We start from the raw sequence: 125228 nt of genomic DNA on the forward strand, positions 1-125228 counted from the left end.
AATAACGAATTCGGAAAATGTAGATAACCAATGAAGTATATGTTAGGCCCTTTCCTGTTTCAGCATGACAATTCCCCTGTGTACAAAGCAAGGTCCATAGTGAAATGGTATGTCAAGAATGGTTTGGAAGAACTTGACTGGTCTGCACAGACCCCTAACGTCAACACCATCGAACACCTTTGGGATGAATTGGAACGCCGACTGTGAGCCAGGCTTAATCGCACAACATCAGTGCTTGACCTCATTAATGCACTTGTGGCTGAATGGAAGCAAATCCCTGCAACAATGTTCCAACATCTAGTGGAAAGTCTTCCCAGAAGAGTGGAGGCTGTTATAGCAGCAAAGTGGGGGACCTACTCCATATTAATGCCCATGATTTTGGAATGAGATGTTCGACAAGCAGATGTCCACATACCTTTGGTCATGTAGTGTATATTTATATTCCATATTATGACATTGCTCATTCTAATATTTCTTAATTCCTTTCTTTTTATTTGGGGGATTTGCATATATTGTTTTGTATTGTATTGCCCTGTTGGAGCTAGGAACATAAGCATTTCGCTACGCCCATAATAACATTGCAAAATTATTGTACCAACCAATGAAATGTGATTTGTCTTCAGCTGGTCTTCTGCAACAACAAAAAAAGGTTGTAACGTGGAGATATGGCGTGTTGGAACATTACTATAAAAAGGTGTGTTTCAATTCAACATTTTAGAATTATTATTTATCGCCGATATGACAGATAAGCAGCTCCTTATGCTTCCTAAACCGTACCGCAAGCGATGCATGTTTGTTCAGACTGAGCATCCGGGGCTCTTAGCAAAACTCCCCAGTACAGAGGATGCCTTTATTCCAATTAATGTTATGTGTAATGGAACTGAGCCATGATCAAGGGCTAGCTCCTTCTGCTCCTCAGATACAAAAAAAACTCTTATTTCCCCTGTTGTTCGCCACTGCAGTCCATTCCTTTTCACTCTAACAGTCTACCACTCAACGCGCCATCAGTTTCAAACAAAACATCCGCCTCCGCCATCTTCATTTCCGTACGTTCTTTAGTACACATTGTCTTCTTTTGATGACATCATCACTGGGACTTTCCGGATGCGTTGGGATTGTCGTGTAAAAAGTTGTTTTAAGATAGGATTACTCTAGGTAATATATCACCGCAGGGAAGAGGAATATAGATCACAGGAAACCATGAAGGAGGGTAAAGATCGACAGGACACCGAATGGTTAAAATATTAAAACGCTCCGTTGTCAATAGGGACAGATATTCATGAACAGAATGTCAACAACGCGGCCCCTCCTTGGTATGAAGCGAGTCACCGAGGTAACCTGTTCGGAACCGCCCGGAAACCAACAGCAAGAGGTCCAACAGCAAGAGGTCCTGACAGTGGACGAATTTGCGGTCCTTGAAAACAAGCAAGAAGAACTGAATTGCGCTAAACGCAAAGTAGAACAGGTTTTCCAGGTAGCTTTCACAATTATCGGCCTTTTGGACCACACTGGAGCACACAGTAGTACAGCATCAAGGCAGATATGGCTTAAACTCAAGGGAAAGAGAGACGACGTGTCGAAGGCAAAGGTAAACATTGACTGTGATTAATGAAAATGACTTTGAGGCCCATTCTTCAAGGGTTTTATTTATTTTTGTCAGTTATGCAGTTCAATAGAAAATACCTTTCGTTGGTAGAGCAAAGGTCCATCCTTAAATGTTATGTGGTGGTAATAAAATAAGAGGTACCTGATTGGAATAGGTATGATATGACCAATGTAAAAATGCTGATATGAAAAGTTGTTTGAGTTTCATATAATATAAGGCTTTGTGTAATCTGCTTTCTAGCTAGCTGTACAGATTTATATTAGTAAAGATTATAAAACTAGTCCATCTAGGTGCCAGGTTTACAACATCATTACATAAGATCCCGACTGCATGATGGGTGTCAATGACACTTTTTTGTTTTCAATTTCAGCACTGATTTCCCGTTCATTCTACTACTCTAAAAACAGCAGTCATAACATATTTTACACTTCCGTATCTTGAGTTTCCTTTTGCCAACATTGTGAAGTGGGCAGATTCAATGTACGTTGAATGCAAGTTCAATGTACAGGTCACCGGATTGGGTAATATTATATTACTATTGGTGCCAGTAAACTTGGAATCCCCTTCCACCCCATTGAGAACACAGAAAACGGAAACCCCAACATATTTATGCCTTGCCCCATCATTTTCTTCTCCCTAGTGTAAGTAGTCATCAGGAAACCATGTGCACTCTATGGAGAGGAGACACACGTATGTATTGTGACAGCCAGGGCATCTCAAACTTGAGGCTGATTCATCAAATATTTCAGGAAACTGTTGAGGGTTTCAGTTGATTTCTTACAACTTCCCATCTTTCACTTTTCAGTCTTACCAATTTACAGTCAATGTGATGATGACAGAGTTGACTGAGAGTTGTCATAGAAGATGATGAGTGAAGTATTCTTGAGCAGGCAGAGAGGGGGTATCCCTGAGCATCCTACTATCAGTTTCAAAAAGCTTCGAACATGGACCTTCTCATGTGAAATTATTTAATGTAGTCTCGATCCCCATCCATGGTACTTTATGAACTAGGTGTGTTGCCTACACCTGTGTAAGTTGATGTTGGACAAAACATTTTTTGTTGTTGGCATGTCTACTTCTCTAACTGGTGTTGACTCTGTGTTGTTGCAGGAGTACCTGAAAGGTCTCTGTGACCCAGAGCTGCAGCAGGTGGAGCGCTACCCTGTGGACATGCACTGCATCTTTGCCGGTGCCCAGGGTTTGTTCCTGGATCGGCTGCTGCGGGACACCAGCGCTGAGGTTGTGGTGCTGGAGCCAGGACGATTGCGCCTGCTGGGCTGCGTTGAGTCTGTCGTCATGGCACAGAGCCGCGTGCAGCAGTTTGTTGCTCTCTTCCAAGAGAAGCGGAGCCTGCCCGGAGACAGGGAGCAGGCCGTCAAACGCACCTTCAAGACGTTTGTGGAGGAGCGGGACGATAAGTACGCCATGGAGCTGCTCTTGCTACCCAGTGCCCTGAAAGAGGAGCTGCTAGGTCTGGCCCAGAGCCCCACTCAGCCTGGTGGGGTTGTAGACGTGGACCAGGATCGCTCCCAAAGCAGCACCCCTGTCACTGACCTCTCCAACCGCATCGTGGACACCAGCTTTGAGGAGAAGGCGGCTGGAGCTCCACCCGGGGCCGAAGTGGGGTTGCTGAATGGCATCCGACCCTCCCACAAACGGCGCTCGTCAGAGAGCGAGCTGAGGGACACCAAGAGGCAGTTCTCCCTAGAGAGGAGGGGTGAGTCGATTGAGAAAGAGCGCCACACTGTAACCAGTGATAGCCGAGCTAAGACTCCCTCCAAGGCCAACATGGGGCTTATGGTGCTGGACTCCACTGATAATGTGGATGACCGGGAAGCTGTGACCCCAGAGACCAACCTGCGGTGCCTGGTGAACTTCTTTATGACCATGGGCTACCAGCAGGAGGTGGTGGAGAGGGTGGTGAGGGAGACGGGCCAGACAGAGGACACCTTCCTGCTGCTGGAGCGCATTGTGGAGGAGAGCCAGAGAACAGAGGGGCAGCGAGGTGGGGCGTCCTCAACCCACAACCCTGAGTCTTCATCTTCCTCCTCCGCTACTTTCTCCAGGGATAAGGACAGAGGGCCAGATAGAATGCCAAACAGAGCCCTGGATGTAAAGTCCAAGGAGAACATTAAGCCACTCAGCAGCAATGCTGTGGGCCAGAGGGGACAGTGTAGCAGCATGCTGCAGACAGTGACACTAAAGAGGAGCAGCACTGGTCAGGGGGCTGCTTACAATATCATCATCATTGATGATGACGAGGACAGTTCCAACACTATGACTGGCGTTAAGGCCAGGACGGCAGAGCAGCTGGATCCTCCGTCGGGGTCCAGGATGGACTACCTTTCCCGGGGAGGGGCTCAGACCATGGGGCCGGTACATGTGGAGAGTGTGACGGCACTGCGGAGCACACCACAGTGCCCGACCCAGCCAGCAGGCACAAGGCCAGGCTGCTCCTACCAGACCCTGTCAGCCAGGGTCCCTCCACCTCGCACAGAGCCCCCTCCACCACCCCTGACTGCCACGACCCGCTTCCATGAGTCCCTAAGAACCCCCTACACCCTGACCCTACAGAACGAGCCTGGACACCCTGACCTCCGCCACATCATCATCGACGGCAGCAACGTGGCCATGGCGTGAGTAATCCCCCCTCTTACTGTACCCACACACATTTTGCCATCATCAGATAAGACTTTGTCTGGACCACCTGTGTGTAGGCGTATGTGAGCTTTGGTGTGTGAGTGAAAGCAAGAGTGTAACCCTCAGTCAGGACTTTCTCATGGGCAACATTATAAATGCTCATAGCTGAGAGCTCTTCCAGTAACCCACTGTAAATGTATGTGTGTATATATATGAGTAGATAGGCCTAGCACATGGCTGCGGGGGGGGGGGGGTCTAAGTGGCTTTCCAGATGGGAAAATCTTTCTCTGACTATGAAATAAGTAATAGTAATGGGCAATTCCACGGTAACGGAATTGCGCTGAGACGCAAATGTTTCACTTAAAATATATGCCAAACAAAAACCATTGGTTTCAAAGTTTAACAAACCATACAACTCTATGCACAATGACTACTTTGAACAATGTACACTGAACATTTTACAAAAACACATTTATTTAATGAGCTCTGCCCCTAAATAAGACCAAATTTGGTTGGTCCAGACCAGACCAAATCTGAACAAATCAAGACATCTATGTTTCACAACTTTGGACATCAAAGTACAGCTCAGTAGAGTACAGAACAGTACGGTGGAGTATAGTACAATAATGTAGATTACAGTACAATACAGTAATTATAGTGTACGCAACTCTAGTGTGCTCTACTGTGTACTGAACTATACTCTACTTTTCTTTACTGACTGATCGCTACAGTACTGTACTGAACAATACGCCAATATTATTTTACTGTGCTGTACTGTACTTAAGCAATAATACATGAGGCCATGTGCTATGACATTTTTATCATGGCTGTGACGTGGCTATGTCCTAACACTGGTTGTCAAGTGCAATTTTAGGCGTTCTCTAGTCGTTAATTCTATTCGTATTGACTGCCATGTAAAGCAAAACAACCCTGCTGGTTGCAGGTTCCTATGGCAAAAAAAAGTTGCTATGGAGCCCCCCCCCCCCCCCCACACCCCTTGCCTAGGAACATACAGAGAACTCAAATGTGTGTTTAGGGCTGGATTGGGAAAGTGTGAAACGTATCAACGAGAGAAAGAAGCCAATCAATCTTATCGTACAAGTTCTCTTCATTTTATGAGCTATCACTCAGAGAAAATTATACCAGCATTAAACTGATTCATTGATTGAATGAAACTATATCAATGCATTTGAATCATGAAGGTCATATGATGGAAAAGTCTAAACAATTCCGATTCAGATTCACGTTTGTTCTACAGGAGGAAATCTTAGCACTTCTCACACATCACATCGGCCTCAACAAAACATATAGAAAATCCAGCAGATACCCTCCCATCCGACCCCACCCATGTCATGTCATAATGCCTTTAAAATAGTGCGCAACATTCACAGTGTATTCCATATCCTTGGTAATAGTTACAGAATAGGAAGACGTGTTGAGCGTGGGGAACATTTTACAGGACTGATTGACAGACACATAGGAAGATACGTCTGAATTGGCTTAATTGGCTAGGTTGTCAGTTGTGTTAAGAAGTGGGTGTTAAGGTGGGTGTTAAGAAGCGCGTAAGGGGGGGTGGGTCATGTTTCGGAGGACGCATGACTCGACCTTCGCCTCTCCCGAGCCCGTTGGGGAGTTGCAGTGATGAGATTGGATCGCAATTGGATAACACGAAATAATGGGAGAAAAGGGGCTACCCCCCACCAAAAAAAAAAGTCTGCTTGTCCAAGAGAGATTTACAAGGTTATTAAAACGTCACGCCAGTGTAAGCCTACAAGTAAGACAACCGTTATTTAAAAAATTCCCTGTGGACAAACGTTTCCCTGTTTGACCGCTAGGGTATTATAGTAAAAAAACACTATAACATACTGTGTTACTCTATAGTGATAGCACCTGGGAGAAAATGTAATTGTCTGATTTCTCTGACCTGATGGGAGATCAAAGCAGTGGTGGTCTGGGCTTTTGTTCAGTAGGTGAGGGGGATCCAATCAGTTTAGATGCTGTGAAAAAAATGAAATAGTAGGCCTATAGGCTACTCCAGTGATATGAAATAATTTATACACTTTACTTTTATGCAAACCTTCAGAACATGCAGTGTGAAACTTGAAAGAACTTGTGAAATTATACAATGTATCACTTGTGCACTCTGAAGTGGAAATAATAATGTAATCTAACAACATCACTCCCAAACGGCACTGATGTGAGGTTTTTTTCTCTCGTTATAGAAGCACTGGTCCTCTTAAATTGTAATTACAAGTTACACATCTAAATATTTAGGGTCATATTGATGGTCTGCTCTGCCATTCCTCCACGTCACACTAGGGCTGCCAAGAATATAGGGTTGCTATAAGACGTTCATGGAAAAATAATAAAAAAATAAAAAAAGCTATACCACTACCATGAGATATATTTAATGGTGACCACAGCCCTTCCGAAAAAACATTTACATCGTGTTTTAATGCGCTAATTTTTTTTCTCCCACCCTGCTCCATGTATTCAATGTATTCATTTCAAATGTGGCTCCCAATGCGCCTTTACTTCCGAGCTATTATGACACATCTGGCGGTTCCTTCTTTGTATGTTCCTAGCCCAGCTTTTCCCAAACTCAGTCCTCGGGACCCCAAGGGGTGCACGTTTTGACTTTACACAGCTGATTCAAATTATCACAGCTTGACAATTCGTTTATTATTTGAATCAGCTGTATAGTTCTAGGGCAAAACCCAAAACGTGCACCCCTTGGGATCCCGAGGACCGAGTTTAGGAAACGCTGTCCTAGCCCCTTGCTAGCTAGCCAACTACACAGCTAACACAATCACTTCAGATTGAAGCTGGAAAGACGGCAAACGAGCTGCATTTCGTTTAGGTTCACCTGTTTTCTATTGACATTTCTTTGTATATATCCATAGAAAATTATGCTGTTCCATGATTTCGACTGGCTGAGAAAAAAGCTGCCTGTCTCGACTCCCGACACGTTTATTATTATGGGACACGGTGGAGATCGAATTTCAATATTGCAACGATGTTGCAAATGTCGAAGATAATGTCTAGATCAAGTTTATAAATTGCATGGCTGGGCAGATGAGACATTGGATCTGTAAAAGTAGTAATGCGTTGCTAGGTGACAACGTAAACGATGGCACTTTTTATGAATGTGGTCGTGTATGTTTAGTATATCATGGGCAGGATAGACTCTAACAATGGGAATTACACACCATAATTAAGCAATAAGGTCCGAGGGGGTGTGGTATATGGCCATTATACCACGGCTAAGGGCTGTTCTTACGCACGATGCAACACGGAGTGCCTGGAAACAGCACTTACCGTGGTGTATTGGCCATATATCACAAACCCCAGAGAGGTGCCTTAATGCACTTATAAACTGATTACCAACATAATTAGAGCAGTAAAAATACATTATTTGTCATAACTGTGGTATACGGTCTGATATACCACGTCTGTCAGCCAATCAGCATTCAGGGCTCAAACCACCCAGTTTATAATGAACTATACTCTACTTTTCTTTACTGTACTGTAGTTGTGAAACCAACTGTGGTTTGTGACTACTTTGATTTCCCATTGTAGCCAATTCAATTGCTGAAATTGCGTTAACGATTTGGTAACAGAATTCTGAGTTTTAATCATTTGTATAATCCAAATTATACCAGTAAAAACACTAATTGATAGGCCTACCTTGTTACTTATGTGAACTTTTATTATCCTGTCTCGTCATGAGGGAGAGAAATTAGAAAATATCTTAAAGATATGTGGGGTTTTGGTAATGAAATTTCAAGTCACAAGGCAATGTTTCTTAAATTTACAGAAGGCAAACATTTTTCTCCAAAACTAAGTATGTGTTGATATTAGTTGGCAGGGGTCTTTACATCAACATTATTGTGTTTTGATATATTTCTAATACTTTTTAAGACTTTTTCTGGTAGACCCCTTTTCCATCTGTTTGACCAGAATTCAAAGCCTTAGCTTATTTTTTAGGATGCAAGATGGTTGAAAAATGTATATATGCTGTAATTTCTCAGAAATAGACTCTTTTATTTGACACCCAATTGGATATGCTCCTATGAACGTCACATTGGTGCTCATGGGTCCTTTTACATGGAAGTGGCCGAATATGAACTATCTCTCTTCACTTTTGTCAGTTTTCCTGTTTCTTCCTTCTTGCCCTAAGCAATTTTATTCTGTCCACTGAAGTCATTACGGGAAGTATGAACAAGTATGGGGGTTTTATTTTAGAAAACTACAAGGGGGAAATTTAAAGTTTTTTGCATATTTGGCTATTTACATTTCCAGGTTGGCAAGGTGATTTTACTATCCACGTCAATGGTACTGGGGTTAGTTGCACATCCTGTTTGAACTCACTTTCTCTTTAAGAGGGAACTTCCCAGTGACTTTGTATTGTCTCACAAAAATTGAGCCTTGTGTGTTTTGAGCTTTTGTGTGTATGTGTACGTCATGCTTTCTGGAAGTTTGTTTGCAAGGCCTGTTATGGTTTCTACTTAAACCCCTCTCTGCCCATATTGTTCAGCACTCTCACTCTTTACTTGGACTCCAAGTAATATAAACTAACCCTATGTTAATCTTATTTTTAGATAAACATTGCATTCGGAAAGTATTCAGACCCCATGACTTTTTCCACATTTTGTTACTTTACAGCCTTATTCTAAAATTGATTAACTATTTTTTTCCCTTATCAATCTATACACAATACCCCAAAATGACAAAGCAAAAAAGAGATTTTTGCACAAAACTGAAATATCACATTTACATAAGTTTTCAGACCCTTTACTCAGTACTTTATTGAAGCACCTTTGGCAGCGATTACAGCCTCAAGTCTTCTTGGGTATGATGCTGCAAGCTTGGCATATGTGTATTTGTGGAGTTTCTCCCATTCTTCTCTGCAGATCCTCTCAAGCTCTGTCAGGTTGGATGAGGAGTGTCACTGCACAGCTATTTTCAGGTCTCTCCAGAGATGTTCGATTGGCTTCAAGTCCGGGCTCTGGTTGGGCCACTCAAGGACATGCATTGTCTTGGTTGTGTGCTTAGGGTTGTTGTCATGTTGGAAGGTGAACCTTCGCCCCAGTCTGAAGTCCTAAGCGCTCTGGAGCAGGCTTTCATCAAGGATCTCTCTCTGTACTTTGCTCCATTCATCTTTCCCTCATTCCTGACTAGTCTCCCAGTCCCTGCTGCTGAAAAACATTCCACAGCATGATGTTGCCACCACCATGCTTCACAGTAGGGATGGTGCCAGGTTTCCAATTATTATTATTTATTTTTTTACAATTATCTGTAAAGTCTCTCAGTCAAGCAGTTAATTTCAAACACAGATTCAACCACAAAGACCAGGAAGGTTTTCAAATGCCTCACATTTGGTGGTATACAGAAAATAGCCCTATTTGGTAAAATACCAAGTCCATATTATGGCAAGAACAGCATAAATAAGCAAAGAGAAACGACAGTCCATCATTACTTTTAGACATGAAGGTTAGTCAATCCGGAAAATTTCAAGAACTTTGTAAGTTTCTTCAAGTGTAGTTGCAAAAACCATCAAGTGCTATGATGAAACTGCCACAGGAAAAGAAGACCCAGAGTTACCTCTGCTGTAGAGGATAAGTTCATTAAAGTTACCAGCCTCAGAAATTGCAGCCCAAATAAATGCTTCAAAGTTCAAGTAACAGACACATCTCAACATCAACTGTTCAGAGGAGACTGCGTGAATCAGGCCTTCATGGTCGAATGGCCATTAGACCTGTGGAAATCTGTCCTTTGGTCTGATGAGTCCAAATTTGAGATTGTTGATTTCAACCGCCATGTCTTTTGTGAGACGCAGAGTAGGTGAACAGATGGTCTCCGCATGTGTGATTCCCACCGTGAAGCATGGAGGAGGTGTGATGGTGTGGGTGTGCTTTGTTGGTGACACTGTCTGTGATTTATTTAGTATTCAATACACACTTAACCAGCATTCTGCAGCGATGCGCCATCCCATCTGGTTTGCGCTTAGTGGGACTATAATTTGTTTTTCAACAGGACAATGACCCAACACACCTCCAGGTTGTGTAAGGGCTATTTGACCAAGAAGGAGATTGATGGAGTGCTGCATCAGATGACCTGGCCTCCACAATCACCTGACCTCAAACCAATTGAGATGGTTTGGGAGGAGTTGGATTGCAGAGTGAAGGAAAAGCAGCCAACAACTGCTCAGCATATGTGGGAACTCCTTCAAGACTGTTGGAAAAGCATTCCAGGTGAAGCTGGTTGAGAGAATGCCAAGAGTGTGCAAATCTGTCATCAAGGCAAATGGTGGCTACTTTGAAGAATCTCAAATATAAAATATATTTTTTTAAATGTAACACTTTTTTGGTTACTACATGATTCATATGTGTTATTTTATACGTTTTGATGTCTTCACTATTATTCTACAGTGTAGAAATTAGTTTTAAAAAATTTGAAAAATCCTTGAATGAGTAGGTGTCAACTTTTGACTGGTACGGTATGTGAATGAGATTCCTGTATTTCATTTTCAATACATTTGCAGAAATTTCTACTAATATGTTTTCACTTTGTCATTATGGGGTATTGTGTGTTAATAGGTGAGAAAAAAAATATGTAATCCTTTTTGAATTCAGGCTGTAACACAACTAAATGTGGAATAAGTCAAGGGGTATGAATACTTTCTGAAGGCACTGTAATTAGTAGTGCACCGATATGACATTTTTGGCCGATACCAATATCCAATATTTTCCTTGCCAAAGAAATCGAAACCGATATTTCACATTTTTGCGGCCTTTTTAAGCATTCTAGTACAATTAAATAGTTAACGCACACACGTGGATGCAGCGGTCTAAGGCACTGCATCTCAGTGCAAGAGGCATCACTACAGTCCCTGGTTCGAATCCAGCCTGTATCACATCCGGCCGTGATTGGGAGTCCCATAGGGCGGCGCACAATTGGCCCAGTGTCGTCCGGGTTTGGCCGGACGACACTGTGACGTATGCTATGATGCTGGTAAAGCGCACATACAGTGCTGGTCATAAAAAAAGCTAGCTAGCTCATGGATGCAAACAATGTTCTTCCCAAAAACGTAGCAAAACACCTGTTTCAGTAGCTCTAGTTAGCTAGCTAGCTATATAGCTAGATGTCATCATCTATAATAACCCAAATTCATAAGTCAGTTCTTAGTTGATTAATGGTGGTCGGACCCATCTATGTGAAGCTAGCCACAATAAGGATTAGCCAAAATAGTGGACTTTGCGGTTAGCCTTCAAAATAAAAGTACGGCATAATTCTACTATTCGTATTCATTTGCATCACTGTCAATTACATATTTTTATTTTGAAGGCAAACTGCAAATTACACTATTGTGTCTAATCCTTATTGTGGCTAGCTTAACAACACAAAACCCGGTCCGACCGAGCCTCACTAGCCAGATAACGTTAGCCTTCCCTGTAGCTCAGTTGGTAGAGCATGGTGTTTGCAACACCAGGGTTGTGGGTTCGATTCCCACGGGGGGCCAGCACAGGAAAAAAAATAAAAAAAAAAAAAAATGTATGAAATTGTATGAAATGTATGCATTCACTACTGTAAGTCGCTCTGGATAAGAGCGTCTGCTAAATGACTAAAATGTAAAATGTTAGTTGGCTGCTTACAACATTAGCTTTAGGAAACAGGGTTAACCTCTCTTGGGCAGGTACCCACGGTTCACACGATTCAACAGCCAGTGAAAAATCAGAGCGCCAAATTCAAAACCACAAAATGTCATAATTCAAAGTTCTCAAACAAAGGACTATTTTACACCATTTTAAAGGTACACGTCTCCTTAACCTCTATGGGCTAGGTGGGACGCTTGCGTCCCACCTACTCAACAGCCAGTGTAATCCCGTGGCGCGATATTCAAATACCTCAAAAATGCAAAAACTTCAATTTTTCAAACATATGACTATTTTACACCATTTTAAAGACAAGACTCTCGTTAATCTAACCACACTGTCCAATTTCAAAAAGGCTTTACAACAAAAGCAAAACATTAAATTATGTCAGCAGAGTACCCAGCCAGAAATAATCAGACACCCATTTTTCAAGCTAGCATATAATGTCACATAAACCCAAACCACAGCTAAATGCAGCACTAACCTTTGATGATCTTCATCAGATGACAACCCTAGGACATTATGTTATACAATACATGCATGTTTTGTTCAATCAAGTTCATATTTATATCAAAAAACAGCTTTTTACATTAGCATGTGACTAGCATTCCGACCGAACACTGCCGGTGAATTTACTAAATTACTCACGATAAACGTTCACAAAAAACATAACAATTATTTTAAGAATTATAGATACAGAACTCCTCTATGCACTCGATATGTCCGATTTTAAAATAGCTTTTCGGTGAAAGCACATTTTGCAATATTCTAAGTAGATAGCCCGGCATCACAGGGCTAGCTATTTAGACACCCAGCAAGTTTAGCACTCACCAAAGTCAGATTTACTATAAGAAAAATGTTATTACCTTTGCTGTTCTTCGTCAGAATGCACTCCCAGGACTTCTACTTCAATAACAAATGTTGGTTTGGTCCCAAATAATCCATTGTTATATCCAAATAGCGGCGTTTTGTTTGTGTGTTCAAGACACTATCCGAAAGGGTAAATAAGGGTGACGAGCATGGCGCATTTCGTGACAAAAAAAATCAAAATATTCCATTACCGTACTTCGAAGCATGTCAACCGCTGTTTAAAATAAATTTTTATGCCATAATATTCCGACCGGGAAATCGTTTTTTATTACAAAGAGAGTGAAAGTAAAAGCATGCTATCCCCTCATGCACGAGCCTCAGTCTAATGGCCCTCTGATAGAGCACTTGCCAAACGCGCTAATGTGTTTCAGCCTGGGGATGGAATTACATCGTTCAGCTTTTTCCCGCCTTCTGAGAGCCCATGGGAGCCGTAGGAAGTGTCACGTCATACCAGAGATCCCCTGTATTTGTTAGAGATGATCAAGGAGGGCAAGAAATGGTCAGACAGGCCACTTCCTGTAAGGAATCTTCTCAGGTTTTGGCCTGCCAAATGAGTTCTGTTATACTCACAGACACCATTCAAACAGTTTTAGAAACTTTAGGGTGTTTTCTATCCAAAGCCAATAATTATATGCATATTCTAGTTACTGTGCAGGAGTAGTAACCAGATTAAATCGGGTACGTTTTTTATCCGGCCGTGCAAATACTGCCCCCTAGCCCCAACAGGTTAATATAACCACATTGTCCGATTTCAAAAAGGCTTTATGGCGAAAGCATAAAGTTAGATTATGTTAGGACAGTTCCAACACAAGAAAAAGCACACAGCCATTTTCCTAGCAAGGACAGGCGTCACAAAAACCAGAAAACCAGCTAAAATTATGCACTAACCTTTGACGATCTTCATCAGATGACACTCCTAGGACATCATGTTACACAATAAATGCCTATTTTGTTCGATAAAGTTCATATTTATATCCATAAACCCCATTTTACATTGGCGCGTGATGTTCAGAAAATATTTTGCCTCCAATACTGCCGGTGAATCAGCACAACAATTTACAAAAATACTCACCATAAACGTTGATAAAATATTAAACTGTTATTCAAAGAATTATAGATGAACATCTCCTTTATGCAAACGCTGTGACAGATTTCAAAAAAGCTTCACGAGGAAAGCACACTTTGCAATAATCTGAGTACTGCGCTCAGAAAAATACACTAGGCAATACAGATACCCACCATTTTGGAGTCATCTAAAATCATAAATAGCATTATAAATATTCACTTACCTTTGATGATCTTCATCAGAAGGCACTTCCAGGAATCCCAGGTCCACAATAAATGTTGCTTTGTTCGATAAAGTCCATAATTTATGTCCAAATAGCTCCTTGTTGTTAGCGCGTTCAGTAAGCTACTCCAAGTGTAGGAAGCGTGCGGAAAATGTCACGGCGAAAAGTCAAAACAATTATATTTACGTTCGTTCAAACATGTCTAACGTTTTATAGCATCAATCTTTAGGGCCTTTATCACTTAGAACTTCAATAATATTCCAACCGGACGATTGCAATGTCTTGAAAAACGTTTTGGAACACAGCTAACTCTCACGTGAATGCGCGCCAATGAACGCCAGTACCTTCCTGAGTCAACAACTGCCAACTTCCTCTGTTCGCTCTCTGTTCATCATAGACGCCTCAAACAACTTTCTAAATACTGTTGACATCTAGAACCCTAAGTCACTGTGTGTTCGATAGGCAATGACTTGAAAGGACAACAAGCAGCAGAATTCTCACTTCCTGGTTAGATTTTTCTCAGGTTTTTGCCTGCCATATGTGTTCTGTTATACTCACAGACATCATTCAAACAGTTTTAGACACTTCAGAGTGTTTTCTATCCAAATCTACTAATAATATGCATATTCTAGTTCCTGGGCCCGAGTAGTAGGCCGTTTAATTTGGGTACGTTTTTCATCCGGCCGTGAAAATACTGCCCCCTACGCTAGAGAGGTTAAGTAGCTGGCTAGCTATTTATTTTCATGAACTGAAGTTCAATTTCAATAGGTGAAAAACAAGTGGCAACCTAGCTAATACTACCTCATAAGGATTCCTAAATCATTGCTAAGATTAATGAAAATGAATGCAATTTTTACTGGTCATTGTTTTAAGGCTAGTTGTATTGGTGCTAGCTAGGTACCAAGCTAAAGCTAGCTACCCCAGAAGTTGCAATCGAACAAATTATGCTTTTTTACCAACGCGGTATTGTAACACATCGTTCGTGGCCGGTGTTTGCTGACTTTTTTTGTACAGCTTAAACAGTGCTACTGTATCTTTTAAGACACGCAAAGACCCAATCGGCGTTCCATAGTATGTATGTCGTGAGGCTAATAGCAGTGCTATTACTGTGTAACTCTGGTAGAGCAACATCTGAAAAATAGCACACTTGGTAATGTTAACCGGTGCTCGACCAGTCGGCAAAAGCCAACATCACTCACGACAGAACAGTTAATTGTCAAGGGCAATGAATTCCATTATCTTGGCTTTAATGGATTTCGCCTTTGAGTTGTCTCGCTGAAATTTTGTTACTCTTTCAAATGACTGCCTGACTTGATGACTGCTTGATCCACACAGCAGACATTGTGGGCTAGTTTAGGAATGCTGTGTTGCACTTATAGGGCAAAATTTTACAAGGCGTCATTACATCATGTACCTTCGTTATATAGGTATGCACGTCAGCTTTGACATCGTTTTTGCACATCGGGCGTTAAACTAGACATTGGCCAATACCGATGTTGCCATTTTTTAGCTAATATCGTCCGATTCCTATATGTTCACCGATTTATATCGTGCATCCCTAGTAATTTGATTAATGTATTGTGAAGGATCAACAACTCGGGGTAGAATTTGAAGTATAATTGTACAACTCTCAGAAAGTGACATTTTTGGACCTGAATGACAAAACATTCAAGAGATAAGGGTGCTCAAAGTTGACCATTTTGCATACCCCACCATACCCTGAGACAGCCACGTCTTCATCACTGGAAAAGAAAACCGGCTGAGATTGATTTTATTTAAAAGCTTACAAACGGGGTTGTCATTTAAAATAATTTCTGGAAAAAAAGGTTTTGCATAAAAATGAAGTCTTTTTTTTACCATTTAATGTCAATTATCTATCTTTTTTCATATTCGCATGTTGTAGTTTAGACCCTATTTTACATAATCTAAGGCAGGAATTGGCAACTGGCGGCCCATGGGCCCAACCCCCTTTTGTAGGCCCCGCGGCCAGCTATCTAAACTTGTAGTAAGCATGGTCGAATTACCCACCTGGGGTGGGGCCCATTGATCATCCGTTAACTGCAAACATTTGCCTCCACCCTCTGGCAAATGTGTAGAATTGCATGAAATTAGTTATAAAGTTGCCCATCCCTGATATAAGGTTTTTGTGTTACGCCCGCCATCGGTTCAGACACAGCATGCTCTTGAATACAGGGTGGGTGTCATGCCTTGGTTGATAAATGTACTAAAATGGGAATACAATTTTCAACATTCAAATGGTACCACAAAGATGGTGGGAGGTCCGCTTATTCTGAAATAGTTTCTGTAGTTAGTAACATATACAACTAGCTTACCTGAAAATATTTTGTTAAAATATAATTTGATCTCTGAGAAATTAAGCTAATTGATTGCACCCAAATTGGCAATTTCTTTATTTATAGGATTCAGAAAATATTCAATAAATATAGTACCCAACATCCGATTTGGACCAAACTTGTTCCGACCAATGAGTAAGACATGAGGAATCCTGGGGAAAAAATCAGCAGCCACTCACGAACCCCCCCATGCCAATCCCACCCCAACAACCAGTATACAGTATCAATTCTCTATGTTTGACAAGTAGAATTAAGCTGTTGCTTGGAGTATTGCTTTTCCATACTATGTAATGTATTCCCTGTGAATCTGTTGATGGGTTTCTTCCCCTGTTAAAAACATAGACGGCAGATTAACTACAGAAACAATTTCAGAACAATCTGAGATGGTGAGCGTCATGGCTTTCTGAAATGTCATGGAATGATTCTATTGACTTGAATAGGAATATCTGTTGTTTTAAATCATACTGTCAGTCCTCCATAGGAAACCTATTGATAGGTTGTAGCTAGAAATATAGATAATAGAATAGACATTACCATTTAAGTGGACATTTGATCGTGGGTGGACTGGCGGTCATCTTTGTGTTAGTAATTATACTGAACATTAAATATAAATGCAACATATAAAGTGTTGTTCCCATGTTTCATAAGCTGAAATAAAAGATCCCAGAAAGGTTCCATGCGCACAAAAAGCGTATTTCTCTGAAGTATGGTGCACAAATTTGTTTACATGCCTGTTGGTGAGCATTTCTCCATTGCCAAGATAATCCATCCACCTGACAGGTGTGGCATATCAAGAAGCCGATTAAACAGCATGATCATTACACAGGTGCACCTTGTGCTGGGGACAATAAATGGCCACTCAAATGTGCATTTTTGTCACACAACTCAATGCCACAGATGTCTCAAGTTTTGAGGGAGCATGCAATTGGCATGCTGACTACAGGAATGAAAAACAGAGCTGTTGTCAGAGAATTGAATGTTAACTTCTCTACCATAAGCTGCCTCCAATGTCGTTTTAGAGAATTTGGCAGTACGTCCAACCGGCCTCACAACCGCAGACCACATGTAACCGCGCCAGCCCAGGACCTCCACATCCGGTTTCTTCACCTGTGGGATCATCTGAGACCAGCCACCTGGACAGTCTTGTGAGGCGTCTGTTTCTCAAACTAGACACTCTAATGTACTTGTCCTCTTGCTCAGTTGTGCACTGGGGCCTCCCACTCCTTTTTCTATTCTGGTTAGAGCCAGTTTGCGCTGTCCTGTGAAGGGAGTGGTACACAGCGTTGTATGGGATCTTCAGTTTCTTGGCAATTTTTCGCATGGACTAGCTTTCATTTCTCAGAACAAGAATAGACTGACGAGTTTCAGAAGAAAGTTATTTTTTTATGGCCATTTTGAGCATGTAATCGACACCCACAAATGCTGATGCTCCAGATACTCAACTAGTCTGAAGAAGGCCAGTTTTATTGCTTCTTTAATCAGCATAACAGTTTTCAGCCAAAATAGTGGACTTTGCGGTTAGCCTTCAAAATAAAAGTACGGCATAATTCTACTATTCGTATTCATTTGCATCACTGTCAATTACATATTTTTATTTTGAAGGCAAACTGCAAATTACACTATTGTGTCTAATCCTTATTGTGGCTAGCTTAACAACACAAAACCCGGTCCGACCGAGCCTCACTAGCCAGATAACGTTAGCCTTCCCTGTAGCTCAGTTGGTAGAGCATGGTGTTTGCAACACCAGGGTTGTGGGTTCGATTCCCACGGGGGGCCAGCACAGGAAAAAAAATTAAAAAAAATAAAAATGTATGAAATTGTATGAAATGTATGCATTCACTACTGTAAGTCGCTCTGGATAAGAGCGTCTGCTAAATGACTAAAATGTAAAATGTTAGTTGGCTGCTTACAACATTAGCTTTAGGAAACAGGGTTAACCTCTCTTGGGCAGGTACCCACGGTTCACACGATTCAACAGCCAGTGAAAAATCAGAGCGCCAAATTCAAAACCACAAAATGTCATAATTCAAAGTTCTCAAACAAAGGACTATTTTACACCATTTTAAAGGTACACGTCTCCTTAACCTCTATGGGCTAGGTGGGACGCTTGCGTCCCACCTACTCAACAGCCAGTGTAATCCCGTGGCGCGATATTCAAATACCTCAAAAATGCAAAAACTTCAATTTTTCAAACATATGACTATTTTACACCATTTTAAAGACAAGACTCTCGTTAATCTAACCACACTGTCCAATTTCAAAAAGGCTTTACAACAAAAGCAAAACATTAAATTATGTCAGCAGAGTACCCAGCCAGAAATAATCAGACACCCATTTTTCAAGCTAGCATATAATGTCACATAAACCCAAACCACAGCTAAATGCAGCACTAACCTTTGATGATCTTCATCAGATGACAACCCTAGGACATTATGTTATACAATACATGCATGTTTTGTTCAATCAAGTTCATATTTATATCAAAAAACAGCTTTTTACATTAGCATGTGACTAGCATTCCGACCGAACACTGCCGGTGAATTTACTAAATTACTCACGATAAACGTTCACAAAAAACATAACAATTATTTTAAGAATTATAGATACAGAACTCCTCTATGCACTCGATATGTCCGATTTTAAAATAGCTTTTCGGTGAAAGCACATTTTGCAATATTCTAAGTAGATAGCCCGGCATCACAGGGCTAGCTATTTAGACACCCAGCAAGTTTAGCACTCACCAAAGTCAGATTTACTATAAGAAAAATGTTATTACCTTTGCTGTTCTTCGTCAGAATGCACTCCCAGGACTTCTACTTCAATAACAAATGTTGGTTTGGTCCCAAATAATCCATTGTTATATCCAAATAGCGGCGTTTTGTTTGTGTGTTCAAGACACTATCCGAAAGGGTAAATAAGGGTGACGAGCATGGCGCATTTCGTGACAAAAAAAATCAAAATATTCCATTACCGTACTTCGAAGCATGTCAACCGCTGTTTAAAATAAATTTTTATGCCATAATATTCCGACCGGGAAATCGTTTTTTATTACAAAGAGAGTGAAAGTAAAAGCATGCTATCCCCTCATGCACGAGCCTCAGTCTAATGGCCCTCTGATAGAGCACTTGCCAAACGCGCTAATGTGTTTCAGCCTGGGGATGGAATTACATCGTTCAGCTTTTTCCCGCCTTCTGAGAGCCCATGGGAGCCGTAGGAAGTGTCACGTCATACCAGAGATCCCCTGTATTTGTTAGAGATGATCAAGGAGGGCAAGAAATGGTCAGACAGGCCACTTCCTGTAAGGAATCTTCTCAGGTTTTGGCCTGCCAAATGAGTTCTGTTATACTCACAGACACCATTCAAACAGTTTTAGAAACTTTAGGGTGTTTTCTATCCAAAGCCAATAATTATATGCATATTCTAGTTACTGTGCAGGAGTAGTAACCAGATTAAATCGGGTACGTTTTTTATCCGGCCGTGCAAATACTGCCCCCTAGCCCCAACAGGTTAATATAACCACATTGTCCGATTTCAAAAAGGCTTTATGGCGAAAGCATAAAGTTAGATTATGTTAGGACAGTTCCAACACAAGAAAAAGCACACAGCCATTTTCCTAGCAAGGACAGGCGTCACAAAAACCAGAAAACCAGCTAAAATTATGCACTAACCTTTGACGATCTTCATCAGATGACACTCCTAGGACATCATGTTACACAATAAATGCCTATTTTGTTCGATAAAGTTCATATTTATATCCATAAACCCCATTTTACATTGGCGCGTGATGTTCAGAAAATATTTTGCCTCCAATACTGCCGGTGAATCAGCACAACAATTTACAAAAATACTCACCATAAACGTTGATAAAATATTAAACTGTTATTCAAAGAATTATAGATGAACATCTCCTTTATGCAAATGCTGTGACAGATTTCAAAAAAGCTTCACGAGGAAAGCACACTTTGCAATAATCTGAGTACTGCGCTCAGAAAAATACACTAGGCAATACAGATACCCACCATTTTGGAGTCATCTAAAATCATAAATAGCATTATAAATATTCACTTACCTTTGATGATCTTCATCAGAAGGCACTTCCAGGAATCCCAGGTCCACAATAAATGTTGCTTTGTTCGATAAAGTCCATAATTTATGTCCAAATAGCTCCTTGTTGTTAGCGCGTTCAGTAAGCTACTCCAAGTGTAGGAAGCGTGCGGAAAATGTCACGGCGAAAAGTCAAAACAATTATATTTACGTTCGTTCAAACATGTCTAACGTTTTATAGCATCAATCTTTAGGGCCTTTATCACTTAGAACTTCAATAATATTCCAACCGGACGATTGCAATGTCTTGAAAAACGTTTTGGAACACAGCTAACTCTCACGTGAATGCGCGCCAATGAACGCCAGTACCTTCCTGAGTCAACAACTGCCAACTTCCTCTGTTCGCTCTCTGTTCATCATAGACGCCTCAAACAACTTTCTAAATACTGTTGACATCTAGAACCCTAAGTCACTGTGTGTTCGATAGGCAATGACTTGAAAGGACAACAAGCAGCAGAATTCTCACTTCCTGGTTAGATTTTTCTCAGGTTTTTGCCTGCCATATGTGTTCTGTTATACTCACAGACATCATTCAAACAGTTTTAGACACTTCAGAGTGTTTTCTATCCAAATCTACTAATAATATGCATATTCTAGTTCCTGGGCCCGAGTAGTAGGCCGTTTAATTTGGGTACGTTTTTCATCCGGCCGTGAAAATACTGCCCCCTACGCTAGAGAGGTTAAGTAGCTGGCTAGCTATTTATTTTCATGAACTGAAGTTCAATTTCAATAGGTGAAAAACAAGTGGCAACCTAGCTAATACTACCTCATAAGGATTCCTAAATCATTGCTAAGATTAATGAAAATGAATGCAATTTTTACTGGTCATTGTTTTAAGGCTAGTTGTATTGGTGCTAGCTAGGTACCAAGCTAAAGCTAGCTACCCCAGAAGTTGCAATCGAACAAATTATGCTTTTTTACCAACGCGGTATTGTAACACATCGTTCGTGGCCGGTGTTTGCTGACTTTTTTTGTACAGCTTAAACAGTGCTACTGTATCTTTTAAGACACGCAAAGACCCAATCGGCGTTCCATAGTATGTATGTCGTGAGGCTAATAGCAGTGCTATTACTGTGTAACTCTGGTAGAGCAACATCTGAAAAATAGCACACTTGGTAATGTTAACCGGTGCTCGACCAGTCGGCAAAAGCCAACATCACTCACGACAGAACAGTTAATTGTCAAGGGCAATGAATTCCATTATCTTGGCTTTAATGGATTTCGCCTTTGAGTTGTCTCGCTGAAATTTTGTTACTCTTTCAAATGACTGCCTGACTTGATGACTGCTTGATCCACACAGCAGACATTGTGGGCTAGTTTAGGAATGCTGTGTTGCACTTATAGGGCAAAATTTTACAAGGCGTCATTACATCATGTACCTTCGTTATATAGGTATGCACGTCAGCTTTGACATCGTTTTTGCACATCGGGCGTTAAACTAGACATTGGCCAATACCGATGTTGCCATTTTTTAGCTAATATCGTCCGATTCCTATATGTTCACCGATTTATATCGTGCATCCCTAGTAATTTGATTAATGTATTGTGAAGGATCAACAACTCGGGGTAGAATTTGAAGTATAATTGTACAACTCTCAGAAAGTGACATTTTTGGACCTGAATGACAAAACATTCAAGAGATAAGGGTGCTCAAAGTTGACCATTTTGCATACCCCACCATACCCTGAGACAGCCACGTCTTCATCACTGGAAAAGAAAACCGGCTGAGATTGATTTTATTTAAAAGCTTACAAACGGGGTTGTCATTTAAAATAATTTCTGGAAAAAAAGGTTTTGCATAAAAATGAAGTCTTTTTTTTACCATTTAATGTCAATTATCTATCTTTTTTCATATTCGCATGTTGTAGTTTAGACCCTATTTTACATAATCTAAGGCAGGAATTGGCAACTGGCGGCCCATGGGCCCAACCCCCTTTTGTAGGCCCCGCGGCCAGCTATCTAAACTTGTAGTAAGCATGGTCGAATTACCCACCTGGGGTGGGGCCCATTGATCATCCGTTAACTGCAAACATTTGCCTCCACCCTCTGGCAAATGTGTAGAATTGCATGAAATTAGTTATAAAGTTGCCCATCCCTGATATAAGGTTTTTGTGTTACGCCCGCCATCGGTTCAGACACAGCATGCTCTTGAATACAGGGTGGGTGTCATGCCTTGGTTGATAAATGTACTAAAATGGGAATACAATTTTCAACATTCAAATGGTACCACAAAGATGGTGGGAGGTCCGCTTATTCTGAAATAGTTTCTGTAGTTAGTAACATATACAACTAGCTTACCTGAAAATATTTTGTTAAAATATAATTTGATCTCTGAGAAATTAAGCTAATTGATTGCACCCAAATTGGCAATTTCTTTATTTATAGGATTCAGAAAATATTCAATAAATATAGTACCCAACATCCGATTTGGACCAAACTTGTTCCGACCAATGAGTAAGACATGAGGAATCCTGGGGAAAAAATCAGCAGCCACTCACGAACCCCCCCATGCCAATCCCACCCCAACAACCAGTATACAGTATCAATTCTCTATGTTTGACAAGTAGAATTAAGCTGTTGCTTGGAGTATTGCTTTTCCATACTATGTAATGTATTCCCTGTGAATCTGTTGATGGGTTTCTTCCCCTGTTAAAAACATAGACGGCAGATTAACTACAGAAACAATTTCAGAACAATCTGAGATGGTGAGCGTCATGGCTTTCTGAAATGTCATGGAATGATTCTATTGACTTGAATAGGAATATCTGTTGTTTTAAATCATACTGTCAGTCCTCCATAGGAAACCTATTGATAGGTTGTAGCTAGAAATATAGATAATAGAATAGACATTACCATTTAAGTGGACATTTGATCGTGGGTGGACTGGCGGTCATCTTTGTGTTAGTAATTATACTGAACATTAAATATAAATGCAACATATAAAGTGTTGTTCCCATGTTTCATAAGCTGAAATAAAAGATCCCAGAAAGGTTCCATGCGCACAAAAAGCGTATTTCTCTGAAGTATGGTGCACAAATTTGTTTACATGCCTGTTGGTGAGCATTTCTCCATTGCCAAGATAATCCATCCACCTGACAGGTGTGGCATATCAAGAAGCCGATTAAACAGCATGATCATTACACAGGTGCACCTTGTGCTGGGGACAATAAATGGCCACTCAAATGTGCATTTTTGTCACACAACTCAATGCCACAGATGTCTCAAGTTTTGAGGGAGCATGCAATTGGCATGCTGACTACAGGAATGAAAAACAGAGCTGTTGTCAGAGAATTGAATGTTAACTTCTCTACCATAAGCTGCCTCCAATGTCGTTTTAGAGAATTTGGCAGTACGTCCAACCGGCCTCACAACCGCAGACCACATGTAACCGCGCCAGCCCAGGACCTCCACATCCGGTTTCTTCACCTGTGGGATCATCTGAGACCAGCCACCTGGACAGTCTTGTGAGGCGTCTGTTTCTCAAACTAGACACTCTAATGTACTTGTCCTCTTGCTCAGTTGTGCACTGGGGCCTCCCACTCCTTTTTCTATTCTGGTTAGAGCCAGTTTGCGCTGTCCTGTGAAGGGAGTGGTACACAGCGTTGTATGGGATCTTCAGTTTCTTGGCAATTTTTCGCATGGACTAGCTTTCATTTCTCAGAACAAGAATAGACTGACGAGTTTCAGAAGAAAGTTATTTTTTTATGGCCATTTTGAGCATGTAATCGACACCCACAAATGCTGATGCTCCAGATACTCAACTAGTCTGAAGAAGGCCAGTTTTATTGCTTCTTTAATCAGCATAACAGTTTTCATCTGTGCTAAAATAATTGCAAAAGGGTTTTCTAATGATCAATTAGACTTTTAAAATGATAAACTTGGATTAGCTAACACAACATGCCAAATTCTGTTTCAATCTTCAATATAGAAATGCTACCAAAGAAAACGTGTTGAAACTTGTTACAAATGATGGAGTCACGCATGATTCACCGAATGATATTTTGAAAGAGGAAGTAAAGTACTTAAAGAATGTTTTTGTTTGTCTTCTCCATCTCCACTAACTGAAACAAATTGTATGGATTTTTTTCCTAATAATAATGTAAAATTAACATCTGTACAGAAAGACTCATGTGAAGGCCAAATTACAGAGGAGGAACTTCTTTTAAGGCTGGGAAAACTACTTGCAGCATTACCACAAAAATGGAAGAGGCAAGTAGAAGGGGAAAAAAGTAAGAACTTGTATGTCGGCCCTGTATTAAAGAACATAAATGATTAAAGAAAAGTGTCATTAAAAAAAATATATACCACTTTCATTTAAGGACCAAAAAACTGACAGCTGTGCCATATAAATTGCAAAATAGTTGGGAAGAGATTTTCGGTGTATCCATTCCATGGCACATGGTTTATGAATTGATACGCAAAACAACGCTAGATTCAAAACAAAAAAAAAATCAATTTAAATTACTATACAATATTCTTGCAACCAAGAGAATGTTATATATATATATATATATATATATAGGGGGATACAATCTTCCCAGCTCTGCAAATTTTGCTGTGAGGAGGCAGAGTCATTAGATCATTTATTTTGGTATTGTCCATACAGTGGGGGAAAAAAGTATTTGATCCCCTGCTGATTTTGTACGTTTGCCCACTTACAAAGAAATGATCAGTCTATAATTTTAATGGTAGGTTTATTTGAACAGTGAGAGAGAGAATAACAACAAAAAAATCCAGAAAAACGCATGTCAAAAATGTTATAAAATGATTTGCATTTTAATGAGGGAAATAAGTATTTGACCCCTCTGCAAAACATGACTTAGTACTTGTTGGCAAAACCCTTGTTGGCAATCACAGAGGTCAGATGTTTCTTGTAGTTGGCCACCAGGTTTGCACACATCTCAGGAGGGATTTTGTCCCACTCCTCTTTGCAGATCTTCTCCAAGTCATGAACCTGTTGGGGATAGGGGGCAGTATTTGCACGGCCGGATAAAAAACGTACCCGATTTAATCTGGTTACTACTGCCCAGTAACTAGAATATGCATATAATTGTTTGATTTGGATAGAAAACACCCTAAAGTTTCTAAAACTGTTTGAATGGTGTCTGTGAGTATAACAGAACTCATTTGGCAGGCCAAAACCTGAGAAGATTCCAAACAGGAAGCGCTCTCTCTGACCATTTCATGGCCTTCTTGATCATATCTAACCAAAACAGGGGATCTCTGGCATAACGTGACATTTTCTAACGCTCCCATAGGCTCTCAGAAGGCGCCAGAACGATGAATGGTGGCTTTGCAGGCCATGGCTGAAAAACATTAGCGCATTTGGATAATGGTCGATCTGAGGACAATGAGACTGGAGGCGCGTGCACGAGCCGACACCATGTTTACTTTCTCTCTCTTTGAACGAAAACGACTCCCGGTCGGAATATTATCGCTTTTTTCCGAGAAAAATAGCATAAAAATTGATTTTAAACAGCGTTTGACATGCTTCGAAGTACGGTAATGGAATATTTTGAATTGTTTTGTCACGAAACGCGTCGGGCGCGTCACCCTTCTTTACCCTTCGGATAGTGTCTTGAACGCACGAACAAAACGCCGCTATTTGGATATAACTATGGATTATTTGGAACCAAACCAACATTTGTTATTGAAGTAGAAGTCCTGGGAGTGCATTCTGACGTAGAACAGCAAAGGTAATCAAACTTTTCTAATAGTAAATCGGAGTTTGGTGAGTACCACACTTGGTGGGTGTCAAAATAGCTAGCCTGTGATGGCCGGGCTATCGACTCAGAATATTGCAAAATGTGCTTTCACCGAAAAGCTATTTTAAAATCAGACATAGCGAGTGCATAAAGGAGTTCTGTATCTATAATTCTTAAAATAATTGTTACGTTTTTTTGTGAACGTTTATCGTGAGTAATTTAGTGAATTCACCGGAAGTGTTCGGTGGGAATGCTAGTCACATGCTAGTCACATGCTAATGTAAAAAGCTGTTTTTTTGATATAAATATGAACTTGATTGAACAAAACATGCATGTATTGTATAACATAATGTCCTAGGATTGTCATCTGATGAAGATCATCAAAGGTTAGTGATGCATTTAGCTGTGGTTTGGGTTTATGTGACATTATATGCTAGCTTGAAAAATGGGTGTCTGATTATTTCTGGCTGGGTACTCTGCTGACATAATCTAATGTTTTGCTTTCGTTGTAAAGCCTTTTTGAAATCGGACAGTGTGGTTAGATTAACGAGAGTCTTGTCTTTAAAATGGTGTAAAATAGTCATATGTTTGAGAAATTGAAGTAATAGCATTTCTAAGGTATTTGAATATCGCGCCACGGGATTACACTTGCTGTTGAGTCCAGAGAGGTTAAGGTTTCGAGGCTGACGTTTGGCAACTCGAACCTTCAGCTCCCTCCACAGATTTTCTATGGGATTAAGGTCTGGAGACTGGCTAGGCCACTCCAGGACCTTAATGTGCTTCTTCTTGAGCCACTCCTTTGTTGCCTTGGCCGTGTGTTTTGGGTCATTGTCATGCTGGAATACCCATCCACGACCCATTTTCAATGCTGAGGGAAGGAGGTTCTCACCCAAGATTTGACGGTACATGGCCCCGTCCATCGTCCCTTTGATGCGGTGAAGTTGTCCTGTCCCCTTAGCAGAAAAACACCCCCAAAGCATAATGTTTCCACCTCCATGTTTGACGGTGGAGATGGTGTTCTTGGGGTCATAGGCAGCATTCCTCCTCCTCCAAACACGGCGAGTTGAGTTGATGCCGAAGAGCTCCATTTTTGGTCTCATCTGACCACAACACTTTCACCAGTTGTCCTCTGAATCATTCAGATGTTCATTGGCAAACTTCAGACGGGCATGTATATGTGCTTTCTTGAGAAGGGGGACCTTGCGGGCGCTGCAGGATTTCAGTCCTTCACGGCGTAGTGTGTTACCAATTGTTTTCTTGGTGACTATGGTCCCAGCTGCCTTGAGATCATTGACAAGATAGTTCTGGGCTGATTCCTCACCGTTCTGATGATCATTGCAACCCCACAAGGTGAGATCTTGCATGGAGCCCCAGGCTGAGGGGTATTGACAGTTCTTTTGTGTTTGTTCCATTTGCAAATAATCGTATCAAATGTTGTCACCTTCTCACCAAGCTGCTTGGCGATGGTCTTGTAGCCCATTCCAGCCTTGTGTAGGTCTACAATCTTGTCCCTGACATCCTTGGAGAGCTCTTTGGTCTTGACCATGGTGGAGAGTTTGGAATCTGATTGATTGATTGCTTCTGTGGACAGGTGTCTTTTTTACAGGTAACAAGCTGTGGTTAGGAGCACTCCCTTTAAGAGTGTGCTCCTAATCTCAGCTCGTTACCTGTATAAAAGACACCTGGGAGCCAGAAATCTTTCTGATTGAGAGGGGGTCAAATACTTATTTCCCTCATTAAAATGCAAATCAATTTATAACATTTTTGGATATTTTTGTTATTCTGTCTCTCACTGTTCAAATAAACCTACCATTAAAATTATAGACTGATCCTTTCTTTATCAGTGGGCAAACGTACAAAATCAGCAGGGGATCAAATACTTTTTTCCCCCACTGTATGTAGCTCGTTTTTAGTCACTGGTCCAGGAATGGCTGAAGAATTGCAACATTTGCCTAGAACTAACACTGCAGATAGCAATACTGGCTGATTTGAAAAGCCACAGTCAATCAATCAATAATATAATAATTATTTTAGAAAAATATATATTTTTAATTTACTATCTGTGAAAGCTATGAGAATAGAAAGGTTCAGTACTTTTGTCAAGTATCACAGCACAGTTGAAAAATATATGGCAAATAGAAATCCAAAATGGATGGTGTTGAGGGGTTGAATGGAGCTGAAGGCTGGGACTAATAACAAGATAACCAATGTAAAACATACGGGGTCTGTAAAATGTATATATGTTCCGAAATTTTGTGAAATAGCACAGTTACAAATAGAAATCAAACTGGATGGATATCAGAAATAGAGGAAGGACTAAAAACAAACTAAATATAACTATTGTAAAATAGATTGTGTCTGTAAAATGTGTATAAGATGTATAAACTGAAGGTAGAAGCCTAAGTCTTATTGTTTATTAGTTTACTCCAATTGGGGGAAGGGTGGTAGGGTTTGCGGGGAATAATAAAGGTGTATATTCAAAAAAAAAAGTATATATGTCTATATAGGTATGTATATGGATATATATATTTACAAAAAAATATATATGGGGGATTGTAAATGATACAGACAATTACATTGAAGCAACAATCTTTCTGCAATATTAAGCTGATCCACCCCTTAAAAAAAGTAAGAAAAAAAACCAACACAACATGCCATTGGAACACAGGAGTGGTGGTTGCTGATAATGGGCCGCTGTACGCCTATGTAGATATTCCTTTAAAAATCAGACGTTTCCAGCTACAATAGTCATTTACAACATTAACAGTGTCTACACTGTATTTCTGATCAATTTTATTTTATTTTAATGGACAAAAAATGTGCTTTAATTTAAAAAACAAGGACATTTCTAAGTGACCCCAAACTTTTAAACGGTAGTGTACGCAAAAATAAGAAAATCTGAGTTTACGCATTTTTAGATCATTGATGTTAATGGTTTAAAAATTACAATTGATGTTTTTTTTCTTAAGAAATAAACAAGTAATTTGACAACACTGTTTGTACGCATTTAAATGATACACTCAACCGTTTATCTTTTCCGTTTATCTTTTCATGGTATGGTGGGGTATGACAAATGGGTCAGCAGCTTTATCTCCTGCAAGTTTTGGCATTCATGTCAAAAATGTCACTTTCTGACCACTTCTTCTATGGGCAAACGTGTATTGAAAGTTTTGTTTAAATCAAAAGGGATGCTGTCAAAAAGTGATTCAAATGGATTTACCTCATACAGTACATGCTTGTCGAACATCTCATTCCAAAATCATGGGCATTAATACGGTGTTGATCCCCGCTTTCCTGCTATAACAGCCTCTACTCTTCTGGGAAGGCTTTCCACCAGATGTTAGAACATTGCTGCAGGGACTTGCTACCATTCAGCCACTAGAGCATTAGTGAGGTCGGCACTGATGTTTGGGTGAATAGGCCTTGGCTCGCAGTCGGCGTTCCAATCCCAAAGGTGTTTGATGGGGTTGACGTCAGGGCTCTGTGCAGGCCAGTCAAGTTCTTCCACACCGATCTCGACAAACCATATCTGTATGGACCTTGCTTTGTACACAGGGAAATTGTCATGCCTTCCCCAAACTGTTGCCACAAAGTTGGAAGCACAGAATCGTTTAGAATGTCATTGTACGCTGTAGTGTTAAGATTTACCTTCATTGGAACTAAGGGGACTACCCCGAACCATGAAAAACAGCCCCAGAACATTATTCCTCCTCCAACAGGTAGTGTTCTCCTGGCATCCGCCAAACCCAGATTTGTCCGTTAGACTGCTAGATGGTGAAGCGTGATTCATCACGCCAGAGAACGCGTTTCCACTGCTCCAGAGTACAATGGCAGCGAGCTTTACACCACTCCAGCCGACGCTTGGCATTTGTGACAATATCGTTTGAAGGCAGTCATCAGTTTGTCAATCTGAAATACAACAATCACTTGATGTATTAGTTATAAGGCAGTCTTAAACCTAATCACTGCTAAATAACCCTTCCTCCATGTCTTCCTCCTGCTCCTCTTTAGGCACGGTCTCCACCGCTTCTTCTCCTGCCGGGGGATAGCCATTGCTGTTGAGGCCTTTTGGAGTCGGGGCCACCGGGAGATCACCGTCTTTGTGCCTCAGTGGAGGCAGAAGAGAGACCGCTATACCACAGGTCAGAACAGACATGCCACAGCACAGGCCACCTCAACCTGAGCTAAATCTCATCCTTCTGGTTTTGGGTGGTAAAAAATGTACATGAAATGTACCGGTAGGAAAGCCATCCAAGGCTTTGATCAGTTGAAAGACGATTGGAAAATAGTTGGGAGGATTCATGTTTGAATAGTTATAATATGTTTAAATGCAGTGGTGATTTTAGCATGTAAATCTTGGTGGGGCAAACTCACAAAAATGTTTCTAACGCATGCCAGCAAAGATACAACACTAAACAATACATTAATTGCACTATAATAGTGACAAACGGTGCCCACACACTGTTGGGGCCTACATAAAGCTGTCCCAACAGCAGAGCTTTCTTTTCAGCACCGTGGAGTGAATCCTTACCACTGCTACACCTGGCTATCAGTGGAGCCTTGTCTGGCAGCAAAACAGTTCATTCAGCCTCATTTACAGCCTTTTATTTTTAACAGCTGAAATGGCTAACTTGCTGAAACAAATGTGGCTTCTACTGACAATTGAGATGTACAAACTATGGCATAAGGGGACGACGAGCGGATAAGAGGCAATCTGTCATTTTGATTTAAGACCTTAATGAGCGAGGTAATGGACACACCTACTCATTCAAGGGTTTTTATTTATTTTTTACTATTTTCTACATAAACTATGAAATAACACATGGAATCATGTAGTAACCAAAAAGTGTTAAATCAAAATATATTTTAGATTCTTCAAAGTAGCCTTGATGACAGCTTTGCACACTCTTGTCATTCTCTCAATCAGCTTCACCTGGAATGCTTTTCCAACAGTCTTGAAGAAATTCCCACATATGCTGAGCACATGTTGGCTGCTTTTCTTTTGTGGTCCAACTCATCCCAAACCATCTCAATTGGTTTGAGGTTGGTTGTGTGGAGGCCAGGTCATCTGATGCAGCACTCCATCAATCTCCTTCTTGGTCAAATAGCCCTTAAACAGCCTGGAGGTGTGTTGGGTCATTTTCCTGTTGAAAAACAAATGATAGTCCTACTAAGTGCAAACCAGATGGGATGGCTTATCTCTGCAGAATGCTGTGATAGCCTTGCTGGTTAAGTGTGCCTTGAATTCCAAATAAATCACAGACAGTGTCACCAGCAAAGCACCATCACACCTCCTACTCCATGCTTCACGGTGGGAACCACACATGCGGAGATCATCCGTACACCTATTCTGTGTCTCACTAAGACACGGCGGTTGGAACCAAAAATCTTACATTTGAACTCATCAGACCAAAGGACAGATTTCCACCGGTCTAATGTCCATCGCTGTAGATATTCCATAAAAATCTTCCATTTCCAGCTACAATAGTCATTTACAACATTAACAATGTCTACACTGTATTTCTGATCTGCCCTGAATGACAGGTCATCACGGTGTAAATGTGTGTATTTGCTTCACGTGTCTCAACAGAACAACATTACCTGAATCAACTGGAAGACCTGCGTCTGCTCTCCTTCACTCCTTCCAGAGAGGTCTGTGGAAAGAGGATTTCCTCACATGATGACAGGTACTGCTAAGTCACGCATCTCACCTCGTCATACAGCCTGCCCACCCTCTGTATATTCAACCCGGTATACTGCCTTCTAGGCTCGGGCAGTATACCATATACTGGGGTATTTGGAAGAAGAAAAAAAAACATTTTTTATGAAGTTTAATATTTGTAGCTACTTTTTAAGTAAATGCTTGCAGTCAACTTGTGCAATACGTTAGGCAATAAAGAACATTGCGTTCTTAATTTCAGCTGTCACATTATTATGAAGTTTATTTTAGTCCCCAGTCACATGTCATGTGGACTCTACAAGGTGTCAAAAGCATTCCACAGGGATGCTGGCCCATGTTGACTCCAATGATTCCCACAGTTGTGTTAAATTGGCTGGATGTCCTTTGGGTGGTGGATCATTCTTGATACACACAGGAAACTGTTGAGTGTGAAAACCCCAGCAGTGTTGTAGTTCTTGACACAAACCGGTGCGCCATACCCTATTCAAAGGTACTTAAATCTTTTGTCTTGCCCATTCGCCCTCTGAAGCGCACACATACACAATCCATGTGTCAATTGTCTCGAGGCTTAAAAATCCTTCTTTAACCTGCCTCCTCTCCTTCATCTACACTGATTGAAGTGAAAATGTTTTTTTTGCTAACATGATGGTGGTCTTTGCTCACCTTTTTATTTAGATTTTTTTATTGAACCTTTATTTAACTAGGCAAGTCAGAACAAATTCTTATTTACAATGACGGCCTACCCCGGACGACGCTGGGCCAATTGTGCGCCGCCCCCTGTGATACAACCTGGATTCGAACCAGGGACTGTAGTGATGCCTCTTGCACTGAGATGCAGTGCCTTAGACCGCTTTGCCACTCGGCAAAGTGAGCCTTGCCCACATTCTCTACTGCCACCTCATCCATACTGACTCACTGTCAGCTGACTCAGTCTTATCACTCTCTCACCTGCAGGTTTCTGCTCCATCTGGCAGAGAAAACAGGAGGGATTATCATCACCAATGACAACCTGCGGGACTTTGTAAATACATCACAGGCATGGATGAAGATCATCCAGGAGAGGTGAAGGCCTTTATATATATATATATATATATATATATATATATATATATATATATATATATATATATATATATATATAATCATAATCCATGGACACGTTATGTTAAGAAGCCTTCTCCCCTAACACTGATTGTCCCCTTTTTCAAGGCTTTTGCAGTTTACCTTTGTGGAGGACCACTTTATGATACCAGATGACCCCCTGGGGAAACATGGCCCCCACCTGGATGTTTTCTTACAGAAGGACAACAGGTGTGTGAAAGAAAGGAGATGGTAGAATTGTTCATACACTATGTCCTGACTGCAATGTGTGCGTGCATTGCATGCATGTGTGAATATTGACCAAACGTGTCTCTCTCACAGACGGAGCCCAGTCGCAGCTCTTCTGAGGCCGGACCCCCAAGCCACCCCGCAGCATGTCCAAGCTCTGCAGTCTGCTCCCTGCCCCTCAGCTACCCCCCATCCCTCAGCTACCCCCTTGATGAGGCCAACCTCTCAATGGCCGCACTCTGGGCCCCCTGGGTGGCACCCCCCATGCCCTACACCCTCACCCCCTCTCCAGCGGTCGCACCCCCTTCCCCCAACACCCTCCCCCCCTCCCCAGCGGTCACCCTCGGAAACCATAGAGCTCAAAAGGAAGATGTACGATATCTTCCCCAACCAGAAACAGCGCATTGACCGTATCCTGTGTGACAACCCCTACATGAGGGACCTGAACGCACTGTCAGGCCTTCTGCTGGGATGAAACCAAGCTCACATACAGTACTCAGCCACTCACACACAGATACACTTACAAGTCAAGTCTGTCGAATGACGGCGACAAGAGTAGGCCTATGTACGGAAAACTGAGATGTTTTTTTATTAAAGACGATGATCAACTGCACTGCAGATGGCTATTTGTTTGGAAGGCATCAGTCTCCATTTTCTCCACATTTTGTTTAAGTTCAACAGTGTCCATGGAACATATCCACTAGCACAAATGCGCTTCTATGACATTTCTAAATAGTTTGCTTTCAAGTGAAACCATGGAATGTGGGGAGAAATTGTCCAGCTGGCATATGATGTGCACATATTTGTTCTGAGTACTTAAGTCTTTAAAGTGTGAAACCAAAATTGTGTTGAAATTGCTGTTATAACTGCTGAAGGAAAAGTTATTTTGTTCATGTTGTAATATAATTACAGTTTAATTGATTGAGCAAATATGAAAATTGTGACATGTGTAGATATGGTTTTATGTGGACAACTACGAAAAATACAGCAGCCCATAAAGAAGTGTTTTTTTTTAACCAGTGGAACTTCAATCTGCCAAATTGTTCCAGTGAATCACAAAACAGTGTTTTAGTAGCAGGTTGGCAGGGTCTGGAGGATCCAGTGCCCTGTCCTAGCACTCTCCTGTGCTGAGGTTAATGATATATTAATATTTTATCTAAAATATGAGTAAATTATATTCCTTACCTGCTACACATCAGTCTGGCTGCCCCTTATCTTCCAGTACTGAATGTCCACTACACTCACTGAGGATATAGCCATTGTATCTTCGGAAGAGTCCCAGACTGACTCGGATGCCAGAAGAGACAATTACCCATGTTACTCAATGATCTGGCACACCCTGGCCATTCTCTTTTGCAAGTCACTACCTTGTAATGGTAACACATAGCAAACCTGGAGTTCATTGTTGGTCAATAGGATAAGACCCCAGACACCAGCTATGGCCACCAGAGGTCACTGTACACTAAGCTGTCAGGTATAGTTGCTACTGAATCACTTCCTCATTACCACAAACAGAAGAGTGAGTGACCTGTCTTATGAATAAATTAATTTGCTTCAGTTGTGTATAACTTCGGTTTTGTATAACAGTAGTGATGGGGGGAAAATCGATAGTTACATTTTGGGATATTATATTTTACAATATATCGTATTGGTTTGACAATATCGCAATATTATTTTTGCACTAGTTGGCTTTAAAGTTGGCTATAACTGCACCAAAACTCAGTGTTTTTCCTTAATAGCTTATTTTCCATCTTTTTAAATAGGAAGCCAATTTGATTTCAGCACTTTTATATTACTGATCAAAACTTGTTTTCTCATGCTCTCTCATCTCTCTGCAGCAGACATATGGTGAGCAATGTTTGGACCATGGAATCGCAATAAAATCACAGTATTGAATTGCAATACACATAGAATCGCAAGACATATTGTATCAGCATCATATCGTGAGGATCCTGGCAATTCCCACCCCTGTATAATAGTAATATTCAACTCTTTTTGGATATGTTTGTCAGTGTATTCTACCAGTGAGGTAAAACTTTGGTCTGTCTCCAAGTCCCCTTTTGTTTATTCTCAACAAAATGCAATGGATGTCAGTACCTGATGTTTGGTTTAAAAAATATATATATTTTCAGATTTCTATGAGAAGGGAAATGCTGTGGTATCACCAGTGAGGGTACAGGCATTTTGTGGGTATCTCACAGTTACTTGAAAGACAGGGTGTGTATTTGATCTCCACAGGCTGGTAAAGTTAAAAGGGCAATGTGTTTGTCATAAACAATACTTAATTTTCTTATTCTGTATGTTGCCGTCTTTGTTCTTACCATACATTTATGAGCTGTTTTGTTGGGGTGAGTAGACATGGACTGAAAACTAAAAATAGCCATATACATTGTAAGAGAAACAGTGAATGCAGAAGGGTAAAGCTGTGAGGCATTTGCTCAAATAAATGTATTTAGGCTGAATAACTTACCAAATGTCTGAAGGGAGAGACAACTGGCCAGCCTGATCTCAAAGACTAGACATGAGGGTTGAATGGCGGGAACCCGGTTACCGAGATTTACCGCCAAAAACCACTCCCTTTTCCCGAGATAAATAACTGTAAGAAACCTGTCAATAATAATAAGTTATTTATATAAACAGCATGGCGTGAAATGGAACTGTTAAATGATATGCGATGTCTAAATCTGGCTTCTCTACTGCTTCTGCATGATGAATCAGACCGCCCATCTCAGTATGGAGCGCAGTTCACAATGCATGTAGACAGACCTATCATCTCATGGTAAAAATGTTTTATTGCGACAGGTAGTTCTGCATTTGCTGCAGCATAGTTTATGCTACAGTAATATAAAGACCAAATGCACGTCGAATTTACCCATTTCCATCGGGTTTTCGGTGGTCACCTTTTTTCATTGTAAAGATATATTTTTTAATTGCAGGTGCAGTTTTAAAACAGTCTACTCGAATATCATTGCTTTAAATCAGTGCATGAGCGAGCACTCTCGCAATTTGTTTCTCTCTCCATCAACTCCATTCAAATTGCATCCAAAATAGATCATCCTGTTCTAGATTGATATACAGTTGAAGTCAGAAGTTTACATACACTTAGGTTTGAGTCATTAAAACTTGTTTCACATATTTCTTGTTAACAAACTATAGTTTTGGCAAGTCGGTTAGAACATCTACTTTGTGCATGACACAAGTCATTTTTACAACAATTGTTAACAGACAGATTATTTCACTTATTCACTGTATCACAATTCCAGTGGGTCAGAAGTTTACATACACTAAGTTGACTGTGCCTTTAAACAGCTTGGAAAATTCCAGAAAATGTTGTCATGGCTTTAGAAGCTTCTGATAGGCTAGTTGACATCATTTGAGTCAATTGGAGGTGTACCTGTGGATGTATTTCAAGGCCTACCTTCAAACTCAGTGCCTCTTTGCTTGACATCATAGGAAAATCAAAAGAAATCAGCCAAGACTTCAGAAAAATAATTGTAGACCTCCACAAGTCTGGTTCATCCTTGGGAGCAATTTCCAAACGTCTGAAGGTACCACGTTCATCTGTACAAACAATAGTACACAAGTATAAACAGCATGGAACCACGCAGCCGTCATACCGCTCAGGAAGGAGACGCGTTCTATCTCGTAGAGATTAACGTACTTTGGTGCGAAAAGTGCAAATCAATCCCAGAACTACAGCAAAGAACCTTGTGAAGATGCTGGAGGAAACGGGTACAAAAGTATCTATATCCACAGTAAAACGAGTCCTATATCGACATAACCTGAAAGGCCGCTCAGCAAGGAAGAAGCCACTGCTCCAAAACCGCCATAAAAACGCCAGACTACGGTTTGCAACTGCACATGGGGACAAAGATCGTACTTTGTTACAAAAGTACAACTGTTTGGTCATAATGACCATCGTTATGTTTGGAGGAAAAAGGGGGAGGCTTGCAAGCTGAAGGGCACCATCCCAACCGTGAAGCACGGGGGTGGCAGCGTCAAGTTGTGGGGGTGCTTTGCTGCAGGAGGGACTGGTGCACTTCACAAAATAGATGGCATCATGAGGAAAGAAAATGATGTGGATATATTGAAGCAACATCTCAAGACATCAGTCAGGAAGTTAAAGCTTGGTTGCAAATGGGTCTTTCAAATCGACAATGACCCCAAGCATACTTCCAAAGTTGTGGCAAAATGGCTTAAGGACAACAAAGTCAAGGTATTGGAGTGGCCATCACAAAGCCCTGACCTCAATCCTACAGAAAATTTGTGAGCAGAACTGAAAAAGCGTGTGCGAGCAAGGAGGCCTACAAACCTGACTCAGTTACACCAGCTCTGTCAGGAGGAATGGGCCAAAATTCACCCAACTCATTGTGGGAAGCTTGTGGAAGGCTACCCGAAACGTTTGACCCAAGTTAAACAAATTTTAAAGGCAATGCTACCAAGTACTAATTGAGTGTACGTAAACTTCTGACCCACTGGGAATGTGATGAAAGAAATAAAAGCTGAAATAAATCATTCTCTCTACTATTATTCTGTTATTTCACATTCGTAAAATAAAGTGGTGATCCTAACTGACCTAAGACAGGGAATTTTTACTAGGATTAAATGTCAGGAATTGTGAAAAACTGAGTTTAAATGTATTTGGCAAAGGTGTATGTAAACTTCCGACTTCAACTGTATAGCCCTCCCTGTTTAAATAAAGGTTAAATTTAAAAAATATATATATATATAGATAATCCTAACCTAGCCTCTCTCTTTCAGGTAATAAATTCAATGCAATATTAGCCTTATATTTAGCTAATTGATGATGGCTTATGCATAATAAGGTTGTAACTTTTAGCTTCTGTCTCTTTGCACAATATGCAAGCACCTGTGCTTCGCTGGCGCCTCTCCTTAAAAATGCTCCATAGCTCTTGGAGTCCCATGCAGGAAAAGCTAGACTAGAATAGCTTGCTGGACAAAGAAGTGTGGAAGGAATGAAGCAACAATAGAGAAAAGAGGAGGTAAGCTAATAACATGAGAGGAAATAATATGAACGGTACATATGTGTCAGCCTACTATTTATACAAATAGGCCCAAATTTGCTACCATATACTTGTAACTTTGTCGGCCGCATGTGCTGCACCAGAATCGCCTGTTCTCTCCCTGCTTTATCATGGTTTTAACAATGTGCATAATTCCAGTCCATATAATACTATTTACATTTTAGTAATTTAGCAGACGCTCTTATCCTGACCGATTAGGGTTAAGTCCTTTGCTCAAAGGCAAATCGACAGATTTTTCACCTAGTTGGCTGAGGGATTTGAACCAGCGACCTTTTGGTTACCGGCACAACGCTGCCTGGAGCCTAATTTCATTTATTTACCCAAGAGAGAATATAGCTAGTTTACATCTATTGCATTTTATGTTTTTCTGTTGTGCATAATGTGCAGTAGCACATAGTGCATTCGGAAAGTATTCAGACCACTTGACTTTTTCCACATTTTGTTATGTTACAGCCTTATTCTAAAATGTATTACATTGTTTTTTTCCCTCGTCAATCTATACACAATACCCCATAATGATGAAGCAAAAACGGGTTATTACAAATGTGTGCTAATAAAATAAAATTAACTGAAATATCACATTTACATACAGTACCAGTCAAAAGTTTGGACAAACCTACTCATTCCAGAGAGTTTCTCTATTTGTTCTATTTTCTGCATTGTAGAATAATAGTGAAGACATCAAAACTATGAAATAACACATATGGAATCATCTAGTAACCAAAAAAGTGTTAAAGAAATCTAAATATATTTTATATTTAAGATTCTTCAAAGTAGCCACCCTTTACCTTGAGGACAGCTTTGCACACTCTTGGCATTCTCTCAACCAGCTTCATGAGGTAGTCAACTGGAATGCATTTCAATTAACAGGTGTGCCTTGTTAAAAGTATATGTGTGGAATGTCTTTCCTTCTTAATGTGTTTGAACCAATCAGTTGTGTTGTGACAAGGTAGGGGTGGTATAAAGAAGATAGCCCTATTTGGTAAAATAGTCCATATTATGGCAAGAACAGCTCAAATAAGCAAAGAGAAACGACAGTCCATCATTACTTTAAGACATGATGGTCAGTCAATACGGAAAATGGCTAGAATTTTGAATGTTTCTTCTAGTGCAGTAGCAAAAACCATCACGGGCTATGATGAAATTGGTTCTCATGAGGACCGCCACAGGAAAGGAAGACCCAGAGTTACCTCTGCTGGAGAGGATAAGTTCATTAGACTTAACTGCACCTCAGATTGCAGCCCAAATAAATGCTTCACAGAGTTCAAGTAACAGACACATCTCAGCATCAACTGTTCAGAGGTAACTGCGTGAATCAGGCCTTCATGGTCGAATTGCTGTAAAGAAACCACTACTAAAGGACACCAAGAAACACGAGCAATTGACATTAGACAGGTGGAAATCTGTCCTTTGGTCTGATGAGTCCAAATGTGAGATTTTTGGATCCAATCGCTGTCTTTGTGAGATGCAGAGTAGGTGAACGGATGATCTCTGCACATATTGGGGTGGCAGGTAGCCTAGTGGTTAGAGTGTTGGGACAGTAAACAAAAGGTTGCTGGATCAAATCCCAGAGCTGACAAGGTAAAAATCTGTAATTCTGAGCAAGGCAGTTAACCCACTGTTCCCTGTGGATGTCGGGTTAAGGAAGCCCCCCACACCTCTCTGATTCAGAGGGGTTGGGTTAAATGCAGAAGACACATTTCAGTTGAGGGAATTCAGCTGTACAACTGACTAGGTATCCCCATATGTGGTTCCCACCATGGGGGTGCTTTGCTGGTGACACTGTTGGAGATTTACTTAGAATTCAAGGAACACTTAACCAGCATGGCTACCACAGCATTCTGCAGTGATACGCCATCATCTGGTTTGGCCTTAATGGGACTATAATTTGTTTTTCAACAGGACAATGACCCAAAACACACCTCCAGGCTGTGTAAAGGCTATTTGACCAAAAAGAGTGATGAAGTGCTGCATCAGATGACCTGGCCTCCACAATCACCTGACCTCAAACCAATTGAGATGGTTTGGGAGGAGTTGGATCGCAGAGTGAAGGAAAAGCAGCCAACAAGTGCTCAGCATATGTGGGAACTCCTTCAAGACTGTTGGAAAAGCATTCCTCATGAAGCTGGTTGAGAGAATGCCAAGAGTGTGCAAATCTGTCATTAAGGAAAAGGGTGGCTCAATTGAAGAATCTAAAATGTATTTTGATTTGTTGAACACTTTTTTGGTTACTACATGATTCCATATGTGTTATTTCAAAGTTTTGATGTCTTCACTATTATGCAATGTAGAAAATAGTAAAAATAAATAAAAAATAAAAATAAAAACTTAAATGACTAGGTGTGTCCAAACTTTTGACTTGTACTGTAAGTATTCAGACACTTTCCTCAGTACTTTGTTGAAGCACCTTTGGCAATGATTACAGCGTCAAGTCTTCTTGGTTATGATGCTACAAGCTTGGCACACCTGTATTTGGGGGATATCTCCCATTCTTCTCTGCAGATACTCTCAAGCTCTGTCAGATTGGATGGGGAGCGCAGCGGCACAGCTATTTGCAGGTCTCTCCAGAGATGTTCAATCGGGTTCCAGTCAAGGCTCTGGCTGGGCCACTCAAGGACATTCAGAGAATTGTCCCGAAGCCATGCCTGCATTGTCTTGGCTGTGTGCTTAGGGTCATCGTCCTGTTGGGAGGTGAACCTTCGCCCCAGTCTAAGGTCCTGAGCACTCTGGAGCAGGTTTTCATCAAGGATCTCTCTGTACTTTGCTCCGTTCAGCTTTGCCTCGATCCTGATTAGTCTCCCAGTCCCTGCCGCAGAAAAACATCCCACAGCATGATACTGCCACCACCATGCTTCACCATAGGGATGGTGCCAGGTTTCCTCCAGACGTGATGCTTGGCATTCAGGCCAAAGAGTTCAATCTTGGTTTCGTTAGACCAGAGAATCTTGTTTCTCATGGTCTGAGTCTTTAGGTGCCTTTTGGCAAACTCCAAGTGGGCTGTCATGTGCCTTTTACTGAGGAGTGGCTTCCGTCTGGCCACTCTACCATAAAGACCTGATTGGTGGAGTGCTGCAGAGATGGTGGTCGTTCTGGAAGGTTCTCCCATCTACACAGAGAAAATATACAGCTCTGTCAGAGTGACCATCGGGTTCTTGGTCACCTCCCTGACCAAGGCCCTTCTCCCCCGATTGGTCAGTTTGGACGGGTGGCTAGCTCTAGGAAGAGTTTTGGTGGTTCCAAACTTCTTCCATTTAAGAATGATTGAGGCCACTGTGTTCTTGGGGACCTTCAATGCTGCAGAATTTTTTTGGTACAATCCTGTCTCGGAGCCCTACGGACATTTCTTCGACCTCATGGCTTGGCTTTTGATCTGACATGCGCTGTCAACTGTGGGACCTTATATAGACAGGTGTGTACCTTTCCAAATCATGTCCAATCAATTGAATTTAGCACAGGTGGACTCCAATCAAGTTGTAGAAACATCTCAAGGATGATCAATGGAAACAGGATGCACCTGAGCTCAATGTCAAGTCTCATAGTAAAGGGTCTGAATGTTTTTTATTTTAAAAACATTTGCAATAAAATCTAAAGACCTGTGTTTGCTTTGTCATTATGAGGTATTGTGTGTAGATTGCTGAGGATTTTTTTAAATCAATTTTAGAATAAGGCTGCAATGTAACAAAATGTGGAAAAGTCAAGGGTTCTGAATAATTTCCGAAGGCACTGTATATATGTATTGGATAACAGCACAATCATTTGGGATTTTTTGGGCTTGGGCTCATTAAATGTCTTTAATGTAGTGCTCATAAAATGTTTTTAATGTAGGGCTCATCAGGCTCAGTTAGCATCAGGCTTGAATTTTCAATCAATACTCAAATCAAATCCAGATGTAGGCCTATTTATTATGCTTTTGAATGAGACTTCCGGTTTTGGCAGGAAATACCAGGTTACCTGGGAGAAAAGTGATTTGTTCTTGGGATGAATCATTTGTAAAATATCGGAAAAATATTAAACCCTACTAGACATAACATAGTAAACATAAATCCAGCACACTCAAATTAATATGTTACATTTGGTGTGGTTACATAAGACAGAAAGTTACTTGAGGCAAAAGCAAAATATGGGTGTTTGGTCAGGGTGGATGGGTTGACTTATAACATGAACATCTAGCAACCCAAAGGTTGTGTGTTCAAATCTCATCAAGAACACCTTTGGCATTTTAGCTAATTTGCAACTACTTACTACTTTTTTTTCCGCTACTTTGCAACACCTTTAGCATGTTAACTAACCTTTCCCCTAACCTTATCACTTTAACCTAACTCCTAACCTTAACTTTAACCCCTAACCTAGCTAACGTTAGCCACCTAGCTAACGTTAGCCACCGCCACAACAAATTGGAATTGATAACATATCATACGTATTGCAAATTCGTTACATATTGTAAAAACTGCAATTCGTAACATAAGCGAATTGTAATTTGTGATATATGAAATGAATGATCGACATCCACAAATGAATACATACGAAACGTAACACATTATACTAAATGGGGGGAGACAGGGATAGAAATATAAATCTGAGTCCAGGTTGAACTGGCATGTCCAGAATCCTTTACTGACTGCTGATCAGGGAACAGTCAGTGGAGTTAGTAACATTTCATTTCTACAAAACGTATCTTCACGAGAATGCTAATTCAGTCTTGGTGGTTCATCGAGCCTGGTGAATTTGAGCATCTGAGTTTGTTTAGACATCATCAGGTAGGAATTTAGTTGTCTTTATAATTGGATGAGAACCATGAATGCACTGTGTGGATAATTGCCTCATTGTTCCCACACGCAACAGTTTTGCTAATATTTGGGTTGTCAAGTACTAAATTCAAGATCCCCGTTTTAAATGCCAGGAGTTGTAGTGGTTTCCTCATAGGCTAGTTCTTCAGGGAATAACTTTCCCTCAAAGGTCTTAGTTATGTAAGAAACGTATTTTACTCAACCATCTTCATTGTGCAAACAGAAACTTAATTATGCAAACCTTTGTGGTTTCTGTTTACAAGCCGAGTTAGAGTAACTAGGCCCTACTTACAGACCTGAAGAGGAGTAACATGTCAACATTAACACTATCGAAAGTCTATAAAAAGTTATTCAAGATCTTTAATGGAACCACTCAATTGATGCTGCACTTTACCCTCTACTCCCCAATTCCCACCTAGCATGACGAGGGTATGAAATTAGCACCAGGCTGGAGTATGGAAAGAAATAACACCATTAATTTTACTCAATAAAACCCCTCCCCACTCCTTCCTTCCCGTTCTGCCCTGACCATGGCAAGAAAAAAAGCATTGTTCTGTCCAGGGAGGAATGTTCAAATACCATCAACATTCTAGGGCCTGGTTTCCCAAATGCATCTTAAACCTAAATTAATCTAAGAACAGTTACATATTCTAAAAGCCAATTTATGCTTGACATTTGGTCGGAGGCTCCGTATGGAGGGTGTGATGCAATTGCGGAGCCTCTGAAGGCATGCAGAGGCCAAATTGAGCTCTGTACCGCATTGCCGTGCACCTCCCAAAATGTTGTAACAATGCTGAGGACTCGGTATAGCTCCATATTTACATGATTGGTTGACGATAGGTGAGGGAGGGAGGTCCTGTGTAAACACAAACTCACTTCATTGACAACTTCCTTCACAACTGCTCTGCGCTGCTCGGTGATACGCAAGAAGTATGAATGCCCTGATTTCTTCATAGATCGTATCCCAGTAAATGCTGCACGACCAATGCAGACGTCAGATTGACCATGTGGTGCTTTTTAGCGGGTTGGCTTTCTCCGCAGCTCCCCCTCCCGTTACCCTCCTGTTGAAGGCCCACTAAACGTTCTTTCTACACTGTTGTTGAAATAATTTGCTTTATTTCGTATAGTATAAGCTTCTATCTTACGCATCCTAAATAATGCCATAGATTTCGTTTTTGAAAAATAGTCAACTTGAAGGCAAAAAAGGGAAGCATGATGTAAGATGCGAACCTGGTATTTAAACTGATTACAGGCTACTAAGAGACAATTTATGCTTGATCTGAAATTGTTGTTAGAGGCACGATATTGATAAATAGTGTGACGCAATTGCAGAGCATCCAGATGGCACGCAGAGTCCAAACTGAGCTCTGTACCGCATCGCTGTGCGCCTCTCAAATGTAACAATATGGAGGACTCTGTATAGCTCCGCGTTGACATAATTGGTTGACTGTAGGTGGGGTGGGATGTCCAGTATAAACACAAACTCTTTTCCTTGATAACTCCTTTCACAATCGCTCTGATCTGCTCAGCGAAGCGCAAGAAGTATAAATGGCCTGACTTCTGCAGATGCTGTATCACAGTAAATGCTGTATGGCCTATGCAGACCTCGGATTGACCATGTCGCGCCTTTTATGGTAAACTGCAGCGATCATTGTTTGGCCAGAGGTTTAGTAGTAGAAATTGGATCCAGAGGGGAACATCACAGTTCAGCTTGTTTTGTTGTTGCAGACAACCAAAAACATTTGCAGCAGCACGGTGTGCACAAGAGTAAACTTGGATCGAATAAGAATATTTCGATTCGCTAGACTTCTAGCGTTGTCACCGTTGTCCCCAGGTCACCAGATTTGTATCTACAGTAAGCTATTCATTATATTTGTTGTTGTGTGTCACTTCATTCAGATTAAAAGGGCTATGAACTGTTCATGTATTATCCTCACTTCACGACCTGGTTTTAAAGCCAAGGGAGGGGTTACAAAGCCTCAGACTATAGTCCCTCCATCTGCTGCAAAGCTGCCAACACTGATGTAATATCCTGTCAGTGGCTGAGCAGGCAAATTCTTCAGCTGGAAAGAGCACAGAAATAATGTATAAAATGAGAGTGTGCAATGAATTCCAGATCCAAGAGTTCCAACTTCCATTAACTAACAGGACCTGTATTGCACTTGCAGAGGCTAATGTTTTGTTTGAAGTAATCGTGTACATCATTTGCATGTCCTTGAAACCAAGTAAACAAGACAGAGAGAGAGAGAGAGAGAGAGTGAGGGCAAGAGAGTGGGGGGTCAGTCCACCTGTTTTTGTTGACCTTGGACTCTAATGTCCTTTGTGTTCTGAACATATAGGTGAAGTCCGGTTGAGATGAGTCATAATAGGCTAACTGACAGGGTTGGGTAGGTTACTTTCTAAATGTAATCCATTACTTACTAGTTACCTGTCCAAAATTGTAATCAGTAACATAACTTTTGGATTACCCAAACTCAATAACGTAATCTGATTACTTTCTGTTACTTTTGGATTACTTTGCTCTGAAGAGGCATTAGAAGAAGACAGAAATGATCCATCAAACGCATTTGGTGTGTCATCATAGTGGTCTCTGACTTGTGGTCAGACGATCAGGTGGAACAAAACTTTAACCTGTGCCTTTTTTCAATGCTTAATTGAATGTCATTGAGAAAATAGAAAGGTGTCATCATTTTTTTCTTTCGTAAACATCTTTTCTGAATTTAAAAGAAATACAATAAATAATCATCTAGTTTTTCGAAAGTATCTGTAATCTGATTACAATATTTTAGCTGTAATGTATTACAGATACTTTTGAAAAACTAGATGATTATTTTGGACAGGTAACTATCTCAACCCGGCACAGCCGAAGAGGACTGGCCACCCCTCAGAGCATGGTACCTCTCTAGGTTTCTTCCTACGTTCCTGCCTTTCTAGGGAGTTTTTCCAAGCCACTGTGCTTCTACATCTGCATTGCTTGCTGTTTGGGGTTTTAGGCTGGGTTTCTGTATAGCGCTTTGTGAAATTGGCTGATGTAAAAAGGGCTTTATAAATATATTTGATTGATTGATTACTTATTGGATTACTTTCAAATTCAGAAAGAATGTTTGTCAAAAATATAGATTATGACATCTTTCTGTTTTCTCAATGACATTCAATTCAGCATTGAAAAAAGCCCCAAGTTTAAGTTTGTTGCACCTGAGCGAGTCTGACCACAAGTCAGAGACCACTATGATGACACATCAAATGTGTTTGATGGATCCTTTTTGTCCTCTTCTAATGCCTCTTTTTTATTTATTTCACCTTTATTTAACCAGGTAGGCCAGTTGAGAACAAGTTCTCATTTACAACTGCAACCTGGCCAAGATAAAGCAAAGCAGTGCGACACAAACAACAACACAGAGTTACACATGGAATAAACAAACGTACAGTCAATAACAATAGAAAAGTCTATATACATTGTGTGCAAATGAGGTAAGACTAGGGAGGTAAGGCAATAAATAGGCCGTAGTGGTGAAATAATTACAATATAGCAATTAAACATTGGAGTGATAGATGTGTAGAAGATGAATGTGCAAGTAGAGATACTGGGGTGCAAAGGAGCAAAAAACAAAAAAAACAATATGGGGATGAGGTAGTTTGATGGGCTATTTACAGATGGGCTATGTACAGGTGCAATGATCTGTGAGCTGCTCTGACAGCTGATGCTTAAAGTTAGTGAGGGAGATATGAGTCTCCAGCTTCAGTGATTTTTGCAATTTGTTCCAGACATTGGCAGCAGAGAGCTGGAAGGAAAGCACTCCAGAGGAGGAATTGGCTTTGGGGGTGACCAGTGAAATATACCTGCTGGAGTGCATGCTACGGGTGGGTGCTGCTATGGTGACCAGTGAGCTGAGATAATGCGGGGCTTTACCTAGCAAAGACTTATAGATGACCTGGAGCCGGTGGGTTTGGCGACGAAAATGAAGCGTGGGCCAGCCAACGAGAGCATACAGGTCACCACAGTGGTGGGTAGTACATGGGGCTTTGGTGACAAAACGGATGGCACTGTGATAGACTGCATCCAGTTTGCTGAGTAGAGTGTTTGAGGCTATTTTGTAAATTACATCGCCGAAGTCAAGGATCGGTAGGATAGTCAGTTTTACGAGGGTGTGTTTGGCAGCATGAGTGAAGGATGCTTCGTTGCAAAATAGGAAGCCAGTTCTAGATTTAATTTCTCCTTTCAGACTTAATGTGAGTCTGAAAGGAGAGTTTACAGTCTAACCAGACACCTAGGAATTTGTAGTTGTCCACATATTCTAAGTCAGAACCGTCCAGAGTAGTGATGCTAGACAGGTGGGGGCAGCGATCGATTGAAGAGCATGCATTTCACTTGCATTTAAGAGCAGTTGGAGGCCACGGAAGGAGAGTTTACATTTACATTTTAGTCATTTAGCAGACGCTCTTACCCAGAGCGACTTACAGTAGTGAATGCATACATTTCATACATTTTTTTTTTTCTTCCGTACTGGTCCCCCGTGGGAATCAAACCCACAACCCTGGCGTTGCAAACACCATGCTCTACCAACTGAGCCACACGGGAGTTTGTATGGCATTGAAGCTCGTCTGGAGGTTAGTTAACTCAGAAGGGCTAGAAGTATACAGAATGGTGTCACCTGCGTAGAGGTGAATCAGAGAATCACCAACAGCAAGAGCGACATCATTGATGTATACAGAGAAAAGAGTCGGCCCGAGAATTGAACCCTGTGGCACCCCCATAGAGACTGCCAGAGGTCCGGACAACAGGCCCTCCGATTTGACACACTGAACTCTGTCTGAGAAGTAGTTGGTGAACCAGGCAAGGCAGTCATTTGAGAAACCAAGGCTGTTGAGTCTGCTAATAAGAATGCGGTGATTGACAGAGTCGAAAGCCTTGGCCAGGTCGATGAACACGGCTGCACAGTATTGTCTTTTACCGATGGAGGTTATGAAATCGTTTAGGACCTTGAGCGTGGCTGGGGTGCACCCATGACCAGCTTGGAAACCAGATTGCATAGCGGAGAAGGTACGGTGGGATTCGAAATGGTCGGTGATCTGTTTGTTAACTTGGCTTTCGAAGACCTTAGAAAGACAGGGTAGGATAGATATAGGTCTGTAACAGTTCTTAAGGGGAAAGTAATCAGATTACATTACTGAGTTTGGGTAATCCAAAAGTTACGTTACTGATTACAATTTTGGACAGGTAACTAGTAACTGTAACGGATTACATTTAGAAAATAGCCTACCCAACCTTAACACAGCATAGCCATAGGCCTATTTTTTTCTTCCATTTCCACTTTCCAATTTAAATTACTGTGGTTCCATTACAGGAGAATGAGTGGTTTAGTAGCACAAGTAGATGCAGAGTGTGGTAGATTAAGCTCACAAATAAAGCAGAATACCATATTAGCTGCTATTGTTTGGATACTGTAAAGATTTTTTCATGACGCCTACTACAACCATTAGTGCGTTCATGTAGTTAAAGCGCGCGCTCCTTTGCGCCGCTCTCGTGAGAAACTATTTCAACAACTGTGCGCGGTCACGAGACCGGTGAGTACTTGGACGATAGTCGTCTCGTCTCCAGTAAAACGCGAAGGTGGAAACACTGAAGCTAAAGATTGAAGGACTGTAGAATTGGAGTGGAATCCCTTGTGGATTACGTTGCGGTAGCTAGCTACAATATAAAAAGGACATTTCATCCAAGGTAAGTAGGGCGGATGTTTTACCGGGATGTACTCGAAAAACCACACCGATGCTAACGTTGTTACATAGCCATCTTCATAATAGCAAGTTCAGCTAACTGTGTTAACGTTAGATGGCTACCGTTAGCTACTTCACGTCGTAAACTAGATATACTGGCTAACGTTAAATTATCTGGTAAACTATCTAACTCGTCTCCAGAGATATGTGGATGGTTAAGTGATAATTCCGGTCACCACATGGGAGGCTTTGTTGTACCTAGTTAGTTGGGTATTCTGACCTAGCTACAGTACAGTAGGTAACTAATGTTAGCTAGCTGCCTAGTTTTGGCTACATGATTCGGGTAGGCCGCGCTCTCTACTACTAAACAACTAGCTAACGTTACAGTAGGTAGCTAGTAAGATTGCTGGCTCCCATGCCATAATTGGCTCTCAACTCATGCAATTTACCGAATTTGTCAGCTAACGTTAACTTTACCTAGTTTACACAGCAAGTGGACATTTTGCGGTTTTGTGAAGCAATGTTGGATAACTAGCTGCTAGCGAACATTGATTTGTTTATGTTGTAACGTTAGCTACGCTAACCGTTAGCGCATACGTTTGCTATGGTGACGACATCGTCTCAGCAGATTTGTTCGCAGAGTCTGGGCCTCCATAGCTAGTTAGTTGAATATACATACCTTGCAACCCTGCACTTGTTTGCTAAAGCACTGTCTTTGAATGTCAAACATGTCTGAAGTTAGCGATGTCAGTGCTACGCTGACATGAATGGGCGCGTTCCAGCCTGATTTGATTGTAGACTAGTTCTGCCAATCATGTGGCAGGTTCTGCATCACCTCTGTCAACCTTTACTTTATATTCCTAATCCCATGTTTCTCCATAAATCTTAAACTGAAAATATAGCCTATTTTCCTTTGAAAATATAGAGGGTCGTTGTCAATTAAACTTCACAATACGGTGCAGAGCAACCATTGACAACTGTGTGCCGTTCAAGGGCTTGTGAAATAAATGTTAACTATTTGGTGTTGTATAGCATCTCTTGAAGAACATAGTCAGAACTACACATTTCTGATAATGCCATGCAAAACAGTAGCGCAGATTTATGATAATCATAAGTAAATATTATGTAATTTAAGATGCAGTATATGAGTGGAGCCTCACGATATATATCTCGCAAATGCCACCATTCATTGGATTTGAGTGATATAAAAAAACAACTATACGTGGAAAGTACGAGTGGTTTAGGTTCATTTCCCATCCTGTCAACAATGTTTGTAAGTGTTGAATCGGTGCTGACAGACATGATGTGATATATCAATCAATGTAGCCTATCAGATTGGATAGCTAGCTGATAACAGATCACGTAAATATGGCTAGTTAACAAGCTAACTTTCAGGGGATACATTTAGATGGCTATATCCAAATATTGTTTGATTTACTTGCTATTTATAGTGGTGATGGCAGTAGTCCAACTGACAACTGTGCCCAGAAGGAAGACTTGCTGAGGTCAAGCCCTTTCCAAAAGCCTAATCTCTGATGAAGCAAGCTAAATGACACCTTGTTTGCTTAGCTAGATAGGTTTCTGAAGTTACATGATCAGTTGATGTTTACTGATCGTGAAAAGCGTGCAGTTACTTGCTGTATAACTCTGAGATAGCTAAATGTAGAATAATCGTTAATGTGTAGTTCTTACTATGCTCTTCAAGAGGTGACATTAAAACCAAAGAGTTATAACCTTCTTCATTTAACAATCCCTTAAATGGCACATAGTTGTCAATGGGTTTTAGCGTTGCTGGGGGGGAAGGAGAACACCAGCTCTGCAAAAACTATTGACAACTACAAACCAAATCGAACTCTGTATTGACATTTTATTGATAATGGCCGAGTAAAATGAATGCGATAAAGAGGTCGATCAAAACAATGGAAATGCGTGGAGGAAAGATCCTGAATCTCCTCATGCTCCCCCAGCAAAATAAACCAACATGTAGGCTGTAGTTGAGGTAAAAATATAGTATAATGCCTTTGACTGTCAACCCCAATACATGTTCATGTTGTCACCAATCAAGTTCATTACAGGTAAAAATGTCTGACTACCACCATCTGATTTCTGTATGCTAGCTATGCTACCAACTTATACTAATGGGAGTTAGCATTTAGAAGGCATTTCTTCTAAATCAGAAAAGGGACAACTTCTAACTATTATGCAGCCAAATATCCAAATCGAACATTAGTAACTACATTTTGGCCCTGTTACAATGCATCAATCATGACAGATTTGACGAATATACACTTTGTTAGATCAGATTTGCTGAATGTGCCAATCCGGCATCCGTCTGACGGTCTGCGTCTTACCTGGCTGCTGATTTTAATTTAAAATTAAGAATGTAACTCGGGCTACTTTATCGAGTCATACATGTCAACTAGCTACAGATTGTTACACCTGATAATGTGAAATAACCAAATATTTTGGTATCCATTACTGGGTGTTAAAGGATAGGTACTGTTTGGTGTAGCACAGAAAATGTACTACCAACCTTAACTTGGTGATACTGTCTTCGTTCTCGATTTGGCCAAACATGTACACTACATGTTTGGCCACCTGCCTGTTGTGGACACCTGCTTGTCAAACGTCCCATTCCAAAATCATGGGCATTAAAATGGAGTTGGTCCCCTCCTTTGTTATAACAGGCTCCACTATTCTGGGAAGACTTTCCACTACATGTTGGAACATTTCTGCAAGGACTTGCTTCCATTCAAGCATTAGTGAGGACAGGAACTACTGTTGGGCGATTAGGCCTGGTTCGCAGTCGTCCCAATTCATCCCAAAGGTGTTCGATGGGGTTGCGATCAGGGCTCTGTGCAGACCAGTCAAGTTCTTCCACACCATTCTTGACGAACCATTTCTGTATGGACCTCACTTTGTGCACTGCCAGATGAAGAGTGATTCATCACTCCAGAGAACACGTTTCCACTTCTCCAGAGACCAATGGCGGCGAGCTTTACCACTCCAGCCGACGCTTGGCATTGCACACAGTGATCTTAGGCTTGTGTGCGGCTGCTCTGCCATGGAAACCCATTTCATGACGTTCCAGACGAACAGTTCTTGTGCTGACGTTGCTTCAAGAGTCAGTTTGGAACTCTGTAGTGAGTGTTGCAACTGAGGGAAGGCGTTTAAATTGTATTTATTTTTTTAATGCGCTTCAGCACGTCACAGTCCGGTTCTGTGAGCTTGTGTGGCCTACCACGTCGCGGCTGAGCAGTTGTTGCTCTTTGACGTTTCCACAATAACAGTACTGACCGGGGCAGGTCAGAAATTTTACGAACTGACTTGTTGCAAAGGTGGCATCCTATGATGGTTCCATGTTGAAAGTCACTGAACTCTTCAGTACAGGCTATTCTGCTGTCAATGTTTGTCTATGGAGATTGCATGGTTGTGTGCTCAATTTTATACACCTGTCAGCAACGGGGGTGGCTGAAGTAGCCAAATCCACACATTTGAATGGGTTTCCACATACACTAAATGGCCAAAAGTATCTTCTAAAATCTTCATGTCCAGTTGCAGGTGAATTGTTTGTATTAAAAAACAAAAAGCTACTTTATTGAATTCTATTTTTTGCTTGACAAGATGGCCGCGCCATGGAGAAACCAATTTATTTTAATAATGGCGCATTTTCTAAGTGAAAACGAACCACATGCAATGGGACACTGACATTTTAAAACATACCATATTTGTTCGATTCAGCCAAACATGTATCTCCAATACCGAGATTTTGTATAGGCCAACCTCTAACGCCCAGTAAGGGATACCAAAAATCGTTGGTTATATCGCATTATCAGGTGTACATTCTGTAGCTACATGTCTACGTATTTCAAGGAAACTGGTTGTCCAAAGGAGCTGTTTGCAAATCGAGCTAGTGTAGGTATGTTGTGATTTGTTGATAAACTACTTGCAGAATTGTTTCTGATTTCCTTAGGTCCTTGATTGGATGTAATTGTGCACTGCATCCATCTCATGTCCAATGTATCAACTAAGACAGAGAACCGTTTCCTTGTGTAATGTTTGTGTGATTTTAGTTAGCCAAAGCATAACCTTATTTTTAGGACTACTGTTTCAGACATCTGTTGGTTGGAAACAATGCACCAAAGACTGCCAGTATTGATGGTGTCTTATGACTGGCCTGGGTTTAATAAATGAAATGGCTGACTGCCTGGTTCATGACTGTAGTAGCCTGTCCTGTTGCTCCCTGACTTGCTGGCAGCTGCACATGCATAGTGAATTGAACATAGTGACAGGCTGACAGCTGTCTCTAGCAGCAGGAGGTCCAGTTTGGTAACTCACTCACTGGCTCTCAAACAGTGAGGGAATTCTATATCCTTTGCAAGTGCTCTGTCTGCCTCTCTTTTAATTCTCTCTAAATCAGAATCCCCCTCTCCTGCATCATAGATTGGCTTAATGAACATGCTACTGGACGTGTGTGTTTTGCAGAAGCGCTGGCTGGATGTTTGAAGGTGGGTGTTTCTGCCTTCAGACTCCAACCCTCAATGTAACTTCTCCATGGCAACACATGCTTCTGCATATAATGCTCTTCTGCCCAGGGTGAGTTGGCTGCTTTGCTTGCCCAGGCTGCTCTTGTATACCAGGAAGTTGAGTGACTAAATACTCTTTCTGGGGTTGAGCAAACTTCTGCATATAGCAAACTATTATTATATTTTTGTGAAGGGGGTGTCACAAAGCAGGCTACTTTTTTTGAAGTCAATGTTAGCGCTAAGCTATCTAAAACTGTGTGTTTGGCTAATAGCTATGTTTGTGGGCGGCATAGTTTCCTGCTCTGTCAGTAAAACAATTAGGTCATTTGTGTTCTTGCTTCTAGTTGAGTTGTTCTTCTTTCCTCTTGTGAGGCGAGGAGAGTTGTGTATTGGTTTACTCTGCCATGGAAGAAGGGTTGCCTGTGCTTGCTTTGAGTAGGTGGAGTGGGTTGTCACTGCAGCTGTTTACATGGAAGGTGTGTTTCTGTGGATGCATTCAAGACTGAAAATAGGCTAGTCCCCTCTGTCTGATCAGACTACTGCAATGCCTTTGTCAGTGTCTTTCAGTATTATTGTCAAGGTGTGTTCTTTGTGGTAGACCCATGGTACATTTCCACTGGGCTACCTGTTTTGCATCCTGCTGGCTGTGAGTTCTATGCATCCTGTACTTTTGCAGGTGTCTACAGCTTGGATGTAGCCTAAATATTATGGCACATTTAAGATGGAAGAGCATGTGCCACTTCCCTCCCTTTTTAGTAATAAGCTTGACCAGGTTTAAATAAAAATAAAATAAGTCATATTCTTTTAAACCAAGGGGTAGGTTATATCCAAATTAAAGTGCACTAGGCTGGACCCTCGTTCTGAACTGCCGTACTTCTTCATTTCTCTAAAGAAAAACATCAACTAATTTCTAAAGACTGTTGACATCCAGTGGAAGCAATAGGAACTGCAAGCAAGTGCCTTAAATTTAGGTACACATAGAAAACCCATTGAAAACACTGTCACCTCCCCCCCCAAAAATTCCTGGATGGTTTGTCCTCGGGGTTTCGCCTGCAAAATAAGTTATGTTATACTCACAGACATAATTCTAACAGTTTTAGAAACTTTTGTGTTTTCTATCCAAATCTACCAATTATATGCATATCCTAGCTTCTGGGCCTGAGTCGCAGGCAGTTTACTTTGGGCACGTTTTTCATCCGGATGTCAAAATACTGCCCCCTAGCCCAAAGAAGTTAATGGATTTTACGATATACCATCATACCTGTTGCTGAAACCTATTTTGACACATTTAGTCTAAGATTGTCTGAATGATTGAGAGACCAATGGCCTCTATAATACCTGTACTTTGACTTCTAAGGATTGCTCTCAAAGACCGGGCATGTCTCTGAATAATTTCATTGGAAGTCTACTTGGATTAGACAAGATACAGTAGCTACAACGGTTACATTGCCACATTCCATGACTAGGGCTGGCACAATTCCTGTAGAACTGTATCCGACAGTTATGGGTGCAGAACATCATGAGAATAAAATAACCGGCAGAACCATTTTTTTGTGTGTGTGTTTGGAACGAACTGAAGACGGGACACCCGGGAATTTGTGCGGTTTGAGTGTTTCTGCTGTAACATGGACTCTATAACGTGATCAAACTTTTTTGCTCCTTGCCTGGAACAAGCAAGGTGTTGTAGCAAATGAGTCTAGTTGCCTGGGCAACATCCCCCTCCCTGCAGCAGAAGCACATGCATTCAGGAACAGAGGAGAAAATGGTTGGAACGATGACTGCGGAAATGACCAATAAGTCATCCAAAATTCCATGACTGTCACTGCTTTGTCCATGACTTCTATGCTCTGAGAGCGTGTGTGTGGTGTGTGTGTGTGTGTGTGTGTGTGTGTGTGTGTGTGTGTGTGTGTGTGTGTGTGTTGAGGTTATGAAGTGTTTTTGGTATGAACTCTGAATATTGTGCTGTGTATTTGTAATGTACTCTGACCTGTGTTTGTGATTAGGGTGTCCACTCCACTGTGAGGCTGTTGTGGGACTGGGTGTCACTGAGTGTAAGTAAGGGTACTTGTGTGTTCTCCAGCTCTCGACTCTCTCCAGTTTCTTTGTCTAGTCTGCATGGTCAGAGGAAGGGAGGGAAGCAGGCAGGACGGTGTTGGCCCAGCTGGAGGTGGAGCTGCCAGAGCTGTAATCTGAGAAGGGCTGAGCCCAGGAGAAGGGCCCCACTCCTCAGAAAGAGGGTGGGGGAGAGCGTGAGCATGCGCTCTCCAGTCTGACATTGGACTCTTAGCCTACAGGGAGCAGTGCAGGCGTCAGGCAAGGGGGACTGCTCTATGGTGCTCAGCCAGGACTGTCTGTTTCACCCTACTACCTACCTCTCTCTGCCTAGAGCGGCTGCCTTCTCCACTGACTGGATCACTCAGAGGATACAGTGACCGAGCAGGGAGTGGTTACCTAGACTAGGGCTTTCAGGAGAAGAACACTGCCAGTGTTTCCTTAGCTTCCTCTTCAACGTGCTCCATTTCTTTCCCTGGCTGGGCTGCCTGCTCGGCTCAGAGCTGGATATACTTGTGTAACATTCCTGGATTACAGCTACGTGTTATTAAAAAAAAAAATCTCTATTTGGGCCCCTCCTCCACCCTTCCTTGGCCTTTTCCTGGGCTGCATTTAAAGAGGATTTTTGGCTCTTAAGACTCCAGCCTCCTGCCCTCTGCCGTGCTGGTGAAAGAAGTGCCTGAATCGGAGTCTCTGGCTCTGTTTGAGGCGTCCAGCCCGCCAAGGTGTCTGGCCCTGGAACCCCAGGCTCTGACTGCAGTAGTACATCTGTTTTCTGATGGGAGTTCAAGTAGAGACCTAGGGAGATCGAAAGGAAAGGATCTGCCCTCTGTTATGGGCTGTTTTTGTTCCTATGGAAAAACCGCAATGAAGAGTTCCCTCACACTCTCCCTATGTCGGGTAGAGCTAATGTTCAGCCCATGAACTCATGGAAGGGGGTGCTCAAGCTCTTCACATGCATAGCTTCTAGAACAACCACCAACAAACCTAAAGGTAAAATGTCCTATTTGCACACTCGGTGGCTCAAATATTCCCCTGCTCATTTTCTGTGGGAATGTCTGTTGGAATGTTTGCCCCCCCCCCCCTGCGCCTCTTATACCTGGGGTGCAACTGTGGTGTCAAAAACCTACTGGTGTTCACTTCTGTCCAGTCATGGCTTTGTTTTCTGCAAGGCACTGCCGATCCTAAGAAGGGCAGGGCATTTTTTTCTATATACTTTGTATATGCAGGGGTGTGAGAGAGACTGGACATGAATGGAGAACAAAGAATGGCATGTTTTGTTAAGTAGAAATGCTTTTGTTTTTCTGACCCTCTGTACAAACATACCGAGCAATTGTCATGGTTGCCATCTCTGTCGTTGTCTCCCTCTGTTGTGTTTTAGATGTTATGCTGCTTTAAAGTGGTGTGTGTGTTCCTCTCTGCAGCAGTGTGGAGGGCACATGCAGCCGGCGTGTTTGATAGTAAACAGCAGCCGGAGTTTACAGAAAGGGGGCAGGCAGAAACTCGCCGCCTCTCCTAGGCCACGCTTACTCAAAGCCAGGCACCTACATGGAGGCAGCTGCTGATACACATGATGGTGTTTGTTTTGGGTTTAGCCTACATCTGCTAGATTCTGGTGCTCCTTACCGGCTGTCATCCTAGATAAGTGATATTTTAACGAGGTAATGACGTGAATTCATAGATTTACCCTCACACAAAGATGACGAGATTCAACAAATGGGCTAGACCGGAAGTAGTCTAAATGATAAAACAACAAATCTGACATGTTCTGTGCAGAGATTTAGATCCATATTAAGACTATATGCCATTAGCAGAAGCTTTTATCCAATGCGGCTTACAGACTTGTGCATACATTATTCGTGCAGGTGGTCCCGTGCATCGAACCCACTGTCCTGGCATTGCAAGCGCCACACTCTACCAACTGATCTACAGAGGACCACAATCAAGACCTCAATCAGTGGACTGATTTTAGTCATATTTCCATGTTGGTGTCAGTTAGGATGTAGCCAGTTCTAGTTGTTGTAATGTGATAGTAGGCCTAAAGGTTGTGCTGAGAACAGACTGAAGAGGGAAATCGATGTAATGTACTTTGCATTAGTAGTGTTAACCCATTGCATGATGGAAGCTGTGGGTTTCCAGTGAAATGTGTGAGGCCAAGAGCGCTCACTATTTGCACTCTAGCTAATATGGCTCTAGCCATGACATTTTTGTTTCCACAACTCACTGATTAACACTTAGTTTGTATCTGTGCTGTTTGGGGAGGTCTGAGTCGGGCCCCAACACATGTCCACCTTCATACTATAGCTAGAACTGTTGACCATGACCAGCCCTGAATGGTCGCCCTGCAGAGAACAGAAGGTGGGCATATGGGCCTTCACAGAACTCTGAGACTGCAGTGATGCTGATTGATGTGTTTCTATGGCTACCTCAGCTCAATTTGACTTAATTTTTAAAATTGTTTTTACTCCACTAGTTAACCTCTTTTTTTTTTTTTTTTTCTTTTTTTTTCTCTCTCTCTCCCCTTTCAGAGTTACCCACATTTCAAGAGAAGAAGAAAGCCTTATTTGGGAATCTTATGGACGAAGGCAAGCAACTTTCTTTCTCGTGTGTTTGTCTGTGTCAATGTGTGTGTTTGGGTTAACCAAGGGGAAGCAGCTTGTTTGATAAAACAGGGGAGGTGTTTGGAGGATTGTAGAGGTCATCTAATGAAGGTTCAGTGAGTGTGATTGGTAGACGGAGGAGAGGTCATCACCCTGAGCTGGTTTAGTAATCAACTCCTCTCCATCTGGAGGGACATATTGAGCGTCTCGTCCTGGTGTGCCATTCACCCCAGCTTCCCAACACACGGGTCGGGAGGAGAGAGTCCTAACACGACATAATCCCAACCTACTTTCTGTACCTCCCTCTTGTTTGATTGCCGCACAATTTCTCACATGTGCCTGACCAGAACCTGCCCCCCCCCCCTAAACGTAGTTACTACTACATATGAACATAAATAAGAAAATCAAATATGGTGGAATGCTAGGCCTATCTCTTGAAGTGATTCAGGTACAACCGCTTATGTTTCCTGTGTAAAGACATGACCTCTAGAGTTTCCACCTGCACCACAAGTCAGCCCATCCTACAACAAAGAACACAGTGGACACAGACAGTTCTGACTGAGCATCTAGTCCTACCAGAGGTCTAGTAGCTAGCATGCTCTCCTCTTAGATACCATGTGTACTGCTCGTTTCAGAAAGTCATTCTGCCCTCTTAACCATTAGCATGAGAAAAGCATGATTACGATGTCAAATGTTTTTTTAGATGTTATTTTTAATGAGGCATAAGACCTGGCTGTTTCAAGTGTTCATTGGGCCTTAATGTCTTGGGATAATTTCCACTATTTATGGTGAACGTGCTTTGTTCTGATCTCTGCAGTGGCCTCCGCTCAGCTGCTCTTACTCTGGCCTGTACGCCCTAGTTCTAAATGATGAATGTCTATCCTCTTCCTCAGTAGGAGAATTACTCATGTAGCCAGTTCCTCCAATGGGAATCACTGCAGGCACACCAATGTGCGTACTCCCAGAGCAGTGTTGTTTATGCTCATTATGGCACCAGTCCCATGGGTGTCTGCTTTAGTGTTGCACGGTATACCAAAATTAGGTTATTTTTCAATACTAGAACAAGAAATATGGTTCGCTACTAGAATTTTTTTTCTTTCGGTACTTCTGTGAAATGTCTCACGGATCAAGCCTGTGTATCAGCGCAGCCGACTCATTGCTAACCTGCACTGGGAGTCTGGGTTAACACTTGAATAATGAATGCAACATGGCATGTAGACATTTTGAAACTACTTTCTTATACTGTTAGCAAAACAATGTCCATACACGCTAAAACACTTTACTATGCAAAAAGATACCGGTAGCTTCCAGCTTTGTAGGCAAACTTGCTGGCTGACAGCTAAAGCTAACATCAATTCACTACCCTAGTACTTTGTTTGTGATAATGTGCAAACCATAATGTGAAATATGCTGTTTGCCACCAAAAACTTTTTTAATTCACTTATTCGGTCTCTCTCACGTACTCCCAAAGGCCGCTGCATCATTCGTGGGGGACATGTTTACTGTTGGCTTGTCATTTGTAGTCACACAAAATCGGCCAAACAAGCTCAATAACTCAATGCATGCACACTCCTTAGTAAATATTCATTCACCTGTATTGTGGATAGGCCTAGGTTATATTTTGATTTACCTAGTTTATGGTTGGCCACCCTTGATAGCCTGTAAAATATTGCAGCATTACAATTACAGTCAAGTACTTTATACAAAATGATTCCTTCTAGGGATCTAAGTTAAGGTCGTCCCTGGAACAATAAAAACAATCTATATGTTCAAAACAGACAGCAGAGCCAAAATTCATACAACCACTGCACATTTTAAAAAAGCGATGAGGCTGATGCAACCGATCAGACCCTTTAGCTTAATGTTGATTGTTGAGCTTTACAATATGAAGAAATAAAACTATGTGCACATGGCTGCACATGTTCCAAAATGCAATTAATGAGAACATCAGTCTCAAAGCATACGTGAGCGTTTTCATGTGACCGAGATAAAAATATCCCTTAGAAATGAAAAGAGCGGGGAGATCAAAAGACGCATCACCTAGCATGGGTTACTAATGACAGACGTAATACTTGTCTTTGGCAGCTGGGCAATAAAATAACTTTGATTTTGAAAATAAATAGATGATGAAAAAATTGCTGGTTACAATGGGATAATAATTGCTTACAAAATAATTACCTCAACATTTCTATGGTTGTATTTTGGCTAGACTACTTTGAAATAAGGGAAGACGCTTCATAGAATGACAAATGTCCAAGTTTTAAACAATTAAGTATGGATAAATAAATAGTTCCAAAATGTTGGCCGCCTCTGCTCAGATTCAAGGTGATTTGATGTGCGGTGCGCAACAGGCACTGTCCTTAACTCTCCGGTCTTGTGACGATTTAATCTGAACATAGCCTACTCGGGGCATGGTATGTTGACAGAATCCGACCTTTAGATGTCAATGTTAATTATCCTTCATTGTATTTGACTGGCGTAAAAAAGTAATTTATAAAAAGTGTAATGATACTGAACTCAAGATGCCCAATGATTGAACAGAGCATTTTCTGGTCTGGATCCATCACCTTTCTGTGACTGGCTAATATGGCTTATTTTGTGATACTAAACCTGGTATCGAAGTCAAAAATTCTGGTATTGTGACAACACTAGTCTGCGGCAGGCAGCACAGACTCTGGGATGAGGGAGTAAAATAGAGGCTGCTGGTGCCAAAGCCTCCAGCCTCCTGGAGACAGACTAAAGAGCTGTCTGCATCTCCCTTTTCCCGTTGCTCTGGAGCACATCACTGCCTTCATGCAGGCTGCAGCAACCCACACACACACAGGCAGATACTGTTACCATCACTGCAGACTATTCCTACTAAAGTGCTCACTCACTCACTAACGCCCACACACATACTAAACCTCACACACTTATAGCCCAGACAGCAGCCACCAAGTGCAACTGTTCCATCTCAACAAGCTGCTTTCTCAGCACCCACACATAGCTCTTGTTTTAGCCCTGCTAGTCTTGGCTTTGCCCTGTTGTGTTCTGTGCTAATTTGGTCCACAGATGTTGCTTGTGTGTCCAGAGCAGCTTGCTAAGAGGCCCATCAATAGGTGGAGCTTTATCCAAACAGATGTGGTCACAGGCAGCCTTAATGACACCTACAATTGAAGTCGGAAGTTCACATACACCTTAGCCAAATACATTTAAACTCAGTTTTTCACAATTCCTGACATTCAAACCTAGTAAAGAATTCCCTGTCTTAGGTCAGTTAGGATCACCACTTTATTTTAAGAATGTGAAATGTCAGAATAATAGTAGAGTTTTATTTCTTTCATCACATTCCCAGTGGGGCAGAAGTTTACATGCGACCAAATACTAATTGAGTGTGTTGCCTTGACATTTTTTTAACTTAGGTCAAACATTTTGGGTAGCCTTCCACAAGCTTCCCACAATAAGTTGGGTGATTTTTGGCCCATTCCTCCTGACAGAGCTGGTGTAACTGGGTCAGGTTTGTAGGCCTCCTTGCTCGCACACGCTTTTTCAGTTCTGCACACAACTTTTCTATAGGATTGAGGTCAGGGCTTTGATGGCCACTCTAATACCTTGACTTTGTTGTCCTTAAGCCATTTTGCCACAACTTTGGAAGTATGCTAGGGGTCAATGTCCATTTGGAAGACCCATTTGCAACCAAGCTTTAAATTCTTGACTGATCTCTTGATGTTGCTTCAATATATCCACATCATTTTCTTTCCTCATGATGCCATCTATTTTGTGAAGTGCACCAGTCCCTCCTGCAGCAAAGCACCCCCACAACATGATGCTGCCACCCCCGTGCTTCACGGTTTGGATGGTGTTCTCCGGCTTGCAAGCCTCCCCCATTTTCCTCCAAACGATGGTCATTATGGCCAAACAGTTCAATTTTTGTTTCATCAGACCAGAGGACATTTCTCCAAAAAGTACGATCTTTGTTCCCATGTGCAGTTGCAAACCGTAGTCTGGCTTTTTTATGGCGGTTTTGGACCAGTGGCTTCTTCCTTGCTGAGCGGCCTTTCAGGTTATGTCAATATAGGACTTGTTTTACTGTGGATGTAGATACTTTTGTACCCGTTTCCTCCAGCATCTTCACAAGGTCCTTTGCTGTTGTTCTGGGATTGATTTGCACTTTTCGCACCAAAGTACGTTTATCTCTTGGAGACAGAACTCATCTCCTTCCTGAGCGGTATGACGGCTGCGTGGTCCCATGGTGTTTATACTTGCGTACTATTGTTTGTACAGATGAACGTGGTACCTTCAGGCATTTGGAAATTGCTTCCAAGGATGAACCAGGCTTGTGGAGGTCTACAATTCTTTTTGAGGTCTTGGCTGATTTTCTTTTGATTTTCCCATGATGTCAAGCAAAGAGGCACTGAGTTTGAAGGTAGGCCTTGAAATGCATCTACAGGTACACCTCCAATTGACTCAAATTATGTCAATTAGCCCATCAGAAGCGTCTAAAGCCATGATATAATTTTCTGGCATTTTCCAAGCTGTTTAAAGGCACAGTCAACTTAGTGTATGTAAACTTCTGACCCACTGAAATAATGTCTGTAAACAATTGTTGGAAAAATGAATTGTCGCACAAAGTAGATGTCCTAACCGACTTGCCAAAACTAGTTTGTTAACAAGAAATTTGTGGAGTGATTGGAAAAACGAGTTTTAATGACTCAAACGTAAGTGTATGTAAACTTCCGACTTCAACTGTACATGCACAGCTCTGCTGCCCAGTCTGCCCCCTCCTCTCTCTGCTTCCCATCAGTCATTTCCCTTCATTTCACATGTATTTTTTTGGCTGGAGCACAGTGCCCCATCATGGCTGTCTTCCTGCCTGTCTCTGAGCTGTGCTGTGGGTTATATAAAGCAGCAGGGCCAGGGGTGGGTCACACCCAGCTCCTGCCAGGCCCAGGGAAAATCCAGCCCTCCCTCCACTCGGCGGGCCGTCCCATCCACAAATGCCTCAACCGCAGCCTGTTACCATGGGAACAGCTGACAGGAAGCTAACTAGTGCTCTGCTCTTGCATCCATCCTAGTCCACATTGCCGTATGGAGTCTTTTCTTTTTTTTATGCAACCATGAATCTGTGTTGCTCTCCCGGGCCAAAAATAGCCTCCAAGCTCTGTGCTTGCCCTTCGCTGGTCAGGCTTTATAGACAGATGGGCATATCACAGAACCTCTAGGCTGACCCTCGGCGGGAGGATGGAGAAGGCCAATCAGTGTATAGGGCTGCCTGCCTGGAGGTCCCAGCCAGCCCACTGTACTGGGGCTGTGCTAAGACAGGAACATGCCATTCTCTCTATGGGTATCAACAGAAAATCTTCCAAGAGGGCGAAAGACCCCTTGACTTTTCCCACATTTTGTTACAGCCTTATTCTAAAATTGATTAAAGTTTTTTTAGAAAACAGGTTTTTAGAGATGTTTGCAAATCTATAAAAATAGAAATGCCTTATTTACGTTAGTATTCAGACCCTTTGCTATGAAACTTGAAATTGAGCCCAGTTGAATCCTGTTTCCACTGATCATCCTTGATGTTTCTACAACTTGATTGGAGTCAACCTGTGGTAAATTAAATTGATTGGACATGATTTAGAAAGGCACACACCTGTCTATATAGAGGTCCCTTTGTTGACAGTGCATGTCAGAGCAAAAACCAAGCCATGAGGCCAAAGGAATTGTCCGTAGAGCTTCGAGACAGGATTGTGTCGAGGCACAGATCTGGGGAAAGGTACCAAAAAATGTCTGCAACATTGAAGGTCCCCAAGAACACCTTGGCCTCCATCATTCTTAAATGGAGGAATTTCGGAACCACCAAGACTCTTCCTAGAGCTGGCCGCCCGGCCAAACTGAGCAATCGAGGAGAGGGGGCTTGGTCAGGGAGGTGACTCTGACAGAGTTCCTCTGTGGAGATGGGAGAACCTGTTTTTCAGTGGCAGGGACTGGGAGACGAGTCAGGATAAAGGGAAAGATAAACAGAGCTAAGTACAGAGAGATCCTTGATGAACACCTGTAATCCCTGCTGAAGGTGCTTCAACAAAGTACTGAGTAAAGGGTCTGAATACTTATGTAAAATGTTATTTATACATTAGCAAAAATGTCTACATCTATTTTTGCTTTGTCATTATGGGGTGTTGTGGGTAGAAAACTATTTACTCCATTTTAGAATGGCTGTAACATAACAAAATGTGGAAAAGACAAGGTCTGAATACTTTCCGAATGCATTGTCTGCTGCATGTACATTATGTACTCTTCTGTTTTTTCAATGATTCTGTTTAGACTCCTTTGCACTCACTGAGTGTAACTATTTTTACCCTACCCGCTCTTTCTGTATGAATAGAAGGCAGTTGCCAGTAAACTACCCGTACACATGAACAGTAAAAAAAAATACAGCATGATGTTAGTCTTTCCAAGATACTAGATCCCTCAAATTCAAATCTGGACCTTGAAGCCAGTTCCACTGCTTAAAATCAGGGACTGATTTTAGACCTGGCACACCAGGTGGGTGCAATTAATTATCAGGCTGAAAAGAAAAGCAGCAGTATTCCGGACGTCTTAGGGTCAGAGTTCCTGTACTAGATCATCATTGTTTTACACAAAATCCCATTCCGTTTGAAATTGTTACATGATATTCTTCAGAACATTTGTAGTTTAACATATAGCCCACATGACCTTTGTGCAATGTGTGAATGAACCATGACTATTGTTTAAGAATCTGTGATTGACCAATCACAGATTCTTGACCAAGCCTCATGGAAACCATTACATTTGTCCTCACTACTTTCACCTATTCTCCTGTCTCCACACCAAATGTATAGTTCATTTATTATCCCGTCGTGTCTCTAACCCGTGTTCTCCCTGTTCTCTACAGAAATGAGTCGCCAGACCGCCACAGCGCTGCCCACAGGAACCTCCAAGTGTGCCCCCTCCCAGCGCGTCCCCACCTTGTCCGGCACTACGGCCTCTAACAGCGACCTAGCTAGCCTGTTTGAGTGCCCCGTCTGCTTCGACTATGTGTTGCCCCCCATCCTGCAGTGCCAGAGCGGCCACCTGGTCTGCAGCAACTGCCGACCCAAGCTCACCTGCTGCCCCACCTGCCGGGGCCCGCTGGGCTCCATCAGGAACCTGGCCATGGAGAAGGTGGCCAACTCTGTGCTGTTCCCCTGCAAGTATGCGTCGTCGGGCTGCGAGGTGACGCTGCCCCACACAGACAAGGCAGAGCACGAGGAGCTGTGTGAATTCCGTCCGTACTCCTGCCCCTGCCCAGGGGCTTCCTGTAAGTGGCAGGGCTCGTTGGACGCGGTCATGCCCCACCTCATGCACCAGCACAAATCCATCACCACGCTGCAGGGCGAGGACATTGTGTTCCTTGCCACAGACATTAACCTGCCTGGGGCAGTGGACTGGGTCATGATGCAGTCCTGCTTCGGTTTCCACTTCATGCTGGTCCTGGAGAAGCAGGAGAAGTACGACGGTCACCAGCAGTTCTTTGCCATCGTGCAGCTGATCGGCACGCGGAAGCAGGCAGAGAACTTTGCCTACCGCCTGGAGCTCAATGGGCACCGGCGACGGCTCACCTGGGAGGCCACGCCCCGCTCCATCCACGAGGGCATCGCCACTGCCATTATGAACAGCGACTGCCTAGTGTTTGACACCTCCATCGCGCAGCTGTTTGCTGAGAACGGAAACCTGGGCATCAACGTCACCATATCCATGTGCTGAGGACTGTCAAGTGGACAGCCACTAACACACACACACACACACACACACACACACACACACACACACACACACACACACACACACACACTTTCTCTCTCTCACACTCATATACATACATACATACATACTCGGACACATTTCAGACACTACAGGACACCTGGAGTTGTACCTGGGGGGTTTGGAGGGGGGCAAGATCTTTCCCAGGGAACCTGTCTTCGAACAATGTGATTTAGAACGTTCAGATCGGTTAGATTGATGAAAACAATGGAACTCTATCCCTGGGATTCAATTTTAAGCTTCATTACAATATTAGTTCTATAACTAAAGTAAAGGTATCCTTTTTTTACCTTAATGTTCTGAGAATAATCCAGCATTGCCCCTTGTACCCAGAGCACACACTTCAACAGGTGGGCTCAGTTTGCAGTCTTTCTTTGCAGAAGGGGCTCAGGGGATAGACACGGTGGGAGGAGTCAATTTGAGGGAGGATGGGGAATAAAAACAACTTATTTTTTTGAAGATGTTGCATTTCAGCTTAGTCAAAGTGAAACTAACTTCTTTGAGTTCCATTATTGTTTTGGTTTTTAGTTCTGTTCCCGCCCCCCCCCCCCCCTCATTGGATGAGAACAGAAGGTCCTGTGCACAGACATTGGCTGAGATGAAGCTAGTTTGGTCTCTCTCTGGAGTCCAACCGTTTTAGCCTAAACCACTGAATATCTGACCAGGAATGGGGACAATTTCTACAGTTATATTATTATTATTATTATTATTATTATTCAATGGAGATTGTTATCATTATCATTTTTTTTGTAAGGACTTTTAATGAATGAAAAAGGCTGTAACCTTGTGGCTAATCTTCAGTGTTTGTAGATAAATTGTCGTTATTTCGAAGACTTCAATGTATTTTATTTTGTAAGTTAGATTTTTCTCTTCGTTTTGTCAGTCTTTGTCTACATTCTGTTTGAGGAGTGGGTGACGCAAAGCCAAACATCTCTGGATACGTAGAACTGTTGCTGGTCCCATCATTATTTTGTTTTATTTTGTCATTAAATAAATCTATCTTTTTCATACCTTGTGCAATTTCCCCTTTCCCTGTGATTTCTCTTGGCCAGGGTTTAACTATGGGTTGGGACCCAAAGTGGTCCCTGGGCATGTGGGAGGTGGGCCGCGAGTTAGGAGAATACATCTATAGTCGCACACTTTCCTCTTAATTTGGGTAATAGGAGGACAGTAAATTTCTCATTTTAGATATCGAGCTGAAAAAGTTTAACACCTGCTATAGGCAACAGCATAATTTCTTGGCAGGGGTTTACTCCAACCACACTTATCCTCCCATCTTACCACGTTATCCTTGTCAGATGGCTTTACTCATGTAATTATTTTTTTTTTCTACATAGAAAATTCTAAACAGTAAAAAAAAAAAAGCTATGGGGAGGGGGAATGGTAAGTTCAGTGTAAACTTTGACAAACACCAAATAAAGTATGTATAAAAGATAATGGATATATATTTTTTTTAATAAGATCGTCTTTGAGAACTAAAAATCACAAAAGCTAGACAGTCATGTAGAATCCAAAAATGATGCATTTTTGTCATAGCTTGGGGCCCCATTGATTGTTACGCACTCAGCATAAGAACACGGCATAGCATAAATTTGGCTTTAATACTGCACATTTTCTCTCCACCCATGACCAAATGTGTGGAATTGCAAGAAATTACCTTTGTAAAATTATCTGTAGCCAAGAGGGCTTCCAAAATCTTAGGTTGGTATCTGCACAAATGACCACGCCCACCACCAAAGGCCCATTTTGATCCAGAAAAAAACTGAGTACATGGCTGATCACAGGCTTAAGGACAACTCTCACTACTAGACTGACCGTTTCTTTGTTCGTTCGCTTGTTGTCGGCGCCGTTTCTACATGTAGAATCGGTTTGCAACAGTGGATGCTGCTCCTCAGAGGATACCCGGCTCAAACAGAGGGATGCTATGTTAGTTAGCTGGCTACGACTATCCAACACTGGATTTCTTAGAAGGCAAAGTAAGCCTTTGGTTTTACTAATTTAATGCCGCCAGTGTAACTGCTTACTGACTGTATTGCATGATTGTAGTGGGTTCACTAATGTGTTAGTTCTATTAGCTATGTTGACTAGGACGTTACTTTAGCTAATATGGTGACAACGATAAAGGATGTGTATAGCGGTTATGATATGAAGGTTTGGCTTGGAAAGGTTGTTTCGCCTAGTCACAGACAGCTAATGTGTTGTGCATTGAAGTCCACAAGCGAAGGGCAAAGGTGAGAGCTCGTAGATGTGAGAAGGAATACAACAAGCTGTTTGTATATGGCTATGATAGGGAACTGTTTGCGTGTGATCAGGGGTGTATTCATTCCACCGATTCTGTTAAAATGTTTCTTAAATGGGGATAAACATACCTGAATTTGTCCAATAGAAACTTTTTTGCAACTGTTGGACTAATGATTACACCCTAAATCAGCTAGATGCAGGCAAGAGTGTGCAAGGTGGTATTGAATGTGTCACCTTAAATCTTTCTCTCGAACCTGTGTGCACTTACGTTGTAAACTTTCATTTACAGGCTAAGTTGTAGCAAAGTCATGTGTATAGGGAAAATTTGAGTATCATGTAGTAGCCTAAACCTATCAATGTTACAATGAACTGGGTGAATGGAATATGAATGACAGTCATCCAATATGCTGTAATAGAAATAAGGCCATGCTCATAAAAAAATGATCGTCCTCCCTCATCTTAAACGGCACCGACCGCCACTGGTTTGCAAATTACAGATTTGCACTGTTCAGAAGTGCTAAGTACTTTCGGCCAGCAATCCTACTGGTCTGTCATTGTCTTTAGGGTTGTCTGTGTGTGCTGCGAGGTGCATTGTTAAGTATGGTACGTCGTGTGTGCGCTTCCCAGTCCCATGCCGCCCCAGCTGAAGCCCTGTACTGGGTGGAGGCTCTGGGGCGTCAGTGTTCTGGCCGGTGAATGAAGGGTTAGCTCTGTAGGATCATAATTACCAGAGGCCCCCAGGGACTTTGGCACCCTGCCAGCCCACTCCACTGGGGAACACAGACCACTCCTTCTCTGACCCTGCTGCTGCTTTGTCTTCCCACTCCCCTCATGCATTATCTCCCTCCAGTAATGGCCCTAACAGGAATGGCTATATTCAGTCATAAACTCAGCAAAAAAATAAACGTCCTCTCACTGTCAACTGCGTTTATTTTCAGCGAACTTAATGTGTATATTTATATGAACATAAGATTCAACAACAGATATAAACTGAACAAGTTCCACAGACATGTGACTAACAGAAAGGGAATAATGTGTCCATGAACAGAGGGGGGTCAAAATCAAAAGTAAGTCAGTATCTGGTGTGGTCACCAGCTGCATTAAGTACTGCAGTGCATCTCCTCCTCATGGACTGCACCAGATTGCCAGTTCTTGCTGTGAGATGTTACCCTACTCTTCCACCAAGGCACCTGCAAGTTCTTGGACATTTCTGGGGGAAATGGCCCTAGCCCTCCGATCCAACAGGTCCCAGACGTGCTCAATGGGATTGAGATCCGAGCTCTTCGCTGGCCATAGCAGAACACTGACATTCCTGTCTTGCAGGAAATCACTCACAGAATGAGCAGTATGGCTGGTGGCATTGTCATACTGGAGGGTCATGTCAGGATGAGCCTGCAGGAAGGGTACCACATGAGGGAGGAAGACGTCTTCCCTGTAACGCACAGTGTTGCGATTGCCTGCAATGACAACAAGCTCAGTCCGATGATGCTGTTACACATCGCCCCAGACCATGACAGACTCTCCACCTCCAAATCGATCCCGCTCCAGAGTACAGGCCTCGGTGTAACGCTCATTCCTTCAACGATAAACGAGAATCCGACCATCACCCCTGGTGAGAATAAACTGCGACTCGTCAGTGAAGAGCACTTTTTGCCAGTCCTGTCTGGTCCCGCGAGGTTGTTGATGTCTGGTGAGGACCTACCTTACACCAGGCCTACAAGCCCTCAGTCCAGCCTCTCTCAGCCTATTGCGGACAGTCTGAGCACTGATGGAGGGATTGTGCATTCCTGGTGTAACTCAGTCAGTTGTTGTTGCCATCCTGTACCTGTCCCGCAGGTGTGATGTTCGGATGTACCGATCCTGTGCAGGTGTTGTTACACGTGGTCTGCCACTGCGAGGACAATCAGCTGTCCGTGCTGTCTCCCTGTACGGACATTGCAATTTATTGCCCTGGCCACATCTGCAGTCCTCATGCCTCCTTGCAGCATGCCTGAGGCACATTCACACAGATGAGCAGGGACCCTGGGCATCTTTCTTTTGGTGTTTTCAGAGTCAGGAGAAAGGCCTCTTTAGTGTCCTAAGTTTTCATAACTGTGACCTTAATTTCCTACCCTCTGTAAGCTGTTAGTGTCTTAACAACCGTTCCACAGATGCATGTTCATTAATTGTTTGTGGTTCATTGAACAAGCATGGGAAACAGTGTTTAAACCCTTTACAATGAAGAGCTGTGAAGTTATTTTGATTTTTACAAATTATCTTTGAAAGACAGGGTCCTGAAAAAGGGACGTTTCTTTTTTTGCTGAGTTTATATGCTGCTTATTCTGTTTAGGTGAAAGTGCTTGTTTCCTTCCCAGTCCTCATTCAATCAAAGCAGCAATTCGATTTAGTGTACAGTGACTGTATAGTAGAGTGAACATGACGTCCATAAGCGTTGGAACCGTCGTGGGATTTCATTACTGGTGTGTTGCTGTGTGTTCCAGTCATGATTGACAACACAGGGTAGTTTCCTCTCGTGATGGCGTCATAGATGAGGCCTTATTTTCCCTTCCCTGAAACGTACCATAGTGTTAATATTTACAGTAGGCTACTATTGTCTGTAGTTGGTTTCTAGTCGTAGCTTTCTCCCGTTGGGCCCAAAGGAAGGCGTATATAGCCTAGATGCTGGAAGCAGCAGGCATGCTGTGGTGGAGCTTGTCTTGGCTCATCGTCGTTGTAGAGCAGAATGATGATCCACACCCTGCTGTTGCTAAGACGGCTGCATCGCGCTCTGCTGATTCTCAACCACATTCAACAGAGTACTTTCAGTACGTCACACACGCAAATTATGCAATTTAATATTTGTATTGAAATTCTTTATTTTCATTATGCAACTGTTGTTACAGAGCTATTTAGTGAGACTGTATCCCTTAGGGGTATGACATAGTACTGTGCAATCACGCTCATCCTGTATCCACACATACAATCCCTTGTAAAGCCATACCAGCAGAATTATCTGGATATTGAGCGGACCGCTGATGCCAATTATGAAGCCTCTGTAAACCTCATTCAGTCGTTAAATCTGAGGTACATGAACAGCATGGTCAAGGTCACCGGCCTTGTTATTATTCAAATGTACGTAGCCAGAGCTTTTACAGCAGAGCAACTGGAACAACTATCACTGACTAGTAGTGTTACAATTCACATAAGTCCCACACTGTGGATTCTTCAGCCAGTTCCCAGAACAACCCAGTGTGCAGCAGACACAGTAGAACTAAGTGATTGATGGTCCTAAATCGGTCTGAACTCCACCAGGATCAGACCAGTCAGGTCATAAATGTTGAATGTCAGATCCAAATCCGCAACACCATGAAGGAAAGGCAACAGGTGTTACAAGGGAGGGCACTATATTTCAACCTGTCCTCTTTGTGTGAGAAAGTTTCAACTCATGAACTTAAGGAAAGTGTTGAAGTAGATAAAGAACATGTTTGTGTCACAGAGGCCTCCTTACCAACAGACTAGTAACACCCACACCCCCTCTGATAACTGCCTGTTTATGCATCCACCACAAATCATGTGGTCAGTGTGTTTCTGCCTCATACAGATTAATGTATGGAAGATACAATGTGCTATGAGCTTTCCATATCCACCAGGAAGATGAATGGGAGTTCCTGTCTATTATATGTTAGTCAGAGTGTGGTAATATTACAGGGACCCATCTCACAGTTTGCTGACAATGTGTGGTAGAGTGAGAGGGTTGGACATTCCGGGGAACCCCCCATCGAAGGCTGCGTTCAGGACCTCGTCCAGGTTGCTGGCTGTTACAAAGTCCAGCTCCACCCGGACGTTAGCTGGGATCTCCTCCAGGTCCTTCTCATTGCGCTTTGGGATGATGACACGCTTCACCCCGGCCCTGTGAGCTGCCAGGACCTTGTCCTTGATCCCTCCCACCTGCAGACAGAATTAGGGCTGGCACAATTACCGTATAACTGACGGTTATGGATGAAGACAGTCATGAAAATAAAATAACCTTGGGGGGTTTTTGGGAACAAACTGCTGACCGAAGACGGGGCAGCCGGACATTCGTGCGGTTGAGTCAGTTTCTGAGATAACATGGACTCTTAACGTGATTAAACTTTGTTGCCCCTTGCTGAAACAAGTAAGGTGTTGTAGCAAACAATTAATAGAATGGGCTTGGAACCTCTAAACCTGGCTATTTCACTGGTAAACTCATGGGTACACTCGCAATGTCTTCCTGGTATTGTGCTAGAATAATTTCCATGGTAATGGAAATTATGATAACTGTAGGGGTGAACGACTCCAGGATTTTTGGAGTCGTCTCGGCTGCGCACCACCTCATTATTGCAGAGTCCTACTAGGAACACAACTGTTGCATTCTAAAGAGGACTGGCATGAGCATGATGCTGCCCATTTGCTTATCAACTTATAAAAGGCCTATTTTGTTTGAATATAGATGTGTAGGAAGTAGATTATTTCAGCTGCGTGCAGCATTGACAGATTCACATGGGATGATATGGCGCACTCTCACTCTCCACGCTGATAAGCCTATTCTTTGCCGTGTTATATACCCCTATTCGGATGGGACTAGTATTCATAGAGATGTTGGTCATGTAATTATTATGAAAGCATGTGCGTTATTCCAGAGGACAATTCACACAGGATTCATTTTTTCAACATTCGTTAAAAAATATATATTCAATTGACTTATGACTGAAGCCTGGAGCGGAGGTTTGTATTCTAGCAGTGAAGAAATGTCAACGTCATGTCTAGACAATAACAGGCTACACTGATAACTCATGCATGGCTGCTAAATGTATAGGTCTCCCCATCATATTTACATTGAAGTGTGATCATAATCCTTATTTTAGCAATCCATGGTAGACTTCCCTCCTAATAAAAATGCCCCAGATTGTGCTGATTTGAGCTGCTGGACAGTATTTGCACTTGAGATGTGTTTATGCATGAGAAAGTGAACTTGCCATTTCCAAAAAGTTTAGATCAGTGGGGAATCGGGGATGCTCTGCTTTGCTATCTATTGACTAACTAGGACATCAACAGCCAGGGTTTCATTAAATAAGCTATAGGCACAATACCTTTTTTCGCCCATTTAGGTCTAATTAAACTGACGTTTTTGGCGATGTTCAACTTCAATTCACTGGCACAATTTAGAATAGCTTAGCCCTAGGCCTACTCATTGATGTACAGTCGTGGCCAAAAGTTTTGAGAATGACACAAATATTAATTTTCAAAGTCTGCTGCCTCAGTGTCTTTAGATATTTTTGTCAGATATTACTATGGAATACTGAAGTATAATTACAAGCATTTCATAAGCGTCAAAGGCTTTTATTGACAATTACATGAAGTTGATGCAAAGAGTCAATATTTGCGGTGTTGACCCTTCTTTTTCAAGACCTCTGCAATCCCCCCTGGCATGCTGTCAATTAACTTCTGGGCCACATCCTGACTGATGGCAGCCCATTCTTGCATAATCAATGCTTGGAGTTTGTCAGAATTTGTGGGTTTTTGTTTGTCCACCCGCCTCTTGAGGATTGACCACAAGTTCTCAATGGGATGAAGGTTTTGGGAGTTTCCTGGCCATGGACCAAAAATATCGATGTTTTGTTCCCCGAGCCACTTAGTTATCACTTTTGCCTTATGGCAAGGTGCTCCATCATGCTGGAAAAGGCATTGTTCATCACCAAACTGTTCCTGGATGGTTGGGAGAAGTTGCTCTTGGAGGATGTGTTGGTACCATTCTTTATTCATGGCTGTGTTCTTAGGCATAATTGTGAGTGAGCCCACTCCCTTGGCTGAGAAGCAACCCCACACATGAATGGTCTCAGGATGCTTTACTGTTGGCATGACACAGGACTAATGGTAGCGCTCACCTTGTCTTCTCCGGACAAGCTTTTTTCCGGATACAATTGGAAAGGGGATTCATCAGAGAAAATGACTTTACCCCAGTCCTCAGCAGTCCAATCCCTGTACCTTTTGCAGAATATCAGTCTGTCCCTGATGTTTTTCCTGGAGAGAAGTGGCTTCTTTGCTGCCCTTCTTGACACCAGGCCATCCTCCAAAAGTCTTCGCCTCACTGTGCGTGGATGCACTCACACCTGCCTGCTGCCATTCCTGAGCAAGCTCTGTACTGGTGGTGCCCCGATCCCGCAACTGAATCAACTTCAGGAGACGGTCCTGGCGCTTGCTGGACTTTCTTGGGCGCCCTGAAGCCTTCTTCACAACAATTGAACCTCTCTCATTGAAGTTCTTGATGATCCGATAAATGGTTGATTTAGCTGCAATCTTACTGGCAGCAATATCCTTGCCTGTGAAGCCCTTTTTGTGCAAAGCAATGATGACGGCACATGTTTCCTTGCAGGCAACCATGGTTGACAGAGGAAGAACAATGATTCCAAGCACCACCCTCCTTTTGAAGCTTCCAGTCTATTATTTGAACTCAATCAGCATGACAGTGTGATCTCCATGACAGTGTGATCGGTCCTTTTGTGGCAGGGCTGAAATGCAGTGGAAATGTTTTTGGGGGATTCAGTTCATTTGCATGGCAAAGAGGGACTTTGCAATTAATTGCAATTCATCTGACCACTCTTCATAACATTCTGGAGTATATGCAAATTGCCATCATACAAACTGAGGCAGCAGACTTTGTGAAAATGTATATTTGTGTCATTCTCAAAACTTTTGGCCACGACTGTAAACTATACTTTTGGTGAATTGACGAGGTATTTCAAGACAATACATTGCGAGATACAGATTATCAAGACATAGCCTATACGCACGGTTCCGACTGTTTGCCTGCCCCTCTTGCTGGCTCGCCTGCTCTTTCTCTTCACTATGAAAGATGCCAGTGTGTGTGTTCAGTCTTCGGTCTGTTGCATGTTTGTAGCTTAGCCTACTCATTGATAACCCCTACTTTAGTAAATATGCAAGAAATTGTGAGATACACCTACACAGTACTGCGAGATACAGCTTTAGATTACCGATGCATGGCTCTGACTGCCGACCTGCCTACCTATGTCTGGCTGTGCCCTTCCCCTCGCTCACCTTCGCTAGCACGCCCTTTCTTTGCTGTGAAAGATGCGTGAGTTCGTGTTCTCTGAAGTTGCCTATGGCAACTAGCCTAGTCAGTCTCCTCCATTACAAAAATACTGAATCTTAGGGGTCGATTCCACTACGCATGACACCCAGAAATTGGAGTCGACGGGCAAGGAATCTATTATTTTGTAGTGGACACCCCACCACTAGTTAACTGCTCATGCAATGGAATGTATTTTGTAATGTCAGTTGAGTTGAATCAACAAATCACAGCACATATTGATGGGTACACTTCCTGATTTTACTTCCTGCTTTGTTCATATGGGTACACTCACAATGGCCGCCAGTCCACCCATTTATGCCGTCATTGACTTGAATGGGGACGCCCATTCTATTTATTCTATTTCTACTGCAGCACATGCAGTCCGGAGCGGAGGAAATGAGAAAATGTGCATTTAATATGCATTTAGATTTTTTTGTTGCTATTCACACAGTTATTTTACGGAGATCATGGTCATTTGGCTGGCCAATTACAGTCATCCAAAATTCCATGACCGTCACAGCACTATGCAGAAGTGTAGTTGTGTCTCACCGGCAGCACCAGGCCTCTCAGAGTGATCTCTCCAGTCATGGCCACATCAGACCGTACCAGGCGCCCACTGAACAGCGAGGCCAGGACCGTTACCATGGTGACTCCAGCCGATGGGCCGTCCTTTGTGACTGCTCCCGCTGGGAAGTGCAGATGGATGTCTGTCCCCTCAAGAGGATCTGAACCACCGACCACTACATCAGACCGACAGACACACAGTCCTTCAGCCGTCATTGTGTATTGCTTTGATATGGACGTAAATGAGTAGCAAAGCTAAGACATAATGCATTTTGTTCTGTGTCTTCACTCACTGTTGGTCAGCTGGTAGGTCTTGGCATTGCTGCGCAGCCAGCTCATGGCCAGGTGGGCAGATTCCTTCATAACGTCACCCAGTTGTCCAGTCAGGGTCAGCTGGCCCTCACCCTCCATGCGGCTGGCCTCCACAAACATGATCTCCCCTCCCAGGGGGGTCCAGGCCAGGCCGACGGCCACGCCCGGCAGTGTCAGACGCTCCGACACCTGGACACGACCAGGGAGAGGAACACAGTCATCTACACTGAGTGTACAAAACAGGAAAACCTGCTCTTTCCATGACCTAGACTGACCAGGTGAATCCAGGTAAAAACTATAATCCCTTATTGATGTCACCTGTTAAATCCACTTCAAATCAGTGAAGATGAAGGGTAGGAGACAGGTTAAAGAAGGACTTTTAAGCCATGAGACGGATTGTGTATGTGTGCCAAAGAAAATATTCAAGTGCCTTTGAACGGGGTATACCAGGCACACCGGTTTGAGTGTGTCAAGAACTGCAAGGCTGCTGAATTTCTCACACTCAACAGTTTCCCATGTGTATCAAGAATGGTCCACCACCCAAAGGACATTTAGCCAACTTGATACAATTGTGGGAAGCATTAGAGTCAACATGGGCCAGCATCCCTATGGAACGCTTTCGACACCTTGTAGAGTCCATGCAGCAACACATTTATGTTATTCTTAGGGCAAAAGGGGGTGTGGGTGCAACTCAATATTAGGAAGGTGTTGTTAATGTTTTGTACACTCAGTGTATACACACACACCTAGATACTGGATCTGTAGTCATCTACACATAACTACTATATTTTTAGTCATCTAAACACTGAGGTGTGAGTAAGAGTATTGGGTTTACGATGTTTTAAAACTAGCTGTAGTCCTCAGTATCCTATGCTCAATGTGGACTAGAAGAATGTTGTGGTCTGCCTTCCCTCCAAATAACCCTCCTTCTCCTCTCCCTGCTGTACACACAACACAGGCACATTCCAGTCCCCCTGTGAGAGCTCGAGAGCCCCTCACCCGACCCCTTCTCTCCCCCTCCGCCCCCAAATCCCATGGGTATGAATGGAATGCTAAGCTACATTAGTAACATAAGTGTGTACTTTCTCCAGCACAGCTACACTGCTTTAAGCCTGCAGAAACAGCAACCTAATCACAATTTGGCACATTTAGGTGCATCTATAGTACTCTTTTAAAGTCGCACACTTCAAGTCTGCCAACTAGTACGGTTATAAGTGCATGTTTATAGTTCTCTCACTTGCTCAAGAGGACAAGTGTTAGGGGTACATAAGAACACTTTGGCTTTAATTCTGCATGACAAGGCTTTTCTATACATGTGCTTCCCACAATAGAGAATCATCCTGCTGTAATGGCTGCAATCTGCAGTGTCATCAGCATAGTAAATGTTTCTCTCTCCAGTGCATCAGTCTTCCCAGTGCAGGGGTGTGTGTTGGGCCAGACAGTGCCAACCCCTACCCTCTCTCACCTCCATCTCAAAGACGTGCGGCCCCAGTATGTCTTTCAACGCAATGTGGTCGATGACGATGGGCATATCTGGGGGCGCTGCCATGTCTGCCGACACCCCGTCAGGCTCCTCTCCCCTCCTCCCTCGCTTCCCCTCTGACACACACACACACACACACACAAGGTCAGAGAGAATGAGAACATAGAAAGCAGGTGAGCAAATTATAGAGATGAATAGAAATATTAGCAACAGCAAAAGTTAATTTGAGAGGTTGGAGGAGGACGTAAAACAACAAGGTGTGCGTTTGTGCACAAAGTGCATGTCTGAGTGTTTGTTCTTGTGTGCGGTACACAACACAGCCTCCCCAGACCTCTTATTATGCACATGCTGATCACTGGTCATGTGACCTGACTACCAATGCAATGTGGATGAGGAGCATGGTGTTCCCCTCAACAGAGCTAGTCCATTCAGTGGCAACACTACACTGCAGCACAACACTATTTTACAAACACTTAATGGATAGTTAAAGAGGGCAGTCTTTATGGACTGACATATCTATGTAGTGAGTGAATGTGTAATATAAATCAGCTCTGACAGTCCCTCTTGGAGCTGTGTAGTGCCATGAAAGATAAAACAAAGCGAGGGATGAAACGAAGGATACAACCAGGGGAGAGAGGAGGGCAAAGGAACAACAGCCGTGCTCCTAACTGGTCATGTGACAGCTGTCATGAGCCGCCAGTCGTGGAGCAGCTGGTAGAGAAAAGAAAGACAGATCCCCCCCACAGCGCGCACACTCCTCCTCACAACTCTTTGTTCGGTCTGCCAATAATGTCACCGTTACCTGGCAACAGACAGCCATTTACACAAAGAGCAGAGGAAGACTGTCATTCTCTCTTTTCATCTGCTGCTGTTTTGCAGTGGGAGTGGTTACACAGAAGGGGGGGGGGGGCAGTCCAATTCTGTTTCAATAGGGCAACAGAGCCATAAAACCCCTCTGTTCTGCCCCCACTCCCCCCACTCTGGCTGTGTTAACTGCCAGTGTGATTTCTCCTGTTACACAAGAGCTGCTGCACAGAGACACTGGGGGAGGGAAGGCAGGGGGCATGTGGTCGTGAGGCCGTCTGTTAGCAGGATTAACCCCCCCCATACCCTTCAGAAGGGGGATGGCGTGTCTGTGTGTACTGTGTGTGTGAGCGTGCGTGTCTTTATGTTTGAGAGGGCATTGTTCATTGGTCAGCAGATTTTTGGCCAGGGACTGCACAACCAACCGGCAGTGTGAAAGTGTGTGAGGTGACGGTGCTCACTGGAGGGAAGGAGGGAGCACCTGGAAGTGTACATAGTATGATATAGCCATGTCTGTTCCTAACAACTCAATTAGCTCCAGCCTCCAGGGGCAGATATTGTGATTCCACAGCTTGTATGTGGGGAGTGCTAGTCTGTATTTATGCAGAATACAGCAGGCCACTGAGGCACTGCTGAGTCCAGCTCACCACTGCAGTATGTTTGAGGGCAGGGCCTGATACTGTAGCTGTGCCAGTCAGTCAGTCAGTCCCCCCTCCCGCCCCACAGAGAGTGGCTTTCCCCTGCTGGTTTTTCTACCTCCGTGCTCAGCTCCCTGGGGGGCGCTCTCAGCAGGCGCAGCCTCTGATTTGGTAACATTGTGACCCTCTGCGACCTTCACTGCCACTGCTCGACAGATCGCACCGATCTTCCTCTCCAGGGAGCGGACACCGGCCTCACGAGTGTACCTGCGTACACACACACACACACACACACACACACACACACACACACACACACACACACACACACACACACACACACACACACACACACACACACACACACACACACACACACACACACACACACACACACACACACACACACACACACACACACACACACACACACACACACACACACGTTCCGCTATCACCAACCATTATGGTTAAAATGACAGTGTAATGTGAGTGACTGTTTGAGACATCACAATCTCCCCCCTGGCCCTGCTGATAGGTGCTGGCCCCATTTGCAGCATGCTCTGACCACCTTTCTCCTTGTTCTTCAGCCTGCCAGCCCCAGTGGCATTCTGTCTTCTTCTATGTATTTTTCTAAAGATTTGGCATGGGCCCTCAGATCCTCAAAAAGTTCTGCAGCTGCACCACTGAGAGCATCTTGACTGGTTGCATCAAGATGCGCTACAGAGGATAGTGCGTACGGCCCAGTACATCACTGGGGTCGAACTCCCTGCCATCCAGGACCTCTATACCAGGCGGTGTCAGAGGAAGGCCCTAAAAATTGTCAAAGACTCCAGCCACACCCAAGTCATAGACTGTTCTCTGCCACCGCACAGCAAATGGTACCGGAGCGCTAAGACCAGGACCAAAAGGCTCCTGAACAGCTTCTACCCCCAAACCATAAGACTGCTAAATACACTGAACAAAAATATAAAACGCAACATGTAAAGTGTTGGTCCCATGTTTCATGAGCTGAAATAAAAGATCCCAGAAATGTTTCATACGTACAAAAAGCTTATTTCTCTCAGATTTTGTGCACAAATTTGTTTACATCCCTGTTAGGGAGAATATCTCAAGGCATATCAAGAAGCTGATTAAACAGCATGATCATTACACAGGTGCACCTTGTTCTGGGGACAATAAAAGGGCACTAAAATCTGCAGTTTTGTCACACAACACAATGCCACAGATGTCTCAGGTTGAGGGAGCGTGGGATTGACTTGCTGACTGCAGGAATGTCCACCAGAGCTGTTGCCAGATAATTTGTTCATGTCTCTACCATAAGTTGCCTTCAACGTCTTTTTAGAGAATTTGGCAGTATGTCCAACCGGCCTCACAACCACAGACCACATGTAACCACGCCAGCCCAGAACCTCCACATCCGGCTTCTTCACCTGCAGGATCGTCTGAGACCAGCCACCCGGGCAGCTGATGAAACCGAAGAATTTCTGCACAAACTGTCAGAAACCGTCTCAGGGAAGCTCATCTGTGTGCTCATCGTCCTCACCGGGGTCTTGACCTGACTGCAGTTAGGCGACTTCTGTAGGCAAAGGCTCACCTTTGATGGCCACTTGCACGCTGGAGAAGTGTGCTCTTCCCGGATGAATCCCAGTTTCAACTGTACCGTGCAGAAGGCAGGACAGTGTGTATGGCGTCGTGTGGGCGAGTGATTTGCTGATGTCAACGTTGTGATCAGAGCGCCCAATGTGACAGTGGAGTTATGGTATGGCTATAAGCTATGGACAATGAACACAAATGCATTTGATCGATAGCAATTTGAATGCACAGAGATACCGTGACGAGATCCTGAGGCCCATTATCGTGCTATTCATCCGCCGCCACCTCATGTTTCAGCATGATAATGCACAGCCCCATGTCGCAAGGATCTATACACAATTCCTGGAAGCTGAAAAGGTCCCAGTTCTTCCACGGCCTGCATGTCACCCATTGAGCATGGTAGGGATGCTCTGGATCGATATGTACGACACACTGCGTTTCAGTTCCCGCCAATATCCAACAACTTCACACAGCCATTGAAGGGTGGGACAACATTCCACAATCAACAGCCTGATCAACTCTATGCGAAGGAGATGTGTTGTGCTGCATGAGGCAAATGGTGGTTACACCAGATACTGACTGGTTTTCTGATCCACACCCTACCTTTCTTTTTTCAAGGTATCTGTGACCAACAGACACATATCTGTATTCCCAGTCATGTGAAATCCATAGATAAGGGTCTAATACATTAATTTCCATTGACCGATTTCCTTATATAAACTGTAATTGGTGCATGTTGCGTTTATATTTTTGTTCAGTGTAGTTAACCAAATAGCTACTCGGACTATCTGCATTGACCCTTTTTGCACTAACTCTTTTGGACCACACACACACACACACACACACACACACACACACACACACACACACACACACACACACACACACACACACACACACACACACACACACACACACACACACACACACACACACACAGTCTATTATCGGTCTTGTTACCTTTACCCCTACCTATATGAACATACAAAAGTATGGACACCCCTTCAAATTAGTGGATTCAGCTATTTCAACCACACCCGTTGCTGACAGGTGTATAAAATTGAGCACACAGCCATGCAATCTCCATAGACAAACATTGGCAGTAGAATGGTCTTACTGAAGAGCTCAGTGACTTTGAACGTGGCACCATCATAGGATGTGCTCTGTTGCAACACTCACTACAGAGTTCCAAACTGCCTCAGGAAGCAACGTCAGCACAATAACTGTTCGTCGGGAGCTTCATGAAATGGGTTTCCATGGCCGAGCAGCCGCACACAAGCCTAAGATCACCATACGTAACACCAAGCGTCGGCTGGAGTGGTGTAAAGCTCGCCACCATTGGACTCTGGAGCAGTGGAAATGTGTGCTCTGGAGTGGTGAATCACGCTTCACCATCTGACAGTCCGATGGACGAATCTGAGTTTGGCGGATGCCAGGAGAATGCTACCTGCCCCAATGCATCGTGCCAACTGTAAAGTTTGGTGGAGGAAAAATAATGGTCTGGGCTGTTTTTCATGGTTCGGGCTAGGCCCCTTAGTTCCAGTGAAGGGAAATCTTAACACTATAGCATACAATGACATTCTAGACGATTCTGTGCTTCCAACTTCGTGGCAACAGTTTGGGGAAGGCCCTTTCCTGTTTCAGCATGACAGTGCCCTGACCTCAACCCCATTGGAACGCCCAACATCAGTGCCTGACCTCACTAATGCTTGTGGCTGAATGGAAGCAAGTCTCCGCAGCAATGTTCCAACTTCTAGTGGAAAGCCTTTTCAGAAGAGTGGAGGCTGTTATAGCAGCAAAGGAGGGACCAACTCCAAATTAATGCCCATGATTTTGAAATGAGATGTTCGACGAGCAGGTGTCCACATACTTTTGGTCATGTAGTGTATCTACATCAATTTCCTCGTACACCTGCACATCGACCCGGTACTGGTACCCCATGTAATATAGCAAAGTTACCCTTGCTCATGCGTAATTTTCTATACAAAAAATATATTTATATTGCATTGTTGGGAAGGGCCTGTAAGTAAGCATTTCACTGTTTATCTACACCTGTTGTTTACGAAGCATGTGACAATAAAAATGTACCAGTGGGTGCCCTCTGCGACCCGTCTGAACCGGTCTGGCTCTGGTAATCTCCCCCTTCTGTCCTGCTAGAAAGATAGTCACTTCCCTCCTCTCTCTGACCTGCCACTCTCCTAGCGTGTGTAAAGCACCCCCGGCGTATGTGTGAGTGTTTGTGTTCGTACTTGCTAATGATGTCCTGGGTGGTGTCCTGAGGTATCTGGAGCTGTTGGGGGGTGAGTCCATGCTGTTCTAGCTGATGGGGAATCAGGTGACGATGAGCTATCTCCACCTTCTCCTCCTGAGTGTACCCTGAGAGGACATCATACACAGATCCAGAGAATGTAACAAACACCTCTTCCTGACAGGTCATTACCATATTTATCCAGGCTGACACCACATCAATCTTGGAGGGGAACTACCCACTGTGTCTTGGGGCTACACCATGACGTGTGCTATGAATGTGTTAATAACCAGTTATTAATGTGTTAATAACCAGTTATTAATGTGTTAATAACCAGTTACATTGATTCTACATAAATCAATGGCCAAGACAGGTACTTAATGCCTCTTCAGCTGACCACTCTGCCCAACAAGATGACCCTTGACCCCTGGCCTCTGACCTTGCACCTGGAGGACCTCCATCCTGTCCAACAGGGCCGGAGGGATGGTGGCCGTGGAGTTGGCTGTAGCGATGAACAGGACCTGGGAGAGGTCGAAGGCCACGTTGAGGTAGTGGTCTGTGAAGCTGTGGTTCTGCTCTGGGTCCAGGACCTGGTGGGAGTCAGGCGGACACAGAAGAGACTCAGTATTAGGAGCCCAGTTAACACTCAACAACAGGAATGCATATTTCATTATACTCAACTGGTTAGCAACCATTACTAATGAGCTGCATGTCTACCAGCTGCAGATGTAGAAACATTTACACTGTGTGTGTCTGTGTATTGTTGGTTCAGACTTCACACTGCCAGAGGCAATAAACAAATCATTCTGCTTTGCTTCCTCCCCCACATCCCTTCTCCTCCTCCCTGCTCTGCCTCTCTCTATCCCTCTGGGCACCCAAGCAGAGAGAGAGGAAGAAAAATAGAGAGAGAGTGAGAGGGAAAGTGGGAGTAAGAAGGTGGAATGTTGAATGCAGCAGAAAAGTGGACCTGATGGGTAATTCTGTGACTGAGCCTGAAGTTTCGGTTTGGCTGTGATGTGTTCTGCAAACACTGGCACCCACAAAGCAGGATGACATTACCACGCAGGGCTACAGTACCACGCAGGGCTACAGTACCACGCAGGGCTACAGTACCACGCAGGGCTACAGTACCACGCAGGGCTACAGTACCACGCAGGGCTACAGTACCACGCAGGGCTACAGTACCACGCAGGGCTACAGTACCACGCAGGGCTACAGTACCACGCAGGGCTACAGTACCACGCAGGACTACAGTACCACGCAGGACTACAGTACCACGCAGGGCTACATTACCACGCAGGGCTACAGTACCACGCAGGACTACATTACCACGCAGGACTACATTACCACGCAGGGCTACATTACCACGCAGGACTACAGTACCACGCAGGACTACAGTACCACGCAGGGCTACAGTACCACGCAGGGCTACATTACCACGCAGGGCTACATTACCACGCAGGGCTACATTACCACGCAGGACTACAGTACCACGCAGGACTACAGTACCACGCAGGACTACAGTACCACGCAGGACTACAGTACCACGCCAGTAGATAAAAGGATTAAAGCAAACAATGGGACAGAGGGAGCATGTGGAAGCATGCAAGACGGCTTTTGAACTAGGAGTGTGTGAAAATGTGTGTAACAGAAAGTGTGGCATGTCTGAGTAGTGCGCACCATTTCTACTTGGGGGTCAAGCTTGGACTTGAGGCTAGTGGGGCTCTTATCGGAGCTAGCCGTAATCCTTTCCCAGAGATGAATCTTCTCCTGGTATCAGCAAGGCTATCACACTGCTGTAGATAGGTAGGCATCCTGCTCACCTAAACATAGCGACTCGCATCTTCAGGACATTCACACGTGAGACTCCCCACATACATTCAGTGGTGAGTGAGTGAGTGTGTGTGGACACTACAGTGCTCATTTGTCTCCGTCCATCACTGTGATGGGGATTCTTAATCCCTCCTCTCCCATTGTGTTTCCAGGAGGTGAAGTGGGACAGTGATGCACCATAGGAGCTGATAACTCCAGCAGGAAGTGGAGCAGGGCCAGGTGAACCAGCCCAGGTCACAGACCTACCTCCAGGGGACTACTGGGTCTTTCTAGAGATCAGACAGGTGTTGACTTCTTACATGCAGACTTATTTGATATGACTTGTTTCCTCCATCCTCCTCTATATATAATCTATGTAGAATCTTATCTCTCTCTCTCTGCCTGCCTGTCTGGATGAGTCTCTGTCCATCTCCCTGTATCACTCAATCCTTTCCTATCTCTTCCCCTTTGTACTCCATATTGTTTGTATCAGAGACCACGAAGCTGCCCCCTGGTCTGGTGGTCCCAGGTTTCTCACCTCCAACAGGGCAGAGGCAGGGTCTCCCTGCAGACTCTTGCCTAGCTTGTCCACCTCGTCCAGCAGGAAGACAGGGTTGTTGACTCCCACCGTCTTCAGCCCGTTGATGATGCGGCCAGGCATGCTGCCCACGTAGGTCCTCCTGGAGACAGGGAGCGAAAGGACATCATGTCAGACAGAGAGACCAGTACATAGAGGACAGAAAATGGGGTGCAGAAAGGAAAGGAGGCAAAAGGAGGAAGAAGAGAGGGATAGATAAGGAGTACAGAGGAAAGAAAATGCAAGCAAAACAAGAAAGGTGTGCAGTGAGATAATGATAGGACAGAGAGAGAATCAATGGAAGGAGAAAGACTAAAAACAAGGAAGCCAAACAGGATGCTTAAACAACGTGCTGGACCATGTATATACAAACATCCTTGATCACGTCTCTCTGTTCCTACTCCCAGCCTACAAGCAGCAACTCAAGAGGGAGCCACCAGCACAGATAGTGAGGCACTGGACAGAGGGGGCCGCCTCAACACTGCAGGACTGATTTGAAAATACTAATTGGAATATTTTCAAAGATTCATCCACCCAGGACTCATCCATCAACATTGTGGAATATACACTACATGGCCAAAAGTACATGACCGCTCGTCGAATATTTCATTCCAAAATCACGGGCATTAATATGAAGTTGCTATAACAGCCTCCACTCTTCTGGGAAGGCTTTCCACTAGGTGTTGGAACATTGCTGTGGGGACCTGCTTCCATTCAGCCACAAGAGCTTTAGTGAGGTCGGACACTGATGTTGGGCAATTAGGCCTGGCTCACAGTCGGCGTTCCAATTCATCCCAAAGGTGTTCGATGGGGTTGAGGTCAGGGCTCTGTGCAGGCCTGTCAAGTTCTTCTACCCCGATCTCGTCAAACAATTTCTGTACGAACCTCGCCTTGTGCACAGGGGAATTGTCACGTTGAAACAGGAAAGGGCCTTCCCCAAACTGTTGCCACAAAGTTGGAAGCACAGAATCGTCTAGAATGTCATTGCATGCTGTAGCGTTAGGATGTCCCTTCACTGGAACTAAGGGGCCTAGCCCAAACCATGAAAAACAGCCCCAGACCATTATTCCTCCTCCACCAAACTTCACAGTTGGCACTATGCATTGGGGCAAGTAGCGTTCTCCTGGCATCCGCCAAATCCAGATCCGTCCTTTGGACTGCCAGATGATGAAGCGTCACTACAGAGTAAGGCGTTTCCACTGCTCCAGTCCAATGGCGGCAAGCTTTACACCACTCCAGCCGACGCTTGGCATTGCGCATGGTGATCTTAGGCTTGTATGCGGCTGATTGGCAACGGAAACCCATTTCATGAAGTTGCTGACTAACAGTTATTGTGCTGAAGTTGCTTACAAAGGCCGTTTGGAACTCGATAGTGAGCGTTGCAAACGAGGACAGACGATTTTTACACATCGACTCTGCACTCCTTGTATATAGCCTCGTTATTGTTATTAATTATGTTATTGTTTTTTATTTGCACATTCTTACTTTACCTCTGCATTGTTGGTGAAAGGTCTCGTAAGTAAGGATTTCACAGTCTACACCTCTTGTATTCTCCATATTTGATTTTAATTTACACAAACACTACACCACAGCACACAAACACCATGTAAGGTGGAACCAGCATGAACCTAACTCACATCCCGGCCCCACACTTATATGGGTAAACACATGCGCTATGCACACCTGAAACCACATCAAAACACACAACAGGCAGCTTCCTAAACTGCAGTGGTGGGTGGTTTGGTGTGGTGTGGTGTCACAATTGATGCATGAGACTAGAGGCTGGGGGCTATGGATAAACTCAGAGACTGGCTGAGAGACACAGGAAGGACCTGCTGGCTGAGATGTCATCATCCCGCCGAGTCTCCATAATGACAGGAGAACCATTTGAACATGAAAGATTACATCATGCTTCCACTCCTAGTTTTCCCTCTCAGGATTACTCACATTGCAGAAATTCGACGAGCGGTCATGTACTTTTGGCCATGTAGTGTATACTGTATACAAAACATTAGGAACACCTGCGCGTTCCAGGACAGACTGACCAGCTGAAACCTTTGATCCCTTATTGACGTCACTTGTTAATAAAATCTATATTTTTACCCTGTTTTCTCCACAATTTCGTGGTATTCAATTGGTAGTTACAGTCTTGTTACATCGCTGTAACTCCCGTACGGACTCGGGAGAGGTGAAGGGCGAGAGCCGCGCGTCCTCCAAAACACAACCCAACCGCACTGCTTCTTGACACAATAACCCGTAAGCCAGCCGCACCAATGTGTCAGAGGAAACACCGTGCACCTGGCGACCGTGCTCCACTTGTTAAATTCACTTCAAAATCAGTGTAGATGAAGGGGAAGAGACAGGTTAAAGAAGGATTTTTAAGCCTCAAGACAATTGAGATATGGATTGTGTATGTGTGAAATTAAGAGGGTGAATGGGCAAGACAAAATATTTTAATGCCTTTAAACGAGGTTTGATTGTAGGTGCCAGGCGCACCGGTTTGAGTGTGTCAAGAACTGCAAAGCTGCTTGGTTTTTCACACTCAACAGTTTTCTGTGCGTAGCAACAATGGTCTACTACCTAAAGGACATCCAGCCAACTTGACACAACTGTGGGAAGCATTGGAGTCAATATGGGCCAGCATCCCTGTGGAATGCTTTCTTCATCTTGCCCTGACAAATTGAGGCTGTTCTGAGGGGAAAAGGAAGTGCAACTCAATATTAGGAAAATGTTCCCAATGTTTTGTAAACTCAGTATATATGTATCGTCTGTATAGACAGCACTTTTCTACCTGAATCTTTTGTCTACTGTTGTTGACCCACATCTGTCTCCACCTATCAACCATGACCACTGGTGAGTTACAGAAAAGGCCTCACTCAAGTTGAACTACACAGCTGCCTGCCTGCCCACCTGTTAATCCCCACCTCCGTTCTCTGCCCTATCCAGTCTACCTGTGCCCGCGGATGTCAGACTGGTCACACACCCCTCCCAGGGCGATGCGGTGGAACTCCCTGCCCAGGGTACGGGCGATGGAGCGCCCCACACTGGTCTTGCCCACCCCAGGCGGCCCCACGAAGCACAGGATGGGCCCCTTGAGGGTGCTCTTCAGCTGCCTCACAGCCAGGTACTCCAGCACTCTCCTCTTCAGCTTCTCCATGGCATAGTGGTCACTGTCCAACAGCACCCGTGCAGCATGGATATCAAGACAGTCTGCAGAGTCAATGAGGATCAGGGTTTAATTCCAACACCGTGAATATTGTCAAAGACCTTATCTAATGTCAACCAAGTGATTCAGAAAACCATTCATCTAGATTGTAATAACAAGTATTGTTTTATGTTGCTACATGACTAAGCAGACATATGGTATGGACTCCCCTGTGTGGTAATGCTGAATCATATAAGCAAATGTTCCCAATACTCTCAAACAAGTGTCTAATGACTGGCTATAGAGGACAAAGCAACCAGTTTCAAAATATGATATTGAGCTCCCTCTAGTGGTAGAAGCCTTTAATTCCATTTTGAACAGAGAGTTCAAAAGAGAGCTGTGGTGGACTTCCTCGTGGTACACTTTGGTTTCTACCCCTCGTCCCAAAAAAATGCCCTATCCCATTACAGAGATTTTCAAGGTATAACGTGCATATGATGTGCTCTGCATGTATGGATATGTACATTTCTAAGTTCAAAGAATAAAGTGTAAATGAATAAAGAAATGAACCAGAGATTGTAGTGGTGTCATGGTGGTGTACTGTGCATACCTGTGGTACTTTTGCTCCAGGGCAATTCCACCATAAGATCCAGGTAGTTTCGGGTGAGAGCGTACTCTGGCATGGACTGGGGCATCTTCTTCAATCTGTGTAGGTTATCATACAGTGCCGTCAGAAAGTATTCACACACCATTACTTTTTCCACATTTTGTTGTGTTACAGCCGGAACATAAAATGTATTACATTTAGATTTTGTGTCACTGGCCCACACTACCTACACACAATACCTACACACAATACCTACACACAATACCCCATAATGTCATGGGGGAATTATGTTTTTACAAATGTTTACAAATTAATAAAAAAATGAAAAGTTGATATGTATTGAGTCAATAAGTATTCAACCCCTTTTGTTATGACAAGTCTAAATACATTCAGGAGTAAAAATGTGCTTAACAAGTCAAATAATAAGTTGATTGCATGGACTCACTGTGTGCATTGATAGTGTTTAACATGATTTTTGAATGACTATATCTCATCTCTGTACCCCACACACACAGATAATTGCAAGGTCCCTCAGTCGAGCAGTACATTTCGAAAACAGATTCAACCACAAAGACCAGAAGGGCACCTATTGGTAGACATTGAATATCCCTTTGAGCATGGTGAAGTTATTCATTGGAAGGTGTATCAATACACCCAGTCACTACAAAGACACAAGGCCAATCGTGACTTTAAAACAGTTACAGAGTTGAATAGCTGTGATAGGAGAAAACTGAGGATGGATCAACAACATTGTAGTTAATCCACAATACTAACCTAATTGACAGAGTAAAAAGAACAAAGCCTGTACAGAATAAAAACATGCATCCTGTTTGCAATAAGGCACTAAAGTAAATCTGCAAAAAATGTGGCAAAGAAATGAACTGTCCTGAATACAAAGTGTTATGTTTGGGGCAAATTCTACACAACACATTACTGAGTACCACTCTTCATATTTTAAGCATGGTGGTGGCTGCATCATGTTATGGGTATGATTGTCATCGGCAAGGACTAGGGAGATTTTTTAGGATAAAAATAAACCAAATTCAGCTAAGCACTGGGAAAATCCTAGAGGAAAATCTGGTTCAGTCTGCTTTCCAACAGACACAAATTGACCTTTCAGCAGGACAATAACCTAAAACACATGCCAAATATACACTGGGTTTGGGGACACAAACACACACAATGCATAGTCCGGGTAGCCATTTGATTAGCTGTTCAGGAGTGTTATGGCTTGGGGTAAAAGCTGTTGAGAAGCCTTTTGGTCATAGACTTCGCGCTCTGATACCGCTTGCCATGCGGTAGCAGAGAGAACAGTCTATGACTGGGGTGGCTGGAGTCTCTGACAGTTTTTAGGGCCTTCCTCTTGACACTGCCTGGTGTAGAGGTCCTGGAGGGCAGGCAGCTTAGCCCCAGTGATGCATTGGGCCGTACGCACTACCCTCTGTAGTGCCATATGCGGTCGGAGGCTGAGCAGTTGCCGTACCAAGCAGTGATGCAACCAGTCAGGATGCTCTCGATGGTGCAGCTGTAGAACCTTTTGAGGATCTGAGGACCTCATGCCAAATCTTTTCAGTCTCCTGAGGGGGAATAGGTTCTGTCATGCCCACTTCACGACTGTCTTGGTGTGTTTGGACCATTCTAGTTTGTTGGTGATGTGGGCACCAAGGAACTTGAAGCTCTCAACCTGCTCCACTACAGCCCCGTCGATGAGAATGGGGGCATGCTCGGTCCTCCTTTTCCTGTAGTCCACAATTATCTCCTTTGTCTTAATCACGTTGAGAGAGAAGTTGCTATTCTGGCACCACCCAGCCACGTCTCTGACCTCCTCCCTGTAGGCTGTCTTGTCAGTGATCAGGCCTACCACTGTTGTGTCATCTGCAAACTTAATGAAGGTGTTGGAGTCGTGCCTGGCCATGCAGTCGTGTACAGGCATGACCAAGATGACATTGAATGTTCCTTGTTACAGTTGATGTTGCCATGTTACAGTTGATGTTGCCATGTTACAGTTGACTTAAATATGCTTGAAAATCTATGGCAATAATTGAAAATGGCTGTCTGGCAATGACCAACAACCAACTTGACAGAGCTTGACAAATCCTTTAAAGAATAATGTGCAACTTGTTTACATTCCAGGTGTGGAAAGCTCTTCGAGAGACTTACCGAGAAAGACACAGCTGTAATTGCTGTCAAAGGTGATTCTAACATGTATTGACTTGGGGTTGAATACTTATGTAAATGAGATATTTCTGTATTTCATTTTCAAAAAATGTGCAAACAATTCTAAAAACTTGTTTTCACTTTGTCATTATGGTGTATAGTGCATAGATTTCAGGCCTTTACACAACAAAATGTAGAATAAGTCAAGGGGTATGAATACTTTCTGAAGGCATTGTATGTAATCAAGATGTATTAGTGTTTTATTTTTCATTAATTATTTTACAAATGTTAGAATTTTTCTTCCACTTTGACAGAGTATTTGTGTAGATCGTTGACAAAAAAAATGACAAATACATTTTTATCCCATGGGTTGTGAATTCTTTCTGAAGGCATTGTTTGTGTCAATGCCACTACTATGGACATATACATACATACTGTACACACACACTGCAAGTGTTCCCAAATAACTAGGAAGTCTGAATCCATTGGAATGTAAGGTAAATAAACTGTGGGTACCTTTTGAGCTCTTTGAGACAGACACGCAAGGCAGGCTCTGGCATATTCGCTCCTTTAACCTTCCTCTCCAGGACAGCTGTGTCATCACCATCCTCATCATCACCCTCTTCATCCAAGGAGAACTGATGACCAGGAAGCACACCGCCTTTACGTACAGCCAGCACCTGAGAGATAGGGGAGGGAAGAGTGCCAAGCATTAGGCATACTGTATAATCTCTGCATTTCAATTCTAAGCAGGCACTGCCTCTGATCTTCTAGCATGGCCACAAGTGTGACACTTCTTCCTAGAAGAAACGCTAACAGTTGAGTAGTCTTTGTCATTCAAGCGTCAGCATGCTTCAGTTCGGCTGACGGCTAAGCGAATAGCCAAACTGAACGAGTGTGATTGTATACTCCCTTAAAAGACCTTCGCTAGAAAAACGAGAAGAAAAGTGACAATAGTACTGTTTGTCCCCTTTGAGAAGCCATAGCTAGTATACACTTCCTCAAACTAGTTAGAATTAATCTAAGATAACATGAAAATTAAAGAGATTTCTTGAGTTTTTGCTGAGATCTTGGTCGGGCAATTTTACATCTAACTGAGATGTTAGGTGCAGTATTTCTCAATTAAAAAAATGTGCATGAAAACGAGTCGTCTCTCGTTGAATGACAACAAAGACTTTATTGAAGAATCCCTACATTTGACCAATCACAGACGAAGACTTCGGCACCCGAACTTCGGCTGGCCTAGAGAAAAAGTTGTGTGTGCCAGAACAGACAAAAAAAACCTTACTGGAGTCCAGAACGAACAAAAACGTTGTCATAATATATGCACAAACTCTTCCGAACTGTTTTGGCTGGGAAGCATGCGAACGCCTTTACCCTTTTGTTATCGTCTGGTCTTAGTTTTCTGGTCTTCTGCAGCAGTTTGAGACCCTCAATCTGTCTGGTCAGCAGGGGAAGAGTCTTCTTAAAACGTTCCTCCAGACTCACTGCATCCAGAACCTGCATGTCCACATACATATCACTGTAAGTGTATAACAGAAAGCAGGAAGAGACGCATATAGCTGATACATTCATGCCCTTACACAGCGATGTCAATAAAAAAATATTTGACATTTCTAAAAACGACACATGGTACGTGAATGAACAAGCTCCCACAGACACAGAAACACATTGCTCTACCTGGAGCTTCTCTTTGTTGGAGGTATGAATCATAGAAGCCAGGACATCAGGCAGGGTCTCCCTGGGGAGGCTGTCCAAGAGCCTTCTCAACTTGGCCACCACAGGAACAGACATGTCCAACATGCCTACCAACTAACACAGACACACAGAGAGGAAAGACAACATAGTGAAGAAACAGTACACAGGGGACAGATATGAAACATGGACAGGGGTGGAGAGATCAGAAATCAAGGTCTGTGTGTACAACTAGCAGTAAATCTGTCTACGTAAACACATACCATGACATACATAACATAGGTGGATAATATTCTGTACATTTACAGAAGAGTAGCCTAGCCTATTACCCACATTGAAGGAATCCTCATTGGCTATGCTAAAAGAACATAAAGCCATAGCTTCTGGTCCTGTGTGGCTCAGTGAGTGTGGTGCTAACACTAGAGCTGTGGGTTCTAGTCCCGATGGGGTCACATACTAAAAATACATACATTCACGGTTACTGTAATACTAGTGGCTTTGGATAAAAGCATCTGCTAAATGGTATATTATTTTTTATAGGACACACTTATACTGTAGATTATATTACTGAACGTCAGGGATGCTGCTCCTGCATTGTCTGTCACACCCACCTGCACAGCGGCCTGGTAGAACCTCTGGGACAGCTCCCCCAGCTCTCCCTCTGGCCCGGCTGCCTCAGACATCTCCTCTGGGCTGGTGTACTGCTCCAGCTTATCCAGCTGCTCCACCTCAGCCACGGGGAAGGGCCCCTCCTTCAGCAGTTGGGCCACGCGGAAGCGACACAGCCCTGTGATGAGCAGTGTGTAGTGGGGCTTGGGCCAGTTACTGCCCACTACCTGCACCGCCAGCCCCGCCGTGCCAATACTAATAATGGAGCGGTAATTACAGAATGGTATGAGGCGAGGAAAAACCGAATCGTCCCTCCCAAATGACACCCTACTACCTATACAGTGCACTACTGTTGACCAGGGCACATAAGGCTCTGGTCAAAATGTAATTAGTGCACTATGTAGGGAAAAGGGTGCCACTTGAGTTGCTGTCTCTGACCATAACATCTACAACACAGCTAGTGTACAGAGAGTCAAAGCCAAAAGAGTAAGATATATGATTAATGTTGTGCCAGAGAAAATTGTGAATTACCAATATGATTTAACATTGGCGTCCTACTTCAGTTGTTGCACTTATTAAAGCATAGAGGGACACATATTGCTACTTAGTAACCAGTGAACTAACATGGTTGTATCCTGCTAAACGCAAGGTTAAAGTCCATCTGAAGTTCAAACGACCATTCTAGAACAACTTACAGGAGAGCATGGGAAAAAAGTTTAAATTACACTTTCAAAAATGTAAAGCATGAGTTAGCTATCAAGTTAGTCCTATTTTCAAGAATCAATTAAAGGAATTCTTAATAAGAAATAATATAACATCGCTTACTTATCGCACCACCATCGTAAACATTTCGAAACATTCAAACAACATCCTGTGCGATAATAGGCAGGACATGGCATAGTTCCCATTGAGTGAAGTTGAAGTACACTAGCTAGCTTTTCTCAATGTGACATTTAACTGACAGTGGTTGTTGTACAGCTTGCTAACTTAGTTACATCATAGCTCGACTACAACAGGTAGCTGTTAGGCCTGCACTTGGCAGGCACAAAGACGTTTTGAGATGTCATGTAAAATAGCAGAATTAGCTAACTACTGTTACCTACCTATGCAAAGTGGGGAGATCTTCAGTATCGTGTTCAGGATCTCGGGTGTTGGGTATCACGCCGATGATGGTGCTCTTCAGCGAGGTCCCCTTCAGTAGTCTGTTCTTCACCAGATGCATGTTCCTCGCCGTTTCAACACTGATCCGCATCGTCGAGCCCGGTAAAAGCACCCCTTCATGGGTCAACAGCAGAGGCAGTCGACTTGGGATTTGGATACCGCTGTTGGATGACATTATTTTATGTTTTCCCAGCTACCTATCTTCAGGTCAATATGGACAAAATGTATAGTACTTCTTTCGACATCGCGTGACAGGCTAGGGCGAATGTCAAAACATTGCAAACTACGGCGTGCAGTAGGGGACAAACGCCCTCTGCTGGCGCAACGCTCAATTGCCAGTGGAGTTTTCAGATGAGAATGTTTCCAAATTGATACAGTACAATGTTGTTTCTTAAAACCTCTTAAGGATCCGCCCCTTCTTTTCAATTTTCGCCTAAAATGACGTACCCAAATCTAACTGCCTGTAGCTCAGGACCTGAAGCAAGGATACCATTTGAAAGGAAACACTTTGAAGTTTGTGGAAATGTGAAAGGAATTTAGGAGAATATAACACAATAGATCTGGTAAAATATAATACAAAGAAAAAACCAACCGTTCTTTTATATATTTTTTTGTACCATCATCTTTGAAATGCTAGAGCAAGGCCAAAATGTATTATTCCAGCCCAGGTGCAGTTTAGATGTTGGCCACTAGATGGCAGCAGTGTATGTGCAAAGTTTTAGACTGATCCAATGAACCATTGCATTTATGTTCAAAATGTTCTATCAAGACTTCCCAAATGTGCCTAATTTGTTTATTAATAACTTCTCATGTTCAAAATTATGCACTCTCCTCAAACAATAGCATGGTATTCTTTCACTGTAATAGCTCCTGTAAATTGGACAGTGCAGTTAGATTAACCCTATAAAGGTGTGCATCAATTTAACTTTGCTTCCAAAACCAAACCACAGGCGATGTATGTTAATGTTCAGACCGAGCGTCGAGGATCTTAACAAAACTCCCCCCTTCAAAAGACGCCTTTGTCCAATGACTCTCATGTGTAATGTAATAGAACTGAAAGTCATGATCAAGGGCTAGCCATCAGGTAGCCTGATTTCAGATGTGTCCATGTAAACAGGATTATTAGGGATGGATCGATATTTACAGAATGGTTCCCTGGAGGAAACTGGGTGAGGGTCATGCCTTTTCAATTTCAGTCAAGAGCATGGGTTAGTATTTTTTTTAATCTAGTCCAGGGGACAGTCATGTAATTTGTAACTGATGAAATATCTATATTTTAGAATTAGTTCCTCATCTCTGATTCTCCGCTGGGCCCGCAATATCAAGTACACCGATAGGCTACTTAGTGTTCTCAATCAAATGATTCATAGCCTATAGGCTACGAAGTAAAGTTATATTTCTAAGATATCTGCTGGGATGGTGTAAATAAAACTAGGCTGCATTACACACTGCAATGGATATTCCAATCCTGATCTACTGCTATAATAGATTTATCAGAGTTATTTTTTCATGTAATTTACAGTTGTTTTTTTGTTGTATTTATTATGGATCCCCATGGCAGCAGCTACTCTTCCAGGTTCCAGCAAAATTAAGACAGTTTTTACAATTTTTAAAACATTACAATACATTCACAGATTTCACAACACACTGTGTGCCCTCAGGCCCCTACTCCACCACTACCACATATCTACAGTACTAAATCCATGTGTATGTGTGTGTATAGTGCGTATGTTACCATGTCTGTGCCTATGTTTGTGTTGCTTCACAGTCCCTGCTGTTCCATAAGGTGTTTTTTTTATCAGATTTTTTAAATCTAATTTTACTGCTTGCATGAGTTACTTGATGTGGAATAGAGTTCCATGTAGGCATGGCTCTATGTAGTACTGTGCGCCTCACATAGTCTGTTCTGGACTTGGGGACTGTGAAGAGACCTCTTGTGGCATGTCTTGTGGAGTATGCATGGGTGTCCGAGCTGTGTGCCAGTAGTTTAGACAGACAGCTCAGTGCATTCAACATGTCAATACCTCTCATAAATATAAGTATTGATGAAGTCAATCTCTGCTCCAGTTTGAGCCAGGAGAGATTGACATGCATATTATTAATATTAGCTTTCTGTGTACATCCAAGGGCCAGCTGTGCTGCCCTGTTCTGAGCCAATTGCAATTTTCCTAAGTCCCTCTTTGTGGCACCTGACCACATGACTGAACAGTAGTCCAGGTGCGACAAAACTAGAGTCTGTAGGACCTGCCTTGTTGATAGTGCTGTTAAGAAGGTAGAGCAACGTTTTATTATGGACAGACTTCTCCCCATTTTAGCTACTGTTGTATCAATGTCTTGACCATGACAGTTTACAATACAGGGTTACTCCAAGCAGTTTAGTCACCTCAACTTGCTCAATTCGTGTGTAGTGATTACATTTTTTCACTTTAATGTTATTTTGTTTCTTCAGATAAAATAGACGTGTAGTTATGTCGTATGTTTTTCTTTATTGTATTGTAATTTGAAATGTAATAAAACATGTATTATAATAAAAAATACATTTACTAGAGCGTCGAGTGTGCGCTTTGAACGTTCTGAATTTACTCTGACAATACTCTGAATTTACGAACGCCCAGAGCGCACTCAGGAGTGAATTTACGAACGCCCAGAGCGCACTCAAGAGTGAATTTACGAACACGGTCTGTCTTTAGGGTCTGTCCCTACATGGCCATATCTCCACGTTCCAGCACTTGTTTACAGAAGACAGACGGACCACCTGTGCTAATTGGCTATCTAGCATGCTCCAAACACCTGTGTATAACGGAATAAGGCCACCAGAAACATGTTGTCACTGAAAAACACTGTTGGCTGCTACTGTGATACAGCTGGTTAAAACAGTGTACAGTAAGTGTGTATTTTGCATTTGTGAAATTATTTGGACGTGACATTAAAGTAAAGGGCTTTATGATTCTTGAACCATATCGCAATTAAGAATCAATTCACGTTTAGATGGGAGTATTTGGCTGTTTTGGCTGCCAGAGCCAGTCTACCTTTGAAAATATCAAGATCCTTGGACCATTAAGAATAATATATATATATATTATATACACACACACATACATACCTTTATTTAACTAGGCAAGTCACCACTGACGTGGTCTTCCTGTCTGGGTTGGCGCCCCCCCCCCCTTGGGTTGTGCCATGGCGGAGATCGTTGTGGGCTATACTCGGCCTTGTCTTAGGACGGTAAGTTGGTGGTTGGAGACATCCCTCTAGTGGTGTGGGGGCTGTGCTTTGGCAAAGTGGGTGGGGTTATATCCTGCCTGTTTGGCCCTGTCCGGGGGTATCATCGGATGGGGCCACAGTGTCTTCTGATCCCTCCTGTCTCAGCCTCCAGTATTTATGCTGCAGTAGTTTATGTGTCGGGGGGCTAGGGTCAGTCTGTTACATCTGGAGTATTTCTCTTGTCTTATCCGGTGTCCTGTGTGTATTTAAATATGCTCTCTCTAATTCTCTCTTTCTCTCTTTCTGTCTTTCTCTCGGAGGACCTGAGCCCTAGGACCATGCCTCAGGACTACCTGGTATGATGACTCCTTGCTGTCCCCAGTCCACCTGGCCGTGCTGCTGCTCCAGTTTCAACTGTTCTGCCTGCGGCTATGGAACCCTGACCTGTTCACCGGACGTGCTTGTTGCACCCTCGACAACTACTATGATTATTATTATTTGACCATGCTGGTCATTTATGAACATTTTAACATTTTAACATTTTGACCATGTTCTGTTTTAATATCCACCCTGCACAGCCAGAAGAGGACTGGCCACCCCTCATAGCCTGGTTCCTCTCTAGGTTTCTTCCTAGGTTTTTGGCCTTTCTAGGGAGTTTTTCCTAGGGAGTTTTTCCTAGCCACCGTGCTTCTTTCACATGCTTTGCTTGCTGTTTGGGGTTTTAGGCTGGGTTTCTGTACAGCACTTTGAGAATATCAGCTGATGTACGAAGGGCTATATAAAAATAAATTTGATTTGATTTGAAGAACAAATTCTTATTTACATTGAAGGCCTACCAAAAGGCCTCCTGCTGGGACGGAGGCTGGGATTAAAAATAAAACATTTAATAAAATTTACAAATAAAATAAAAAAACACCACGACAAGGGAGACGCCACAACACTACATAAAGAGAGACCTACGACAACAACATAGCAGCAATACATGAAAACACAGCATGGTAGCAGCACAAATCATGGTACAAACACTATTGGGCACAGACAGCAGCACAATGGGCAAGGTAGAGACAACAATACATCACGCGAAGCAGCCAAAACTGTCAGTAAGCGTGTCCATGATTTGAATCTTTGGATGAAGAGATGGAGATGAAACGGTCCAGTTAGTGTTTTTTGCAGCTTGTTCCAGTCGCTAGCTGCAGTGAACTGACTAAGGAGTCTAATGGTAGACACCTTAAAGGAGTAGTTCACTATTTTACAACTTGATGTTAGATATTTCCTCACCCGGAAAGTAGTCTATGGGTCAGGAAAAACTGTAATCCATGCTTCAGTTTCATTTAAGCAGCCATTAGAAAACTACAGCTAACTTTAGCCACCGCTAAAGGAGGCTCGCTCGGCTGGTGCTAGCACATGTGCGGATCAAATACACTGCTGGAACACCGATTAAGGAGTTTACATGTCCTAATCATTTGAAAGATTGCTCAGAAAACCAGCCGTTTTAAGTTTTTCCATTTTGACCTCAAACTGATTAAGATAAACAGAGTAAGGTGTGACATGATTATTGCGTAATCTGTCTACTGCCATAATCAGTTTAATATCCAATTATTAGTGTGCATGTAAACAATCTCTTGTGTACATAAACAACTCTGATGTAATCTGACCACAATCAATCACACTGCAGAAATTAACTTGTTGAACCTGGAATAGATTTTCACAAATAATAGCTTTATTTCAGCAATGATGTGCATAATGCCAAATACATGAGTGGCTGGAATTCACTGACAATGCCTGCAAGTCAGCAAAACACCTTAAAGCAATTTATTAAAAAAACATAGAACAGAGAAATAACCGTTTTAAACAAACACATTTACTATAATATTCATAAAGACAAACAGTCAGAGTTGAGAGTAACTGGCTATGTTTGTGTTCTTATTTTTATGGGCAACAGTTGCTAATACCTATGTCACCTATAAGTGTTCCCTGATTGCAAAAATATATAAAATAATTAAAATGGAAATGCTATATTGTGCTCTGCTTGAGCATAGCCACCTGCCCTATACCATACAACTGTCTAAACGCATCTAGAACCCACAATCAAAACACAGAACATAAACATCAGTAGACAATATATTATAAATATACATATGAAAACAATAGCGCCCTTCTCAGGTTTACAGTAGTCTCTTTCTGCCCTTCCGCCAGTGAGGTAAGCCACAATCTGAGGAAAGAAAATAGTGTAAGTGACAGATGAATCATTATAAAATCATATCTAAATATTTCTGATAAAATCATACCAACTGTTTCTAATAATCAATGACACTATATGAAACTCTTTTGGTCTGCTTTGAACATCCTAGCCATGAAGTAAGCCCTTAACCTATTCACTATATTTTTGTGTTGCTAAGTTATTGCTGTTTTTTCTTCTTGTGGTTTTTATATTCATTATTCATGTTCCTCACATGAGTGCTTTATACTCCTTCCTGCCTTATATTTTTCATATGGAAACCCTTCAATTGAATTGTTAACAGATATGCTATAGCCTCAAAACCTCCACTGATCTCTCTGTAAAATAGGGAAACTATCAACCTTAACTATTGACCTGGGAAGTTAATAGTGCATGATACAGACATGATAACAGGCCTTAACATAACATAATATAGAGCCGTAGACATGTTATGTGTCAGTATGACGCACATATAAAGACAAAGAAAACAGTAAGGGGACTGGCAAGATGTGTGGGAAGCAGCCAACACCTCATCTCTTCCCCTTTAAGATAGTGTCGAAATCAGACAGTATGGCTTCTTTCCCACGGTCTGACATGACTTAGCTTTCTTTACATTAACTCAAAGTAGCATCTGGGTTCAAATTTGGTTGACCAGTCTAACCAGGCAACACATAGCTATCTATGTTTTACCTATATAGGATGTGTAAATGATTAATAAATAGGCTAACAGGAGATATTAACAGGCATGTCCAAGTCCTTTTATGGCACAGACCTCAATGAGTATGACCTGGGCATAAACAACCATCTCTTTTCAAAAAGTGTTGAATAAGAACATAGTGTCTACAGACACTGAAGAGACGCAATGAACACAACAAGCCCATATACAGTATGCCAAACCAGTTGAGTAGGTTTGTGTTGATGGGGAAAATGCCAACTTTTGGTATTTAGCAGTCATACAACTACGCCTTATTAACTTTGAAGAACTACTAAAATAGTGATTTAGTCAGACTGCATAGGCAGCAGCTCTATAGAGATGAGATGATGACTTGGAATGAAATAATAAAGTCATCAAATAAAACAAATGTAATATACACAACAACTTAAATATTTTATTAAAGTAATGGGAATAAATGATGGTTTATAAGTTATATGCTAATGGACAATCACTACCCATCATGATGGCGTTAATAATTGTTTTATTCTGTACAAAAGTATGTGGTCACCTGCTCATCGAACAACTTATTCCAAAATAATGAGCATTAATATGGTGTTAGATGGAGTTAAGGTCAGGGCTCTGTACAGGCCAGTCAAGTTCATCCACACCGATCTCGACAAACCATTTTTGTATGGACCTCGGCTTGTGCACGGGGTTATTGTCATGCTGAAACAGGAAAGGGCCTTGCCCAAACTGTTGCCACAAAGTTGGAAGCACAGAATCGTCTAGAATGTCGTCTGCTGTAGCATGAAGATTTCCCTTCACTGGAACTAAGGGGCTTAGCCCGAACCATGAAAAATAGCCCCACACTCTTATTCCTCCACCAAACTTTATAGTTGGCACTATACATTTGGGAAGGTAGCTTTCTCCTGGCATCCACCAAATCCAGATTTGTCCGTCGGACTGCCAGATGGTGAAGCATCACTCCAGAGAACGCGTTTCCACTGCTCCAGAGTCCAATGGCGGCGAGCTTTACACCACCCCAGCTGATGCTTGGCATTGCACATGGTGATCCTAGGCTTGTGTGCGGATGCACGGCATGGAAACCCATTTCATGAAGCTCCCGACAAACGGTTATTGTGCTGACGTTGCATCAAGAGGCAGGATGAAACTCAGTAGTGAGTGTTGCAACCGAGAACAGACGGTTTTTACAAACTACGCGCTTCAGCACTTGGCAGTCCCGTTCTGTGACCTTGTGTGGCTTAACACTTCGCAGCTGAGCCGTTGTTGCTCCTAGACGTTTCCACTTCACAATAACAGCACTTACAGTTGACGGGCAGCTCTAGCAGGGCAGATATTTGACGAACTGACTGGAAAGGTGGCATCCTATGACAATGCCACGTTGCTTTTCACTAAGGCCATTCTACTGCCAATGTTTGTCTATGGAGATTTCATGGCTGTGTGCTCAATTTCATACACCTGTCAGCAACAGGTATGCTGAAAAAGCCAAATCGACAAATTTGAAGGGGTGTCCACATACTTTTGTATATATAGTGTATCATCTGACTTCTGTCACACTTTAACAAGTAGTTAAGATTCATGTTACAAGAGGAGGAATGAATGAAAACTGCATGTCTGGAAAAGTACTCTCTTGATGGACAGTGGGTAATTGAATTAGAGAGGGCAGAGTTCAGAGGTAATGGAAGAGAGGAAGTACAGTAAGGGAATGAAGTGCACTCACAGTCTTGCTCTCTGTCTTCACTGGGAAAGCAGTCTTTGAAGAGACAGTGCATTGTCCGATAGCAGTTATCCAACAGCGATTTGGGGGTCACGAACGTCCAGCCTTTTGAGTCAATCTCCTTAACCCTTTTGTAGATCTCCTCTATTCGCTCTGGTGGCTCTCTCTGAGAGATAAACATACATGGCCATTATGAGATACGTTTGTTCAAACAGAGAGATGGGTAGAACAGTGATAGTGACACTATGGCCGGTCTTACACACCTCATCACTCTGTGTTGGGAACACCTGCTGGACCTTCCTGAAGAGATCCTCCAGGTCGGTGGTGTACTTGTAGGAGGGGTGTCTCACTGGCAAGACCCTCAGAATCCTCTTCAACACCTCCTGGTTGACCAACAGCCACACATCCTGCAGGTCCCCGTCTTCCAGATCCTCCACCCTCGCCCTCTGGAGGGACAAAGAGAAGAGAAAGAAGTGTGGTAGATTGGAGTGAGATAGGAACAGATAGAGATGTTTTATTTAACCTTTATTTGATCAGGGAGTCATACTGATACCAAGGTCTCTTTTACAGATGAGCCCTGAATTACATAAATTACAGAAAATACACACTTCAAAATATAAATACAAAATGCAAGCAGAAAGAAAAACTTGGTCCTAAAAAAAAAACACATTCATCATTAATAAGGTCCTCAATCATCTTTCTGAATTTCCCTAGAGACACCAAAACATCCAAATTAAGAAATTGTAAAGCTTGTTCTACAAATAAGGTGCAAGAAAACTAAAAGCTTAATAGCCTAACTCAGTAAAGACAAAAGGAATTTCCAGAGTTAACTATACCTGAGACCAGGTGTGGTAAGTCGTATGTCTAAAGTTTAGTAATGATATTAGGAACAGTGGGACTTTTTGTAAAATGGCTTTATAAATGAAAACATAGCAATGTATCAACCTACGTGACATCAAAGAGGGCCAACCAACTTTCTGCTAGAGAATGTTGTGATGAGTACTAAAATTGTTACCTGTAGTAAAGCGCAGTGCGCTATGATAAACTACATCTAATGGCTTTAATGAAGTGGCAGGTGCATTCATTTAGATGATGTCGCCATAGTCTAGGACCAATTAGATCGTCGACTGAATAGTCGGCTTTCTACTATTCAGCGAGAGGCAGGACCTATTTCTATAGAAGAAGCCCATTTTTATTCTCAGATTCTTAACTCATCAATATGCTTTTTAAAAGACAGATTGTCATCTATCTAGATGCCCAGATATTTGTAAGCAGGGACACGATCAATATGGACACCATCCAAAGTACATATGCTTAAACAAGACTTATTTTTATGTGCTCTAGAGGACAACATATACTTAGTTTTATCTGCATTCAATACAAATTTCAGGTCAATAAAGTTTTTCTGTAATACAATGAAGGCAGACTTGTAGTTCAGAAAGAGCCTGATCAACCGTGGGGGCAATAACATACACAACAGTATTATTGGTATACAAGTGCAGGTAAACATTTTTTTTTACAGCAAGTCGATATTGTATGTAACAGTAAAAAGTACAGGATCCAAAATCAATCGCTGCGGGACATCTTTTGTAATATCCAGGAGATATGATTTAACACCATTGAGTTCTATCTGTCAAGTCATTTTTAAACCAGGTCTAGCTCAATTGAGGAAAGCCTCTGAATTAGCAGTGAGTGATCAACAGTATCAAAAGCCTTTGACAGGTCAATGAAGAGGGCAGAACAATGGTGCCTTTTATCCATACAGTTAAGCACATACTTTATAACTACAGATGCAGCAGAGATAGTGCTATGACCTGGTCTAAAACCCGACTGATGTACATTTAGAATACCTTTTCAAAAATAAGATCTTAGCTGAGAATGAATCAAAGATTCTAATATTTTAGCTAGATCAAGAAAGTTTAGAAATAGGGCGATAATTATTTAGGTCACAAGGGTCACCACCTTTGTGAAGGCGGAGTACATGGGCCGCCTTCCAAACCTTGGGGATAGTACCAGATATAATTGTCAGGTAAAACATATGGGTTAATGATTCAGCAATCAGGAGGGCAGAGAGCTGCAGAGAAAATGAATCAAGCATATCAGCCCCAGTAGATGTTTTTTTTTTTTACATCAATCTTAAGCAAGGCATCTAGAACATCGCTGATAATAAATTGTTGTAATGAAAACAAAGATTCACTAGAAGTTGACGGGTTAACTGTCGAGTCAGCTAGAGGCTGGCAGAGGGAAGAGCAGTCGATTGTCTGACCAGGGTCAATTAAACCACCGTTTGTCTCAAATAAAAAGCCTGCCGAGATAAAGTGATGATTAAAAGCATCACATAAGAATTAAATCAATCAATGAGGAGTTAACAGGGTTTTTCACATTTAGCCGTGTGGTTTTGAGATCAATTGTGTCAGATTCAAATCAATGCACATACTCTTAAATTGATCTGAGGCCGGGGATAGCCAATCCTGATTCAAATCCCCTAAAATGACCAACTCCGAGGACATAAAAGGTGTTAAACACTCAGATATAGCACCAATAGCATCCGCCATGGCAGCGGTGGGGGGGTTTAGGACACATCGACAACCAGGAGTAAAAATGTCTTGGGAACAGAAATATTTAAAGATTGGGACACCATGAAATTTTATTTTACATATATGGCAACCCCCCCATCCCTTTTCTGTAATCTGTCACATCTAAATACATTATAATCATTTACTTCAATCTCTTTATCAGAGACAGAACCCTTTAACCATGTTTCCGAGAGAACCAGAACATCAGGAGACGAGTACTGTACCTAAATTTAAATTGTGTCCATTTTATCATTATTATTTTTTTATTTGTATTTTACCCCCCTTTTTCTCCACAAGTTCTATCTTGTCTCATCGCTGCAACTCCCCAACGGGCTCAGGAGGCGAAGGTCAGCTTCATGCGTCCTCCCGAAACATGACCCGCCAAACCACGCTTCTTAACACCCGCCCGCTTAACCCGGAAGCTAGCCGCACCAATGTATCGGAGGAAACACCCTTCAACTGACAACCGAGGTCAGCCTGCAGGCGCCCGGCCCGCCACAAGGAGTCGCTAGAGCGTGATGAGCCAAGTAAAGCCCCGTGGCCAAACCCTCCCCTAACCCGGATGACGTTGGGCCAATTGTGCGCTGCCGTGTGGCATTCCCGATCACGGCCAGTTGTGATACAGCCTGGGATCGAACCCAAGTCTGTAGTGACGCTTTTAGCACTGCGATGCAGTGCCTTAGACCACTGCATCACTCGGGAGGCCCTGTGTCCATTTTCTTATCGTGCATTTGCCCAAGCCCCCTACGAGACTTAAAGTCATTCCCAAAAGAGCTAACAGACATAGGGTCATCTACAGCTATTTGTCAACTCCACCAAAGGAGTTGAGCTGCTGCAGGGGACCGGAATGGCTGCCAATGCTCCATTCTGGGTGTGCACAGAAGGCCTTAGTGTGGCTCCTGTTGCAAGGTTGGGGCTGCCATGGGGGGCAGTAGTGTCCAAGGCCAGTCCTGAGGATGGGAGTAGGGAGGGTAACCAAAACTAGCCTGAGAGGGAGGTTGTGGGGGGGCGAAGCTTCAAACTCTCTACATATGAGGGCTGATGATGTGAATGAAATCTCTTCTGGAGCAGGGTAGATATTACGATCTTCGCAAGGGGGAAGATGGTGGAGGCCCTCTCTATCACTCCCCTTAGTGATGTGGCCACCCTCTCCTGTTGGGTACACAGGTCATGATGATATGGCTGGGGAAGTCAAGCTGGGCCACAGTCAAGAGCTCTATAGCTCTCTCTGTTGTGGGGCACCATAACTTTGCTACCTTTTTATTTGGGAAAAGTGTATTCTCTAATATAAACTTTCCATTAGAGTCCATCATTAATATAATGTCTGTGGAGGATGACTGGAGTGATGTGAGTAACTACAGGGATGAGACGGATGGAGGGGGTCAGCTGGGTTGGTGCATTGGTTGGTTATGTTGGTTGCTTGGGTTGCTTGGTTGGTAGGTTCTGATTCAGCTGTTGGCTTGGTCCTGAGTTTTTGTGGAACTCTTTGTAGAGTGGATGGTGGTGGCTGAGAAATTCCTGCCTTAGCTCATGTAGCTCCTTCTGCAGGTTCTGCATGTAGCTAGTGTTGACTGTGGACAGTTCCTCTCTAAGCCTGCGCACTTCCATCCTAAGAGCCTGGTTGTCGTCCTCAAGATTTTTCAATGCACACTGCAGCTCACGGATCTCATCCCTATGCTGACGCACCAGGCTGATCTCCCCCTCTATAAGATAGTGGTACTTTCTGACATTTTAAGTTAATTGTTGGTCTTGTGGAGAGCTGTGTGCCAAGCAATAGGATCATCCATGTAGAACAGAAAGCCTCCTTTTATTTCCTTGTTCGCTTTTAGGATGAAGTCTGCCCTCAGAGTCTCATAGCAATTTATTTTCCCTGACTCACTTGTAACATTTTTAGGATAGCCCCAGTCGATATTCACGTAATAAGGAATTCCCCTCTCGACCCTGCCCACAAATTCTATTGAACCCCAACGACGGTGTCGTTGGTTTTTTGTTATAAAGAAATAACAAAACATTCCGAAAAGCTGCTGTGTTGTTCAATGAACATGTAACCAGGTCAAAAATGTCCACCTACGTATCACAATGCTCCCACGTAGGGAAATAGAGCCTGCGAGAAGAGCCCTGTGGCTTCAGGCTATGTCGTGGGAGAGTGGGAAATAGGCTACACGTAGCTAGGTTTGTGGAAAACATTTAATCCCAGGTAAGACATTTAACTTGTTTAGTACAGTCCGTTTGTAACTCCACTCACTACTTATAGCTGTATAGTCCATTTGTTTGTGTTGTTGGTCGGTAGCCAGCTTGCACTCACTCACTCAAGTGGCTGCTAGCATAGCCATGAAAAGAAGCATGAGGGAATCCCTACAATATTACGTTTTTCTAAGTAATGAGAACACTAGGGAGCAGGCAATGTTGGATGTTGTACTTTTCTTAAATGTAGAATTGTAATCGACAAAAACAAGCAAGAAAATTGCATTTGAAAAAGGTCAAGTATTTGCTGTGAGCCAATGTCTTCCCTGTGGCTCAGTTTGCAACGCCAGCATGGTGTGTGCAACGCCAGGGTTGTGGGTTCGATTCCCACGGGGGGCCAGTACAAAAAAAAAAAATTATATGAAATGTATGCCTTCACTACTGTAAGTCGCTCTGGATAAGAGCGTCTGCTAAATGACTAAAATGTAAATGTAATGTGGTAACCACATGTTGTTTTCCCCACAGGCAGGATTGAGACATTCTATCTAATACCAACTGGGTCTATACATGATGGCCATAGAAATAAGAATAAATAGAATGGGCGTCCCCATTCAAGTCAATGATGGCATAATGGGTGGACTGGCGGCCATTGCGAGTGTACCCAAAGCAGGAAGTAAAAGCAGGAAATGTACCCATCAATCTGTGCTGTGATTCGTTGAATCAACTTAAATTACATTACAAGAAATACATTCCATTGCATGAGCCACATCAGTTAGCATCATTTGAATGAACATTCTATATTACTACATTACTATGGAAATTATTACATCAAAATACAAGGAAGCCATTGCGAGTGTACCCATGAGTTTACCAGCCAGGGTAAGAGGTTCCAAGCCTGTTTTATTCATTCTTATTTCTATGGTGATGGCAAGGTCTCTGAAACAATGCTTAGAGAATGCAGCCATTTTCATCTCCATGGTGACCTCTTTAAACAATCCACTCTGCTCTAGAATGATGTGCATGTGCCTCTTGATGAAATAACTTATTATTAAATAATGCACCTGTAGATAATTTCACTAATTGTGTGTAAAGTTGTCATCAAGGAAAAGGGTGGCTACTTTGAAGAATCTAAAATCTAAAATCTATTTTGATTTGTTTAACACTTTTTGGTTACTACATGATTCCATGTGTTATTTCATAATTGTCATGTCTTCACTATTACTATATAATGTGGATAGTAAAAATAAAGACAAACCCTTGAATGAGTAGGTGTGTCCAAACTTTTGACTGGTACTGTTATAACAAAATAATTTAACAAAAAAATGTAATTTAAGGAGGAGCTCTTCTTAAGTGCTGCTGCTCATAGTCCCAGTTGGTACTGTATTAGATAGAACCAATGATTTATATATACACTAGATGACTGATAGGGGGTGCTGTGTTGAAGACACCGTGCCTCCCTCTTGACACTCCCTCACCGTTGTACAAAATATTTTAGAAGCTATAGAAATGCATTTATTAATGTATACATTCGTTTTTGCACACTTTTAAATTATATTATGTGAGCTAAACATAAAATATTTTCCTTAAAGTTAAATGTTTTTAGATGACTAATGTCACTGTCCCCACTACAACAAAAACATTGTTAAATACATGTAATTTTGTCCTTGACACCATTTAATTCAAATACTGTAGAATTCCTTTCATTCCTATGGAGGACTGCTCCTACTGGGTTGTGCCAATATTGCAGTCAGGTGACTTCAAAGCCTCTCAATGGCCAATACATAGCATCAGCAATCCTGGGTGTATACAAAGACAGTACTGCATGATGATATGCTAATACTGCTTCTCCAATAGAAATCTCTGTTAACACCTGTAGGAAATGTCATGGCTAGCTAAAAGGCGCTGCATGGTCAATCTGACATCTGCATTGGCCGTGTAGTATTTACAGTGATATGGCTCTGCAGAAGTCAGGACATTCATATTTCTTGCGCTTTGTGGAGCAGCGCAGAACTGTGGAGCAGAGCTGTTGTGAACGAATTTGTCAAGGAAGTGAGTTTGTGTTTATACAGAACCTCCCACCGCCACCTACTGTCAACCAATAATTTCAATGCGGAGCTATACAGAGGCATAATTTAGGGGGTGCACGGCGATGCGGTACAGAGCTCAATTTGGCCTCTGCATGCCTCCGGAGGCTCCGCAATTGTGTCACACCCTCCACAAGGAGCCTCCCACCAAATACACGGATCAAGCATAAATTGGCTTTTAGCTAGCTAAACTCATGTGTAGAAACACGTCATCGGGTCTAACGGTGGTCTCATATGTTTAACTACTTAAGACATAGGCTCAAATCTAGGTTGTGCCTTTAAATTTTGAGAAAATCAACAACTAAGGGGACTTCTCAAACCCTGGCCTGGTCTGTTTGACAAGCGTTCCCGGGAATTCTCACGATATTGCGCCTCTGGGTTTAGAAACTCGGTGGTTTATTTACATAATTGAAGAGAGCGCCTGCCTGTGGGGAAAACAAGGTGTGGTTACCTAGATTACCCCTCTTCTGAATAACAAAAAAATCAAGGACAAAGTTGGCTCTTTTACAATGGGTGTGAAAGGGAAAATGTTTTTGTTTTCTCCAATTTGTGTGCGTGGTCGAGGAGAATTCCTTATTATTACGTGAATATCGACTTGGACTATGGAATTGGTTGCTAGGTGACTGATGGAGTGATAAGAGTGAAGATAAAGGAGGGAGAATAAGGAAGCAATGTAGACGAAGGGTGAGTGAGTGGGTGGTGTAACAAGTCGAATTTTTCCATGACTTAAGTTAGATCAGTGATAATGATAAGGAAACAAAGGGAGGGACTCACCAGCCTGGTGATATTGCTGAGTTTGAAGACCTCCTCATAGTGAACTCTGATGGTGTAATTAATGGGTAAATTGTGCTTCTGTTAAAAAGACAGGAAAAATGTTGGTGTCAGATTGTGTTTGTAGAAAAATACCACCTTTAATGTAATCTCCACATATATCAACTGTCATTGTCTTTTTTCTATGCTGTGATCCACACACTAGTCTTGCCTAATTTCATTAATATTCCTAACTTGTTATAATTGTCTCGATATATCCTGTTCCCTTCTTACCATGTTACGTCTTCGGCCTATGAGTTTGTTTTCCAATGTCTTCAAAGACGTGCACTGGGCAGTTCTGGGTGTCATCAAAACAGATGGTAGTACATATATCAAACCTACAGGGGGCACAACATACATATGATATCATATAACATGTCACTCACTGACGCAGTTAAATATTCTAAAACAGTGTCGTAGCAGTATTGAAGTGGTATAATTGTGGTGAGAACTGAGTAAAGATGTTGAGACTGTCACAGTGTAAAGCCAGACCATAGCTCCTAGCTAGACCTCTGTGGTTGCTTTGCTAAAATGAATTATGCTGAACCATGACCTCTTCTTTCCACCAGACTCATCATCTCACTGAGAATCCACCAATCTAAGAGAAAGCCCCAGCTGAGCCAGATTACAATACTGATTAAACACAACAATAATCTCCTCTAAAACGCTTTCACCTTAATCTGCATGCGGTCAAGTGCAGGAGACATCCAATACAGTCATGGTCAGTGGTACATTTTTGCTATTATGTTTGAAAACAGGATTTTGGTCCTGTGGTCCAAACGCAGATTGAGACAGTAGTACCTATTTTGACAAAAGGGTATTTTTTCTCAGGAGTAACTAACTCTGACTAGCACAGTTTCATAGCAGTGGGGGCAGAGTGAGTGGTGGCATGCAGTCCAAACCCAGTCGTTGTGGACCACTGTGTGGTTAGATCCTGTGGTTGAGGGCTTAGATGTAGATGATTGTATAGTGACTCTGAGTCAGCAAAATCCCCAAGACCTCACAGCACACTTCACAAAGACCTAGGAATGTACCTCACTGCACTCAGTCTACAGTCAGGGGCTCAAACATCATACCTCACTCACCCTTACCCCCCTCTCTTGCCTTCAATACACGTTCTTCCTCTCATTTTTTACTCAAGTGTGTGTATTTCTTTCTCTCTGTTACAGGACGTGGTTAGATACATCGGTTTAACAGCTTCTTTGGAACAGAAACCAGACCTACGCAACACTTTTTTTGTTATCTCTCTTTCAATCTGAGATAGGTCTGATCAGTTCCTATGACGTCTTCTACTGTCAATCCCCTATACACTTTCTAGCTTGAGCTCTCTGAAATATACATTGTTTGTCTATGATAAGTCATGGTTACAGTTCTTCAGTATAAGCGGCTTTGATCTCTTTTACAAAAACACTTTAGGGGTTTCTCCATAGCAGAACAAACTTTGTGTAAACCGTGATGAAGGTCTATTGTCCGAAACATTCGTGGGTCCATTAAACCCTTTGTAGAATATACAAGAATGTCAGTGTGATTGACTTTCTTTTACTAACATATGGTATGCAAACCAGGGTGCCCAATGGGAAAAGGTATGCATCAATCGATTTATTACCACTCTCCAAAGACAACTGGGGCTCAGTTGCTGAACAGACGTATGGTACTATAAACTCCCAACGGTCTCTACTGACAGATGTATTTCCTCACACTATTAAGTGCCTCTTAGCGCTCAGTAGGTGTATAAGTGGCTGAAGTGATGAGGCCTCACCGAGCCCATTGCAACACAAATACAAATTATTCAAGAAACCAGGAATAACATCCATAATCTACCGGTACAAATAATCTCAGTTCTGATCCCACACCACTACATCCCCACAATATGTCAAGACTCTAGCCTTTGGCCTGACACGTAGTTCCCAGGGCAGTTTCTGTAGGTTAGAGTGACATCCGCAAGCCCCCCAATTCTTCACACATGCACCACAGGACTTCTCTTACCCAATAGAGCTCCCAGGAGCCAGGCTGTTGACCGGACCATACTCCAATTTATGCCCCTGTTTAAACCCGCTGGAGGCCTCCGACTCAGATCACACAGTGTTCCAGAGCACCACAAGATCCTTCTCGCTCCTTGTTAGCCTGTAACAGCAACACAGACAGGCATTTTTAACAGTTCGACATTGACTGTCTTCACTGGTTTCAATCAGATTTGTTCTGAATAGCTATAAACACCACAAAGCCCTTGTCAGGTTGAAAGAACAGGAAATAATCAATGTACAGTATACGTTGACATTTGATGACAGACGTATGTGTACATCTACGGCCACCAACCACTTAATGTCAAAAGGAGAAGTTTGAATTTTGAAACACTGTATTGCCAAAACCGGTGCATAGACAAAGCTGTGGGAAGATGTTTGGGGGTTGGGGGGAAAACATTTTTTTGCCAGCACTACAGACAGCTATATCGTGGACACCCCTTCAAATTAGTGGATTCAGCTATTTCAGCCACACCCGTTGCTGAAAGGTGTATAAAATCAGGCGCACAGCCACACAATCTCCATAGACAAACATTGGCAGTAGAATGGCCTTACTGAAGAACTCAGTGACTTTCAACGTGGCACCACGCTTCCATCAAGTCAGTCAACTGTAAGTGCTGTTATTGTGAAGTAGAAACGTCTAGGAGCAACAACGGCTCAGTCGTTACCACACAAGCTCACAGAACGAGACCGCCGAGTGCTGAAGAGCGTAAATATCGTCTGTCCTCAGTTGCAACACTCACTACCAAGTTCCAAACTGCTTCTGGAAGCAACAAGCACTGTTCGTCGGGAGCTTCATGAAATGGCTTTCCATGGTCGATCAGCCGCACACAAGCCTAAGATCACCAAGCGTTGGCTGGAGTGGTGTAAAGCTTGCCGCCACTGGACTCTAGGGCAATGGAAATACGTTCTCTGGAGTGATGAATCACGCTTCACCATCTGGCAGTCCGACGGGCGAATCTGGGTTTGTCGGATGTCAGTAGAACGCTACCTGCTCGACTGCATAGTGCCAACTGTGAAGTTTGGTGGAGGAGGAATAATGTTCTGGGGCTGTTTTTCATGGTTCGGTTTAGCCCCCTTTAGTTCCAGTGAAGGGAAATCTTCATGCTACAGCATACAGCATACATCCTTGACGATTCTGTGTTTCCAACTTTGTGGAAACAGTTTGGGGAAGGCCCTCTCGTGTTTCAGTGTGACAATGCCCCCATACACAAAGCGAGGTCCATACAGAAATGGTTTGTCGAGATCGGTGTGGAAGAACGGGACTGGCCTGCACAGAGCCCTGACCTCAACCCCATTGAACACCTTTGGGATGAATTGGAACACCAACTGCGAGCCAGGCCTAATCTCCCAACATCAGTGCCTGACCTCACCAATGTTCTTGTGGCTGAATGGAAGCAAGTCCTTGCAGCAATGTTCCAACACCTAGTGGAAAGCCTTCCCAGAAGAGTGGATGCTATTATAGCAGCAAAGGGGGGGACCAACTCCATATTAATGCCCATGATTATGGAAATAAACGTTTGACGAGCAGGTGTCCACATACATTTGGTCATGTAGTGTGTATATACAGTCGTGGCCAAAAGTTTTGAGAATGACACAAATATTAATTTTCACAAAGTTTGCTGCTTCAGTGTCTTTAGATATTGTCAGATGTTACTGTGGAATACTGAAGTATAATTACAAGCATTTCATAAGTGTCAAAGGCTTTTATTGACAAATACATGAAGTTGATGCAGAGTCAATATTTGCAGTGTTGACCCTTCTTTTTCCAGACCTCTGCAATCCCCCCTGGCATGCTGTCAATTAACTTCTGGGCCACATCCTGACTGATGGCAGCCCATTCTTGCATAATCAATGCTTGGAGTTTGTCAGAATTTGTGGGGTTTTGTTTGTCCACCTGCCTCTTGAGGCTTGACCACAAGTTCTCAATGGGATTAAGGTCTGGGGAGTTTCCTGGCCAAGGACCCAAAATATCAATGTTTTGTTCCCCGAGCTACTTAGTTATCACTTTTGCCTCCATCATGCTGGAAAAGGCATTGTTCGTCACCAAACTGTTCCTGGATGGTTGGGAGACGTTGCTCTCGGAGGATGTGTTGGTTCCATTCTTTATTCATGGCTGTGTTCTTAGGCAAAACTGTGAGTGAGCCCACTCCCTTGGCTGAGAAGCACTCCCACACATGAATGGTCTCAGGATGCTTTACTGTTGGCATGACACAGGACTGATGGTAGCGCTCACCTTGTCTCTCCGAACAAGCTTTTTTCCGGATGCCCCAAACAATCGGAAAGGGGATTCATCAGAGAAAATGACTTTACCTCAGTCCTCAGCAGTCCAATCCCTGTACCTTTTTCAGAATATCAGTCTGTCCCTGATGTTTTTCCTGGAGAGAAGTGGCTTCTTTGCTGCCCTTCTTGACACCAGGCCATCCTCCAAAAGTCTTCACCTCACTGTGCTTGCAGATGCACTCACACCTGCCTGCTGCCATTCCTGAGCAAGCTCTGTACTGGTGGTGCCCCGATCCCGCAACTGAATCAACTTTAGGAGATGGTCCTGGCACTTGCTGGACTTTCTTGGGCGCCCTGAAGCCATCTTCACAACAATTGAACCGCTCTCCTTGAAGTTCTTGATGAATGGTTGATTTAGGTGCAATCTTACTGGCAGCAATATCCTTGCCTGTGAAGCCCTTTTTGTGCAAAGCAATGATGACGGCACGTGTTTCCTTGCAGGCAACCATGGTTGACAGAGGAAGAACAATGATTCCAAGCACCACCCTCCTTTTGAAGCTTCCAGTCTGTTATTTGAACTCAATCAGCATGACATTGTGATCTCCAGAATGTCCTCGTCAACACGCACACCTGTGTTAACGAGAGAATCACTGACATGATGTCAGCTGGTCCCGAAATGCAGTGGAAATGTTTTTGGGGGATTCAGTTGATTTGCATGGCAAAGAGGGATTTTGCAATTAATTGCAATTCATCTGATCACTCTTCATAACATTCTGGAGTATATGCAAATTACATACATACACACTGAACAAAAATATAAATGCAACATGTAAAGTGTTGGTCCCATGTTTCATGAGCTGAAATAAAAGATGCCATGCGCACAAAAAGCGTATTTCTTTAAAATTTTGGCACAAACTTGTTTACATCCCTGTTAGTGAGCATTTCTCATTTGCCAACATAATCCATCCACCTGACAGGTGTGGCATTTCAAGAAGTTGATTAAACATGATCATTACACAGGTGCACCTTGTGCTGGGGACAATACAAGGCCACTCTAAAATGTGCAGTTTTGTCACACAACACAATACCACAGATGTCTCAAGTTGAGGGAGCGTGCAATTGGCATACTGACTGCGGGAATGTCCACCAGAGTTGTTGGCAGAGAATTTAATGTTAATTTCTCTACCATAAACTGCCTCAAAAGTTGTTTTACAGAATTTGGCAGTAAGTCCAACCAGCCTCACAACCGCAGACCACGTGTAACCATGCCAGCCCAGGACCTCCACATCCGGCTTTGTCATCTGCGGGAACATCTGAGACCAGCCACCCAGACAGCTGATGAAACTGAGGAGTATTTCTGTCTGTAATAAATCCCTTTTGTGGGGAAAAACTCATTCTGATTGGCTGGGCCTGGCTCCCCAGTGGGTAGGCCTTTGCCCTACCAGGCCCACCCATGGCTTCGCCCCTGCCCAGTCATGTGAAATCCATAGATTAGGGCCTAATTAATGTATTTCAATTGACTGATTTCCTTATATTAACTGTAACTCAGTAAAATCATTGACATTTTTATTAAATGTTTTATATATACAGTACCAGTCAAAAGGTTGGACACACCTACTCATTCAAGGGTTTTTCTTTATTTTTACTATTTTCTACATTGTAGAATAATAGTAAAGACATCACAACTATGAAATAACATATATGGAATCATGTAGTAACGAAAAAACTGTCAAACAAATCAAAATATATTTAACATTTTAGATTCTTCATAGCCACCCTTTGCCTTGATGACAGCTTTGCACACTCTTGGCATTCTCTCAACCAGCTTCATGAGGTAGTCATCTGTAAGGCATTTCAATTTTAACAGGCATGCCTTGTTAAAAGTTAATTTGTGGAATTTCTGTCCTTCTTAATGCGTTGAGCCAATCAGTTGTGTTGTAGAGGTGGTATACAGAAGAGCTCTATTTGGTAAAAGACCAAGTCCATATTATGGCAAGAACAGCTCAAATAAGCAAAGAGAAACAACAGTCCATTATGACTGACATGAAGGTCAGTCAATCTGGAAAATGTCAAGAACTTTGAAAGTTTCTTCGAGTGCAGTCGCAAAAACCATCAAGCACTATGATGAAACTGGCTCTCATGAGGACTGCCACAGGAAAGGAAGACTCAGAGTTACCTCTGCTGCAGAGGATAGGTTCATTAGAGTTAGCAGCCTCAGAAATTGCAGCCCAAATAAATTATTCAGAGTTCAAGTAACAGACACATGTCAACATCAACTGTTCAGAGGTGACTGCATGAATCAGGCCTTCATGGTCAAATTGTTGCAAAGAAACCACTACTAAAGGACACAAATAATAATAAGAAACTTTCTTGGGCCAAGAAACACAAGCAGTGGACATTAGACTGGTGGAAATCTGTCCTTTGGTCGGATGAGTCCAAATATTAGATTTTTGGTTCCAATTGCCGTGTCTTTGTGAGACGCATAGTAGGTGAACGGATGATCTCCGCATGTGTGGTTCCCACAGTGAAGCATGGAGGAGGATGTGTGATGGTGTGGAGTGCTTTGCTGGTGACACTGTCTGTGATTTATTTCGAATTCAAGGCACGCTTAATCAGCATGGCTACCACAGCATTCTGCAGCGATACACCATCCCATCTGGTCTGCGCTTAGTGGGACTATCATTTGTTTTTCAACAGGACAATGACCCAACACACCTCCAGGCTGTGTAAGGGCTATTTGACCAAGAAGGTGAGTGGTGGAGTGCGGCATCAGATGACCTGGCCTCCACAATCACCCGACCTCAACACAATTGAGATGGTTTGGGATGAGTTGGGCCGCAGAGTGAAGGAAAAGCAGCCAACAAGTGCTCAGCATATGTGGGAACTCCTTCAAGACTGTTGGAAAAGCATTCCAGGTGAAGCTGGATGAGAGAATGCCAAGAGTGTACAAAGCTGTCATCAAGGCAAAGGGTGGCAATTTGAACAATCTCAAATATAAAATATATTTTGATTTGTTTAACACTTTTTGGGTTACTACATGATTCCATATGTGTTATTTCATCGTTTTGATGTGTTCATTAGTCTACAATGTAGAAAATAGTAAAAATAAAGAAATATCCTTGAATGAGAAGGTGTCCAAACTTTTGACTAATACTGTATATATACAGTTGAATTCGGAAGTTTACATACACCTTTGCCAAATACATTAATACGTTTTTCACAATTCCGAATTTAATCCTAGTAAAAATTCCCTGTCTTAGGTCAGTTAGGATCACCACTTTATTTTAAGAATGTGAAATGTCAGAATAATAGTAGAGAAAATGATTTATTTCAGCTTGTATTTCTTTCATCATATTCCCAGTGGGTCAGAAGTTTACATACACTCAATTAGTATTTGGTAGCATTGCCTTTAAATTGTTTAACTTGGGTCAAACGTTTCAGGTAGCCTTCCACAAGCGTCCCACAATAAGTTGGGTGAATTTTGGCCCATTCCTCCTGACAGAGCTGGTGTAACTGAGTCAGGTTTGTAGGCCTCCTTGCTCGAACACACTTTTTCAGTTCTGCCCACACATTTTCTATAGGATTGAGGTCAGGGCTTTGTGATGCCCACTCCAATACCTTGACTTTGTTGTCCTTAAGCCATTTTGCCACAAATGTGGAAGTATGCTTGGGGTAAATGTCCATTTGGAAGACCCATTTGTGACCAAGCTTTAACTTCCTGACTGATGTCTTGAGATGTTGCTTCAATATATCCACATACTTTTCCTTCCACATGATGCCATCTATTTTGTGAAGTGCACCAGTCCCTCCTGCAGCAAAGCACCCCTACAACATGATGCTGCCACCCCTGTGCTTCACGGTTTGGATGGGGTTCTTCGGCTTGCAAGCATCCCCCTTTTTCCTCCAAACATAACGATGGTCATTATGGCCAAACAGTTCTAATTTTGTTTCATCAGACCAGAGGACATTTCTCCAAAAAGTACGATCTTTATCCCCATGTGCAGTTGCAAACCGTAGTTTGGCTTTTTTATGGCGGGTTTGGAGCAGCGGCTTCTTCCTTGCTGAGCGGCCTTTCAAGTTATGTCGATATAGGACTTGTTTTACTGTGGATATACATACTTTTGTACCTGTGTCCTCCAGCATCCTCACAAGGTCCTTTGATGTTGTTCTGGGATTGATTTGCACTTTTTGCACCAAAGTACGTTCATCTCTAGGAGACTGAATGCATCTGCTTCCTGAGTGGTATTATGGCTGCGTGGTCCCATGGTGTTTATACTTGCGTACTATTGTTTGTACAGATGAACGTGGTACCTTCAGGCGTTTGGAAATTGCTCCAAGGATGAACCAGACTTGGAGGTCTACACATTTTTTCTGAGGTCTTTTTTTTTTTTCCCCATGATGTCAAGCAAAGAGGCACTGAGTTTGAAGGTAGGCCTTGAAATACATCCACAGGTACACCTCCAATTGACTCAAATGATGTCAATTAGCCTATCAGAAGCTTCTAAAATCATGACATAATTTTCTAGAATTTTCCAAGCTGTTTAAAGGCACAGTCAACTTAGTGTATGTAAACTTCTGACCCACTAGAATTGTGATACAGTGAATTATAAGTGAAATAATCTTTTTGTAAACAATTGTTGGAAAAATGACTTGTGTCATGCACAAAGTAGATGTCCTAACCAACTTGCCAAAACTATAGTTTGTTAACAAGAAATTTGTGGAGTAGTTGAAAAACGAGTTTCAATGACTCCACTTCACATGTGAATCCAAAATACATTTGAATTCTGGAATTCTCACATCTGGAGGCATGACAAATGTGAATGGGGTGTGAATGATGTGATCATTCATTCACATGAATTTCCATGATCAGTTATGACAAAATTGACAACAAGAACATTAAATCACACATCACAGCTGTAACTTGGAGAAAAGTAGAGGACACTGCCCCAAAAATAACTGTATGGACATATGTTATATGACAAAATGCATAGCAAATAGAGTAGGTATAGCCAACACTAGCAAATAACATGTCTCTAAGTGTGATGGGAAATGTTACATGGATCCCAAGGGTCTTCATTATTTAGCCATATAACCTACAATATCAAAACAGCACCTTCGGGTTGCATCCTCAGCGTCCATATTAAATAATGGCATGTCTTATAAGGCCATATAACTAAAGTTGGCTAAGCGCAGCAATACATAACACATCCAATATTTGCTCAAGACGTTACAAATATCACTTCCATATTCACCTGCACAATCACAGCAGTAACTCCACAGAAACTCGCAACTTCAACACTCCGTTATCTTCAGAATGACCATCAGCAGCAGCGACCAAAAGCACACATGGTTCACACAAACGACTTACTTACAAGGCTGGGAAACCACGCGTGCGTGTCTGGTCAGTGACATTGAAACAATGTCATCTTTAATAGATGGCCTGCGCGCAGCAACACCCAGAGCAAAACCCCCGTTTTAGGCGAATTTGGGAAACTCCCTGAAGCCTCACTTTCTTTGGCCCAGAACTCCAAAACGAGAGAATATTGATCAATTGCGCAATGCCCATATGGTCGTCTCCAGCTCCACCTTGCAGGCGCAAATGGTCAGGTTTTACTTTCACTTTCCATGGACTGCGCCATAACTCTCCTAAATAATAATCTCACCCCCGACTGGACTGCCCTAAATATTACATTCTAATTCAATATCCTAATACAAATTCAAAATTATAGAATTCAGATACAATTTGTTGGCACAGATATTGCACCATACTCCACATTCAGCTCCTTAGGTTAAAAATTACTCCATGTGCTCAACAGCCACGCGGCCATGTAAGGCAATTTATTCACAATCACACATTTTCATGACATTAACATCACTTATCTTCTAGGGCACAGAGTTCATTGTGAACAAATAGACTGACTTCTCGAGTGACCAACATATGCCTACTCAGGACAGCTAGGGTACCAAACTGTCCCACCACAAACGCCCACGTGGATCATTGTGGATTTATTTGGGCTTTATCCCGCAGTACTGAGGTGCAGCATGAATGAGACTCTGGAAAATAATACTGCAATGGCTACAGGATTTGTTAATGGTTTTGGTAAAATTTCTGAAGCTGAAATGGGCTGCTCGAGTTTGAGAAAATTCCAAAATTATGGGGGACATTCATTTGCCTTCTGACCCAGGTGGTTAACTTATCATCATCCATTAGTCAGCTGTAAAATCAAAGTATAGGTCTTATTAGAATTGCCTAAACCTAATTACAGTAGAAGGGATGGCTAGCCAACAGTCAAAGTGGAATCCTCTCCCCTGTTTCCTTCCCTTCAGATGCTGTGTGTGAAAAAAGTTTACTCGAGAAAGCAAACACCTCTGATACAATATTGTTTATATCTATGTTTCAAAATCAAGATCATTGCAGAGGAAGCTCCTTTACACCTGGGGTTCTCAAAGTTTTTGGGGCCGGGACCCCTTTTGTGATAGTAAATTCATCAGGGACCCCCTCAATCAGAAAAACTCCGTGAGATAAAAAAATAGCATACAAGGAGTTCTACTATGACTTTGACAGTGCATGGCCGAACTAAACAAATCTCAGGCACTGGGAAGGTCCATCTCTTGGCATCTGAGAGAACATTTAGCCGTTTTCAAGCAATTTTCCTGCAATTCTACACATTTTGTCATGGGGCAGAGAAGTTTTGTTGTTGTCGCTTTAAATACTGCCTTGCCTGCATCTAACTGATCTAGGGTGTAATCATAAGTCCAACAATTGCAAACGAGAGCTTCTATTGGACAAATTCAGGTATGTTTATCCCCATTTTGTTCCATTTGCTTCTGTTTAATAATATTGTATTACACCTTCTAAACTTATTCCATGGATTCCTCGGCCAAAATGTGTTTAATCAGTTAGTATTATTATTATTTTTTATGTAAAAGACGTTTTTTTTAAATAGATGTTTTAGATTTGGCTCCGGACTAGCTGCTGTACCTCATCCACAGACCCCACTTTAAGAACCCCTGCTGTAGACCATCGAGATGAACTGTCATTTCAGGCTGGCCTAGAGCCAGATAGACACTGGAGACATTTTGAGAAGGGGCATTCCATGTACAGTGCAGACCCCAAAATCTAAAACCAAACCTCAATCATAACAACACCATCTGCTAGTCCAGACAAAGTGACATCAGGGGGGAAATCCCAGAAGATGGAGACCAATGACTCTCCAATGAAGGGAATGTACATCCTCAGCATTCTTACTCAAACTTGGGGCGGGGTGAACGACCCCGGTGCTCAATATTTTAGGTAGTCTGCTAACATATTCATTCCAGCTTGCTGTTACAACACCAAGACATTTGCATAAAACAGATGCAGTAAAGATGTCAATGGAATTATCTGAAGTTACTTTAGAAAACTATTTAATTGAAGTAAATAAATGTCTGAGACAGATTACTAAGTATACATTTTTATGTAAAAATGCATGCAATTTGAAAATAGGTCTTTAATTGGGATGTATATCTCTGGCCAGCAGAAAGGATGTTTCACCATCATTTTGAGAAGCTACATTAACATGGAAACTGGTTAAGTCTTGAGTCAAACTGTGGTGAATGACAAACACATTCCAAAGAATAAGCACCTCTTCAAGCCATAATAACAAACATACACTTGGGTGCAACACTGATCGCACAAACAACCTCACTGAAAGATACCACACTTAGTTTACAAACATCTCTCTGCACTATGCCTAACTACCTATATTCCCAGCAATCTCACCAACCTCAAGAATGGCACAACACCAACCTCGAGTATGGCACAATGGTATTATGTTCTGCTGTTGAATGACACGTTGAAAATGTAAAGTAGAGGAAGAGGCAGTGACTCAAAATAACCCTCTGCTAAATCCATATCAATATCAGTTGTAGGGCATCAGTGCCTTAACTTGAATGATCAAGATACAGGTTAAATGTCCTAATATCCGTCACAACATTGACTAATTGCCTTACTACCGATTAGTAATGCACCAAAATTGCTTATCAATGAAAACTAAAATTGAAATACAGTGTAGACATTGTTAATGTTGTAAAATACTATTGTAGCTGGAAACAGCTGATTTTTTTATGGAATATCTACATAGGCGTACAGAGGCCCATTATCAGCAACCATCACTCCTGTGTTCCAATGGCACGTTGTGTTAGCTAATCCAAGTTTATCATTTTAAAAGGCTAATTGATTATTAGAAAACCCTTTTGCAATTATGTTAGCACAGCTGAAAACTGTTATACTGATTAAAGAAGCAATAAAACTGGCCTTCTTTAGATTAGCGTCAGCATTTGTGGGTTTGATTACAGGCTCAAAATGGCTAGAAACAAAGATCTTTCTTCTGAAACTCAATCTATTCTTGTTCAGAGAAATGAAGGCTATTCCATGCGAGAAATTACCAAGACAATGCTGTGTACAACGCTGTGTACTACTCCCTTCACAGAAAAGCGCAAACTGGCTCTAACCAGAATAGAAAGAGGAGTGGGAGGCCCCGGTGCACAACTGAGCAAGAGGACAAGTACATTAGAGTGTTAAGTTTGAGAAACAGATGCCTCAAGTCCTCAACTGGCAGCTTCATTAAATAGTACCCGCAAAACATCAGTCTCAACGTCAACAGTGAAGAGGCGACTCCGGGATGCTGGCCTTCTAGGCAGAGTTGCAAAGAAAAAGCCATATCTCAGACTGGCCAATAAAAATAAAAGATTAAGATGGGCAAAAGAACACAGAAAATGGACAGAGGAAGATTGGAAAAAAGTGTTGTGGACAGAGGAATCGAAGTTTGAGGTGTTTGCATCACAAAGAAGAACATTCGTGAGACGCAGAAAAAATGAAAAGATGCTGGGAGTGCTTCCCGCCATCTGTCAAGCATGGTGGAGGCAATGTGATGGTCTGGGGGTGCTTTGGTGGTGGTAAAGTGGGAGATTTGTACAGGGTAAAAGGGATCTTGAAGAAGGAAGGCTATCACTTCATTTTGCAACTCATTGCCATACCCTGTGGACGGCACTTAATTGGAGCCAATTTCCTCCTACAACAGGACAATGACCCAAAGCACAACTCCAAACTATGCAAGAACTGTTTAGAGAAGAAGCAATCAGCTGGTATTCTGTCTATAATGGAGTGGCCAACACAGTCACCAGATCTCAACCCTATTGAGCTGTTGTGGGAGCAGCTTGACCGTATGGTACGTAAGAAGTGCCCATCAAGCCAATCCAACTTGTGGGAGGTGCTTCCGGAAGCATGGGGTGAAATCTCTTCAGATTACCTCAACAAATTGACAACTAGAATGCCAAAGGTTTGCAAGGCTGTAATTGCTGCAAATGGAGGATTATTTGACGAAAGCCATGTTTGAAGGACATATTTATTGCAATTAAAAGTCATTATTTATAACCTTGTCAACATCTTGACTACATTTTATATTCATTTTGCAACTCCTTTCATGTATGTTTTCATGGAAAACAAGGACATTTCTAAGTGACCCCAAACGTTTTAACGGTAGTGTACAGCTCATCGAGTGTGGTTTTAGTGCCAGCATCGGTCTACAGTGGTATGTAGACAGCTACGAAAAATACAGATGAACTCACTAGGTAGATAGTGTGGACTACAGTTTATCATTAGATACTCTACTTCAGGCGAGCAAAACCTCAAGACTTCCTTAGATATTGTGCACCAGCTGTTTACAAATATACATAGGCCATGTCTTACCAGAGACGACTGTTCTATCCTGCCGATAGTGTTTATCCCGCCGGCTGTATGTTAATGTCGTCGTTCAGCCACGACTCGGTGAAACATAAGATATTACAGTTATTCATGTCCCGTTGGTAGGATATACATGCTTTCAGTTTGTTCCATTTATTTTCCAGCAATTGAACGCTAGCTAAAAGTACGGATGGCAAAAGCAGATTAGCCACTCGTCGCTTGATCCTCACAAGGTACCCCAAACTCTTTCCGCGAAATCTGTTTCTTTCTCCAGCGAATGACAGGGATGAGGGCCTGTTCGGAGTATATCCTTCCCGTCTGACTCATTAAAGAAACATTTGTCCAATTCGAGGTGAGTAATCGCTGTTCTGATGTCCAGAAGCTCTTTTCGGTCATAAGAGACGGTAGCAGAAACATTATGTACAAAATAAGTTCCAAACAATGCGAAAAAACAAACTAGCAGTTGTTTAAGGGCCAATAAAACAGATGCTGGCTCGCAGAACCAGTTTCCTTCTGTTTTCTTTGGCATTCAATCTCCTGGAGTGCAAATAATCTCAAAGGGACATAGACATGATTCATTCATACATAATAGATTTATCTTACGATCAACATCTGCATATATGATTGGCTAAGCCTCTACAGGATGGGTGTCCCTAAACGGGACGTTGTTGCTGACGTATGCTGTGACTGGAATGTTGTTGCATACAACAGCCAACTTTCCGGGATATAAACATGTCTTTTATGGGCAGAAAGCTTAAATTCTTGTTAACCTAACTGGTGTCCAATTAACAGTAGCTATTACAGTGAAAAATTACCATGCGAGAGTGCACAACAAAAACTATTATCATGGCAACTGGTTTGATACATTCACCTCTGAAGATAAATAATGTACTTACATTCAGTAATCTTCCTTTGAATTGTCATCCTGAAGGTCCCAGAGATAAACTGTAGTATAGTTTTGGTTGATAAAATATTTATGATCAAATGTAGGAACTGAGGTCTACAGTTTGACCCCACTGCTCTCTGGCTCCACACCCACCCCGCCCGGCCATCTAGATGTGGGAAAGTTAGTGTATAAGCTAATGATCCATCATGTATGACCTTCCTGGGAGTGTGTAAACTTTAAATGTTTTATTACCATATAATTTTTGTATGTGCTCTATAGTTATGCAGTTGCAAATGTATCAATTGACCGATTCTGCATATTTGGGCAAACTCCTGGCAGACTTGATACAAAATATTGTGTAGTAATGTAATTTTTCACTGGATCAGTCTTAAACTTTATACACACGGCTGCCATC

General features: G+C 42.6%; 4 protein-coding genes and 1 long non-coding RNA gene across 9 annotated transcripts; 3 read left to right on the plus strand and 2 right to left on the minus strand.

The window, feature by feature from the left end:
• The first annotated feature begins 1070 nt into the window (after nucleotides 1-1070).
• On the plus strand, nucleotides 1071-35525 carry LOC106560863 (NEDD4-binding protein 1). Its single transcript, XM_014124247.3, has 7 exons — nucleotides 1071-1588; nucleotides 2717-4242; nucleotides 30235-30365; nucleotides 31814-31910; nucleotides 32858-32965; nucleotides 33113-33214; nucleotides 33326-35525. The coding sequence occupies exons 1-7, from the start codon at nucleotides 1280-1282 to the stop codon at nucleotides 33705-33707; spliced, it is 2655 nt and encodes an 884-aa protein (XP_013979722.3). The 5' UTR covers nucleotides 1071-1279; the 3' UTR covers nucleotides 33708-35525.
• Nucleotides 35526-48579: 13054 nt separating this feature from the next.
• Nucleotides 48580-66766, plus strand: LOC106560862 (E3 ubiquitin-protein ligase Siah1). 3 transcript variants are annotated; one of them, XM_014124243.3, is made up of 3 exons: nucleotides 48580-48783; nucleotides 57886-57942; nucleotides 64844-66766. In XM_014124243.3, the coding sequence occupies exons 2-3, from the start codon at nucleotides 57933-57935 to the stop codon at nucleotides 65692-65694; spliced, it is 861 nt and encodes a 286-aa protein (XP_013979718.1). In that variant the 5' UTR covers nucleotides 48580-48783; nucleotides 57886-57932; the 3' UTR covers nucleotides 65695-66766. The 3 variants fall into 3 exon arrangements, with proteins under 3 accessions (XP_013979718.1, XP_013979721.1, XP_013979717.1); XM_014124242.3 differs by lacking the exon at nucleotides 48580-48783 and adding an exon at nucleotides 55391-56350; XM_014124246.3 differs by lacking the exon at nucleotides 57886-57942 and having other exon boundaries at nucleotides 48599-48783.
• A 4063-nt stretch (nucleotides 66767-70829) lies between these two features.
• Nucleotides 70830-94739, minus strand: lonp2 (lon peptidase 2, peroxisomal). Its single transcript, NM_001173599.1, is given in 15 exon segments — nucleotides 70830-71919; nucleotides 75632-75822; nucleotides 75940-76147; nucleotides 77424-77557; nucleotides 79002-79150; nucleotides 82729-82855; nucleotides 83167-83317; nucleotides 85078-85219; nucleotides 88068-88326; nucleotides 88872-88966; nucleotides 91542-91705; nucleotides 92403-92525; nucleotides 92706-92837; nucleotides 93332-93584; nucleotides 94433-94739. Coding segments are annotated over 15 exon segments (2592 nt in total). The 5' UTR covers nucleotides 94666-94739; the 3' UTR covers nucleotides 70830-71688.
• Nucleotides 94740-99392: 4653 nt separating this feature from the next.
• LOC106560860 (interleukin-34) lies at nucleotides 99393-119955 on the minus strand. 3 transcript variants are annotated; one of them, XM_014124241.3, is made up of 7 exons: nucleotides 119576-119955; nucleotides 111946-112083; nucleotides 110194-110297; nucleotides 109924-110001; nucleotides 102569-102751; nucleotides 102309-102471; nucleotides 99393-99906 (listed from the first exon to the last, which is right to left on the minus strand). In XM_014124241.3, the coding sequence occupies exons 2-7, from the start codon at nucleotides 111983-111985 to the stop codon at nucleotides 99860-99862; spliced, it is 615 nt and encodes a 204-aa protein (XP_013979716.2). In that variant the 5' UTR covers nucleotides 111986-112083; nucleotides 119576-119955; the 3' UTR covers nucleotides 99393-99859. The 3 variants fall into 3 exon arrangements, with proteins under 3 accessions (XP_013979716.2, XP_045544134.2, XP_013979715.2); XM_045688178.2 differs by having other exon boundaries at nucleotides 119572-119955; XM_014124240.3 differs by having other exon boundaries at nucleotides 119456-119954.
• On the plus strand, nucleotides 109599-111441 carry LOC106560861 (uncharacterized). The gene is made up of 3 exons (XR_001318682.3): nucleotides 109599-109988; nucleotides 110529-110680; nucleotides 111129-111441. It is a non-coding gene; the product is annotated as an uncharacterized LOC106560861 (long non-coding RNA).
• Nucleotides 119956-125228: the final 5273 nt, after the last annotated feature.

The sequence above is a fragment of the Salmo salar genome, chromosome 10, assembly GCF_965601325.2.
Source record: "Salmo salar chromosome 10, fSalSal1, whole genome shotgun sequence".
NCBI lineage: Eukaryota > Metazoa > Chordata > Actinopteri > Salmoniformes > Salmonidae > Salmo > Salmo salar.

What these genes read in the sequence shown, in the direction of transcription:
- LOC106560863 (XM_014124247.3), top strand. Translation starts at nt 1,280, where the DNA reads ATGAACAGAATGTCAACAACGCGGCCCCTCCTTGGTATGAAGCGAGTC. An exon ending in ATTTCCTCACATGATGACAG is followed by an intron (nt 31,911 to 32,857) that starts GTACTGCTAAGT and finishes TCTCACCTGCAG; the next exon opens with GTTTCTGCTCCATCTGGCAG. An exon ending in ATGAAGATCATCCAGGAGAG is followed by an intron (nt 32,966 to 33,112) that starts GTGAAGGCCTTT and finishes CCCTTTTTCAAG; the next exon opens with GCTTTTGCAGTTTACCTTTG.
- LOC106560862 (XM_014124242.3), top strand. Translation starts at nt 56,251, where the DNA reads ATGTCGGGTAGAGCTAATGTTCAGCCCATGAACTCATGGAAGGGGGTG. An exon ending in AACCACCAACAAACCTAAAG is followed by an intron (nt 56,351 to 57,885) that starts GTAAAATGTCCT and finishes CTCCCCTTTCAG; the next exon opens with AGTTACCCACATTTCAAGAG. An exon ending in TGGGAATCTTATGGACGAAG is followed by an intron (nt 57,943 to 64,843) that starts GCAAGCAACTTT and finishes TGTTCTCTACAG; the next exon opens with AAATGAGTCGCCAGACCGCC.
- LOC106560860 (XM_014124241.3), bottom strand. Translation starts at nt 111,985, where the DNA reads ATGGTCCGGTCAACAGCCTGGCTCCTGGGAGCTCTATTGG. An exon ending in TCCCAACACAGAGTGATGAG is followed by an intron (nt 102,472 to 102,568) that starts GTGTGTAAGACC and finishes TTTATCTCTCAG; the next exon opens with AGAGAGCCACCAGAGCGAAT. An exon ending in TGAAGACAGAGAGCAAGACT is followed by an intron (nt 99,907 to 102,308) that starts GTGAGTGCACTT and finishes TTCTTTCCTCAG; the next exon opens with ATTGTGGCTTACCTCACTGG.